General features: G+C 41.1%; 3 protein-coding genes across 4 annotated transcripts; all 3 read left to right on the top strand.

The window, feature by feature from the left end:
- Positions 1-31,031: 31,031 nt before the first annotated feature.
- LOC137284143 (sulfotransferase 1A1-like) lies at positions 31,032-36,988 on the top strand. 2 transcript variants are annotated; one of them, XM_067815834.1, is made up of 6 exons: positions 31,032-31,381; positions 32,849-33,085; positions 33,455-33,778; positions 34,223-34,323; positions 35,111-35,255; positions 35,683-36,988. In XM_067815834.1, the coding sequence occupies exons 2-6, from the start codon at positions 32,914-32,916 to the stop codon at positions 35,796-35,798; spliced, it is 858 nt and encodes a 285-aa protein (XP_067671935.1). In that variant the 5' UTR covers positions 31,032-31,381; positions 32,849-32,913; the 3' UTR covers positions 35,799-36,988. The 2 variants fall into 2 exon arrangements, with proteins under 2 accessions (XP_067671935.1, XP_067671943.1); XM_067815842.1 differs by having other exon boundaries at positions 31,054-31,377.
- Positions 36,989-37,835: 847 nt separating this feature from the next.
- On the top strand, positions 37,836-60,831 carry LOC137284157 (uncharacterized). Its single transcript, XM_067815856.1, has 23 exons — positions 37,836-37,993; positions 39,072-39,148; positions 39,857-39,972; positions 41,066-41,155; positions 41,705-41,845; positions 42,756-42,868; positions 43,239-43,339; positions 43,777-43,865; positions 45,074-45,189; positions 46,470-46,594; positions 49,163-49,255; positions 50,374-50,546; positions 50,888-50,983; positions 51,987-52,115; positions 52,489-52,632; positions 54,316-54,394; positions 54,926-55,038; positions 55,310-55,466; positions 55,883-56,020; positions 57,122-57,307; positions 57,993-58,208; positions 59,827-59,940; positions 60,681-60,831. The coding sequence occupies exons 1-23, from the start codon at positions 37,890-37,892 to the stop codon at positions 60,812-60,814; spliced, it is 2,844 nt and encodes a 947-aa protein (XP_067671957.1). The 5' UTR covers positions 37,836-37,889; the 3' UTR covers positions 60,815-60,831.
- Positions 60,832-74,297: 13,466 nt separating this feature from the next.
- Positions 74,298-101,134, top strand: LOC137255083 (uncharacterized). The gene is made up of 23 exons (XM_067792575.1): positions 74,298-74,457; positions 75,887-75,963; positions 76,648-76,763; positions 77,534-77,623; positions 81,313-81,453; positions 82,496-82,608; positions 83,240-83,340; positions 85,661-85,749; positions 87,259-87,374; positions 88,280-88,404; positions 89,052-89,144; positions 90,288-90,460; positions 91,321-91,416; positions 93,637-93,765; positions 94,150-94,293; positions 94,887-94,965; positions 95,547-95,650; positions 96,257-96,413; positions 97,563-97,700; positions 98,324-98,509; positions 99,148-99,363; positions 100,648-100,761; positions 100,973-101,134. The coding sequence occupies exons 1-23, from the start codon at positions 74,354-74,356 to the stop codon at positions 101,092-101,094; spliced, it is 2,823 nt and encodes a 940-aa protein (XP_067648676.1). The 5' UTR covers positions 74,298-74,353; the 3' UTR covers positions 101,095-101,134.
- Positions 101,135-114,811: the final 13,677 nt, after the last annotated feature.

The following is a 114,811-nucleotide window of genomic DNA, read 5'->3' on the forward strand; positions in this document are numbered from 1 at the left end:
TTATCGGTTCCCATTTGTGCAGATCGATGCTCATGCTGCTGATCACTGGACTGCCTGGACCATACCCTATTGTTTACAAACCGCCGCAATATAGCTGGAATATTGCTGAGTACAGCGTAAAACAACAAGAAAAAACAAACACGTTAAATTAACCCAAATTATGGAATACTGTAAGGGACATTGTCACGATCTCGCATTCTCGCGATCTCGGCCTTTGGAAACAAGCTCAAAATGTCAAAAGTGCGAGAATGCGAGATCGCAAGAACGCGAGATTTGGCCAAAATCTCGCGTTCTCGCGATCTCGCATTCTCGTGTTTTTGGTACAGATCAAGTTTCTGTCAAAAGTCGACGACACGAGAAAGCGACTTTTAAACATGCTGTCAAATCTCGCAATCTCGCAATCTCGACTTGTCAAATATGGCCACAAAAACACGAAATCGCGAGAACACGAGAATGCGACATTTCCTTTTCTCGCGTTCTCGCGATCTCGCGATCTCGCGTTTTAGACGTTGGCGTTGCGCATGTTTATTATCACAAGGTCAAGGCGCATGCGCATGCTAGTAGTGCTGAGGTCATGCTTCTTTCATGTTTGTCATTGCCCAAGTAGCAAATTTATGACATAGCTTGAAAATACTAAGCATGTAATTTACATTCACGAAATGTAGGGTAGAGTATATAAGTCCGCTCCTGTTGTTACAATTTCCTACGTGCATAAAATCCTCAACATGTCCTGCATAATTTAACAAACTAAATTGTGAATACATCGTTATACAGTGCTCATCACAACAGGATAATTACGAATTAACAATAACAGGTACAATAAGAATTACCAATAACAGGTGCATTAAGAATTACCAATAACAGGTGCATTAAGAATTACCAATAACAAGTGCATTAAGAATTACCAATAACAAGTGCATTAAGAATTAACAATAACAGGTCCATTAAGAATTAACAATAACCCCTTAAGCATAAGTCTGTATGTGGTGTAGTATTTGGGAACGACCCAAACAGTGTGCTTATCGTTAGAGGTGACCCAGTGAATCAGGTCATTAAGTGCTAAGCGTTCACAGTTTACAAATTACTGGTCAGGAACAGATTCGATAACTTAAAAGATGACCTCATATAAATGGGCTACTGCAGAATATGGAGTAAAACGATAAACACATTAATATACACAAGTACGAACGATAGGGCACATCGAGTCGACGACGCTGTATTTGTGTCACTGCAAACCAGCGTAAAGAAACGGGGCATTACTATTTACACGCACCCGGAAACTTAATCTCAAGGTAGGGTCGACGCTTAGTGGCTGTGGAAATTGTTGACTGGGTTAACACTGCGTCATTGATATATCTTCACAACGCTTGTAAACTGATAACAGGTTTGTAATATTTTTAGACGAGAGACAGGCAGAGACGTGCAGTGAATTGCCTCCCCTGAAAACAGTCCAGTCGATAAAACGAACACATGCACACGGTCTAAGCTAACAACGTCAACTATTGTCTGAAATGAACATATTTTACTGAAAAATAGTTCATTGTACAAAAAATAATGTCTAAACGTTCCGCGTTTTCTAGACTTGTGTGGACTTTTTAGGATATATTTGCTGCAGGGTCTGTACGTCAGACGAACACGGTCCCTGAGACGGTGTAAAATAGCGACGACCGTACTCAGGAAACGACAACAGCTGCAGGTTCGCGATATCGCTTCGTATTACGTTTGTGAGAATATATCTTCTCGTCTGTTTCGTTCGGTTCCGTACCGTACGTGTCGCACCGATGGTGGCGAGGTTAGGCTGTATGGACATATCTCACGCAAAACAACGCTCATCAATGAGATGGCCGCTCACGTAGCAGGTGCACGTACAGTACGGAAACAAAACAGAGGAGAAGGTATAATCTCACAAACTTAATACGAAGCGATATCGTGAACCTGCAGCTGTTATCGTTTCCCGAGTACATACACATTTGCTGAGACAGTTACAAGAGAGGTAGACATGCTTTACAGATTTCTCAACTTACAAGTTAGCAGACATTAGCAGTGTCAGGGAATATAAAATACTAGCACATGTAATGAAATATTCTGGAATGCACAATGCCAAGCTCTTGTTGAGGTGTAGAGTTACCTTTCTTCCATCATGCCCGCACTCAGAGGTCGCCCTCAGCGACCAGAACTGGGATAACTATAAAGAGTAAAATGGGTTGCTTTTAACAATGTAATGGATGGACAACAATTACTGACAGCTAAATCACCGACCGATTAATGTGTCTGGCTGTGGTTGCTGGACTTTAGGTGTCCTTACATTCATTTATTCATTCATTTATTCATTCATAATGAATCAGATTCTTTGTCTAACACCAGGTTCCAATGATTGCAGGTATGGATGCTTATAATCTCAATAACTGGGATGTCTGGTACAAAGTCAGTTATTAACAGATACCATGTAGCTGGAATACTGCATGATATAGCAAAACAAAGAGCAAAAAGATATGGCACCTTTGGATTACGAAATATGTGTGATAAGTGTAGCCAAGAAATTTAATAGATGCAATATTGACCCACTTTTTGCAGGTTGTGCCTATAAACGTCAAGCATAGGAAACCGACAGTATATAACAAAGTCCATTAAGATGCTGATTTTTAATTTGTTCCACTTCGAACACTTTTGGTAGAGAGAATACACACACATACACACGCACGTACGCACGCACGCACGCACATACATACATACATACACCATACACACACACACATTTTCAGACGCTCTGGACTGTAAACACCCTGAATTCACTATGGAACTAATACAAGTAGCCGGTGATGGTGCAGATGAGATGACACTGGTAATCTTCAATGGCCGCAGATACCCCTTGTTCCCAGGATCAATGCAGACCAGAGCTTTGGAAAAATACCATCTGCAGAAATCCGGTCTGATGAGATTATAGTGTGTGCTTAAGCAAACTACTTATTAATGCAGTGATAAAATTGTGACAAAACCTGATTTGTGGTCAAGAAGCACTTCCTGGTTACAGCTGGTAGTGGAACGGAAGATGAGAGAAAATGGGAGACCATGCCAGTTAGGCATGGCGCGAACTAGCTAGGAGCCTGTTAATCACCATAATCAAACGCCATTTTGGCTAGTGAATTTTCATGGGGTCACTTTCTAAATATGTCATGTTCTAAGTTATAATACACTTTCAAATCATGCAGTTTTGAGGCCTGATAAAAAAATGTACAGGCAGCTTAATGATGAAACTCGTGTCTACATTCACATTTACGACTAATGAATTATTCTATAGGCTAGCAACTCTCAGGTATAGCTATCCCAAATGGATAGCAAAATCAGGAAACTATTTCCAGCTTGGCTTGGATATTACAGACTTGGTAAGAAAACTGTCGTGTGTTCAGTTTTGCAAAGCACTGACAAAAATTTGATTAAGGTTTTTTCGTTTGCCAAGGAAAGTTCGAAGATAGTAGAGGTAATGATCTTGTAATCGCACACGATACAAGGAGAACAGAGAATTAATTCGGCTTTACAGTACAAGAAATGGAGTTTGAACAAATTGGAGTTGAACATAATTCATGATCTCATGCACGGTTTCACAGTTTGGTCTATGAGTCGCCTTGTTTGCAGGATACATTATCTTTCCGTTTCATGACTATGTCATTGTGGCAGTGTTAGTGGCAGTATTATATAGCGTGAATTCCATCTAACTATGTCACGGTGTCACAACGTTGTCACAACGTTATGTTTTCGGCGTGGAAACATCATGGTATTACGTCCGAACAGCGTTATTCTTTGGACTCCCATTTACGTTGTCACAACGATCAGACGTGACGTTGTGATACGTCATTTCACGTCGTCACAATGTTAGGGAACGTTGTACGATACAAGGAGAACAACGTTATTATGTGGACTCCTATCTACGTTGTTACAACGTTTAGGCCTGATGTCGTGATACCCCACATGTCGTTCTAGCGTTGGCCAACGATTTTCTGTTACAGAACGTCAGAATGGGTATCGCAAGATCAGGTCAAACCGCAGCGGAAACAAATATAGGAATCCACAGAACTCGTTGGCCTAATGTTGGATGAACATCTGTATGTACAAATCCAACAATGGTACTAAATGCTCTCTCTCTCTCTCTCTCTCTCTTTCTTTCTTTCTTCCTCTCTCTCTCTTTCGTCCCCTCTCTCTCTCTCTCTCATGGCTAGATACCTTTTGTCAGCTTGAAGGTACTATGAAAGTACAAATCCAGCTGTACGCGGCGATAACTGCTCGCCAGCCAGTATATATGACAGTACAGCTAACGTTTGAACATGGAACTGACACGTTCTTCCGACCACGACCAGCTAAATGATACAGACAAACTCAAGATGTTGGGATGCTACATTTTGCAAGCTGCCAGCTGCGGAGCTTTTGCGCTTCTTTCATGAAATTCGTGATCGTTTTGGTTTCCATTTCAAGGAACTATCATACATGGTGCAATTTCTGAAATAAACCCCAAAACATAGCTGGTTTTCGGTGTGCAAAACACGGAAATAAGAAGAACATAATGAAAACGCATACTGAATTTACCGCAGTATATTCGGGGAGTCTGGTACTCAGATGGCCAAGCGCCGTCTGCTTGCACGTCTCTGGTATACAAACCACTACGCCCTTTAGGAAAAGCTAACAGTTTTTAGTTGCGTCCCTTGAATAAAATTTCCGCGCAACCAGAAGTTTGTCCAACCATGGGCCAAATGGTGAAGTTGCGTACTATACGCGGAAGAAACGTATCTCTTTTATCTTTTTGACGCTCTATTTCACGTTATTAGGTGAATATGAAAATCAAAAGATGAGGGAGCAAGCATACGTCAGGTAATGTGCTGTTCAAAATTAAGAGGCGACTAACGGGATCGAGTGGTCAGGCTCGATGACTTGGTTAACACATGTCATCGGTTCCCAATAGCGCAGATCGATGTTCATACTGCTGATCACTGGATTGTCTGGTCCAGTCTGGATTGAGTGCGTCGTAAAACTAAACTCACTCACTAACTAAGAAGGTGGCAGCCATAAATCTTTCTTTTTTGCATATTTTCTTTTTGCATTTGCCACTCAAAGATTGGCAAAGATTAGTTGAATAGATTTCTCAGCAGTGAACAGTACGTACCAAACAAAACAGAAATTGACTGTAATGCGTATTCGTCAATTTGCGCGTTGTTTTGGTCGTGTGTTTTCTGAAGCTGTAGCTGTAACTGAATAGAGAAGACAGTGAAACGTTTTACAGAAAACACGTGACACTTAATTATACGAAACATTGTTATAACGTTGTGAGGAGCCCAAAGCGTAACGTTTCTTCAACGTAAATTTGCAACGGTGTTATCACGTTGTGACTTAACGTTGTACAGCTGCATAAAGTTAAATTTGTCCGAAAGAATGGAAATTACGCAACTTCGGTTTATTTATGGGGAGGAAACCACAAAGTGCAATGTAATAGTAGACTGTGGTCAAGCAGAAATTACGAATGATTCGATGTACGCAACTGTCCTTATAATTTTCGGAAAACAGTTCACGTTGCATTCACGTTTCAGAAACGATTGAAAAAATACGTAATAGTTCATATACATAGTACATACACAACGTATATCTATACATTTGCTGTGACGATGTAAAGTAGCGTTATAAGATATTTACAGTAGCGTTATAAAATGACGCACTACTAACGTTGTAACAATGCTGTGTCATGACGTTACTAGACTACAGCCTTCCGTTGAGGAAACGTTGTTTGTTACCTGGGATGTGCTGAGTGAGTGAGTGAGTGAGTTTAGTTTTACACCGCACTCAGCAATATTCCAGCTATATGGCGGCGGTCTGTAAATAATCGAGTCTGGACCAGACAATCCTGTGACCAACAACATGAGCATCGATCTGCGCAATGGGCAATCGATGACATATGTGTCAACCAAGTCAGCGAGACTGACCACTCGATCCTCTTAGTCGCCTCTTACGACAAGCATCGTCGACTTTTATGGCAAGCATGGGTTGCTGAAGGCCTATTCTACCCCTGGACCTTCACGGGTTGGGAACATGGAATTGCAAACATACCGAAAATATGTTGCACAAACCACATAACTCCATACGGTGTTATTATTTAGGTACCCACTGTGTCTGTGAGTTGGTTCACCTGCTGGTGGCTGGACAGATCGACCACGATATCGGCAAGGAGTTTCACGTGATTGAAGGTTTCAATGAAGATGCTTATAAAGACCTCCCTTCTTCAAGAATCCTCAACACTAACGTATTGTTCAGCGAACTTCCGAAGCAGGTAAAAGAGAGGAAACCAAATATAGTACGTGACACGGAATTCCAAGGACGTGACTGTGTCACACTTGAACCTTGTGAAGATTTATTCGTAATCTTAATGTCACGTTCTTTGATTTACTGTGTTGTTAAAAGTGAAATGCATAGGTACGTGTTCACCGCAAACAGACTATAAAGGTTTCGCATGAAACCAGGAAACTAGTTCAGTAACGTGTGTGTCATATGAGTGAGGTTTTGTACATTCCGCAATGGCACGCCTGTCGACATCTTTGTTTTAAGTCACTGCTTGTAGGAAAGTGCCTTGTGAATGTTCTTCTGTTCTTTAAAACCAGCATCGTAGTCCCACATGCATGTCCTGTCAATAATGGCCCAAGCTCATGCAGCCGGTGTTATTAGTCTCCGAATCCCTCATCGTACTGGAGCTCTATTAATATTATATTCATTAATGGAGTTTTCGTTTCATATATATCATTTATTCAGACACTAAGTCCGAATAATGGTCTAATTGTCATGACTTGAGGTCATGTTCATTATTTCAGTCTGTTCAAGAAACAACCAATATTCACGTTTTATATGTTCCAAGGATACATTCCGCGAGATGAAAAGGATACAAACACTCCTTGGAACTGAGAGGAGCAATGAATTTCTGGAGGAAGTTTGTGATCGATGCAGTTTAGCCTCCATGAAGAACAGCAATGAACCTCTGCCTGAAATCATGTACAGAAAGGGTGAGTGCATCTCGCCCAGTGGGCCAATTGAGATGATTATTAAGTGCTCTTAATAATAAGAAGAATAAGATTTGAGTCTTAATCAATATGAAATAGTGATGATAACATGTGTTCGAGAAGACTTAAGCCCTAAAAGTTGACCCCTGTCATAACAAATATCGAGACCATTGGTTACCTGAAAAACACAAAGGAATGCGTGGCACAAATAGAACTAGGGAAGGAATGACTTTGATACGATAACATCGATACGTCACATTTAGAAATGCCCTACACATGTATCCGATATTTTTTTATTTCCGTATGTTGGCTTTTCCTTTAAGATACAAATATGTTCCAAGAAAGTGTACTTTTGCCTAGGGTTGAACACTTTTGACTAGCATTTGAATTATCTGCAAATTTAAGATTTACAATCCATACATTTCCTAAAACTGTATACAATATTCCAACATTTGGTTTAAACATTGACTTTTGATCTTTCCGGGGAGACTGGGGATTGGAAGAAATGGTTCACTGTTGCACAGAATGAATGGTTTGATCAATTCTACAGGGAGAAGATGAACGATTACCCATTGGAGTTCAGATATACATTGTACTAGTGAAGGTCTTGGGTAGAATAGGCCTTCAGTAACCCGTGCTTGCCATAAAAAGCGACTATGCTTGTCGTAAGAGGCGACTAAGGGGATCGGGTGGTCAAGCTCGCTGACTTGGTTGACACGTATGTCATCGGTTCCCAGTTGCGCAGATTGATGCCCATACTGTTGACCAAAGGATTGTCTGGTCCAGAATCGATTATTTTCGCCATATAGCTGGAATATTGCTGTGTTCGACGTAAAACTTATTTCACTCACTCATATATGCATTGGAATATTGGTGTTGTGGGGTGGATAGAGTGGGTATACATGGCTATAGTGCGGGCACAGAATAATCAGCATGACGTTAGGGCGGTTGGACCATATTGGTTGACCTGTCTTGGAGCCTATACATCAGACAGCTATACAGATGGTACAGTGACGGCTTTTAGACGTGAAAGCGGCGACAGTGAAGTAAGTGGAACAGCTGGTCTGGAGTGGAGAGAGTTACAAAGAAATTGGCGGAGGATATGCAGTCCTTTGAAGCGACGGAGGCAGTAGGCAAATTGTTACTGATAAAATATACTATCAAACATGTGTAACTCACTCGACAAAGGACAGTAAAACAACTCGAATATCACAGTCTGAGGTATTAAAGCCAGATATAAAACACGACTATTAAGGAGTGACATTAGGTAGAACAGTTGAAGCGAGTGGATGCGATCCGGATGTGTTGTGCTAACCCAGTATGACCTCGTCAGTAATGGTCAATGATGTGTCCCACATCAGTCTTAGAAACGTTTCATTCAAATTTTTATCAAGCAGGCTTTGTAATGTGTGATCGTGCAGCCTCATGTTGGGGGCTAATCGTTAAAGTTCATTCTCTTGTATCCCCAAAGACATTTACATGCGTATGTATTGTATTCTTCACCCTTATTATCCATTGTGTATGTTTACCGCGATAAACAAACTCGCAATAAAAGTATTTCTCCGCAAATGACTTTGTTTTGTTTATTTTGTTAAGGTTTTGTGTGTGCATGTTGATAACAGTGTAACTATGTTCATTGACTATGGCGGGCGGTAGGGTAGCCCAGTGGTTAAAGCGTCACACTGAAGACTCTGGTTGCATTCTCCAGATGGGTACAACATGTGATTCCCAGAGTTGGTGTAGACCGTCGTGATATTGCTATGGGGAATAAATAAATACTTGCTTGCTCACTCTTTCAAAAATACAAAAATGGTAATCTGTGAAAACATTTGGTGGCAGAAAGTGATAAGAATGAAGATTTTTATGGATATCAACTTCTTTATGAGAGAAGACAACGTTTCGGAGTTAATGCTTACTCCTTCATCAGGTGATTGAGAAAGGGATACAGAGGTGTATTTATATGTACAGGTATTTATATGTACAGTGGCAAGACCATCAAGACCTACCTAAAAGCCAACAGTAAAGGACCCAGCTGTGAACACCCTAACCCGAGAGGATGCATCTACCAGATCCCTTGCAACTGTGGCGACCTATACATTGGAGAAACGCTGAGACCAATCAACACCAGAATGAAGGAACATCAGACCTCAGTCAGGAAACTCGACCTGAAATCGGCCATCTCTGAACACATTCTCAAGAACCCTGAACACTCAATTCGATGGGAGGACACTAGGATACTATCTACCAACAACAACAACTGGCGCCAAAGGAAACTGCAAGAGGCCATCGAGATCCGGAGACAGAAACCAGCCATCAACCGCGACCAAGGAGTGTACCTACCAACTGCCTGGGACTTATTGATAAATTAATCTCATCTACCTGTGTACATTCTATCTATGTAATTCATGTATAGTCAATCAACCCGAGTACATCCTTACCTACTTGTGTTTGTACATCATCAACCCTCATGTAACATGCTCACCCCCTATCGTGTGTTATGTACATCATCCTATCATGCGTAATGTATCACCATTGGCTTCCATCCTCATCCCCAATCATGCACATCGTCCTTACCCCGTATCTGTGTTATGTAAACATATCCAATCAACTGTAATGCATTACCATTGGCTTCCATCATTGTTATCTTAACTATCGGCTTCCTATCAGTGCTTGTTTATACTAGCTTTCGTTAACTCATTCCACTTGTTACTTTGTTATTGTTTTTACCTGTACATATAAATACACCTCTGTATCCCCTTTCTCAATCACCTGATGACGGAGTAAGCATTAACTCCGAAACGTTGTGTTCTCTCATAAAGAAGTTGGTATCCATAAAAATCTTCATTCTTAAGTATTTTCACTTCTAAATGACATTCAAAGACCACAAAGTGATATTTAATAATCTCAAGTAATACTTTTTCATTTATGTGTGCATTATACATATTTTACATATAGGTATTTCACAATTTTTCAATCATTTCTTATATGTAGGTATTTCACAATTTTTCAATAATGTCCTTACATATTACATATTGCATAGCACATTCGCATATCATGCATTTATTGCACACATTGCATATCACTTTTACATTTATACATTTTGCAGTTACGTGATATATTACATTTTTATATTAATTCTCATTTACTGGAAACTGTCAATAATATTCACACAAAGGGTCGAGTATACAAGCGTGGATCATTTGTCAGCTTTCAAATCATTGGCCTCGAACAGAATTAATACTGTAAAGTAGGGCATTGTATATATTTGATCTTTTTATATTAACTTCCTTTACACACAAATATCACTAAATATGTTCAGGTTTAAAAGAAGATATCGATCTATGACATATGTTGATCAATTTGCTTTTCTAATGTCAAACCGAAATATTGTAACAGCTAGTGCTAAAACCGGCGTAGTTGTCTTAAGACAAGGGGAGATCTCTTAAATATCACAATAAGGGTAGTGACTCTTTGTTATATCTTAGTTTATATGATTTAAATTTGTATGTATATAAATTCTAAAATAGTTTCTCCCTGCCTAACACTTGAGTTGCAAAGCAAGACGTCAGATATATCATTGTCGATGGAAACTACTGATTTAATCCGCTGACACAAGTCTCATAAATCATCCTGTTGTTCCGCTTATGATTAGTTTAACCTAGAGATCAGCTCTTCATACTATGTCAAAATTCCCAGCACACAATATATACCCTTTAACTCTTTCTTCAGTTTCTTCACAATTTGCTTTAAGATGTGTAGCACGAAACTCTACACATGCACAAAAGTTAACCGCCACTATTTTCATAATGTCTTGATTTCACCACTGAAGATCAGAAATACAAACTATAAATGTTTATGACTGAATTAGCCTTCCATGGATTGATTTCATACCCAGGTGCCACAACCTATGGTACGACATTGAACCTTGGGGTGTAGCTGATGTGATATATAAGTTTTGGTATCCTACTCTCAGAAGTTATTGAACAGCTCACATTGACAGAAAGAGACCCCCCTCACGGCAGTGAAATTGAATAAAATTGAGTATAGAGCAGTAATTAAGTTTTTAGTTCTTGAAGGAAACTCGGCCAAGAACATTGAAGAAAGGCTTTCAGCAGTTTATGGGAAGTCTTCCCCTTCATCTGCTACCATCAAACGACGGGTCAATGAATTTAAGCATGGTAGTGAGAGTCTTGAAGTTGACCCCCGTCCAGGTCGCCCAACAACAAGCACTAGTCAAGAAAACATTGACAGAGTGCATAGACTTGTGCTGGAAAATCGTCGAATCACACTCCACGAGTTAGAGGAGACCACAGGCATTTCACACGGATCCATCGAGACAATTCCTCATGAACATCTCGTCATGTCTAAGGTGTGCGCAAGATGGGTGCCAAGAATGCTTACAGATGAAATGAAGGGTCACCATAAGCAACTCCATGCTAACCAGATACAACAAGAATCCAGAAGATTTTCACTTCAGGCTAATAACCTGTGATGAAACCTGGATCCACCACTATGATCCTGAGAGTAAACAACAGTCCATGGAATGGAAACATGTCACTTCTCCCAGGACCAAAAAGTTCAAAGCCTCCAGATCAGTGCAGAAGGTAATGGCGACAGTCTTCTGGGATATCAAAGGCGTCATCTACATAGATTACTTACCAAAAGGAAGAACAATGAATGGGGAATATTAACTTGTTGAGGCAAGTGCGACAGTCAATCAAGGAGAAGCGCCGGAGCAAGATCAGACGTGTTATTGTTCTACATCAAGACAATGCTCCAGTACACACCTCTCGCGTTGCAGCCGCTGCTGTCCAGGAATGCGGGTACGAAATCTTGCCGCATCCCCCCTACTCTCCAGACCTGGCACCAAGTGGTTACCATCTGTTCCCAAATATCAAGAAACACTTGCGTGGTCGTAGATTTCAGGATGGTAATGAGCTTATTGCTGCTACTGAGGCATGGTTTGAGGACCAAATGGCGCCTTCTATTGAGATGGTATCAGTGCCTGGCAGAAAAGATGGAACAAGTGTCTTGACTCACAACGGGACTATGTTGAAAAATAAATGTGGTTCATACCAATATTTTGTATTTTCTATGCAAGGCTCAAAACTTATTGGCATCCCCTCATATGACAAGGAAAACGTGCACGTGCAACTCCATTTCCCTACTATCTGAATCTTGAAACTCAAGTTTCACACACTTCTCCGTTCACTTTAAAGTAAAAAAATCAGTCATGGTGAGGAGAAAGGTAACTACCGCTGAGAGATGGCAGGTGATAGGCATGAAAAATGATGGCATGTCACGTAGGGCCATTGCAAGGCAAATGGGTCGTCATCACAGCGTCATCACCCGCCAGGTTAACCTTGTATTCATAGCCCTAGTGGACAGCTTGCCAAAACAGTGGAAGATAGTGACTGGCCATGGGCGATAGGCGTTTGGGTCCAGATGGTCGCCGTCCCCTTGTAAATTCGTTTAATAATGCCATTTAACCACGATTCTGGCAATATCCCTGACTTAAGTATCAAATGGAAATATTATTGTTCTAAAATAATATTTTTCTAAAATAATATTGTTCTAAGTAATATGTGAGTTGGATCAGTCAAATGATCCTGTTCGATGAGATCCATACCTGTTGTTTCGTTTCTGCTTGGAAGATAAACAACTTGTTTCACTTTTACTACTGTCAGTGGAGACTCTTTCTTCCTTCTTAAATATGAAGTAATCGGGTGGTCAGGCTCGCTGACTTGATTAACACATGTCATCGGTTCCCAATTGCTCATGCTGTTATCACTGGATTGTCTAGACCAGACTCGATTACCTACAGACCATCGCCATAATTATAGCAGAATATTGCTCAGTGCGGCGTAAAACTAAACTCACTACTGGTAAACGCATATAAGATGATCCACGACCTGAAAAATGACCCCAAATTTGCATACTTGGGAACGCCCCACAGAACGATCCACTTGAAACAAGAGGGAGACAGGTTGTCTGATAAATATCGAGAAGTTCATTTTCCCCGTGCTTTTCACGCATGAATTGTTATAGCACACTCGCTTTGGGAACAAGTACAATCCCAACGAATTGAATCAACACAATATACTGAGCAAATATGTTTAGGACCACCGATCCATTTCACGAAGCAAATGACATTTTCTCTTTTTTTCTTAATAACAAAATCGTTGAATATCTAAAATGCTTGTCAATGCCCCAATCATCTTTTTGTCTTCGTCTTAACTAAAGGTTAGCGTGGAATATCAGTATCTTATGCCTGAAATTGCAGTCTTATCATTCGAAGGAATATGCGGTGTTGTTTTAATGGGTAAAGTTGACTTTTCGTCTGCTAAATATTAAATAGATAATAACTACATATAGTTAATTGTGTTTCATTTAACTTTTTAATATGTTAAAAGTTATCTGTTACTGAATGGTGGTGGTTAAATCAGAGTAGCAAGGGGGAGATAGTTTTATGCAATAATTTTGTCCCTATTTCTCTGTACGGGCTGATTTTCGTCCATAATTCCGCTGGTGATCGACCGGGAATACATGTCTTGGAAATTTATATAACCGGTTCTAGAGAAAGGGTTAGTATTCAAACAATATTTCCAAATTTCTGTCATATTTTTTATTATGGTCACCAAAGTTGTGTACAGAAAACTGAAAATACCTTTTGACATTGATAAGTCAGTGAGAAATATCTTTGTACACACATTTGTCGGTTTGGGGATTACTCAGTACCAGACTCAGTAGATTTATCAGTGACTAAACAAATATAAAATACAGGCAACTCACCAAAGATTACTCTTTTTTATGACAAAGTATGGGAACAGTAAAGACCTGATATAGTATGTGTCAGTTATTATACAAGACTCAACAATGTTGGAAAATTGGGCGGACTTACTGATTTATGCTTTAATTATCACTCACTGAATCAGTCTCAGTGTCTGAATCACTTCCAAGTCAATCACTATTCTGTCAATTTCCCTTTCTACTGCGCTTTCGCGTTGCCAGTAACCATCTTCAATTGTTTTAACACGTTTACAACAGTCCGACCATTCTTTTGCACCGATTGCAGACATTCTTTCATTTATGGCAACTCGTAAGGAACTTGTGAACTGCAAGTTTTGTGAAGCGACATAATGTTTCACATTTGCCCAAATTAACTCAATCGGGTTTAGTTCTGCGTGGTATGGAGGGAGACGTAGTACATCATGACCATGTTGCTTCAACATCGTGTCTACTCTGTAGACAGGGCCCGATTTGTTGGATTTTGCAAGAAACAATAGTTCGGCTTTAAGATATTGTGCCTTTGTAGCCACCCTTTTATGTCATCTTTTCTGTTGGCGGTTGGCGGACACTTGTCCACTTGCTTGGTATGATATGGTGCATTATCCATAACGATGACAGAGTGCAGTGGAAGGTTTTGGATCACCTTTTCCCGGAGCCATTTGGAAACATTATCAAAGTTCATCTCGTCATGATAGTCTGCTGATTTGAGTTTGGAATCAAAAACAAGCAAAGCATTTGGAACAAAACCGTTTTCACCCCCTGCATGAACCACAATAAGCCGAGATACGGTGCCAGACAGAGGTTGAACCCCATTTATTACGACTTCACCCTCAAGTTGCCGACACTTTGGGACAATGTGGTGTACATGCAACCATGTTTCATCGATAAAGATGTGTGTTCGATTTTCTTCTCTGTATTTCTTTATTGCACGCAAGTATTGCAAACGCTTGGAAACAATGTCTTTACGTTCCATTAAAAGTTTACGGTTTGACTGTGTTTTTCGCCACCTAAACCCCATGTCTTTGAGATTTTTTCGAAAACTTTCCTTAAAACCCTTGTAGTTTAACTGGCACTTTGCCATATCATACATCGTATCCAGAGTGGGTAGTTGTTTTGTTTAAACTTTGTACAGATTGACGGACTGCACACCGGTCGAAATCATCCAGTTTGTAACTGCAAGTTTTGGGTTTGCGCAACTTGGTGGGACTGATAAATGTAGGTCCACTCGCACTGCTACCACCTTCTGCGTTAATGCGCTTTAAAGTTGCCGTTGAGAGTCCCGTAGCAAGGCTACTTTGTAAAAGAGAATCTGGTTTGGTTGCACAATTTTTGTCCACATACATGATAACATTGTATGCTATCTCCCTTGCCTGAGAATGCACTATTTGCCCATGTTTTCCTAACTTGGACATTTTGTACTACAACTGAAATCTGTTTAACAGTATTGAGACAGGTGTAAGACAGTACCGAGACTGGTGATACACAGTAGCGAGACAGGTGCTAATCAGTAGCGGTGTTGATTTCATGTCACGGTTAGCATGTATTACACGTGCATAATCGTCAAGCTACCTGTAGCAGCCAAGTGTACTCGCCCAATTCGTTGTACCGCCTCTCTTGTCACAAATGCGTTTAGTGCGCAGGAGCATCTAATATGTGTCTAGCAGTAACAACACTACTAAGTCCGTCACAACATATATTTGTTTCTACAACGTGTATAGGCTTTCGATATCTGTCTCAATGGAAATCCATGTATTTGAGACTTTTTAAAACTTGCTTTTGTCTTTATGAAATTGTTTGCACATTTTTTGTACATGCTGCTCCAAATCATGGTTCATTAATTTTATTTGCATATTCACTTCTTTTTAGATCTGTTAGTGGGAGTTTCACGACCTGCATCAATAACCACATGTGTTATATCAGCCGAAAGCTCTAGATCACAGTGACCTTCACGAGCTGCATCAATAACAACATGTGTTATATCAGCCGAAAGCTCTGGATCACAGTGACCTTCACGAGCTGCATCAAGAGCCACATGCGTTATATCAACCAAAAGCTCTGGATCACAGTGACCTTCACGAGCTAACTATGCAAGTTCAGTCAGGGTACAGATGTTGTGTTAAATGAGTGAGTGAAGTAGGTTTTACGCTGCTTTCAGCAATATTCCACTTGCTTCCACTTGATAACATTATTGAAGCAGCAAACAGCATGAATTGTACCAGGTTTTAGAGAGTAATCAAAAGATATTGTCACGATAATGCATGCTCACATGTTATTTCACCTGGCATGAATATTTTCAACATCTAAACCCTGATAACGCAGTTAATGACTTCGCTGAACATATTTCTGAATTCTTGTCACAATATAAACGATTGTGAATTTTGTGATAATTAAAAGTGATATTGAAAGTGCCAGCTGTATGAGTGATCAGGAAATTATTCATGCACTAAAAACGTTGAAATGTGGAAAGGCATCGGCATGGGATGGTATACCAGCCGAGCCAATCAAGGGTTTTTTTTTGAGTTTTTCGCCTTTGCTAAATAGCTTATATTTAAAAAATCCTTGGAACCTAGGACTAAAAGTACCTTTATTCAAGTCTGGTGTGAAGAATAATCCAGGGAAATATCCAGGTATCTCAATACAACTTTAAGTATTTTTTTCTATTATAGATGACCGCATACAGTCATGTGTAGAAACACAAACATTGTACCTAAGGTGATGCTGACAACGTGCGCTACAAGCATCCCAACATGGGAACAGGTAGATAGAGCGCTTGGCGATTATTTCCATCGAATTAGCAATCTTGCACGAGAATGCAGTCAGAATTATTTTGCACACTGATAAACCTTGATGGTGCAAACACATTGAATACACTAAATGTGCTTGTTAATGTCTATGTGTGGACGAATAAGCAGTTTCAAAATCGCGCGAGGATGTGGATAACTCATCCGGCATCCAGCCTTTCAGTTACCAGCTAACTTCTAGAGTTGAGCTGAAGGCGAATGTCACGCGCTCTTAGGAGAATACCCTCTCCACCTTTGTGACCGTGGAAAACTGAGGCTAAAGACTGAAACCTGTCTCCGGGCGAGACGAATCAGTCAACGGTAACTAGAGACGGGCATGCAGCTATGTAGATGTAGCAGGGTGGTGGATATAACCACAGGTTGTATCCACAGAAATACCATCCTCTCATAATTCCCCCCCCCCCCCCACAGTTTCATCATATCCATAAATTATGTATATATATTGTCATACATATTGTCATTGTCATCATTCTGTTTTATGTTGTCCTTGTCTACAGTTGAATGTCAGCCACTAACATCTACAATCTTCAATACCCTTGGCAGCCTCTGATGTCTCCAGCTTCACCTGGACTTCCCCTTCTCTATTTTTAGAAACTTCCACCACCTTTCTATCATCTGACTTCCTTTGACACCTGTCAGATGCTACCTGTCTTTTGATTGGCCTTTTGATCTTCTTGTCTAACTTCCTTCCTCACCTGCCCTCCTCATGCATTCTGCATGAACTCTTACAGGAGGGAGGTTCTCTCTTTCAGGTGAGGAAGATTTCAGTATTCTTATCTCTGTATACTTTGTTCTGCAAACAAACATTATTTAGTAAAAGGGTATCTCACTGCTTCATAATTGTAAAAACATATTTAATTACAATATTATTTCATTCATTTTCTAAATATTTGCCAGCTGTTGTAACTCTGACTGAGCACATGGTCTTCAACCATGTGCTTCACCAGTTTTTAAAATTATTTGGCTTAAATGATGCATTCTGCATGAACTCTTACAGGAGGGAGGTTCTCTCTTTCAGCCTTCCTCCCAACTTTGACACTGCAATAAATTTCATCACTCATCTAGAACTGTGCTTGTTGTGACTAGCAGCCCAGTGGCTGGACATTATATACCACACCCTGCTACAAAATGGCGCCCAACGTGGGGCTGCTGGTCCAGTCAACTACATCACTTTCACAGTGAGAAGAAGCAGTTTACCATTCATCTCATATCATTCTTCAAGAGTTCATGCAGTTTCAAGAATAATCCCCAAAACGTTCCTGGATGGACTTGAATTCATTCGGATCAATTGTGTGACGTGTTTGGGACTTGCAAGTTGGTTCTTTCACAGCTTGTGACTTCAACATTTTTGTGTGTATTATTCAGGACTTGAACTGTTTTGACAGAACCTGAAAGCAGACATTTGTGATACTACATAAACATTTATATAGCTTCCAGCTTGCAATATCACAATTGCAGCACTATCATGTGATATCTATATTATATATTCACCTTATTTGGAAGTTTCTTACCTCTGATTTTATAGATTATTGACTTTTGTACAATTCTATTTCTACAACACTTCTATGTCTACCATGTTTATCTAAATCATATATATATATATTATTCTTATTCATCTCAACCTCATTATCATTATCAAAGTTGTTCCAGTAATATAATTTAAGAGTTCATTTCTATTCAAAATTTCTCCACTGTTTATATAAACTGTAGCTGGTAATTATTTGACTTTGATCCTAAATATATTTTCCAAATCAACCTACAGTTAACTTAAACAGCTCAATTTCAAAATCAAAAGTATTGTTTCCAATTTTGCAATTTTATACCACACCTTATTAGTATCAGACTCTATCCTTAGTACTTCCTTTTTCCTAGCTGTTTCTGACATCTATCCTTCAGAGTGGAAGTTTCCCTTAGCAGCAAACTACTAACATTTACCATGTCTTGTCTTGTCTTGTTTCTTCATTTCATCATACATCATCTCCCATTCTAGCCTTTATCCACATCCCATGTACTGTTCTTCAGACTTCCATACACTCCCTATGGTTGTCTGGTTGCCAGTGCTTCTGTTGTGACATTACTCTTCTGGTTTATTGTTAATTCCTTTAGATGGTTTACACTTCATATCCGTTTCTCCATCTTGTATCCTAGTTGTTGTAGGAGCTGCACATTGTTTCCTTGTAGTTAGGAGTTTTGCACTCAGACATCGCCTTTCATAGAATCAGTCCTGTTGTTGTTGAGATCCAACTCAACAGTTAGTCTTGTTGCCTTTCTTGGAGGTCGTCATATACATATGTCACATTATGGCTCATTTGGACACTAACTTTCAATCACAGGTAGATGAGGTTGTGGATTTAATCCATCAACTTAATCCTATTGTCCGCACAAGCATACTATCCCGTCTAGCAGACGATGTTATTCCACATCAGCCACACACTAACTATACAGCTGATTTGGCATCTGGGGATTTGTTGTCTCGGCCTCATGTACCTCCACCTTCAATCCCAGATGATGGCCCAGTGTTTGTTCATCAACCACAGGGGCCATCATCTCTGTTAGCACACACCCCACCGGGTCCCCCTTTGTTATCTACTGGGGCTTCCCAGTTGGGTACTCCACCACAAGACCCTAGTCCTAGGTTAGACTTGCCTAATTCTCTGCCTAGGCCCTACGGGTCCCTATTTAGTTACAGCCAACCAATAGGTTCAAGTACCCCTTACCCACAACAACCATGTGTCATAACACATCCATCTAGGGCACCCTGTGAGGCTTGGCCTAACAGACATGTACCCATGCCTTTGCCACATCCAGGGTACAGTTCCACTGTCCAGCCTAGTCAGCTTGGGGCAACTCCGCGTTCAACCATGCCCATGTCAATACTTCATGCACCCAGTCCTCGTTTGTCAACATTTTCTGGGGATGGGGGAAAGGGCGATGTAAAGTATGGTCAGTGGCGCCTTGAAATATTGGGTTGTCGACGTGAGAATGCTTACTCTGACACCGCAATATTCAATGCCATGCGGAGAGCAGCCAAAGGTTCTGCTGCAGATCTTCTTAGTGGCTTCTCGATTGAGGCAACCCTTGATTCTGCACTGGAGCAGTTGGACATTGTCTTTGGCAATGTGATGCCTGGTGAGACACTTATGGAGCGTTTTTATACCGCTCGCCAGGAAATAAATGAGTCTGTTGCAGCTTGGAGTTGTAGACTTCGTGACTTAATATCAAAGATCGAAGCCTCAGGAATGCTCCCACCAAATGCTGCCATGAACTTACTTCGAAGTCGTTTCTGGATGGGGTTATCCAAGGATGCTTTGAAGCAAGCAACTCGTCATCACTTTGACACTGGTCTAGAGTACAGTCAACTGTTGCTTGCTGTACGTCGGGTAGAGGAGGAACTACTGACCCCCAAGGAGGCACATGTGTATCCTGTTACCACTCCTGTACCATGTAGTCAGGAGATGGAGGAAGTGCTCTCTAGACTTAAAGAAATTGATAAAAATCTTAAGTCTATGGGTGACAAAGTTCACTCTCTTGAGCTAAAGTCTGCTCAAGCCTCTTTTAAACCATCCACCAGTCGCCAAGGCCACGCTCAGTCGAAAATTGCTCAGACAAATAAACCCATATTAAAGCAGGTTCATGATAAACCCCTACCACAAAAGTCATCAGTTTTCTGCTTTGATTGTGGAAAGCCGGGACTTAAAAGAGGCCACCAGCATTGTCCTGCTTTAAACTCATAAGAGTCCCAGCTGTGGAGCGAACTGAGGACTCGGAGGAAAGCTCCAAACAAAATATGCCTTCCAGTTTAGTTGGCCAACCAAACATTGGGCAAGTAAAGGTCGAGGGTCATGCTTGTAAAGTTTTGATAGATACTGGTTCGATGGTCACCACTATTTCTGAAAACTTCTACAGAGCTTACCTCCCTCACTTGCCGCTTCACCAAATCAGCTCTTTACTAGAGGTGCATGGAGCTGGAGGTGCCAAGCTGCCCTATTTGGGGTATGTTGAGGCCACCATTGCTGTACCCCCTGACTTTATGGGCCAAGTAGTTGAGATACCAGCACTTGTTCTAGTAGTACCCACTACAGACTTCACCTCCAAGGTTCCGCTTATCCTGGGGACGAATGTCCTGCGAGCTGCTTGCGACAGCAACCCTGGTGACTGGGTATCTGGGAGTTCTTCTCCTTGGACCATGGCTATCCATTGGCTTAGTAAGCGTTGGGATGTCCTTAACCGAACTGAGAATGTGAGGACTACTAAGGCTATCACTATACCCCCGTCATGTAACCAGATTATTACCGGCATTTGCAGGGGTCATACTCCACAGACTGGTATGGAGTTTTGTGCTATACCATCCGTACTTCCTGGTTCACTTTCACTTGTACCTGGTGTTGTTGGTTTTCAGTCTAGCCACTCCACAACACGGGTCAAGGTTGAGGTTACTAACCCATCCACAAAGGCTGTTACAATTCCTGCTAAAACAGTACTTTGTCATTTGGAACAAGTTACTGTTTTGGACAGCTTAGTCTCTGAGGATGAGGGCACTCATACTGGTTGTAAACCTACCAAACTATCAACAGAGTTATTTGATCTGGATTCTCTGAGTGCAACACATTCCCCGGAAGAAATAATTCAGTTGCGTTCTCTTCTGAATGAGTTTGATGATGTGTTTAGCAAGTCTGATATGGACATGGGACATACTGACTTGGTCACCCATCGAATCGAACTCACAGATGAGACTCCATTTAAGGAGAGACATAGACGTATTCCACCCTCCATGTATCAAGAGGTCAAGGACCATATAAAGCAAATGTTGGATGCTAAAGTTATCCGTCCATCTGCTAGTCCATATGCCTCACCCGTTGTATTAGTACGCAAACGTGACTCGACTCTACGCTTCTGTATAGATTATCGCAAATTGAACAGTCGCACAGTTCGAGATTCCTACGCTCTACCACGGATAGAGGAAACTCTCGATGCATTACATGGGGCAAAATACTTCTCTTGTCTTGATCTCAAGAGTGGATATTGGCAAGTCGAAGTAGATGAAGAGCATAAGGCCCGTACTGCCTTTACCGTCGGCCCACTTGGGTTTTATGAGTGTAATTCGATGCCATTTGGACTAACAAATGCTCCGGCTACTTTCCAACGCCTTATGGAAAGGTGTATGGGTGACATTCATCTTCTTCAATGCCTTATCTATCTCGATGACATCATTGTATTCTCTAAGACCTTTGATGAGCATCTTGAGAGATTACGAGCAATCTTTCAAAGATTGCGCAAGAATGGGCTCAAGCTTAAGCCATCAAAATGCCAATTCTTGCAGACCTCCATTAAATACCTAGGTCATGTAATCTCTGAGGAGGGTATCAAAACAGACCCTGAGAAAATAGAGGTATTGAAGAACTGGCCAGTTCCACGCAATGTCGACGACATACGCCGATTTCTTGGATTCTCTGGATACTTTAGGCGTTTTGTACCTGATTATGCCAAAGTTGCCAGGCCGCTGACAAATTTGCTAGCTGGTCATGGTGGGAGGTCCAAACGGAAAATCAAGTCTACTCAACCATTTGTATGGGGAGATGCTCAACAGTCCGCTTTCAGTGAGCTTATTAGCAGGCTTTCTTGTGCTCCTGTTTTGGCCTTTGCTGATTTCACTCTGCCCTTTGAATTGCACACAGATGCAAGTGGGGATGGCTTGGGTGCAGTATTGTACCAGTACCAAGGAAATCAAAGGCAAGTGATTGCTTATGCAAGTCGCAGTCTCAGCAAAGCCGAGCGCAATTATCCTGCTCATAAGTTAGAGTTTTTGGCTCTAAAGTGGGCAGTCACCAAGAAGTTTCATGACTACTTGTATGGCAACTCATTCACTGTGAAAACAGACAACAATCCCCTTACTTATGTCCTAACTTCCACAAAGTTAGATGCAACTGGACATCGTTGGCTTGCAGAACTTGCCACCTATGACTTCTCCCTTGAGTATGTTCCTGGTGCAAGGAATGCTGATGCAGATGCTTTGTCCAGGCTGCCTCGTGAGTCAATGGACATACAAACTGTCTCTGCTGTTTGTAATGGTCAACGTATCTCATCATGCGCTGTGGAGACACTCTCTCTCAATCAGGAGGTGATGTGTTGCATGTTGACGGTTGATGGTATGGCACCCTCTGATGTTGCTAACCAACGGATGAAAATATATCAGCATGCTGATCCCTTAATCTGCTCGATTTTGGACTTCATTCGTATTGGTACACGGCCTAACAAGGAGGCTCTCAAATCCATTGACCGAGACACTGCAGCCATTCTCCGGCAGTGGGATTCACTCACTGTGAAAGATGGCCTTCTCCACAGGCAACAACTTACAGATGTTGGAGTACCCTACTATCAAGTGATTGTTCCTCAGTCCAAAAGAGATGAAGTTATTACCCATCTACATGATGATATGGGACATCTTGGTAGGGACAGAACCGTGGCACTTCTTCGGACTCGGTTTTATTGGCCAGGAATGATAACAGATGTGGAGAAAAGGATTCGAGCCTGCCAGAGGTGTATTTTACGTAAAGCGCCTAACCAAACTGAGCGTGCACCATTAGTAAACATCAGAACCACTCAGCCTATGGAGTTAGTGTGCATTGACTATCTCAGCTTGGAGCCCTCCTCTGGTGGCTTTGAGAATGTCCTTGTCATTACAGACCATTTCACCAAATATGCTGTTGCCGTTCCAACCCGCAACCAAACGGCCCGCACTACTGCCAAAATACTGTTTGATCACTTCATTGTTCACTACGGCATTCCAGAGAAGTTGCACTCTGATCAGGGCCGGAACTTTGAAAGTGACATCATCAAACAGTTGTGCAGCATATTGGGCATTCTCAAAACACGAACCACTCCGTATCATCCGATGGGTAATGGTTTATGTGAGCGGTTTAATCGGACTCTCCTGGGGATGCTCGGCACTCTTGAGGAACAGCAAAAGGCAAAGTGGAAAGACCATATTTCGCACTTAGTACATGCCTACAACTGTTCACTCCATGAGTCTACCGGGTTCACTCCCTACTTCCTCATGTTTGGCAGGCATCCTAGGCTGCCAGTTGACGTCGCATTTGGTACATCACTAGCCAATATTTCATCACCAACTCATACGCAGTTTGCTGCTGATCTTGCGCGCAAATTACACACTGCATATGAGCTTGCATCGGCAAACCTTGAAAGGGCACAGGCTAAACAGAGAAAAGCCTACAACCTTAAGGCACGTGGTGCCACTGTCAAGGTTGGTGATCTTGTATTGGTTCGTAACGTCAACATACGTGGGAAGCAAAAATTGGCCAATCTCTGGGAAGAGGAGTACTATGTAGTCAAGTCCCAACCTCATGCCAACATTCCTGTGTTTAAAGTCTGCAAGGAAGGGACCAGAGAATGTCGTATACTTCATCGCAATATGCTCCTTCCCATTGGAACAGATGGCCAGCCCATACCAAGGCCAAGGCGCTCACCATCGACAATCAGACGTTTAATGCCATCTTCTGGCAATCTTAACGACACTAGTGCCGATGACACATTGGAAATCTCAATGACCGACATGGATCTTGAAAATACTCTTCCTCCAGTATCGGTACCATCCCCTGTGTCGCTGCTGCCTTCAGTCAGCTCACCATCAGCAAGAAGTTCACTTGTACCTACACCATCCTCACCAGCACAAGCTGTGTCAACTAGTCGTATACCAGGCTCTGTATCATCCGTTTTCCAGCCATTCCCTCGGCGAGTCGGACGTAACCGCACAAAGCCAAAATGGATGACGGATGGACAGTTTGTTGTACAACAAAGTGTTTGGGTGTGAGGGTACCCCATCAGTGTCACTTTTGAATGGCGAGGTCGCCATTTCCCAAAGCGGGGGTGTATGTAGCAGGGTGGTGGATATAACCACAGGTTGTATCCACAGAAATACCATCCTCTCATAATTCCCCCCCCCACAGTTTCATCATATCCATAAATTATGTATATATATTGTCATACATATTGTCATTGTCATCATTCTGTTTTATGTTGTCCTTGTCTACAGTTGAATGTCAGCCACTAACATCTACAATCTTCAATACCCTTGGCAGCCTCTGATGTCTCCAGCTTCACCTGGACTTCCCCTTCTCTATTTTTAGAAACTTCCACCACCTTTCTATCATCTGACTTCCTTTGACACCTGTCAGATGCTACCTGTCTTTTGATTGGCCTTTTGATCTTCTTGTCTAACTTCCTTCCTCACCTGCCCTCCTCATGCATTCTGCATGAACTCTTACAGGAGGGAGGTTCTCTCTTTCAGGTGAGGAAGATTTCAGTATTCTTATCTCTGTATACTTTGTTCTGCAAACAAACATTATTTAGTAAAAGGGTATCTCACTGCTTCATAATTGTAAAAACATATTTAATTACAATATTATTTCATTCATTTTCTAAATATTTGCCAGCTGTTGTAACTCTGACTGAGCACATGGTCTTCAACCATGTGCTTCACCAGTTTTTAAAATTATTTGGCTTAAATGATGCATTCTGCATGAACTCTTACAGGAGGGAGGTTCTCTCTTTCAGCCTTCCTCCCAACTTTGACACTGCAATAAATTTCATCACTCATCTAGAACTGTGCTTGTTGTGACTAGCAGCCCAGTGGCTGGACATTATATACCACACCCTGCTACATAGACATGGATCTAAACGAACTTAACATCCTAACACTTGGGAGTATAACATTAAAATCATTATGGATTATCGAAGCATATGCCAAAAATGGGCCCAAAGAGAAGAACATGCGGAATCTTTCAGGGTGGAGTACGCAACGCAGAAAAAAGAGAGGCAGAACCTGTGTGTGGGTCAAGTCAGTACCTGATGTCACTAAAGCTGGAATAGAATTGGAATAAACCCATTCCGTCGACATCCAAAGTCTGGCTGATCTGCATGAATATATAGCAGTTATCACCACTGACATGGCCTCACTTAACATCACCATCATATGTAAACATCATTACATAGATTGTCAGATCAAACAGCCTGGTATACGTGACACATCAATGATTCCACATACAAGGCCAGTGTGTTACATATAACCATTCAAAGGCTTGGTTTGACTCTAACATCTAAATACATGCCCAGTCCTCTTTAGTACCGGATTCCAAAAGGACATGAAAATCAGTACAAGGAGAGATTGATAGTACAAGGAGAGATTCCAGCAAATGTACATGCAAATCCCTGTCTCAGATTAACCCTAATCAATAAGACTATCAAAGGAGTTTATCAATATTTAGGCAGTTTTTGAGGCAAGCGGATTTGAGACAAGTTTCCAAATTGGGAATTGAGACGGAGGTGGTGTCCAGCGTGATTTCTTGATTTTATTCGTACCGTGCGTTCCCGAGGTCTCGACGAAACTTGGCGTATTTTTATAACGAGTGCCACGGATGGGGCAAGACACGCTCACCTTTTTGACTCAAAATCTCTGTAATCGTGTCGCATGGGGACAATTACTGAATTGTTTGGTTAAGACCTGATTTGCTTACAATACTGTTGAAACAAATATCTGCTCAATTAAATGGTCACAATTGTACTATCGACTTTTGGCGGAGATTTCTTGTGGATTTCGAGACGGTTGTGTGGCTTGTATTGCAGTCAGCCTGTGTGCCTGTTACGCGCACCTTGTGTTGTTGCGAACCTTGTAGAACAAGATTTCAGACCAAATACTAACGTTAAGGTCACACTAACTTTCTACTGGGCAATCCCCTCAGTTTACTTGAATGTTGAATTGATCATGTTCATTTTTGAAACACGTGAAGGATAGAACTGGACATCATGTTTGTCATAAAAGCGTCTAACGGGACTGAATGTCATCTTACTGTGTTGATCGATGCTCATGATGTCGATCACCGGATTATGTTTAAGAGCTGGCGCTGTGTTAAGCAGCAGCAAAATGCAAATCAAACGGAAATGTATATAACATGCATAGATAAGGTAGATTAGTAAATTACAAAATGTTTTGGGAAGAAGTTAAACTTAGCAGAACAGAGCGAAAAAGGAAAAAATCCTTTCACGAAAGGTAGACTGTAATATTGTCTTTCCGATGAATGACATGTCCATTAGCAAGCACAAGTCTATTCAACCGAATGACCCCCAACTGAACACATCAGTTGCAGACAAATATTCGCAATTAGACACGGTGGTGTCTGGGTTGAATAACGGGTATTGGGGACACCAATAAACGCCCTTCAGACACCATGGATACAGATGATGGAGGAGATGAGATGAGATGACGCTAGTAAGCTTTATTGGTGAAAGCGTTCGCTCGTCACCCCTAAGATCTCGGTTCGATCCCCCCCACACACACACACACACACACACACTCACACACACACACACCACACTATGGCAATAAGAGCCCAATTGATCAAAACACAGATGTTATACGGTATTCAGCACAACGCACGAAATGCAAGTGAACACGTCCTCTTCTAAAATGTCACCTTATCACAGCGATCAGGTTATTACGGAAGCGCTGAAGGGACATGAGTATGAGAATTTTTGTTAATATATATTTCGTGCGCACGAGATACTATAGCGTGCGCATGATATAATATAGCGTGCACACGATTTACGAAAGCGTGCGCACGTTATACGAAAACGTGCGCACGATATAATATAGCGTGCGCACGATATACCAAAGCGTGCGCACGATATGATAAAGCGTGCGCACGATATAATAAAGCGTGCGCACTATATAACATAGCGTGCGCACAAAATGAAAGGAGACACGTATTTTTAAATGTTAAATCGTGCGCACGAGATACTATAGCGTGCGCACGGTATAGTATAGTGTGCGCACGATTTAACAAAGCGTGCGCACGATTTTACATAGCGTGCGCACGATATGATATAGTGTGCGCACGCTTTAACAAAGCGTGCGCACGATTTAACAAAGCGTGCGCACGATATAGCATATTGTGCGCTCGATTTAGCAAATCTTGCAACACTGACATGGTTTCAAATGGCTTTGACACGACACGAGGCATCAGTATTTCGTGCGCACAATTTAGTATATCGTGCGCACGCTATAGTATCTCGTGCGCACGATATATGATTTAAAAAATCTTCTCCCGTCATATCGTGCGCACGCTATATTATAACGTGCGCACGCTTTCGTATATCGTGCGCACGCTATATTATATCGTGCGCACATTTTAGTATCTCGTGCGCACGAAATATATATTAAAAAAATTCTCATACTCATGTCCCTTCAGCGCTTCCGTAGGTTATGTACTATAGTGCATTGCATCAGACTGCTAGGAGAGCAACCATCGCATGATGTACATAGTTACTGACACAACAAAATCGTCAAAGGTCAGAAATTGTGTACGTCATTAAGAACGCTCCCTGTACTTTGTGGATCTGTTAAAGACGTACACAATTTCTGACTTTTGACGATTTTGTTGTGTCAGTAACTATGTACATCATGCGATGGTTGCTCACCTAGCAGTCTGATGCAATGCATTATAGATAGATAACGAAATTACACACGTGTGCGTGTGAGTGTGTGTGTGTGAGTGCGTGAGTGCGCACGTGCTTTAATCCCTAGGTTACCCCACCCCTCTACATTCATAGGGGATCCAAAGAGGCTCGTTGCACATGAAAGCGTTATATGTACCCATTGCATAAGAAGATAAACGTCTGCTCCGCATCTGCGGGTGATGCAGGTAGCAATGATGTACACCAGTGGTATTCGCTATCCTTGGGCAATGCAGGTAGCAATGATGTACACCAGTGGTATTCACTATCCGTGGGTGATGCAGGTAGCAATGATGTACACCAGTGGTATTCGCTATCCGTGGGTGATGCAGGTAGCAATGATGTATACCAGTGGTATTTGCTGTCCGTGGGTGATGCAGGTGGCAATGATGTACACCAGTGGTATTCGCTATCCGTGGGTGATGCAGGTAGCAATGATGTACACCAGTGGTATTCGCTATCCGTGGGTGATGCAGGTGGCAATGATGTACACCAGTGGTATTCGCTATCTTTGGGCGATGCAGGTAGCAATGATGTACACCAGTGGTATTCGCTATCCTTGGGTGATGCAGGTAGCAATGATGTACACCAGTGGTATTCGCTATCCTTGGGTGATGCAGGTAGCAATGATTTACACCAGTGGTATTCGCGATCACAACCGAACCTTCGGTGCGCGACTATGCACAGCCCATAACATCAGCCACCGGTTTGGCTCAGTCACGTTTGATATTTTCACTTTTATAAAATGGAATTAATACTGAGCGATTGCACAACCGGCCGGTATGAAATACAGCATGCTGCCTTTGTTCTCTCCGTTGTAGTGAAGGGCACAATGAATGAATTTAGGTATGGATTTGATTTTCCACTATAATACTGTGTAATAGTACAACCGCATATAATGTAGCAGAATTCACATATCAATTCCTTATCAATGCGTAGGGCGGTGAGGTAGCCTAGTGGTTAAAGCTTTAGCTCTGTTCGACTCCCTACAATGGTAATGAGTGACGGAGTTTCGTTTTCACTCCGCTTTTAGCAATATGTCAGCAATATCACGACGAGGGACACCAGAAATGGGCCTCACACATTGTACCCTTGTGGGGAATTGAACGGTCTGCGGCGTGATGAGCCAACGCATTGACCTCAAAGCAAAGCCACTGCCCCATATGTTTTATGAGTAGCATCACCATCTGCACTATTGGAACATCACTGTTGTGCATACCTGTCGAACATATGTCAAGTTCGTCAAAATCTAGCAACGTGAAATGCTGGCCTACGCGGACTACATCCGTGAGAACTGCAGACCGATGCCGCCTGTTAGTCGCTCATCTGCCGTTAAAAAAACGCACGACAGGCAAACAGAACAGAGCCTACAGGTATCGACAAGCCAGAAGAAAGGCAACACAGGGATTTGAAGGGACAAACTGACCAGTGAGTCCAGCAATCTACTGCCCAGCATCATTTCATCGCTCTCTTACCCTGGTAGCCTCTGTCGGAGTCCGTAAGTTGTGAGCAAGTTGGTTCTTCCTGCCCCACAAGTTGTACATTCAGCAATACATATGCTCAACTGCAAATGTAACGCACCCGTGAAGGTCCCGGGGTAGAATAGGACTTCAGCAACCCATGCTTGCCATAAAATGCGACTGTGCTTGTCGTAAGACGCGACTAATGGGACCGGGTGGTCAGGCTCGCTGACTTGGTTGACATATGTCATCGGTTCCCAAAAGCGCAGATAGATGCTCATGTTGTTGATCACTGGATTGCCTAGTCCAGACTCGATTATTTACAGACCGTCGCCATATAGCTGGAATATTGCTGAGTGCGGCGTAAAACTGAACTCACTCACTCACTGCAAATGTAACGCGTGGTTCTCATTCGAATACGCGAAATCTCATGAAAGTAAGCGTTCATGTTTATGTCTTCTATTTAAAACTTGACAAAAACAGAGTAACTGTTGCGTTTATTTTGCTGTTCAGCATACTACCATTATTAGTTTGCACTACACGTTTGCCTAATGTTGTCACCAACTATGTGTCCAATGTACGCCTTCGTGACCAGTTCAGGGGCGATTGGGTAGCCATTTGGTTAAAACATTAATTTGTCACTCTAGAAGGTCCGGGTTTTATTCCCAGTATGGGTTTGATGTGCGAAGCGCATTCCTGGTGTCCCCAACCACGATATTCCTGGAATAATACCAGAAGCGACGAAAAACTTAACTGACCCACGCACTCACTCACTCACTCACTCACTCACATGATCGGTTGGGAACCGATGACATATGTCAACCAAGTCAACGAGCCTGACCACCTGATCCTGTTAGTCGCCTCGTATGCAAAGAATAGTAGCTTTTTGTGGAACGCATGGGTTGTTAAAGACCTATTCTACCCCAGATGTTCACGGGACCGTGTGAAAAGAAAAACCTGTCGGCATAATTGGGGGATACGTCTGCGTGCGGCTTTAAACAACTGGCAAAAGGATAATATTCAAGCTGGATTTTGCCAGGAAAATGATTCGGGTTTTCTTTTTGTCTTTGCTGGGAAAGTGATCCGCCAGTAAAATGATCCGGATTATAGTTGGTCCTTGTCGGTGTAGTTTGTCTCAAAATCGGATCGATGAAGTGCAGTCTAACTCGAAAACTAATAAGTACAATTTTTAACGAAACGCTGATAATAATCAAAACATCATACCATCTTCGTGAGGTTTATGCAGAAGTTTTGTCAAGAAAATAAACAAGTTGTTTAACAATCTCTCATTAAAAAAACCCAAAACATCCTGCCAACTCTGTTGGGTTTTTGCTGATTTAATTTTAACAAACTATCATTAAAATGTTGACAGAGGTCACTATTTGTTACGAGGGAGGAGTGCAAAGAAAGGGACAGACAGGTGTTCGAGACCTCTCGAATTTTCTCGGCAATAGTGCACGTGATTCTCGAACGTCTTGCTGTCCTTTTTGAGGCACTCCTCCCTCGTAACAAACAGTGAACTGTCAATATTTTAATGATAGTTTGTTAAAATTCAGCAGAAAACACCGCAGAGTTGGCACGATGTTTTGATTATTATCATCGTTTCATTGAGCATTTTATGTCTAATCAGTTTTAAGTTGTACTGCAATTCATCGGTCCGCTTTTGAGCCAAAACGGACCAAAGTAATCCGGGCGACTCAAGTCGACTGCAGCATGCGGCACTTGTTTACAGTACTGAAACAAGACTTGGGGCACGAAGGAGCAAGATAATTTGTAAGTGAGTATTTATTGGTGTTTTGCATCGGGAAACTTCTCTGTAATGATGTTAACCATGTAGCCATGTTAAGTCTGGTAAATCTGTATTTGAGAAAATATCAGCTTTGTCACGTCAGGCGCGTGGGTCCGTGTATCGTGTTTTCGTGGTATTTCGACTGGAAGTATCTGTGCAGCAAAGATAAAGGAAAGAGTTCCTTCCGTTCCCCTACAGTCTACCTTCCGCAGATAAACAGAAGTAATACTAAATGGTTCGAACCTTTATACTGTACTTAATTTTGGGACTCTTAGTTATTATTATTACTAGTAATTATTGTGTTAGTGTTTGTTAATAATTTTAATATGTATCAATACGCAAATAATATTTGGGATGGGGGAACGGGCGGAGCTCTTGCCTAGATAAAAACTAAATATTTTAAGTGCATAGACTGGATCGAAATAATTGTTCATTTAAACAAATAGACTGATAATGTGATATTGTCTCTCGTGCGTCGCTAAGCGACTGCTCGTAGTACCCTTACTTTATATTTTATTGTATATATGTGGCAATTCTGTATTTTTGTTATGTAACTACGAACGAGACATGAATACAATCATCTGTCTGTCTGACAGTGGGGTAGCCTGGTGGTTAAAGCGTTCGCTCGTCAAGCTGAACACTGATCGAACACGGATCTACGGCGTGACGAGCGAACGCTTTCACCGCTGGGCTACCCTACCTCAACTCCATGACAATGGTCAGTAACCTGCAGGCTAAATCGAAACAATTCCCAGGAAGTGCAAAAAAAAATTAAAATTATATAATGTCATAACATAACAACGAAAAAGCTTATCGTGTGGCCATTGCACATGCATTGATTTGAGAATATGTTATATTCTTTTAAAGAAAGGTACCAAGTTGAGGGTTATGGAAAAGAAGTCCGCCACTGTTTGAATTTAAATTGTTTCCATGGAAACTAACAAAATAAAAAATAGAAAAGAATTAGGATAGTAAGAGGAACCAGTTAGGCTGATGAGTAAAGCGCTTACAGAATTTCACTGAAAGGTGTTCAAGTGATGGCGTGGAAAAAACTCAACCCTCATTTGAGATTCAGTTAAAACATGGGAACAATGTGTGATGTCAACTTCTGGTGTCCCCGCTGTGATATTGCTGGAATATTGCTTAAAGCGGCGTAAAATCAAAACTTTCTAATGGGAACATCGGTGTATACGGCGTATTGGGAATACATAAGTTCATACGAGGCAAACATAACAATGTCACTATGGAAACTACTAGCCTAATTCATATCAGAGCCGTACAACATCATGACCGGAAAATGCTGGAGAAAACAAATTGGATTTTTTAAAGTGGAAAATATATTTGCTGGGAAAGATACAAAACAATTAATCCATGTGTAGCAGATGTACCTTGTCATGTTAATGATATTAATAATAATAATGTTATGTTTTAATAAACGTATATATTTCATTTCAGTCATTTCTGAAACCGTTCATAACAACGCTCTGGTCGCTAAACGTGAGAACAGAACTGCCGTTGTTATGGAGGTGATACAAGTAGCCGATGATGGTGGAGATGAGATGACAGTGGTTAGTTACAAAGGCCGTAGATACCCAAAGTTTCCCGGATGTGTGGATACCAAAACATTGGAAAGATTACCTTCTGTAGAAATCCGTACTGACGATATTCTCGTGTGTGCTTTCCCTAAGTCAGGTAGGTGGACTGTTTCGACATTATAATATAATTATGGCTAATTAGCAGTCTAGATTAGGCAGCCCAGATTGTTACAAGTTGTATTTTATGCCAGATTAGTCCAAAGGTAGTCAGAGAATGGGATAAGTAGGGCAAGACAGAAACTGGGCAAGATTTCGAGGGAGAAATATTGTCGGGTGTTGATTTGTCGGGTGTCCTTAACAGTGGTTCCAAACGAGAAGGGGTTTCCCTGAATGCAAAAGTGTCATACAGTGACGTCATCTATGATTAGTTTCCCAGTGGTTTGGTGGAAATATTTGTCACACATGCAGCAGTAATTGTTGTTAAGTGGCTTCAAAATCAGGAACCTATTTTGCTTTTTCTACACAGGAACTAACTGGGTGTGGGAAATGGTCCGCCTGATAGTGGCGGGGAAACTCGACCGTGATGAAATCGGCAAAGGGACTGCCATGTTGGAAGCTCGCCTTGAAGAAACCTTCAAAGACATACCTTCTCCCAGAATTCTCAACACTCATTTGTTATTTGACGAGCTTCCTAAGCAGGTAAACGTGAAAAAGCCAAGGATTCTGTATGTGACTCGCAACCCCAAGGACGTGACAGTTTCATATTACAACTTTGTGAAGAAGATGCCAACGTACTACAATTACACAGGAGAGTGGAATAATTTCGTTCGACCCTCGCTGGAGGGGAAGTGTGAGTGATCATATTTTTCATTCTATAGACGAGTTGATCACTGTGGTTTTACTCCACATTTAACAATATTTGAGAAATATCACAGTCCAGAAATTAGATGTGATTTGTGTGAGTGGTATTCTGGAAGAAGCATATTCACACGCTTGAAAACGGTTTACAGCCTACGCCGAAACGTCGTCATTGTTCAGATAAACAAACCGATCATCTATAACGTTGTATCATCTCTATAACCATATGTCTAATCGAACTAAGGTCTTTTGTCACGTTATAATCACTGGGCCACCCACCCTACCGCCATGAACACCTGAAGACTAATTTCACAAGTAACTCTTTCTGTCCAGGTAATTTCTAATCCTTTACGAACATATATGGCCATCTGTGTCTAAGAGCTTTTGCTAGCCTCCTACATTTTCTGGGATGTCAATATTGAGTACCTTGTTTCAGTTGACTACGGATCCTGGTTTGACTACGTGAAGGACTGGGAGGAGGTGAAGAAGACAACTGACGTCCCTATACTGACACTCAACTATGAAGACATGAAAGAGGTTAGCAGGACCACTGCCTACATATACCATTTACAATATTTCGTCCATTCCTTAAAATTAAGACTCAAACATGATTATTATTCTAGTGCTAACATTGCATTAGTCTGGTTTTCAGTAGGGTTGTGAGATAATATATCGGTAGCTCCATTTCCTGATGTCATGAAACTTATTTTCTTTGATAACAAGCCAATGAAGATTTTATGAAGCAAACGGGTCCAAATACTGTTGAAATCGTTGTGTATGAAAATATCGATATAATGATGACCAAACAAACAAGTCACATATCAGTCGTTTAGTGGAACATATCTTTGACTTCAGTCAAATTGTATAAATGAAATCAATCTTATTTTTAAAAGAATATTTTTCGTCAGAATATCATTGCGTCACCACTTTTCACACACAGAAGGTCTACTTCCAAAGCATTTTTCTGTTGATTTTTACAACGACTCCTGTCAATACTGAGTGATTCACGTTACCTAGCAGTTTGAAATAATCATGTAAAGAAATGTATTATCGCGCAATCGTCTCATGAATTGGCAAAATGTTCAATTTGGCTCCATCAATCAGCGGTATCAAATCATGGTTACTACCTCTGATTCAAACTGCCTATTCACTGGCCTCGTCACGATTGAGACTCATGTTTTAGGAAAGTATTTCCTTCCCAGCAAACATGTTCATCAGCTAATTACACAAAAATGCTATGAGCTAATGTACGTGGGTCCTGTTTCATCGTGTGTTAATGCTCATTGTGTTTGTGTCTTCATGGAACTCGTTTTGTTGGAGATAGGACCCATTCCGCGAGTTGGTGAAGGTGAAAGAGTTCCTAGGAATTGATAGAAGTGATGGGTTTGTGAAGGAGGTTTGTGATCACTGCAGCTTCGACTCCATGAAGACAATAAAGACAAAGGCGTCCGATATTGTTTACAGAAAGGGTGAGTATTTCTCTCCCAGTAAAGATCAGGTAAATTGAGCATAGTGAACATAATTTTTTCTCCCTATAAAGCTCGAGAGGCTCGGAATATCGAGAAAGGGCGAGTCTTCTGGCAGGTGGAGCTTCCATAGACATTTATCTTCCAAAACGTTCTGTTAGACTGAATATTCAGATGTGTGAGTATAAAGCATTTGGAAATTTTGAATAACGTCTTTTAGAGGCATTTAGAAGTTGGAGCAGTAAGGAAGGATAGCAACAACTTCTCCATTGATTTCTCACCCGGAAGACATTCAGTAACGAAAACAGAATTCAGGCTGAGACGTCTGTTGGACGGCACTTTTGTGACTAGAAAATAAACCCAACTTTATCACCAGTTTGAAATGTACCTACGTCTGATTCTAATTGCATTCCTGGTTTTATTGCTTTAGGTGGCACCGGTGACTGGAAGAACTGGTTCACTGTCGCTCAAAATGAATGGTTTGAGCAAACCTACAAGAAGAAGATGCAAGATTGTCCTTTGATGTTTAGGTATACGTTGATGTAACTGTGCTCGGTAGATGAAGTAGTCATTTTAGAGTTATTGACAGAAATGCAGTCGACAGCAAGCAGGTTGAATGGACGATTAGCATGTTTTGAAGAGAGTAGAACGGATACTTTGAGTGTCATGTACTGGCTACTGTGTGTGGGGCGATGCCTGTAGGAGACCCGTGAGGGTCCTGTGCTAGAATAGGCCTTCAGCAACACATGCTTGCCATGCAAATGCTTGTCGTAAGAGGCGACAAACGATATCGGGTGGTCAGGCTCGCTGACTTGGTTGACACATGTCATCGGTTCCCATTTGCGCAGATCGATGTTCATGCTGTTGATCACTGGATTGTCTGGTCCAGACTCGATTATTTACAGACCGCCGCCATATGGCTGGAATATTGCTGAGTGCGGTGTAAAACTAAATTCACTCACTCACCTGATGCTTGTAGGATAGGATCCATTCCAGGATAGAGCAGATGAACGAGGCCGATAGAGTGACCATGGTTTACACTGCTTAAAGTAATGGGAACTCTAGAAATGTACGTTTTTGTGCTTACTTGTTGTATTTTGTTATTCATTTGTTGTTTAACGCCATATATCGGTAAATAATAGTCTGGACTAGAAAATCCAGTGACAAATAACATGAGCACCCTTCTACGCAGTTGGAGTATGATTCACATAATGTACCTTTATGGGGAATCGAACCAGGGTGTAGTCCGTGACGAGTGAACGGCTTAACCTCCACACAACATTAGCGCCTCCGATGGAACAAATGGGTAGAACACTTTGCTTTGGAGGGATGTATACACCCTTTAAGTACAAGAGTACAGCACGCCACAACAGATTTTATACAACTTGAACTGACATTGTGTTTAAATAATGTACGATTTCTATCAAACTCTTAATACAGCGAATTCCGGGTCTCGGTGCTCATGTTCTTGATCACTGGATTGTCTGGTCCAGACTCGATTATTTACAGACCGCCGCCATATAGCTTGAATACTGCTGATTGCGGCGTAAAACTAAACTCACTCATTCTGATTAGTGATTAGTAAAATGAACTCACGTAACAATGAAGTCTTCCTGTTCATATGCACCGATATGTATATGCATTCATTGTTTACTGTGTGTGTTCCCGTCTCCAAAACCCATATTTGAAAAAGTCCTGGGCCTGTCAACATTTCTTGAATAAACTTGTAAACAATTTATGTTTTATACCATTCATTCAATAGCTAAGCGTAGGTGGTGTTGCATTATCTACAAACCGCCGCTATATAGCTGGAATATTAGAATGCAGAGTCAAACAACAAATAAACAACACATTTCATGGTCATACTAAGTTGACACACGTACAGGAAATTTCATGTCGGGTACATTCAGGCTAAATTCTCTCACGTCCCATGGTCGTAATATGATCGAAGTGAACTGTAGTGACTTGTGAGTGCAATAACGTGGTTTCATATGGTTCTGAGTTTGGTCCACAGACGTAAGCAAAATCTGATTTGAGATGACTTTAATTAGAGCGCGAACCTCGTTAAGCCACGAACAACACATCTGCACTTTGGCTAACGTCATGGAAAGTTTGATAATTATATAACCTTCTTCAGTATCTTAACAGCTGGATACACACGGCTGCATTTGGTATAAATACACGACCAATCTTCACAATTACAATGTTAGCAACATATGGAGCTGCACAGCAGTTTTGCATGTGGTAGACTGGGCGAGAAGATGAGTGACTATTGTTTTACGCCGATTAGCAATAGTCCATCAATATCACGGCGGGTAACATCAGAAATGGGCTTCAAACATTGTATCTATGTGGGGACTCGAACTCGGATCCTTCGAATGAAGACAGAACGCCCTAGCCACAAGCCATAGCCACTGCAACCATACCGTTAGTTTCATGACGCCCATGACGTCCATTACGATGTAATAAACGTGTTCATTAAAGGACATACCATTCATGAAGGGAAACAGATAAACAGACGTACATTTACAGGTCTGTTGGGAAGTAATGTGTTGTCGTGAACAACTAGATGATACATGTGACATTTCCCACGAAAGATAAAATCTGAGTTAGTTACAAAACTGATCTTGTGGCGCCATGTTGGTACCAGGGCTCTTGTTTCCTTGGTTAATGTTCGGGTTTGTTTGGGCCAAGACTGTTCACGTGTACGTGAGTCCGGGTGGCTCGGATTCAAACTCAGGGTAGGTGCAAAGTATGATATGTTGAATACACACTGCCATGTGCACATCGACATGAGGGTATGTACAAATTAGTAATAAGTAACAATGGAGAGCCTACTTGTCAATGTAGTTGACGGAATACCATGTCATTTGAGAATGTGCACACAGTTACACTATTAACGGGCAACAAACGGGATCGGGTGGTCAGACTCGCTGACTTTGTTGTCACATTTGATCCTCTGTGGCGTAAATCGATGCTCATGCTATTGATCACTGGATTACCTGGTCTAGACTCGATTATTCGGAGTCTGCCGTCATATAGCTGGGATACTGCTGACGTAAACCTAAATCCACTCTATATCGTGATGCCACGTGTGATGGTCAGGAATAGGAAATACCTTCAGCAACCCATGCCTGCTATAAAAGGCGACTGTGCTTGTTGTGAGAGGCGACTAACGAGATCGGGTGGTCAGACTTGCTGACTTTGTTGTCACATGTCACCGGTTCCCAACTGAGCAGATCGATGCTCATGCTGTTGATCACTATGTCTGGTTCTGTCTCGAGTATTTACAGACCGCCGCCATATAGATGGATTATTGCCGAGTGTGGCGTAGAACTAAACTCACTTATTCACTGTATCTTGATGCTGACTATAGCCAGCCACTGAAAATTGATCACCATAATACAGACCTCGGGGTCTTGCATTGCTTTTGCTACCTGTATGGACTCTAGCTGGATTTCTATCATCCAGTCAGCCGTTGGCGTTAATACTGAATTAATCAAGTGGAAAATATCTTTAGTATGGCTGTACTACCCCATGTAAAGGTGTGAGTGAGTTACCTTTTACGTCGCTTTTCATAATATTCCAGCAATATCATGAGGAGGCACGCCAGACATGTTCTTCACACGTGGGAGGAATCGAACTCGGGTCAGCGAACGAACACCTTAGCCACTGCATACCCTACCTCCCCTGTAAAATGTGGATAGTGCTGGTTTAGATAATGTGAGACAATGTCTGCTGTGTGTAAGGCCATTGATAATTTCAGTGCTTGTGTCCGCACTACTGCTAGTATAACGTCAAGGTACTTTCTTCCAACAGACTTGACGTGAACCATCCTCTGAAGACTTTGGACAAGGCAAAATCGAAAATTGACGTGTTAGGCATCGGTGGCAACAGTAAGTAGTCACTCTAGATACACAGCTAAATGTTTCAACGTAGAAAAATTGTTTTCATGTACTGGAACTGTCTGCAAAATATGAATGTCTTCACTAAATCTTAATGGACAATGATTTATTTATCGGGCACATAAAATTAAATATGCCATTAAGGTTTCTTTTTTGTATTTCGTAATGATAGACTATAATGAGTGTTTAGGGATCAATTCAAAAGTTCGATGAAGTTTGATATATGATTCCTAAAATTGTGAATGCCTTGAAACATTGAACAACATGCATGCCACTATGAAGAAAATATATTTAGCACCATAACATAATTTCTACTGCAATCATTTTCTCGGATAAGGAATGACAAATCAGTACAGAGAAGGTCACTCTTTGGATGATAAAATATCATGCATGCAATTCATGGTTCACCACCACCCACCCACACCCAGCCCCCATTCGTACAGTCTAATAGGATGAACATTTTGCTTAGTTTTGTGTTCGAAATCTGACATTGGAAAGTAAGATAACTCGATTTTGTCAGATGCAAAACTCGCAGGTCTATTAAGAAAACCATGCCTGAACTTTAAGAATTTAGATTTTTCCTATCTAACATCGACGTTGTTAACTTGTCCCTCATACAGATCGGGTGACAAATTATATGCACCTAAATACAAGACATAACCTAATATGGTGTCGTATTAACGTCTATTTCGGCTTCAGCTATCTATGTTGAACTGATGAAGGGATACTATGATCTCCCGTCCAGTCTCCACTTCACACACAAATACGCAGCACCGGTCACCTTCAGGGCATACAAAGATCAGGAAGTGCATTTGGTGAGTCAGGAATAACTTGGAGTACTGATACAGATGTTCCACAAGGTTGTGTTTTATCACCGGTATTCCTCAATGACGAGGGGCATGTGGTGAGTTAGGCATAAAATGGAATACTGTTACAGGTGCTGTCCAAGGTTGTGTTTTATCACCGGTATTGTTCACGCTGTATACTGACGACAGTGCCCATGGCACCTCTGGATCCTACACAGTTACGGGACTATACCATTTTAAGAACCATAATAACTTGATAGAGGTGCTCCCCAAGGTTGTGTTTTATCACCGTTAGTGTTAATGTAATATGCCAATGGTTGTACGTGTGACTCCTCTAGACATTACACAGTTATATGTGAATATGACACAGCACTACGGGTCTACTAACCAACACCCAAAAAACATTGTCGGCTTGAGATTAAGAACGTTAAGAAACCAAATGAGGAGGTTGCAGACTTTAGGTCTCTGAAAGCAATGATACATCCTGAGTCCATTGAAAATTCACCTATAAAACGACGAGTAAAAGTGTCTGTACTCTACACTTCCCTATAATATATGTGCATTTGTGAGAAATGCCATCAGCGACTCTTTTGTTTAAGAAAACGTCGTTCTTACAGTGTCAATGTCAATATTTTATCCTCATTTTAACTGCTGTAGAGTTTTACCTTTCTCCTTACGCATGCAATTCTGTCCTTCGTAAACATAAACAAATAAGCACTACATTAGGACAACATAAGCACAACTATCTTTTTAGGTAGCAAACTATACAGAATTGAATCTGATCATCTAATCTTACTGTGTGAGGAAGAGTAACAGGTAAAAAACATTGAATTGCCCCTGGCAGCTTTCAGGACCTCAACAAGGGGTACAATCGCCCCCTTCCTCGGTCCTTTACTCCATGCAGTGATAAGTTGTTAAATTAGAACTCTAACTGTGCTGTAGCTTAATGGTTAATGCGCCCACTCTTGACCCCGAAGACCCGGGTTCGACTCATCATATGGGAACCACGGGTGAAGCCTGTTCTCTTTCAAGAAATGCAGTCATGTAACTTTGTGTGTGAGATTACATTTCAAGTCTTTTCTTCCCTGTTCTGGCGCCATAGACGGGCGGGAAGCGGATTCCAGCGTCCCTGTTCCACAAGGTCACGGATAATTCAGTTCTTCAGATATTGCCGCAGAATGCCAGAGGCAAGGTTGGTTGGTTGTTCTTTTTGCAAGGTGAAAATTTAATCATTTTGCATATGTGCTATTATTTTATACAACATAAATCGGGTCGCGATGTGTAATGCCAGGAAAGGCTGATCTTTCTGTCATTTTCGCATAAGAAGGTTACTACATGTACTTGGTTCCCATACTCAAGTTTAAAAATTTAACTTAGAATCAATACGTAAAATAACGAGATGATACATCAACAATCAGCCACGAAGTAAGATACAATTAACTATCGTATTCTATACTTAACTAAGTTCACATGTCAGTACAAAGCAATATGATACACTAGCAATGACTGCAACAATCCAACTTGCAATAATAGCCCTAAGCAGTGTACATGATCATCACGTGAGTTCAGTGTAGCTATTTCCAGATGTGTCTGTAAATCTAGCACAAATCTGTAGCAGTGGTTATAAAGATAGTATATGACCATCACGCGTAATGCTGCTCTTTCCAGAAACTCTGAAATGATTTTTAAGTTCGTGCTTGACATTCCCTCACAATTCTGGCAGAATGTTCTTCGTTCCCAGGTTCTGCAGATCAGGCTTTCGGACGCAGGAATATCTGACTATGGCAAAATCACACGATTTGGTTTCTACAGGACCAAAATTTCATGGTTGGAGTTGTTTATCAATGGAAACCCAACACGTCTGGCAAGATACCCGAATGAGGTAGGCCTTATTTCACTTTTGTTCGCACGTGATCCTTCAAACCTTATACAAAGTCTAGTGTCAACTAGTCCTGATTTCCAAGTAAGTCGTGTTAACTGAAACTAAAACGAATACTTACAATGATGACGATTGTGAAGGGATGGTCGTGCTTCGTGCTCTGTTCCTTATAACGTGACCATTCTGATCAAGGGTTATGACAAAACTATGGAATCCGAGAAGGGACATTGTCGCGTTGTCGCGCTTTTGTTAATTTTTGCCTCATTTTGCTTGTTTTTGAGAGGGCGATAACGCGACAATGTCCCTTCTCGGATTCCAAATACGTTTACAGCACACATACATGCCATTGCTAAGAGACCAGGGATGGAACGGCTTTGATTTGTAGCTCGACAGACCTAAAGAGTCCTTTCCATAAGAGGAGAATCGAGCATGGTGAACTTTCATGGGTGCTTGTTTCGGTTTAAGAGGGTATTGTTGCAGTTTTGGGTGATGTTTGTCTGTTTTGGTGTATATGAGTTCAGTTTTGATGATTGATGATTTGATCAACGATGACCTGCGCTATTCTTCCGTCAGTAAATGTTGTACATGCTTTCATTGTGGCCGCCTGGCTGCGGTTTTGTTATAGACCAATATAGGTTGCGCGATGTCGTTGTGTTGCCGGTTCAACTTTCATCCCAGGATTATGGAAGGATTATGCAATATTTAAGCAGAATGGGTGTTTTAAACAGTGATATTTATCGCCATAAGAATAGGATCCTTTGTGAGCATGCCCATGTTAAATATACACTCATGATGAATTGAAACATTCTGTACAAGGATGTCGTCGTTCCTGAAACAATACCATCATTTCCTTATTGAGTGTTTAGTGAACAAAATGTGTCATGCTGTCATGTATGACATGATGACTGTGCAGGGGTATATAGACGTCACCGCGATCAGCAGCAAGAACGGCACCACCTTCACGCACGGTTCCAGGGAGGATGCACGGTGGATACATGAGAAAGACCCGTGGGCCATTGGATACTGGTGGGAAGAAATATTTTGTACACATGAAACAAAATTTTATAAATCATTAAATTTTAGAAATCAGTTCTAAAAATGTCAGTGGATTATGGTAAAATAATCCACATCCATTCCCTTTTTATAGTTTTAGAATATCAAAAATGTTCCATGATACCTCTTTAAAAGTATACAGATCGTAAAGCCTTTGTTTGGTTGCAACTTGCTGTGGATTCCACCGCTCTGGGTTCTCATGTCAGAGCTAAAGTCTGTTACGCCTATTCTCTGAAACTGGTGAAATGAACTTTATGAAATGAACATATCTCTTGTCTATATCATGAGTTTTAAAATCGTATTCACCATTATTGTCGTTATATGTGATCCCTTTACTTATCAGGTACTGGAGCTGGGCTGATGACGCTGTGAAAATATCGAAAATAGACTCACAGAAACACCAGATCACCCTGGCAACACAAACTCGATATGGACTGCGAACTGGTGCGAGTTTATGATTTAACGGTTGTTTATAAAGTACTTGCATTGTTGCTGTCTCCACATCAGTATTCTCCCTGATATAGTCTTCAGCATCCCTTGCTAACAGGGGTCGTCATAGTATCCAACGTTCATAGATCGATCCTCACTATAGTAGTCACTGGATTGATTTGTCCTGACTCACACACTCTATATTGCTGAGAGCAGCACCACACAGCGAACAAACACACCCGTATTTAGTACATAATATTAATAAAAAAACTGTACAAACAGCCAAAACTCTACTCTTGAAGTTCTACAAAATTGATATGTGGTCTTTATTAACCTTAGCCATTGATCTCCTAACAACGTAACACACTAACGTCATTATCAGATTAATGAACTATGCGAGATATTGAAAAATAAGACACAATCCCTAATTTCCTCGAGTTCCACAATTTCAGGTCACTACAATGATGCTAACCTGCAAGGTTTCTCCAACCAGGGCGGCTACTTCCGGGTCTTCAACATGCTGTCGGAACTAGATCAACCGGTGAGTGTTGGCATTTCCACTTACGTGCGCCCCTGTCAGAAACTTGCATACTGTGAATATACTGGTTAGCATTGGTCTTCAACCGCTCGTCGTAAGATGCGACTAATGGGAATCGGTGGTCAGGCTCACTGCCTTGGATGACACATGTTATCGTATCCCAATTGCGTTGATTGATCCAACAGGACTCACTCTCCTATGGATGAAAGTCGAGTGCGACAATACGACAAACACATCGGATTGCGACTTCGTGTTCATTGCGCGAAGAACATTTCAGGAATATTCTTTTATTTAACCAAACTTCGTGCATCTGCAAATTGTGTTCAGTCATATTCCAAACTAAACGTGTATGTGTCCTATGTGTCTCTGGATCTTATGATCTGCATGGTCCATTTGCCATGTTTGTTGATATACAGCTATGTTGGAAGTAGACCCACGGTTGACAGTCTTTCTAGCTTCGCCCTCTTTCCCTTAGCCGGAACCCATTTGCGAAAAAGGTAATGCAAGGGACGTGAGTCTCTGTTCTGCGAAAGTGTAACGTTAACAGAATCGTAGTGTTCAGTGAATGGGAGTGAGTGACGTCTACATCTCACTCAGCAATATTCTATATGGCGGCGGTCTGCAAATATCTGGACTAGACAATCCACTGACAAACAGCATGAGCATTGAACTTGACCACCCAATCCTGTCAGTGGCCACTTACGACAAGCATAGTCACCTTTTGTGGCAAGTATGAGTTGCCATAGACCTTTTCTACCTCGGATCTTCACGGGTTTTTCTGTATGGATATTGACTGTACGTTTGAACACGTTAGAACCCTTGCCTATGATCTAACACAGATAGCAGACATTTTTCAAATTTGACACGAACCTGTGACAGAAATGGTTTTTAAGACCAGTAAGAATTTTCTCTCGTACTTATGACTCTGCGTCCTTTATCGTGTGTACAGCTGACTTGCCTTTGCATGTCTTTAGAGCTGGGGCCACTGATGAGTGAGAATGATCCCACCATTTCTCCAATCGTCACCGTATGATCATGATCCATAGATTTGTCGGAATTTTACGGGCTCATAATGCAGCAAATATTCATATATTTATTTGTGACATGGGTATCTCTTCTTGTGTGTATAAAACACACTGAAATGTGTAAATGATGACATTTGACCATGTCTGAACTGAATGCTCGCCAATCCCTCCTGATGTCTGCTTCAGGGAGAAGTCTACCTAGACCGATCAACTGGTATCCTGTACGTGTGGCCCAACACCCCACACGGCACCCTGTCTGCCTCTGACGTCATCTACGCCTCCATGGTCACAGACTGTGTGAGGTGAGTCAACGGTCAACTTAGCACACGCCGGCCTAGACCATGTGGACATTGTTGGTACGTGTGAGATGAGTACTCTCATAGCGCTATAGAGCCGTTATACTGACTGGACTCTTGCGCTATATAAGCTCTTACTGGATTCTGTAGAAACAGTTTTCAGGAGCATGTATATGTATACTAATGATAATGTTAACGTTTGAAAGGAGAATTATTCGTCATGATACAGTCGTTATTCAGAAAAACAAAACGCATGGTAGTTTGTTTAGAACGTCAGTGCAAAGGAATACGCAGTTTTGACGGTCGTCAAAACAAAAATCCAGCTGTGAGGTGTATATGAATGGTGATGATGGTATAAGTGCTCGAAAAGTGTTCAGCAGGTACGTATATGTTTTAAGTTCCCTTCTTATCCATTTAGAAGTACTGTACGTAATACCATAAGTTACCTCCTATTTTTATGTATGCAAATTTGTAATTCATAAATAAAAACATACGAACCCAAAGCAAGACATTATTAATTGAAACGTGTTACAGTAGACTTTGGTATGTGCTTATGACATTGTGTGTCCATATGGTCAGAAGGGCATGCATAGTCTAGAGTATATAAATATATTAACATATTCGAGAATAGAAAAGACAAGCCACTTCCAAATCCTGTCAGAATGTCTCGGAATGTATCTCGATTACTACTGTACTTCAGGTCGAATATATGCCTCAAATGCATCGGAACATTTCTACTGAAGTTGGAATACAGCTCAAATGTATCTCGAATACACCTGGAATTCAATCAGAATTGTTAATCAAATGACTCATGACGTCATCAGAAGGCCACTAGAAATCAGAAACGACTGATGGCATTTCAGAGTCGCATTCACATAAAGCTTGAAAAAAGTGTCAAAACATTTTGACATTCCCTTCCGATTCCCATTCTGTTTCGACTTTCGGAAAATTTATTTTCTGGCTGATTCACCTTGTTTCCTATGAAATCGAAATAAGCGTGAAGGAGCCTTAAATGAAACCAACCCTCACTGATTTCAAATTGCAAGAACGCTGTGTCTACATAAACGTCACTTGTGAGTATTTTTATCAAATCACAACGAGAAATTTCGGGTGGCATTCTTGTTTACGATAAGTTGAAACTCATTTTAATTTTGAATCTCCACTGACACTGGCATTACGTCTTTGCTGTATTGGCGTATATATACATTTTGGTTCGTGGTCCCTTCACTAGGTTCGACGATCAGTTCCGGTTTTGTGATGTGTTTATTGTTTGTGATGTGTTACAGAACAGATCCCGAGGTGAACAATCTTCACTTCGAAGGCTTTACAGTGGAGGCTTGTCGTCGGTATGGATTTGATCTGAACCATGGCCACAATATTGACTTCATGAACATGGAGATAAAGAATACAGGTATGCTTTGTATATATTTACAAAGAAACTATACGCTTGTTAATTTCATTTTATTCGATTTTACTTAAACACGTTATATTTGAGAGTACACTTTCTCAGTGAAATACAAATTCTAATACTGTCTAAGGTTCCACGGGAAGCCTGGGTGGCCGAGTGGGTTACATTTCTGACTGTGTGTACTGGCGATTACGTAGTATGGGTTCGTATCACTCAGTCTAAAACAATTACAGAATCTGTGTTTTGCTGCTTTGCTGTGAAAGTGTAATCCCAAATACAGTCAAATTCCGCTGAGTTGAATGCCGGCGTGTCGAATATTAGGCATAACTCAAAGTACCCCTAGGTCCCGACCATTACAGTTGTCATCACTTGATTTCCGGTTACATGCAAAATACACACAATGACTCAAGAAGGAAATTTGGTCCCATGATATTCTAACAACACCAATCTTGCATACACAAGCCGAAGTCAACCAATGAGAACTTAACTGGTGTAGCTAACTGCAGATCCAATTAACAGACCAGGGCGGGCCACACCTTCCCGACACAAACGTGCTGGCGGGAGTTCATTGAGTTCAAAAAGCAGGTTAGTGCCATGCATATCTGTCGATTGCTGATAGATTTTGTTTACATTGATATTATTATGGTCTGTATGCACAAGTTTGTCTTATTCTCTCAACATGAGGGTCCTCTTAGCAAGTTAAGCCTTCTTCATGAATCTAACGGAGCTTTTGCCAATGTTCGTTTTAAGAACAGATCTGAACTGAGGAGCCTGGCGGCCCTGGCATTGCCGTTGTCAATCGCATACTTTGCGATGTTGGCTCTTGTGGTTGGAGAGATATTGTTATTTTCTCGTTTTAGCTTGACAACACGTTTAGTAATGGTTGTGTCATGGCTACCGCTATTTAAACTTCGTTCAATGGTCTGGTTAACAGCAACCATCCTCTTGGCCTTTTCAGGTGTCGAGGCCTTTGAGGGATCTGGTAGGCCTGTATTTCCACGCTTCTGTATAGTTACTAACCTCCACATTTTGTTGTGAGAGACTGACCAATGTGCCATTTATAGTCACATGCCGACTGACACTAAGTTATCAATCTCAGTGCCCGCTGACAATGAGTTGATACTGTTGAGATCAAAGGACTTAACAAGAAGCGATGTAGTTTAAGTTAACAATGTCGGTTTTGCAAAGCCTCATACACTCGGAAAATAACACCTCTCAGAACAGGCTAGGGGTACGCTGACGCACAATTTTCAAGATGCAGAATATTTCCGGTTTACAGTCTGTTAAATTTGATCATACTGTAAATTATGTTTGGTATTAAGACTCACTTTATCAAAAAGTATTGTGAGTGAAACCAGTTGCTGTAAAGTGAAGGTCTAGTGACAACTGTGACACGGACTTTACGTTCATCATCTGCGAAATGTGATCATGCTTCTTTAATTTTGCCATAATCAAACGTTGGCATGTACTTTGTTTTGACTGAGGGCGGATGGGTATCATGGTGGTTAAAGCGTTCTCTCGTCACGCCGAAAACTCGGGTTCGATTCCCAACATGGACACAGTGTGTGAAACCCATTTGTGGTGTCCCCCTTCGTGTTATTGCAGGAATGTTGGTAAAAGAGGCGTAACACTAAACTCACTCATTCATTTGTTTTGACTGGTATTTCTTGTTGTGATACGTTCCAGCACGAACGCTGTTTAGACGATGACATGTTCAAACGTTCGTAGATACCGCGGGGTAAGCCATTACATTACGGGGTAAGCAATCATCGGCAGTGTGGCATGTAAACTTTGTGATTAGTTTTGTGTGTAATCAAGTAATTAATGTGTTATTTCTGAGCCCCTGTTCCATGCAGAACTAGGGTAATACGTGGCCCGGATCATATAGGAAAACAGGCATCTCTAAAAAGAAACAAGCAGAAAATTTGATTGTAATAAAAATATGTTCTGTTACCAAGGTTCATGTTGATGTATGATGTTATGGTATTTTCTTTCAGAATTAACACTGACATAAACACTTATTCACACTCAGATTCACTCACATTTGCTAATATATAAAACGGTTGAAAAACGGCACCTCAAAATATAATTTTTAATAGTCAAGAATGTTCTAATTAGATCACAATAACTGTAGTCCTGAAACCGACATTACCTAGTTCATGGTGCGACATGCACTTTCCACAGAACTTACTGTGGGCAATATTTCATTCAATGATATACCTGTTGTGGATATAATGTTTAGGGTGAACAAACATTTGGTTGTTTTCAGTATGTAACATTTTCCATAAGACATAACAGAATGTATTAAAGGTCAAATCTCAGACTGTCATGTTTTGACACCTTTCACAAAATAGACATAATAATGGCTCACAGAAGCACTGAACTTGTCACCACCTCCAAACAAAGTCGTATTATTTCAACTACACATTGACAAAATGAACATAGATTACTATCAGTTAAAGTAATTTTTAATAACAATGGGTTGGTTTTACAAGAATGGTTTTACAATTCAGACAGACTTTGCTCTTTTGTGATGAGCCAACTGTAGATATAAGAGGATACGTTTTTCAGGTGGCTATGGAATCCATTGTTCTGGAGACTGTCGGTATGTAACTGTGTCTACGTGTGAGATACACCACACCTGTGGAGGAATCGCAATTACAGGTAAGTCATAATAAAGGTGTGCCACTTGAGTATTTACATGTTCATTTCAGCAAAGATGTAGAGTAATACCACAAAATAGGAATTACAGTGGAAGCTGTCAAAACCGGCATCTGTCCAATCTGGCAATTTGTCAACACTGGCATAAAATCTCAGTCAAATCCGTGGCTGGTACTTTTATTCATTTCTTCAGTCCTAGTGAATGCCGTTTTAGACAGCTTCCATTGTATGTCTTATGATGATCGTTATGTTATTAAAATAACGCTCGGACGAATTTAAGTTTCAAGGACTAATTACCGGTACTATTCCACTGTCATTAAGCCGAAATCAATAAATAAGCTGACAACCATCCTGAATTTATATTAGAGGCTCGCAGTACAAGTCCTAGCCTTGTCACACAAGAATGCATTAAAGATGGTACTTGTACGTACCATGCCTGATGACTGACAAACGGATAATAAAAGGTCACAGGGAGTCAATATATTGTTGGACTTCTGTGTTTAACTGGATCGTGGTACCTCACTAGTGGTTAGCACTATTATTTCGGACGTGAATGTCCGGATTCGAAATGGTCTTCAAACACACGTGTATGTCGTAAGAGGTGACTAACGGGATAGGGTGGTTGGGCTAGCTGACTTGGTCTATAGACACGACTATATATAGCCCGTCGCCACATTAATGGAGACGTGTTAAGAGCGGTATTACAAAGCCAAGAAATAAATAATCATAAGATAATTAAATGCAGAAATTCTGGACGCGACGTCGTACCACATTTCATCCACGCCACAATATGCTTGTTATTCAAATCAACCCTTGAACGGTGTATGGTATTATTTTTAGTGAGTGAGTGAGTTTAGTTTTACGCCGCACTCAGCAATATTCCAGCTATATGTCGACGGTCTGTAAATAATTTTGGAACAGTCACTCCAGTTATCAACAGCATGAGCATCGACCAGCGCAATTGGCAACCGATGACATTTGCCGACCAAGTCAGCGAGCATGACCACCCGATCCCGTTAGTCGCCTCTTAGGACAAGCATAGTTCCCTTTTATGGCAAGCATGGGTTGCTGAAGGCCTATTCTATCACGGGACCTTCACGGGTCGGTATTATTTTGAATAGGTGGTGACCGGAAGACATTGTCTCCAGCTGGTAATATGATCGAGGACAACCATATCTGGCAGTATGCACGTGTCGGGGGAGTTGGTTACAACGCCATCAGCAGCGGAGGGGTGGGGATATCTATGCGCTACAACCACATCCACGACGGCCAATACACGGGAATCAAATGGGGGGTAACATAAACATTGGTTCACTTATTTTTCATTGCAGTCATTATTTTTAAACCGTTGCCATTTAGCTTGAATATTGCTGAGTGCGACGTAAATCTAAACCCACTCACTCCATGTTCGATCTCAGAGAGTCGTGGTTGGCATAGTTCGTTATATCGTTATATTCCGGATATTACTGGTCATCTGAAGTCACATACGCTTTATTCCTGCTTTATTGTGGCAAGTGCATTGAATTTGCATATTGGATTGCGCATGGATATTTTGGCTCATCGCCATATAGCTCAAATAGCGCCAATGCGACGTTCATTTTCGGCTTCCTGATCTGATACATGTAATGTTTGCAGGGCAATGATCACGTGATGGAATACAACCACGTACATCACGTGTGTGTCAACTCAAGTGACTGTGGAGCCCTACACGCCGGGAGGGACTGGACAATGGTATGTGGGATATGCTTCTTCCGTAAATAACATGAACTCTCGGTCCAATAACATCACATGCGTCTCACATAAGTAACTCTGTGAAGATGTGGTGTTGTACTGGTGGAAGCATTTGTCCATGAAACTGATGACATTCTTCATTGGCAAAAGCACCACAGACTGAAGTGTACTCCATCAGTATAAACATGGACATTTTATTTTCTTGTACAGTTTGTTAATTTTTGAAATGTAGAGTCTTAATTTGGAGACGAGGAGGTTTTGGTTATAATTTCAGTCAGTTTCTTAGCAATAACATGTTTTAATGTTAAAAAGAACACCTAGTTTTGTACATCTTACGACTAACATACATGGCATGAAGTAGAGGGGAAAATAGCCTCGGAATATAGAATGGCCCTCTGAAAATCAGTGATGGCAGATGTTCACGAAACAGTAACGTATGTCCTGCACCAACGGTAGTGCTCATCAGCAACATAAACAGTCTTAATAAGGAAATATTTAATCTCATCGTAATATTGCCAAGCAGCTGTACATAAAGCAGACAATCTGACCGGTGGCCAGATCACATGCGATCAACTGTCACTACGTTCAGTAATCAATTGTTCTGTGGTAGTGCTAACAAAATAAATATTCGATTAAATATCTGACCAGTGGAAACACCAAAGCTTTTTTCCATCAAAATTTAACTTCTTTAAGACATTTGGTAGGTGATGTCATAAGGACACATTTTTATGGATTGACAACTTCTTTGTTGAAATAGATGCTTTGTTTTGACGTAGACCCTTATCATCGCTGACGATGCTGGCATTCACGCGGATACATAGCATCTGTTGCAATGTAGAGGATGTATTGCCATGCTTGACAGTGACGTTAGCGTTTAAATCGAAACGTATCATCTCTTGCTATACAGAAGTTGTCAACCAAAAACACGTGTTGCTCCCCTGAACATGTAGCACAAATGTAATCTGAAATCACACCTGACATCCTTCTCTACCTGAATCATTAGCGAGGCAACGTCATCCGCTACAACCACATCCACCACACTCTTAGAAACGTCCCTGGAGCCCAGGTCCGCGGCGTGATGCTGGACGACGAGTACTCCAGCGTCGACATTGAACACAATGTCTTCTACGATGTAAGTCCATATGATACAGCAATAGCATTGTGTACGAAAACCTATTGCTGTCACTTTTGTTGCATATTTCTTTCTCAATCAATCAAACGTCTTCATTGTATCGATTTTTCTCATTGTTTCATGTTAATTCAACAACATTAAAATGTTTCCTAGCTGTTTCATTGATTTTGTCGTTCCCTTGTGTTTCTTGTCATCGATAATTTAATAAAAACATTTCGAAATTCAAGCAACAACGATTTTTCCTGAAATAAGTTATACCATTTAAAAGGCCAGCATTCAGCTTTCGTATTGAGAATAGTCTGATATTTCTGTCGGCTGAATTTTATCATATCTGGGTACGAATACGATATCAGTTTATTTTAATTTTCGACAGAACGAGGTCCACACCAACATCGGCGGTGGCCGTGACAACATCATCCGTTACAACGTCTTCTACAACGCCACTGGCGACTCTATACAGGTTGATGGCAGGGGATTGCGTCGTTTGCACGAAGCAGATTTGACACAGCATCTCAAGGTATGGAGGGGTACTTCTCAATGTACCTGAGTTATGTAACACACAGTATTGTGCCCTTCAAAACTAGTTTGTGGCTTGCTGGTCTGGGTGGCGGGTGACAAGGAGTAGGTACACATCCAGATATAGAATGAGTTTGGTTTCATTTATCATATTTCAGCAATATAACGGAAGGGAACACCATACTGTGTTTCGACCCGTAAAGATCCGAGGTAGAATAGTCTTGCTTGCAACGAAAGGCGACTATGTTTCTCGTAAGAGGTAACTAACGGGATCGGATGGTCAGGCTTGCTGACTTGGTTGACACATGTCATGCTGTTGATCACTGGATTGTCTGGTCCAGACTCGATTATTTGCAAAGCGCCGTCATGTAGCTTAAATAATGCTGAGTGCTGCGTAAAACTAAACTCACTCACTCACCCACATATATTCTTCACGGTGTTTTGGAAGATTTGGATTCAGCATATGTTGAGAACTCCTGATCCGTGTCGAGAGAACGCTTTGACTCCTAGTCAACCCGTGTGTGATTAAATGTACAAAGATAAAACTAAAATTACCAAGTCAGTTAGACGAGATTAACGTACAAAGTGATCAATGTAAATACGAATCCAATTAGATTAGCGGTAAAATAATGTGAGACAGTGCCAACGCTAACAATACAATGTAGGACATGTAATAAATAATACGTGTATTCTATTGCACAAAATTCCATGCAAAATGTGTGCTCAAAAACTACAATATCAAGAACATACAAATGATAATTAAACACACTTCCCAGTGCATAAACGAATAAAGCGGGTAGACTTCAATCGAGGAAGAAAACCTTTGCTTGATTGGAGTTTTGGAGCTCCGTAGCGTAATAAGCAGAGGTCATACGATAAGAATTTTGGAAGCGGTATCGTCAATAAATATGTATTTGCAGATCTTAGAGTGAGTGAGAGAGTGGGTGTGTGAGAGAATTTGTGAGTGTGTGAGTGAACGAGTATGGTTTTACGCCGCTTTTAGCAACATTCCAGCCATATTACGGCGGGGAAACACCAACAATGGGCCTCACATATAGTCCCCAAGTTGGGAATCGAACCCGGGTATTTGGCGTGACATGGGAAAGCTTTAACCACTAGGCTACCCCACCGGTCTTATGGCTCAGTCTGCATGTGTTTATTATCTGACAAGCTCATAGTAATAGCCTGGGACACTCTCATGATATCATTCGTACTCCTGAAGATTACATGTAAAGCTTGGAGTACGGATTTTCTGAAAATAGGGCAGTGTTTTGGACACGTTTAAGTTTAGAAAATAGCATTTCTGGTACTCCAAAACATACAATATTCTATCTTGGAAAACAGGAAGGATGTAACTAGTGAATGAGCTGCTTCACCTGTTATTAATACAGTTTCTGTTATTAATACAGTTTTTGTTATTAATGCAGTTTCTGAAATAGAAATAACCTGACTTGCAAATTTTATAAATATGGCCTTTTAGAGAAAGTTATTGGTCCAATTGACGTCCAGAATGCACTTTCCTAGAATGGTTGGTGTTACATATTTCTATGGAAGAAATAAAGTAAATGCTTGCTATTTACTTTTTTCGCTGTTATATGTTACACTCGGGGTTCGTTTACCTGGTATTAGATTAACACACCCTAATCATATACTGAACAGAACCAATGCAAATACTCCATTCCAGGCAGTGCCTTATACCAGTCCCATCTGGACCAGCAGATATCCTAAACTGGCGAACATGACGAACCCTCTTCAACCAGCAGGTATGTCAGCGTAGCTACCCGATGTCCATCCACATCGACAGTTCTTCCAACATGAGGTCATTACGTTATTTAATTATTGACCACACGCGGGTCAGAACATGAGATCATAACCTTCTAGCAATTTTAGTGTCTGAAAAAAATTGACTTGGCATTGACTCCATGGCTTGCGTTTGTGACGAGTCATTCTTTTTTAGCGATTTTTTTCTCATGGTTGCGATAACGGTTTTATTTCATGCGTATATCACAAAGACATTTACATTGCAGCATAAGGGATATTTTTCGACTGCGCTGATTTCAGTTCAATAATTATATACGCCGTTTCTTTTGCTCGTTACAAGCAAAAAACAATTATCTGTCAGATGGGTACAAATGCACATAATTCTCAAGTCACATCAAAATGCAAACATGTGTTGTGGGTAATGATAAATATTTCCCACTTTGTTACATACTTTGTAAGACAATGATGTATAACTATTATTTTAAACTTTTAAATACAATCATATCGTATCATGTCAATCACAATTGTTTCAGGCAACGAAATATCCAATAACATATTTTACAACATACACGGTGTTCCCAGCATATACTACTCCCAGAGAGGCATAGAAAAACCGGAGTACTTCAACGTCAGAAATAACTACAAGGTAACTGTGGTTCACTGAGATATAAAACATTCGACGTTGTGTCCAAACACGCACAAAAGAGTACAAGACTAAGTTAAAGTGATACCTGTGAAATCATAAGTCGCCTTTTCTTCTCAAGGCATTGAATGTTGAAGTGGTTCTTCAATCTCCTGACGATTATAATACATGGGTCTTCCACATTAAGATGTGCTTTTAAGCACAGCCAAACTGTAATTTACAGAGAAAAAAAAACAATCTTAGGAGGAAACAATCATTGTATTTTACTTCACAGTCTGTTTCACCTACTGACTTCTGGTCGCGTGATGATGGTGACTTCCGGGTCAGATGTCAGGCACAAGAGTGGGCCAATGCCATCAATTTCCCCCAGCCTCCCGATATAAACCATGTTGGACCACGTTACCCTACAGGACCTCTGTACATGCAGCAACGTCAGTTTAGTTGTATCTTCCACGTTAGAACTGATCTTCAGCAACCATTGGTTGTTGTTAAAGGCGACTCACTGGGTCGTGTGTCGTCATATCAGTATATTTTAAATACTTGATTGATGGAATCTGGTGGGCAGGCGCTTTGACTTGGTTGACACATGTCATTGTACCCTAAACAACGTACATCGATGATCATACTGTTGATCAGTTGATTGTCTGGTAAAGATTCGATTATTTACAGAGCATGAAAGAAATTAGGTTTCAAATACGTGTCATCTATTGCAATTGTACACCGATGGTGTATGAATTGTTACTCACTGGTAGAGTTTCTGGTTTATCTTGTCCAAACGAGAATACTATGGAGGGTCAAGGTCATATGTCTGGACCTTGTGCACCATTCATCCACATACTCTTTTCAGCCAGACAGACTCTCAAGTCCCCATCTCAACCTGCCGCATGTGCCGGAACCGTCGCACCAGCAACGAAGACACCACAGACGCCGTACATCTCAGACGGCTCCGGGCCTAACACAATCTACCCAAACATCCAGAAACAAGGTACTTATATCAAACTTCACTGGCTTCCGGTAACACAACGGATCGAATTTAAGCTCATTTGTCTGGCATTCCAGTGCTACTGTCAAACATCACAATACCACTGCAACTTATTTCCATTGTACTGTTCCAGTAGAACACTTCCGTCTGAATTCAAACATCAGTTTACTGTGCCAAAAGTTAAACTCGCAGGGATGAAATCATTCGCTCATGTGGCAGCCACTGTGTGGAACAATCGTCCCCTTGATGTCCTTCAATGCGAAACCTGATCGGCCTTCAAAATATCTATCAAAACATCTATCAAAACATCTATCAAAACACCTATCAAAACCCATCTTCTCCCCTAAGCTATCTTCTGATTATTCCTCCCTGCGCTTTGAGCATAATCTCCAAGTATGAAAGACGCTCAAAGCAAATCGGCAATACCATACAATTTATTGGATAAAAAACCCAGTTTGATACCTCTGAGAAACATCATTCACTACAACCCCGTGTTCCATATGATACTGGTATTTTTTCAGCATTGCGAATCCGTCTGCGAGGACGTGTAAATCTTTGCTGGAACTGATCTGTAGCAAGTCATACTTGTCGTATGATGCCAGTAATGGGATCGGGTGGCTACACTTGTTCGGTTCACGTATTTCCAGAAAGCATAGATGATATTATGTCAATCGCTGAGTTGGCTGTGTAAGGCTTGATTTGCAGATCGCCGTGAAATAGTTATAATATTGCGGAGTGTGACACCAACATGTGTCTGTTTAATGTATTAGGTGAATCTGCCTGTCTCTGACCATATGCCAGTTGATTGTCAGAAATCTTATCCGCGTTCACGGCACAGCCTCAGATGAATTGGGACGGTAGGGTAGCCGGTGGGGACGGTAGTGGTTAAGGCGTTTGTTCGTCACGTCGAAGGTGCGGGTTCGATTACCCACGTGGGCACATTGCCTGAAACCTGTTTCTGGTGTTCCCCGCCGTGATATTGCTGGAATATTGATAAAGAGTATGAGTTACTGAAAACCGATTCTAACCCGGATCTTCACGGGTTGTTAGTTTGGGTGGACTCCACAAGGTGAAGATGTCAATAAGAGGGTTGAATCTGTTCAGGTTGCTGGCTGATCATCACTGGGTGTCCCCTCCACCCCGTCAACGGCACACAGCGGGACGTGTGGGGAGAGCAACATGAACAGACTGGGGTGAAGGAGGAGAACTGTTTGAAGAGGGCAGCGAAGGAGTGGAGGTACTGTGGCTCACCTGCCAAGGAAACTGTGACAGCAGTCTTCGGTCCAACAGGTTTGATTACAACGTCAAAGATGTTTTATGCCCAGCGAACACCCCACGTGAGAGCGTCTCAAAGCTATGTATATATATGTTTAATGACTATCGGGCAAGCAGTAAGAACATCTCACGGCCAGGTATAAAAATGCTTAATAGCCATGAGCCCACCAATGAGTACATCTTAAGGCTTGGTATAAAGGAAATGCTTAATGCCCATCAGGCAACCAGTATCAACACCACAAGACTTTGACAACCAGCGATAACATCTCAAGGCTTAGTGTGAAACAAATGTTTAATGCCATCAGGCAACCAGTTAACATCATATCAAGTCAGGTGCATTAATATCTAAACCTCTGACTGACTGCTGGTGTACGAAGTAGCTTTAGTACTGCGACTATCATGAGTCTGTATGTCGGAATGAGAGTAATGATCACCTTACAGTTGAGATCGTTTTGTACAATAGCACACTGAGCCTAAATTCGTCACCGGTTCGCTGAGCTGAAAGAGTCCTTGGATGGTTGACTGTGTTTGGCAGCTTGACTCCTGAAAGTGTCTAAGAACTCATAGCTGTCACACAACGAAACGCATGTGATACATGTGGACTAGCCTTATGTGTCATTTGACCAAACGTGCCTCTGTTCATCCAACAGAAAAACAGTAGCTTGACTATTAACCTTCTAGCGTCTTACATGTGTTCCAGGCGCCATGACTATTGCTGGAAAACATTGCTATTTTGCCGACTACGGGTGTGTCAATCATGGCGGTGCCCACCCTGGGAGGCTGGAGGTTGATGGCTACGGGGAGGCTCACGGAGGTCTCACAAACGAGGAGAAGTGTCTTGGCAGGGCTACTGCCCAATGGACGTGGTGTGGAGCTAACCCTGCCCACCCCTACACAAGCATCTATGGCCCAACAGGTACGTTGTTCGGTGCAGTGTGTGAATGAGCGACTGGATTGGGCGTGGAACCTCTTGCCATAGAATTTCAGTGTAACAACGGCAGGGTAAAGAAGGATTGCCACATGCAGCAATGGTTTTAGAAGTATGTAATATACATTTATAAATATATATCCAGGGCCATAGTCAAGTCGAACTTGTGATTTGAAGCCGATCCACACACAGCTAAGGGGCACAACTCAGTACAAATTGTTTCCCAATAACATAAGTGCAGAGATATGAAAAAGCATAAAGAGGAATGTGTGTACACAGCAACTAGTGGGCCCAATAGAGTTAAAGTACATTAAGTACATCGTACATGAATATCAGTAATTATTATATGTTTTGGTTAAACAATCATTCAGGGTTAAATTCAGGGATGAGAAGAAAGCATTTAGCTAAAACGTTTTCACCATTATTATTCCTTCCGGAGATGAATGCTTCAGTGGTAAATATGTCTTTCACAATCTTCAAAGATTCGTCAACTTTTGGAATTGTTCTTTTTCAGAGAGCAAATGTAAATATACTTCTTAGCAGATAAAATCATGTGATTCAATAATGGGTTCTTACCTGAAAAGCCAAATTATATGTTTGGATGCGTGTCGTAATCCACTGTTCAAGTTTCTTCCATAAAGTTTTTGTTTCATCACATACCCAAAATATATATGGCATAAAGTCTCAACAGAATCGTTACAAAAGGAACATACTGTGTTGTCAAGCAGATTCATTATCAAAAGTTTTTTTTTAGGTGTAAACAATTCCGTGCAAAAACATTATATTGAAAATCTAGCAGTTTCACATCTTTAAAATTCTCTCTGCAAGTATCAAACATTAAACGCCAATCAAAATCAGTACAATCAAATGTGTCCAATTTTTTACACATGTAAGGTTTAACATTTTCTGATAGCAATTTATCACAGAAGGTTCTTGAACCTTTTGTTGGTGATATGAAAACCTTTTGGAGAGAATTAATAGCAACGTCACTGATGTTTATGTGTCCATGTTCCTTTATAGTCTTTTTCAAGGTTCAGATAATATGTATATGTAACATATCCAAGATATAAGTATGCACCTCTTGTATCAAATTTAAGCTTCAAACGATCGAAGGATATCAACCAACGTTCATCACACAGATCTTTGATTGTCTAGATTCCACTTTTAGCCCAGTGACTTATAATGTGGTTTGAGTTCTTGAACTTGTTATTCAGCCATACAGGCTAGGATAAGATTTCATTAATGCTGTCTGCATCTATATTATTTTGTACAATATATAAGTATATAAAAAAAACAAAACGAAAGAAAAAACAAGTCAGTAGAAAACAGAATTTTTCCCTTTCTTCTATTTGATTGTGGATCTGGGGCCCGTTTCACAAAACTCTCGTAAGCCAAAGATCTCGTAAGTTTTCTCGTAGCCATTATGCCTCCTACACTGTAGCATGAGATACGGATGCTACGAGTATAGTTACGAGATCTTAGGCTTAAGAGAGTTTTGTGAAACGGGGCCCTGGTCGTGTAATTTATAATCGTACGTTGGCTGTGGTATCATCATATAACAGTTTTTAAGCGGTTTCTATTTACTATATGAGGACTTTACTCATAGGTGCGACTAGACATGTTGGAGGCGGATGCTGGATCAAGATCTCAACCTGTCCCTCAGACAACAAACTTACTGGCTTCTTCTATGACGCCTGGGGTGCTACCAACCTTGGCACAGGTGAGTGAGTGAGTGTTCAGCTATAACGTGACGAGAGTGAACACAGAAGTAATACTTAATAGATAATGTGTTATATATTTGCATTCACTCAAATGAAAAAACGTTTCAGCATTTCATACTGACTGTGTTAGAGTAAGTAAAGCACTATTTCTGCAATAGGACGCATGAGGCACGACATATGTGCTTCACACATTCTACTAGCAAAGGAAGCGGACCCATACCTTCGGACTAGGCAACACCACCACACCTGAATGTTCATAACGAACTGACATGTATGCACAATTTAACCATACTTTAGATATGAATGTATGCAACGTTTAGGTTGTATTTAGTCCTTGTCTCCACAGCAGTACCCCTGAAACGTGAAAGAAATAGGCACTCAAGTGATCTATGGACATAAATATAGAACGCCAGCGCAAAATAACTCCCAGTCTTGACTATTCTGTGAAACAAATTATTTTTATGTAAATGATAAATACTAAAAATGGATGGATGGATCTCTGAAACTAAGTAATGAAACGATTATTACTGGAATATTGCTAAAAGTTGTATGAAATTAACTTACGCACTCACTATTTCAATTATTTAAGACTGCCGTCTCTGGCTACAAGACTAGAGCTGCAATCTTTAAACTTAGGAATCATATAGAATCGCGTCCTTCCTTCAAAACCGTGTACCGTGTCATGAGTTTGGACTAATATTGAACAACGCGATAAGGAAAACCACTGCCTCTATTCCAGACCATGACTCCAGCGAATGTTTGGCCAGAGCTGACTACTTCTGGCAACATTGTGGGTCACACCGAGACCAGCCCGTCACAGCCTACTACAAGCCCAAGGCATTCTCTAGGATTGTGCCATTAGAAAGTGTATGAATAAAACTTAAGCCATTTCTGAGCATTTATTTTTGATAACCTAATTTGCACGTTTGATCTATCTTCATTTGTCATGAATTAAACATTTGGAAAGATTCCACAGAGAACAAAAACAAAATAACATATACTACCCATCGAACATTTAGACACATTTGTGTAAATGTAGTCACTTACTTTTTCATTGTTATAAAACTGTGTGCAAATTGACGCATTCTTAACAAAACTTTACACCACAACGCAGCTGTTCCCATACACAATATTTAAACTTGATATTCACCAATTTGATGTATGAATGATGTGGTGGGCCATGAGGATGATGAGGAGGACGGGGGTCGGGTGGGTGAGGAGATGGGGGTTGTAAATGTTTTTGCCTTCTATGTTTTAACATATTGTCTGTTTTAAACGCGTTGTTGACAACATGGTGGTTTGAGATTATATGATGACAAACAGGTTCAAGCGAGAAACAGGTGTTTGAATGGTGGTTGACATAGACTGCCACAGTTAGTAGATCCTTATAATATGTTCAGTATGAGGTTTGATGTTCATCCTCTCTAGAAGCTGCTTCTCTTAGGTCCACGAGGATCTAGGGCACACCAACAAACTCTTTCAGCAGACAGTGACGGTGCCCTCAGAATCGACAATGAGTCAGGTGAAGTAATCTCTATGTTGAAGGACATAAAGTGCGATATAGAAAACATGAACAGAAACTTTGAAACTCTGAATACAAAGGTCGCCAACATGGCGGCCGACATCACCACACAAATGGATAATTTGAGAATCGAAAACAAAGACTTGAAGAAAAAATTAGCAGAAGTCAGCGACCGACCAGAGGATCTGGAGTCGCGAAGCCGAAGAAACAACCTTATATTTCATGGGATTGAAGGTGAAACAGGTGAATCCTGGGAAGTGACAGAAAGAAAGGTAAAAGACTTCATGAAACACGCCTTGAAGTTTGATGATGATTCTGTCAACAACACTGTTATTGTAAGAGCGCATCGCCTAAACCCACGCAAAGCCGGGTCCCCAATAATTGCTAATTTCCTGAAATCAACTGAGAAAAGTGGCATTTTTATGGCAGCAAGACGAAATCTTCCTCGAGACAGTGGGAAACGCGTGACTGAGGATTTCACTAGCAAAGTGCGGGAGGAGCGTCGTCTGCTATCACCTTATTTCGTGAAAGCCCGGGACAGTGGGAAGAGAGTCAAGATGAGACAGAATAAACTTATAATTGAGAACTCTGTGTTCATCTCTGATCGGGTGAAGGAGACAATCGTCCAGATTTCTGGTAAACCCACGGATTTACCACCAAATTCACCTCCCGACTGCCAGCGGGCAACGCCCACAAAACCACGTGGTGATGTGTTTACATCGAATGCTAAATATAGCAGTGATGTGACAGGGGACGTAACTCTAAGTGCATGATGCGGCGGCCAGGGCCAATGTAAACGCTCACTTTCCATCTTATCTTGGAACATTGAAGGTTTGGCAAAGTTTAGTAATGACACCAGCTTTAAAGAGTATTGTTCTATGTATGACATTGTTGCTTTTGGCGAGTCATTTGTCAGATATCATAAAGATTTTGTGATTTTCTCACTGGATACAGAACGTTCAATTGTGTTCGCCCTAAATTGCATACACGAGGTCGTTACAGTGGTGGTGTTACTGTATTTGTAAGTGATGGTTTAGTGATCAACAGCTTAATTAGCAGACTGTATGACAACTTCCATAACTGTGTTGTTCTTCTTCTCCGTTCATCGTTACTCTCATGGGACTGTGATACTGTTTTGATATGACCGTATTTGTCTCCAGAAAACTCCCCCATCTACAGTAATCATGGTGACTATGATGGTATGACAGAACTGAGTGATTATCTGTTTACTATTGTTTGTGATCATCCTGACAAGGAGATATTCCTAGCTGGCGACTTGAATGCTCGCATGAAGGACTTTATTGACTACATTCCTGATGACAATCTATCTCTTGTATATGACTGATGATTATCCATGTGATACTTTTGATACCCCAAGATCAACTAAAGATATTCATGTTCATAATAATTATGGTATTAAGCTAGCAGAATTATGCCGCACATATAGTATTCATGCTTTAAATGGTCGCCTGTTTAATGACACCAGTGGTGAATTTACTTGTGTAACCCATAATGGTACCAGTCTTGTTGACTACATGCTGGCATCAACAACCCTTTTTCCCCATATTACTGATTTTGGAGTTGGAACTGAGGATAAATCATGCCATTTTCCTCTTTACTGTACACTGGATCTTGATATTGGTTTTTTGTCTGAACCAGTCAAGCAGCAATCTTCACCACAGAATGACACCCAAAATGATGAAAGTGTAACATGGTACAAATACTTATGGCACAGAGATTCAGACAATAATTCCCTACATAAATTATTAAGTAATCTCAATGCATCTCTCAATACACTAAGTGATCTTATAACCACTAACACAGACCAGGCACTATCCTTTTTAGTGAATGTTATACAAGAGGCAGCAAATCATACAAAGCAAGTCTATAAAGGTATTACCACACAGAAATATCTTACACAGCCACCATGGTGGGATGAGGAATTAGAAAGAATTAAGCATGATAAATATGCAGCACTACGTGCACACAGGGACCATAACCATGACATTAACATTTACAAACAATACCGTAACACTTTCAAGCAGCTATTTAAGAAGAAGAAAAGGAAATATTTACAAACACAGAAAGATAAATTAATTTCAGCTAGATCTGATCCTAGACAATTTTGGAAACTTATTAAAATGAACAGAATGTCCAGTTGTACTTCCCAACAAATAACCTGTAAACAATGGTACGTTCACTTCCAAACACTACTCTCTGCAGACAACACGAATCAGCTCCAACACACTGAACAGTCTACTGATACTCAATCCTCTACAGGTACACTCAACCAGCCTATAACCCAGGAAGAAGTTATGTCTCACATTAAACTGTTAGCAAACAATAAGTCACCCGGACCAGACGGTATTGGAAATGAATTTCTTAAAGTATCTAAAGACTATATTACACCTATTCTTACAAGATTATATAATCGCATACTCAATACCGGTCACTTTCCAAGTGCTTGGGGACACAGCATCATATGTCCATTATTTAAGTCAGGTAACAAATCAGATACCAACAACTACAGGGGCATTTCCCTCATTGACTCACTGTGTAAAGTATTTACTTCATTACTGAACAGTAGGCTGCAGACATGGTGTGATGAAAATAATGTGTTAGGTGACTTTCAAGCAGGTTTTAGACCTGGCTATTCTACAGTAGACCATATATTTACCCTTAATGCTATTGCAACAAAATATTCATGCAAAAGAAATGGAAGATTTTACTGTTTGTATATTGACTTTAGTAAAGCATTTGACACTTTAAACCACAATATTCTCTTAAATGCATTGAAAGATGTTGGTGTGTCAGGCAAATTTTTCAACATTGTATCATCCATGTACAACAGTGTCTGCCTGTGTGAGAACAAGCACTGGTTTGTCTCAATCATTTGCATGTAATATCGGTACTCGACAGGGTTGTATCTTAAGTCCTCAGATATTTATCATATTCATTAACCATTTGTATACATTATTGGAGGATGTAGGTGGCAGAGGGGTGTTTATTTCACACAATGTAGATGACTTGTATGCCCTAATTTTTGCAGATGATGTTTCTGCTCTGGCAGATAGTTGTAACCAGTTGCAGTTAAAGATAAATGCACTAGAACTATTTTGTAATAATACAGGTATGTGTGTAAATTTGAAGAAAACTAAGGTAGTTGTGTTTAGACAGGGGGGTCCACTTAGGTCTTATGAGAAATGGTACTACAAGGGAGATCCTATTGAAGTAGTTTCATCCTACCGTTACTTAGGTTTAACATTTACTCCGAAACTTGTATGGAGTAAGGCGCAAACAATACTAGCATCCCAGGCAAACAAGGCAATATTAGCAATTAATGGTTTCCAGAGGAAAGTTGGTAATATTTCCTGTCCAGACCTCTTTAAGATATTCGATTCAATGATTACCCCTATTTTATGTTATGGTTCAGAAGTCTGGGGATTATCCTATTGTAAAACTGTCGAGTCTGTTCATCTTGCTTTCTGCAAATATTTTCTTAAAGTCAACAAATCCACTTCATCAAATATGGTTTTAGGAGAATGTGGTAGGTATCCACTACAGCGTGTGTACACAACAAAGGCTATTAAGTATTGGTGTCACTTATTGCAGCTACCCAAAGATAGAATACCATACCAGTCCTACATGATGCTTAAGGCACTTGATGAGTGTGGGAGAATTACATGGGCTAGTAAGGTTAAACATTTACTATTCCAGTTTGGTTTTGGTTATGCCTGGTTAAGTCACAATGTTGGAGATTCAAAGGTTTTCATATCTATGTTCAAACAGCGGTTATGTGATAATTTACAGCAGACATGGTACTCCTCTCTAGAGTCTTCACCCAAATGTTACCTCTACAAATCGTACAAATCTTTGTTGGATGTTGAAAAGTACCTACGATGTGATTTACCTCTTTATGTAAGAACTGCTATTTCTAGATTTAGATGTTCAAACTTCAAAATTGCCATAGAAACAGGAAGATACACTAATACTGATAGACATCTAAGACTGTGTAGCCACTGCAAAAATAATAATGTAAATGTCATTGAGGATGAATTCCATATTTTATTGGAATGCCCACTATATGCAGATATTAGAACGAAATACCTTAGTAATACGCTAAAGAAACCACACAACCTCATGTCTGTTGTTAACATTTTTAAAGATCCCAACACAAATACTCTCCATAATGTTGGACATTTCCTCTTTCATGCTGAAAAGAGGATCCATTTAAAATATGCTCAGCGACTGTAATTGAATTATGTTTGTATTTTGGGCCTGTGGCCTTTATACAGAATAAAAAATGTCTGTCTGTATGTCTGTCTGCTTCTCTTAGTAGGTGGTTGCACAGGAAGTTGACATTGAATGGATGTAGTAGCCTAAATTCTTCCAAAAACTGAATAGCGCTTTCTTGTGAATGTGTGGTGTAGATGGTGTGCAGATGAGAGAAGATGATGCAGCGCAGCATGGTGAAGGAGGAGGACCAAGAAGAGTAGGAGGGCCGTGATGTGTATGAGGAGTAGAGGGTTGTCTTCTGTGTCTCAACTTATTGTCTGTTCTAGAAAAATCTGATTGCGCACTGCACATATTCTTGACTACATGTTTGCTTGAGTTTAAATGATGATGAACTGGTCTAGCAGCTGCTTTTATCTACGATTTGTCTTCCATTTCTTTGTGTGCTACTGGGAGGAAATGTCTTTGGCTTTACATGCCTCTTTCTATACACTAAGTCTCCCTATTTTTAAGCCTTGGCCTAATTCACCTCTTGCTGGGTGAGTTGATTTTAGGTTCTCTTTCAGAAGAGGAAGCATGTACTTGTTTCTCTTTTCTTTTTCATTCTCCCAACATATTAGTTCATTTAGGATCAGTTCCAACATTCTGTCCATGGAGACTATGCATGTTCTATAAACACCTATTTTAAAGGAATAATAGGGATCAATTTGACCTTGAGTGTAGCATATATATAACATCCAGTCCATTTTTTTGTGTCGGACTCCAGATAGTTTGCATTCAAGATTATTTATGGTGAAAAGAGGAGTTGCTTCACGTGAAATGTCACTGTCACTGGTCCACGAATAAATGAAGCAGGGTTGCCCTAGTTGTCTTTAATATAGATTTCTCCTCTCTTGATTGACCTTTGACCTTCACAGCTTGGTACATGTCTGATTCAATAAACCTAAGCTTGATTTATTCATACCCAAACTACTTAGCTGATGCTGTATTTAACAATCAGGCCCATTGAATGGCTTCACCTCTTCAATGACACCTGTGAAGGTCAGAATTAGCATAGTGGCCTTCAGTAAATATGCTCGTCCTAACAGGCGACTCATGGGAGGTGACGCGGGTGGTCAGGCTTGCAAACTTGGTTGACACATGTCATCGGTTCCCAATTACACAGATCGATGCTCCGGCTGTTGACCACTGGATTGTCTGGACCAGACTCGAAAATTTCGAGACTGGCGTTATATAGCTGTTATGGTCCTGAGTGCGTCGCAAAACTAAAATAACTCATGCTGAATTAATATTCATAACACCGCTAGACAGTTATTTTAATCAAATTTCCCCAAGTCATAATTGAATGCAACAATATGTTCTCTGTTTATTCCTAATATGTCTTCTTGAATCTACTCAATGTCTTGTAACATGAACCTTAGAACCTCGTAATGTTTCACCACACTTGTAGCCATTTGCAATAATCCTAGAAAACGAGCTCTTTCTCTTATCGTGATTTGGATCTCATTAAGATTTAATTTAGTATTTGAGCAAACCTCTAATTATACATAGACAAAAGTCTATACATAGACACCCAGCCACATTCTAATGATCATCAATAGACAACAAATGTTTCACATGTGAAAATATACAGTATTTTACAATGAACATCACACCCTTGGCTACAAATAGAAATCCACATGATTACTCCATCGGCAACAACTCTCTGAGGTACTTCAACCAGTGCCAAAGACAGACGGTCTGGTGATCATTTGTTGGTTTCTATGAACCACCGGCGTCGTAATAACACATCACATGAGATTAGCTATAATAACTCCCAAATTTCGAAGTGTACCACTTGTCAACGTTCTGTGCTATATATACTCTTAAAAATCAAGAATAGGACCCTGTACACGTGTATGGGGCTCATGCGTTGTGTTCAGAGGTGATGGCAGTGGGAAATGGTGGTGCGTTCATACGATGTCGATCCTTACCTGTCTGACCCGTGAAGACCCGGGGTTGAATATGCCTTCAGCAACCCATATGCATGCTTGCCATAGAAGGCGACTGTGCCTGTCGTAAGAGGCGACTCATAGGTGGTGACTCGGGTTTTCAGGCTCGCTGACTTGGCTGACACATGTCATCGGTTCCGAGTTGCGCAGATCGATACTCATGTTGTTCATCACCGGTTGTCTGGTCCAGAGTCGATTTTTAAGAGGTCGCCACCATATTATTATAGGTGAAATATTGCTGAGTGCGGCATAAAACTAAACTCACTCACTCACTATTGTTAAGTCATAATGTTTAGAGTTCTCAGTGACAGTTGTGATGGGTATATAGACCTACATCCAGGACTGACCGCTCGCCAGGACTTTGGGGAGCTGATATTATATTTGTGACCCATTACTTTAGATCTGACTCAGTTGCATTGTACTAGAAACCTCTATTGTGCGTCGTTGTATCTTTCTATTTGTCTGCTCAGTACATAATACTGAACATTTTAGACTTGTCTGTGTTATGATTTGCTGGTTCATGGGGAATTTCTAATAACTTTTGTCACGGCAAATTATTAACCGTATCAGTATAGATGAGTGAAGTTATACTAATATATAGAATTGGTCCCTAGTTTATTGCATAGGATGGCGAATAGACTCACTTTAAACATAATCCCAACTTTTAACAATGTATCCATTCACGCTTCACGCAGTTACATTAGTATAAGCACAATTGGATAATATATATCAAAATACGGCTTATTCCTGCAGTTCTCATGAATAAATATGTCACATGCAAGATGCATTATGCATATCAAAAATATGAACGAAACAAAGGCGCATGAAATAATTAATTCTGTACACTCATAACAGTTTCTGGGACCTAGTCCTGCATCACAACGAAGCACATGGGATAGATGTGGTCTCAGCTTAGGATAATTCAAAATTGACCCTGTTCACAGGGCAGAGAACGGGTACCCGGTTGGATAACGTCATTTGACTGTAACCTTCTGGTGCCTAACAGGGAGGCTAAGATTATCTGTGGTAATAATACTTAATCGGATACTGAGCAAGCGCCGAGAGTAATCACTTATGATTCACCAGTGACACTAATTAGAACAAAACATAGTCCTACATCCACAATCCAGTGACGTCCTAATCCCTTATCCAAACGTTCAGATGTGGTGAAAGTGAGGTGAAACCGCGAAAACACCATGGCCCGCATCGGCTGTTTACATGCAAAGTACGTAAATTAAAACCATGGCTCTTGCCAAAGCCATTTATTTCCTTGGAATGACAGGTCTAATCGCAGACATATTAAACTATTCATCTTTTCAGTATGTTCTGGAACATTTTGAAAGTAGTATGACCCCTACTGCTATTACATGTGCCATGAATCAAGATTTACTTCAAGAGTAATCCTGCGACCACCATTAGGTCATTTACGTATTGTCCGTGTAGTGGTATCTATTATTAGCGGTCTGCAATGTCACCAAGGGGCGACAACTGGGGTTGTCTTGTCTGAGTACGGCAATAAAACATGGCTCCGCTCACAACGGCTCGTTAGTGGTAATTACGGCCCTACATCTTGATACAACATGGTGTCAGAAGCGGGATCTGGTGAGACAACTTATGGACTTTCAATCAAACTCAAATTTTGAACTTTTTGATCGGTCGTCACTCATTGACAAAGCTGTAACTGTGTGTAGCGTGAAATCGTGCTGACTATCGTCCTCTTGCACAGATTATAAGTTGCCGCGCTCTCTGCACACACGTTCTCGCCGTTGAAGAAAAATCGTCCTGACGCACGGTCCTATAGTGATAAACTCGTATCGGCGAATGTTCAGTGTTCATCATGAATAACTTGAAGCCGCCGCCTCCACTGGAATTAATTGGCAATATTTCAGAGAATTTCAAGATATGGAAACAGGAATTTGAACTTTACAAAATTGCAAGCGGACTCGAAAACAAAAATGCAAACGTTATTGCTTCTACATTTCTGCATGTGATCGGCAAGGACGCTAGACAGGTTTATAACACGTTTGAGTTTGCAAACGAAGATGATAGGGGAAAATGTGAGGTATTGATGGAAAAATTTGAACAATATTGTAATCCTAGAAAGAATGTGACATTTGAAAGGTATGTATTTGGAACTAGAAATCAACAAAGTGGAGAAAAGTTTGACTCTTTCTATACTGACATTCGAAATAAAAGTGCCAGCTGTGAATTTGGAGATCTGAGAGACTCACTAGTTAGGGATAGAATTGTAATTGGAATTCAGAGTGAAGAAACTAGATCAAGACTATTGAGAGAGCAAAATCTCACTCTTGAAATGGCATTAAACATATGTAGAACAGCTGAAGCTACAGAAAGTCAAGTAAAAAGCCTCCAGGATGATAAAGCTGCAAGTGTTGGATATGTCAAGAGAAAAACACCATCTGCTAGAAAACAAAGTCATACCAAACCAAAATTGCCGAGTAGAAGTAAACCTCAAGCACAAAATCAAAAACTTCAAAGGGAAAATTGTCCATATTGTGGTAAGGAAAAACATGACAGGAAGTTTTGTCCAGCTAGACATGTTTCGTGCAACAGTTGCAAGAAACGAGGACACTACGCAAGTGTATGCCAGTCTCAGAAAGGATATGTGCGAGCTATAGATGAGGATGGATATGAGGATGACTATGACTGTGGGCAAGACGATTCACAAGAAACAGTATTTCTTGGCTCTATCAGCAGTGATACTCCAAAACAGAGAAGTCGTCGTTACTTCAACTTGCAAGTTGATGGCAAAACTATCACTCTCAAAGCTGATACAGGGGCAGATGTTAGCTTAATATCTCAGGACATTTTCGACAAAGTGTTCCCAGGTAGACAACTTCAGAATCCCAAACGAATGCTGAGAGGAATTCAGAACCAGCTGAAAGTAGTCGGGTGCTTTCATGCTACTGTGAAGTGGAAAGAGAGAACTGTGAAAGAAACATTTTATGTTTTGACAGAAAGTAGTCACTCACTTCTGAGCTGTGATGCCAGTGAGGACCTCGGATTACTCCAGTTCTGTTCAGCGGTCACAAAGGAGGATATGGTTTCAGAGTTCCCAGGTCTGTTTGTGGGTCTAGGTGAAATGGATGGTGAATATGACATCAAGTTGAAGACTGATGCTCAACCGTATGCTGTCACTACACCGAGACGGGTACCCATACCTCTGCTGCCTAAGGTTAAAGAACAGCTTGAGAAACTGGAGTCACTGGGAGTTATTTCGAAGGTTGATGCTCCAACAGAATGGTGTGCACCTATGGTGGTTGTACCTAAAGCCAATGGAGATGTCAGGATCTGTGTTGATCTGAGAAGATTGAATGAGTCAGTACTCAGAGAGAGACACACCCTCCCTACGGTGGATCATACTCTCGGACAATTGAAGGATGCCAGAGTATTCTCAAAGATTGATGCCAATTCAGGGTTTCACCAGGTGAAATTGACAGAACAGTCCTCTTATCTCACAACTTTTATGACTCCATTTGGACGATACTGTTGCAAACGGTTGCCATTTGGAATAACTTCAGCGCCTGAGTATTTCCAAAGACAAGTGTCACGGACATTGGAAGGTCATGAAGGAATTACAGGCATCATGGATGACTTTTTGATCTACGGGATTAATGACACAGAGCATGATGAGCGTGTTAGACAGACACTCTCCTCTCTACAGAAGGCAGGGATTACTTTGAATAAGGACAAGTGTGACTTCGGACAGTCAGAGGTCCAATTCTTAGGACAGACAGTGGGAGAGAAAGGTATCAGAGCAAGTGAGGACAAAGTTTCTGCTGTAAAGAACCTCCCAGAACCTCAAAATGTTCCAGACTTACGCCGGTTCCTTGGAATGGTTAACCAGTTGGGCAAGTTTATCACAAACCTTGCAGAGTTGACCAAGCCACTCAGGGACCTCCTCAGTAAGAAGAACTCCTGGTACTGGGGTGAGCAGCAAAGAGAGGCATTCTCAAAGATCAAATCAGCTGTCAGCAGCAGGGCAGTTCTCGCTATATTCAACCCCAACCTACCAACGAAAGTAACAGCTGATGCCTCATCATACGGGCTAGGAGCAGTCTTGTGTCAACGCCACTCTAGAGACTGGAAACCTGTTGCCTATGCGTCTCGTTCTCTCTCTGACACAGAAACTAGATACGCGCAGATTGAAAAGGAAGCACTGGCTCTCACATGGGCTTGCGAGAGATTCCAGGACTACCTCATTGGTCTTCAGTTCACACTGGAGACTGACCACAAACCCCTAGTTCCACTTCTAGGCCTGAAGGATCTTGATACTTTGCCTCCAAGAGTTCAACGCTTTAGGATGAGGTTGATGAGGTTTGCATACACAATCAACCACGTGCCAGGTCGTGAACTCTACACTGCAGATACACTGTCTCGTGCTCCAGAGAAAGGTTCATCACGTTCTGACCTGGAGGAGGAGGTAGAGGCCTTCGTGAACGCAATCAGTTTTCCCGCCTCAGACAAGAAATTGGATGACATACGACGTCACCAACATGAAGACGACATCTGTAGACAGATTCTTCAATACTGCTTGGAGGGCTGGCCGGAACGACATCAACGTAAGGGCATTGTGTCACACTATTGGCCTTACAAGGCAGATATCACTGTCTGCAATGATCTAATTCTCTGTGATGGGAGAATTCTCATACCGGAAACGATGCGCCCCGGAATTCTGGAAGCACTCCATGAAGGACATCAGGGCATCACGAAGACACGAGAAAGAGCCAAGCAATGTGTATGGTGGCCGAACCTGAGCAAGCAAATCGGTGAATTTGTCTCTAAGTGTCATGTATGCGTTAAGAAGTTTGACAATCACCCTGAACCTCTGCTGCCATCAGAAATGCCAGAACGCCCATGGATGAAGGTTGCTTCAGACTTGTTTGAACTCAACAAACAACCTTATGTGCTAGTTGTGGACTACTACTCTCGTTTCATCGAAATTGCGAAACTCAACAGCACATCATCGAAAGTGGTGATCAATCATTTGAAAAGTATGTTTGCCCGACATGGGGTTCCTGAAATACTTGTATCGGACAATGGTCCTCAGTATTCTTCATTGGAGTTTGCAGAGTTCAGTAACGAATATGGATTTTGTCACGTCACAAGCAGCCCAGGTCATGCATCTGGAAACGGGGAAGCAGAGCGTGCAGTGAGAACGATCAAAACTCTCTTGAAATCAGCAGCTTCCTTCCTAAACAGGAGGTGGTGAAGTCTGAGGTGTCCAGCACTCCAGAGACCAGCGCACCAGCTCCAGTGCCTACTGGTGTGTACCACACACGATCTGGCAGGCCATCCAAACCACCTGTCAGATTTGATGACCAGTACCAGTGATGGACACTATTGATCCAGTGTTGAATTTAAAGTGTTAATGAAGGTTATAGTTTAAAGTTAATAGTAAGTTTTATCATCTCTGCTTTGGACTCTAATGGTAATGGTAATTATATAATTTACCTTCTCATTTCCAAGTTTGGTTTTTCGTTTAAGTTAATGAGTGAGCATCATTTCCATCCCAAAGGGAGATGTAGTGGTATCTATTATTAGCGGTCTGCAATGTCACCAAGGGGCGACAACTGGGGTTGTCTTGTCTGAGTACGGCAATAAAACATGGCTCCGCTCACAACGGCTCGTTAGTGGTAATTACGGCCCTACATCTTGATACAACAGTCCGTCCTAAAAATATAACAGGAAGTGACGTTTATGTAACGTCACCCTACTCACAGCAGCAAATTGTATGGTACATTTTGAGGCAGCAAAACGATATTGTATCCAGCTGCCAAGTCAGTCAAGCTAATCACCCTATCAGGTAAGTTATGTGTAAGTACAAGCAAGGGCTGCTTAAGACCGATTCTTACCCGGATTGTCACTAGTCATACAAACAACTGCAATGCATGATTTTGTAGCATGGTCAAAGGTCGAGTGAATGAAGTTAGTTTTACACCGTATTCTGCAATATTGCAGCAATATGGGGACAGTCTGTACATAATCATGTCTGGACCAGAACATCCTACGCAGTTGTGTCAACCACGGAAGCGAGTGTGACAACCCGATCCCGTTAGTGGCGTCTTACGCTAATAAAAACGGGGTTTCTGTGAAAATGTAACATTTCAGTGTTTTAATTACTTTCAGACTTTGAAAATTCTGATGGCATTTGCGTACTTCTGTATCAGATATAAACTTTATCACAAAGCGATCGTAACGTTACATGTCGTAACTCTATAGTGTACCTTTGGCAAACGAATGTCCCGATCCACAAAGCGTTCGTAACGTTACGACGTGTCTTTACTCTGTAGTTTTCTGTAGGCTAACGAATATCGTAGCGCTACGAACGCCGTGTAACAAACTAAGTTATTGATATTGGTATTTTATGATTAATATTTGGTGAGTATGTCAATGAATAAATACGTCATCATTCATAATTTCAACATTTACAAATATCCCTAACTATTTTTGTCCACTATACTAAGCGACATATCTTTCATCATGAATGGAACAAGGATAAACAGACAAATGTACATATACAGGTCTACAGTGCGCAGTAAGGAGCTGTCTTGGGCACGAACTAGACGAAACATGTGACATTTCCCATAATGTTTCAACTAGAGATAAGATTTGAGTCAGTTACAAGTCTGATCTTGTGGCGCCATGTTGGTTCCACGGCTCTTGTTTCCTTGCCTAATGTTCGGGTTTGTTTGGGCCAAGACTGTTCACGTGTATGTCAGTCCGGGTGGCTCGGATTCAAACTCAGGGTAGGTACAATGTGATGATTGGGGGTGCATAATGCGCAAGTATGGTACATTGAAAACACATTGCCGTATGCAAACCAACATAAGGGCTTGGATGTTGTGTGTGCTTTTCAGCCTTCGTATTGCTTTATTCTTCACGTCAAAGAGACACTGTGGTGTCTTCTACTCAACTTCGTTGTCAGAGTATTACGATGTCATTTGAACATGTGTGCACTGGCTCCTTGTTACTAACGTCAACTGTAGCATTCTCAAACTATGCTTAATGAAAATCAATTTTTCATAGCAATTCATATACCGTATCTTTCTTATTTTATAACCTTGATTCTGAAATACTTACCATGATTATAGCTTCGTTTACTGACATGGATCGGGCGTTAATGAACACTTGCCGCATTCAGATATGTCAAATAGAAGGTGCCTCAATTTCTCTATCAGCGTTCTTACCCTCGCTATGAATAAATACTAATGTCAATAAACCCCACCCCATCTATGGATCTATGGATCGGGCGTTAATGAACACTTGCCGCATTCAGATATGTCAAATAGAAGGTGCCTCAATTTCTCTATCAGCGTTCTTACTCTGGCTATGAATAAATACTAATGTCAATAAACCCCACCCCATCTATGGATCTATGGATCGGGCGTTAATGAACACTTGCCGCATTCAGATATGTCAAAGAGAAGGTACCTCAATTTCTCTATCAGCGTTCTTACCTTGGCTATGAATAAATACTAATGTCAATTAACCCCACCCCATCTATCATGTGAACCACCTGTTCATGAAGTGATATTAAATAATGATGGTACTGAGTGAGAGTATCCAAATCTACTGCTATCATCGTCACATACATGCAGAGGCAAGTCGACATCTCGCTTGAAAAACAAACGAATATACGGTACAAGTCCCTTTCGTCGAAATTTTCCTCACATTTCCACCTTAAGAATTTGTATCCTCACTGACACCTTGAACGTTGAGTCCTTTATCAACCAACGGGAGCGGTATTCGTATGTATCAACTATGTTCCTCAGACGTTTTGCTGGAGCTGTTGGAACATTCTTCGACAATAAAGGGAAAATGAGAAATGGATAGTTAAACTCATCCCTCTTGTCATACAGCCTTCTGTCTCATAACACTGAATCACTGCTTAAAAGTGGAGCAGGCGGGGTGATCTTCCTAATCTGCTTCATTTCACGTTCAGGTAGGTTAATAGTGGGGTAAGGATAGTTAAGGGTTATTCAATAATATAGGATCTTCGCTATGCCAATGTACCCCATGTCATATTCCAGGCAGGACATGTCGCTAGTGTGACTAGTACGTAGTGGGAAGGTGTACATCGTGCTGGAATAGATAACGTGTGCTGTGTATGATGTTATTAATGTTTCCAGTGCTTATGCTTGCTGCATAATGTCATTGAAGCGCTTTGGTTCATAGACTTGACGCTAGTCATCCTCTGAAGACTTTGGGCAAGGCCAAGTCTAAAATTGACGAGTCAGCCATCAGCGGCAATAGTAAGTAGTTACTTAGGAATGAGTTAATCGTGAAAACATAGAAGAATTTGGAAGCATTCATGTCTTTAAAAGCTTGACGTTCTCTCTTAGTAGAAATAGACGAAGATTTGCCGGGTTTTTTTGTATAAGATGGTATTTTCATTTGTTTAGGTACCGTTTCGAAAAAAACCATGATTCTGAAACTATTGAAGTCTGTTAAAATATTCAATAACTTACTGTCATGGACAATGAGGAAGGTATTTTAGCAATATGGCATGAGTTTAAATTTAACATGAACATGACGTTTGAGGAAAGTGCTGGCAGTGAATGACAAATCAGTGAAGAAAACGTCAAGAAAGTCAGTGAATCACAATCTATTGAATACTGATATTCCTTACAGGAACTGAACACTGTTAAAACATTCAGACACCGAAATGAGATAGATGTTTTGCTTAGTTTAGATTTTAGATATAACGGTGATAAGTAATGTAAATTAATTTTGTCAGAAGGAAGAGTTGCAAGGTTGTTAACACATCCACATCTGAACGTAAAGAATTAAGATGTTTTCTGACATCGAAGTTGTGAACTTGCCTCTTATAAAGTACAAGATCGGATGAAAAGTCTAAATTCATCTACGTGTAAATGTAAGAAAGACATAACCCAATTTAGTCTGTCATTAACATTTATAATCCTTATCGGCTTCAGCTATCTATGTTGAGCTGATGAAGGGTTACTATGATCTACCGTCCAGTCTCCACTTCACGCACAAATACACAGCACCGGTCACCTTCAGGGCCTACAAAGATCAGGAAGTGCATGTGGTGAGTCAGGAATAACATGGAATATTGATACAGGTCCTCCCCAAGGTTGTGTTTTATCACCGGTATTGTTCACGCTATATACTGACGACAGTGCCCTTGGCACCTCTGGATCCTACACATTTACGGGACTATACCATTTGAAGTGCCAATAGCGGACTGAGATTAAGAAGGTTAAGAATACAAATGAGGAAGTATACAGCCTGCGTACATTTATTATGAACCTGTAGATATATTCACGAATACAAATATCTCGGAAGACTTACGAAATCTTAACTTACCTGGAACATAAACACCGGGTGCATATATGCTTAAAGTCAGCTAAAACGTTTATGTTTACAAGAAAAACTTCGTTCTGTCAAAGTCTGTCAACATCTTATCCCCATTATCAATGCTTTATTCAAAGTGTTTTAACGTAGCGTATTCAATAGTGTCTCTAAACACATATTTAGCACAACAATCTTTTCAGCGAGGAAAATATGCAACATGATTATGAAATATGAATTTCATAATAGAGATGCATTAAGTGAGGAAAAGGGGACAAGGAAAGCAGGGAGAACACCTCTGGCAGCTCTCAGTATCTCAACAAAAATCTCCTTTCCGTCAGATGTTTTACGCAACCGTTCTATTCATACACTAACACGTCCCTGCAGTCTTTTACCCCATGTAGCAATAAGTTTAGTTAGAAGGCTAGCCTGTACATACTTGCACTTCTATAACTCCGTGTGTAAGATCATATAGAAAATCTTTTCTTCCCTGTTCTGGCGACATAGACGGGCGGGAAGCGGATTCCAGCGTCCCTGTTCCACAAGGTCACGGATAATTCAGTTCTTCAGTTATTGCCGCAGAATGCCAGAGGCAAGGTTAGTTGGTGTGCAAGGTACTTTGAATATTTAAAGGTTTTCCATATGTGTCATCCATTATGTATATATAGGCAGTGTCTTTAACCAAACAGTACAAAGAGACCATACATGAGCCGGGGCCTGTAAGGACAAGATATGTTGATCGTTCGGACAGTTTCACATATATTTTGTTACTCGTTGATTCCGAAACTGAAGTTTGAAAACAAAACCAAAAACGGTATTCAGTCTTTAAATAAACGCGATGTAAACAAACAGCAAGCATATCACATAACCAGAGCAGTATAAAATAGAGTTGCAGTACAAAATAAAGTAATATACTAAACCGCAAAAGAAAACACTTTGCCAGATATGTTTCATCTGATTTTTAAGCATTGTTTCACTTTTCATTTTTTAGCTAGACCTGGTTCGTAGCCAATGTTCAAGAAAATATGGTTTCAAATTCTGTGTTTGATACAAAAACATGTCGTTAAAACGCAGTTACTAAAGTAACAATGGGGCGGGGTTTTCTTGCGTATTTCATTAAAATGACAACACACCTGCATTCCGAGGTGACATCCCTATAAGAAGGGTCACCAAACATGCACCGAACCATTCACTGTTCGATAGTAGCGACACGCCACGGTTATCAAGGGAACAGAGGGGCCAAGCTTTAGGAAGACTGAATGCTGGCCACACTGCAAGACATGCTGCAAATCTTTTTTTCTGTTCATGTTCGATCAATATACAGGTGTCATTAGTTAACGGTGAAGCCATTGGTAACACTATTTCTTACAAGATGTAGAATTTACACTTTCATGGAAGATCTATACGACTAAGAACAAGCCGCTGAAATGTCATCTTGCACCAGTGGATCTCCAAGGACTTCCTAGCCTTTCTTATGAACTTGGTCAGGCGCTAGAGAACAATGTGCACTTTGTCTTGGACACGAGAGGAGGGTACACGATTCTGAATGAACGAGTGCCTCTAGTGTGTCATTTTCATTTAGGGAGTTCGTCTACAAATTGGCTACGAACCAGGTCTAGCTAACAACTTTGTGTCTGCTTATGACGATGTGCCACGTGTGTCAAGACATTAAACCTTATGATGGTACTCTTAGTTCTGTTATTTCTGTGACTGTATTTCTTTGTTTAAAGGTCACATGCAACGTAAAACACAACTTTGCAGATTCTGGTACCTTTCGGTGTGCACTTACCGAAACAAATCATAAAAAATGCCAATTCAACCTATAAAGTTGAAAAAAACGCGATGAAAAAAAAGCCCGCGAAATCGGAGTTCAAACGTTTCACTAAATTCCCCCCAACGCTGGGGGGAAAACTGGTTTCAACAGCTGTGCTGCGCTGCGTCCATAACGCATGCGCAGTGAATAGGTTCGCGGAGCTTGAAACAGTATGCATGCCCAGCGTCTGAGGTCGTGAGCAGTAGTCTAGTCTTGGTTGTGTACACAAACAAGTACATAATCTACTCGTTACGTAAAACAACTTGTTGATTGTAGTAAGCAGCCTCTGTCACAGAGAAAGCTCAGTGTCTGGTTTATTCACACCGATATATGTCTGTCTGCCTGTCTGCTAAAGACAACATGCAATACACAGCTTCAGTCATTGACCACGAGCAATTTGAACTTAACACCTATCAGACTATACGACATAAAGAAAATAAGTTGATTTATGACTCGTACACCCGAGTCACGTGTCTGCCACATTATGTAATTAGGCACGTGTGATATACATGACATGTTTTTATGTCTGTGGGTTGCAAACAAACTTTATTAATTTTTTTCGGATGACTGGATCTGACGGAAACTGGCGCAAACTCTTGTCAGATTCAAGTCCTGTTTTGTACTTGGACGAATGACAGATTCCAGCCACGCAGTAGTTTACTATCTCTACTGACATGATTTTTACTGGATCGAGAGCAAACTCAGAGAATATGTATTTTCTAAACCCAACATCTCTATATACATTCTTCATGGATAACGACTTCTTTTCGTGTATATGATTTTGTTTGACAACAGTATATGAATCCATACTGAAACGACGCATCAAGTACACAAAAAGAAGTTGTTATCCATAAAGAATCTTACTTTCTTGTGACTGGCTTTCCTTCTAAAATGCCCATCAAACAGATCATCTCTCTGTACACACAATGACCCCTCAGCATGTCAGCAAATGGAACAGCCAATCGGAAGCCGTCGTTACGCTTGAGTGCATATCCACCCGCTATGACTGGTTTCGGTCTCCCGAGGGCTTCGTTTCGGGGTAATAAGCCCAAGTACAAAATATTGCACTTTTGAATCGCGATTGTACGCTTATAATTTTGTTGTTGTTGTTTTTTTTTTAAAAGCAGCAATGTATATTATATGTCATGAATAAGTGATAAATGTGTTTTAATTACGTTTGATTTTTTGGTTGCATGTGACCTTTAAGCATATTTTATTCGGAAATGAAATGGACCAGCCACAAGTTATCCAACTTAGGAACGCCCTCTCCAAGAAGTTGCATATGTCATATTTACAATATAAAAAAACATTGACAACAGGGATTTGTTGCAATTACATATACAAGAATAAACTACACAAATCGTTCAGTTAGCTTAATATATCTATGTACATGTTCAAAGAACAATTCGTTTTCATAAAGTGACAGAGTAGCATGACCAAACAAAAGTATATCTAAACTAATGGGTATGTGATGTTTAACGACAGTATTGATATTTACAATCAATTATTTATGCTGTGTTGTATATAAAGAACATTCTAAAAGGTAATGCCGTGAGTTTTCACAAGAACAACCACAAGTACAAGAAGCATCTGATCTTAAATTACTTCTGAATAATTGGTAATTTAGCGGACTTGTATTGTACCTTAGTTTTTTGTGGAGAATGTTCAGTTTCCTTGCACCAGACAAAGAGAAAGATGGGGCTACAGTTATTTCACTTTGAATTTTTAGTTTAAAGCCAGTTAAATGAAAGAGTCTATTTGTCTTATTTCTATGGGAATGGTGCTCCACATTGTTCCACATTCCATCATGGATGGAAAAAAAGATGATGAGGAAAGTATTTCTTTACATGTGCTACATTTCATTTGACCCGTTATTAATGACGCATAGTATATTACACTTACAGCACTGTTACACAATGAATATCACTGCAACATCACAATAAGGAGCTAATGTCTGAGTGCGGGAAATACCAGTTCCCCTTTTGTTCCTTACTTACCATAATATGATATTATTCCCTCACAATGTACCAATATATAATTTCCTAGTCTGAAAATCGTTTTGTCTATATATGCAGAACGGATTGAGCTTAAGTTCAATATTTAGATAATGACTAATATCAGTCCAGTTTGTGGCTGCATGAGTTGTATGATCCCCAGGGAGTTGAAATTGAAAAATATGATATGATGAACAGAGACTTACATCCAATGATCGAGGGAAACAAAAGAAAGGGAGCATGCACACATGATGGACTATAGCGCTACACACACACACACCATAATAATAATAATGGTGTAGATTCTTTGTACGCGGCATACACATGCATTTCCAGTTACTAAAATTATAACAATCTTATTGAATAACTCTGTCTGCTTAACGTTTTCATAAATGTTCAATGACTGTTTGAGTTCGAATGATATTGATATTCCTTGTCGACATGAGTACACTGACAACTGGCATGCACGTCTTTCCCAGGTTCTGCAGGTCAAGCTCTCAGACGCAGGAATATCTGACTATGGCAAAATCACACGTTTTGGTTTCTACACGACCAAGATTTCATGGCTTGAGTTGTTTATCAATGGGAAACCAACACGCCTGGCAAGATACCCGAATGAGGTAGGCCTATCAGGACTTCATCCTTCAAACCTAATATACTTCTTGTGTTGTCTGATTCCAAGCTTGGGGAGAGATTTACTGGTTACTGAAACTGAAAAGAATACTTTCCAAAGACAAACGTGTTGATTTTAGAGTTGGAATGTTTCTGTAGAAAACGAAACTGTGTCTCATATAATGTGGTGTCACTGTAATGATATTGAAAAACATATTTTTGGCCATGCCGATAAAGTTTTCATCATTACAAAGCACAGGGTGTTTTACAAGTCCAGTGAGAATTTCAAAATTGTAACACTCAGCTAACAGGTTTACGTTGTCGCAATGTACTTGTCCATGTTACAATGTTATTGTGTGGATTGTTGGCGCATAGAGTAACAAAAGCGTCGCCGAAATGGTTGTTTGGGAAGCACGGGCCATCTTTAAAACGAATGGATGTTTTCTGATAATGATGTTCATCGATAATATGAGACTCGTAAGTCGTACAAGGCTCTACTTCCGGTACTAAGCTGGTTCCCGGCTCCCTTTGCGCGCCAACATGCGCGTTTCGAGATGGTGGCCGGCTTACTTCCGGTACCAGATACCCGTGACAAGCATATATTCAAGAACCAGTTTTGATTCCAAGTTGCGCGACCACCAAATATGCTCGACCAAGTGTACAACCATGCATGGCTGTCACAATTGTTGACAGCCGTAATGACTGACTATTGTGGGGTTGGTTAGAACGGAATCTTTCGTTCCTGCAAGGAGTATCGGTTTTTTACTGTTAACGGACAAGTATGAAACCAGTTGGAATTGTATGCAACTTGTTTGTTATCGGAAGTACTAATGTCTCGCGATGGGCCGATACCTACATATGGACCTTGTCCTATGTGAGCATGCCCATGTTGAACATCGATCACCATGTGCTGAAACATCCTGTGCAAGGACAGCTTCTGTGCAAGGACGTACTTTCAAGTTTCTGAACTAGAAATTGAGGTCAATGCTATATTAGTATTAATCGAACAATATGTGTCATGCTGTCATGTATGATGTGATGACTATGCAGGGGTATATAGACGTCACGGCTGTCAGCAGCAAGACCGGCACCACCTTCACGCACGGCTCCAGGGAGGATGCACGATGGATACATGAGAAAGAACCGTGGGCCGTTGGATACTGGTAGGAAGGAATATTGTGTACACATGAACCAATTTTTAAAACCATTATTTGTTAAACATGTCTAAAATACTTCATAGTAAAATGGTAAAATATTCCTTATCCATTTATTTTTATTGTTGGAAGTTAAAAATGATATTATTCTGAAACAAGAGGTTCAGTAAAGTATGTTTTTCAGTTGCAGTTTGCTTTGAGTACCTTACTTTTGCATCTCTGTTATACAAAATTTGTGAAACTGTCCATTTCGTGAAATGAACGGGTCACTTGCCATTTCACGGCATGAGCGAAGAACGATCAAATCGTACTAACCTAGCTAGTGTTCGAAACAGATATATAATTATTGCTGTATTTCCAATGATGTCTTCTCTCTATGGGTTTCCGAGGGCCGAACAAATTCCATCACTATACATGACTCCGAATGAAAAATAATATATTTCTTTTATTTCATATGATATGGGAAATCTACACATTGGGCATAATATCCCTGCTCCAAAGTTTTTCTTAAAAATATGATAAATGTATCTCCGACGTGTCACATAACCTGAAAAATTATCTCTTCAAAGTCTCAGTATCAAATACGTTCACATATGTTCAATGTATCAACGCAGTTATATGTGATCCCTTTACGTATCAGGTACTGGAGCTGGGCTGATGACGCTGTGAAAATATCGAAAATAGACTCACAGAAACACCAGATCACCCTGGCAACACAAACTCGATATGGACTGCGAACTGGTACGAGTATAAAATTTCACAAATTGTGTTTATATCAGTTTACTCTCCGATAGAATAGGTGTCCAGCACACATGTTTACTGGCAGCAAAAGGGGTCGTTTGCTTGATACACGTCATCGTATGCAACTTTCGTAGGTCGATGCTCATTATTTCGGCCACTAGATGTTTTTTCCTGACTCACAGACTCTACCTTTGTGAGTGCTGCATTAAGCATTAAGCAAGAAACAAATACATCCGCACTTGACGTATGGTTACTACTATACTGTCAAAAAAGATACTTCACAAAACATATTTTTTAAAAATAATTTTATCTGATGATAAATCTATGTATCCGAAATGGGATCCCTAAACGTTAGCAAAACCCACTCAAACGCATCCATTCCTCGTGCAAATGACATTAGTGCCAAATGAGCTTTTGCGCGTGCAGTCGATCACCTGATCTTCGCATCGAAGTTATGTTCATTTGCACGTATTTGCATTGGCCTCAAGAATTGAAAACCACTTTTAAACCGCAGTTCTATATGCCACGATTGTCAAATGTGCAACGTGAACTTGCCGTTGGCATGTGGCAAGCGGGAAGATCACGTATTGACGTCACAAGAGCAATGGGAGCCGTCGTACTGTGTGTGACCTGCGAGACCGTCTACAACAAACTGGCACCACTTCTGATCGCCCAAAGTCGGGTCGTTCACGTGTGACGTCACGAGCAGAAGACCGTCAAATCGTCCTACGTCACCCACGTGACAGATTTCTGTCGGCAGCATGAACCAGCTAGGGCTGAGATGTTTAGAGTCGACTGTCCTCATAGACCATTGGAAATCGGTTGTGGACTGCAAGTCTAAATTCTCGACTTCCATATCGTGGGCCAGTATTGACGCCGTTTGACGCCAGTATTGACGCGTCTGCGTCTGCCAACGTCACCTCCGGTAGACCCAGAGAGACTGGAATCGAGTCGTCTTTTAGCGATGAATCCAGGTTTATGCTCAGATTCGCGGACGGCAGGCATAGAGTCTGGAGGCGACGTCGTGAACGGTATTCCCAATGTTGTGTACAGGAAGCCGACATATTCGGGGGCAAAAGTTGCATGATGTGGAGTGCTTTCTGTGGGAACAACCGTTCCCGACTTCTGGTCATCCGTGGAAACCTCACCGCGACCAGATGCTCACCCCTGAACTCAGCCCAGGTCTACAGTTCCAGCATGATAATGCTCGACCGCATACCGCGATGTTGACACGGAATTTCCTTCAAAATGCTGGAATCAACGTCATGGACTGGCCATCGAGGTCCCTGACCGTAAGCTAATAGAGCACGTTTTGGATGCACTTCGGAGAAGGCTTCGTGGTCTTAGGAACCAACTTCAGAATTTGCAGGAAGTTGACGCTGCCTGGCAAGAGCAATGGCGCAGAATCCCCAACCACGTGTTCACAAGCATCAGGCAGTCGACGAGGAGACAATGTTTGGCAGTGGTGAATGCGTGGGACGGCCATACACAATATTGAACTGAGAAATTTTGAATTTTTATTCTTGTGACTTCACGTTCTGTATACCCACGCTTTGGAAATGCAGTGTAGCCTAATGGCACTAATTGTGGCACTGTCAGTGTATCGAGTACGTCACACAGGTCTGTCTGAACAATGAAATAATACCAATTCAACCATCTTTCATCTCTTGTTCTTTTATAATGCCCTGAAGAAAGAATGTGAAGTTTGTTTTGACTCAGTATATATCATATGAATGGTCATACTCGAAGGGCAAGCAGTTCTATTCAATTTTTTATGATAGTCTTCATTTCTTCTGGCCATTGTTTTCACCATTACATCACATAACGTAACCATCTTGAAAACAAATTAATGAATGATTAGATATAAAAGACAGAAATAATCATATAACTGGCAAAATACAGTTTGTGAGCAAATGGCACCGTGGTGGTTTATGTTCCTGTGCATAGAGCTGTCACAATTCGGTTAAAGTTAAGCGACACTGAGCGCGGAGAGTCTGTGGATGGGTAACTGTATTTGACATTTTGGCTCCAGAGAGTTTTAGGACTTCATTCCTGTACCATTACGTACACGTGATTATTGTGATCTCAAGTTGGGCGCGTTTGTTGAAAATTGCCCCCGTTCATCCGGTAGAGAATTGGTTACGTCATTTGGCTATTAACCTTCACGTACCTATAGGCAGTTTGAGTTATCCGAGATTGTTAGTGTTATGAACATTCTCTTAGTGAATGGAGTTTAGCACATTATAAATGTAGTTATCACTGAAGACACTGCTCTCGTTTTGCGTATAGGCGATATTTTGACTCCACTCCACAATTTCAGGCCACTACAATGATGCTCAACTTCAAGGTTTCTCTAACCAGGGTGGCTACTTCCGGGTGTTCAACATGTTGTCGGAACTAGATCAACCGGTGAGTGTGAACGTTCGTTCGTGACGAGAAGACTCATACCCCTATCGATAAAATGTACGTGCAAAATTGTGCAAACCAACCTGCATGCACGTATGACTTCACGTACGTCCGTCAAAGAATTTTGAGGAATAATTCTTTCTATATCTCATTCATCTCATGTCAAACAATACACCAAGGATACAGTTATTCTGCTTAATCAGATATTTCAAAATAGGTCCGATTTGTTTGCAACACAATTTTGAAAGCATAGCCAAGATTTATCCTGCTTGTTCGAAACTAACAAAAATTACGTGAGCAAAATGAATAAACCTTAATATAATGATAGTGTTCAAACAGTCGGTAGGATGTTGATATCAAATATGTACATACATATATAGACTGTACACAGAAAACATTTCAAAAAATTTCTTGATAGACGTGCATTGTATTTCCAAATTTGACAAAACCATAAATCAAACCACAGGCAAACTGTAGCGCAAGTGGGGTTGCGCAGCGTAGAGAATATGACCAGTCTTATATATTTATGAATATGTTTTATTCAACATTTTAAGCGCCACTCGTGGTACATCAGACCGTTCTTCGCCTCCATTACCCCTGCCAGCTTCCGGTTCAAAGCAGTGAAGGAACAAGTTATTATTCCGTATGGAATACATTAAGAGTTACCTCCCAAGCTTCATACGCCCACTACGCCAGAAGTGTGTTTATTGTAGAATAAATGTTACAAAAGATCTAACAACAACGCCGACACTTGTGACAAATACATTCCAACAGAATCATGATAAAATTAGGCAATATGGTATATCTTTATAATTTCTGCTTATTCTTGTTCCTTCACTCCGTTGAGCCGGAAGCTGGCAGGGGTAATGGAGGCGAAGAACGAACTGAATACCACGAGTGGCGCTTAAAATGTTGAATAAAACATATTTCACGTGAGTAATTGTTAAATATGGGGTTGGAAATCGGAGAGCACAACCTAGTGAGGAAATGGGAGTGTACCTTTGATGGTGGCGACATTTTATTTTGACACGAAAAATACTTTTTAAACCGAAGCGAGGAAAGTGTGTTGCCAACCTTTGCTCGCTTCGCTCGCATATAAGAAGACTGGTCATTTTCTCTACGCTGCGCAACCACATTTGCGCTACAGTTTGCCTGTGATCAAACAGTTACAAAAGTGATACAGGATGTAAAAGGCAATTGTCACTGATGCCACTTGTCCCTGCGGGTTTTTATGTACACAAGTGACATTTTCTTTTGGCAAGTGTATGTAACGTGTACAGAATACGCTCAATATTTCGCTTATCATCACAATGTGATCCGTAGACACCTATCACTGCACTAGACGTTGACTATCCATAAAAATCTGGTTTTTCTTTATCATTGCAATTTCAAAAATGCTTCTGGAAAAAGATAATCGAGATCTGCTTCATTCAGTATTGCAGAAAGGGGGAAATAATGCTGTTCTGGGAATGTGAGACAGACGATATCAATCCCTCCTTTTGTCTTCTTCAGGAAGAAGTCTACCTAGACCGATCTACTGGTATCCTGTACGTGTGGCCCAACACCCCACACGGCACCTTGTCTGACTCTGATGTCATCTACGCCTCCATGGTGACAGACTGTGTGAAGTGAGTCTGATTCCTACATTGTACACCCGCGAAGATCCGAGTTAGAACTGGTCTTAACCCATGCTTGTCGTAAGTTGTGACTGTGGCTCGCTGACTTGGTTGACACATGTCATCGTATCCCAGCTGCGGAGATCGATGCTCCTGCTGTTGATCACTGGATGATTAGGTACAATTAAGATCACCGCCATATATCTGGAATATTGCTGAATGCGGCTTTAAACAAATGTACAAACAGTTTTATACTCTGTTTTAAAATTGTTTAAGGAGCATAATGATTATGTTAATTTTTGAAATTCAGTTTTTATTTTATAATCTTCCCTCTACCTATCCCAAGAGCACTCCCTGCACGGCTGCACATGAGACCCAGAGATCTCTTGCCTGCATCGCAGACTTGTCAGATTACCATTGGCAGCGCCAAGATCATGAGATGTGATCCCCATGCCATAACGCTTTCTACATGTCGACGTTGCACAACGTCAGTGCGCCCATGAGACATTTCGACTCGTCAGTGAACAAAACACCATCCCAATCTTGTCCCCTAACATGAATCTTTACCGGGAGTGGTCCTTGGACCCTTTCTTCAATATGTATTAACCCGTGAAGGTCCGGGGTAGAATAGGCCTTCCACAACCCATGCTTGCCATGAACGGCGACCGTGCTTGTCGCAAGAGGCTGGTGGCCAGGCTCGCTAACTTGGTTGACACATACCATCGGTTCTCAGTTGCGTAGATCGATGCTCGTGCTGTTGATCACTGGACTCTCTGGTCCAGACTCGCTTATTTACAGACCGCCCCCATATAGCTGGAATATTGCTGAGTGTAGCGTAAAACTAGATTCACTCATTCATTCACTCATTATGATTTATTTCCACTTTTGTGTTTCTTTATGGGTTTGGTGTGTTACAGAACAGATTTCGAGGTGAACAATCTTCACTTCGAAGGCTTTACTGTTGAGGCTTGTCGGCGGTATGGATTTGATCTGAACCATGGCCACAATATTGACTTCATGAACGTGGAGATAAAGAATACAGGTGTACAAGCTGTTTTTACTTCTTAAAGAAAAATTCCGTACACGCATTCAAATTTGATTTCCCTCACAAGTAACATACGTCAATGTATGTTATTTTTGAGGGTACTCTTTCTCAGTAAAGATTATTACGGTTCAGGTTCCATTGAAAGCTACGGTGGCTGAGTGGGTTAGACAGCTATATGCTGATGATTACGAATCAGACTCTGGGAGTATATGTCCGAATCCAGATGGGAGTCCCGCTCAGAAATGTACTAAATCTATACAGACTTTACCAAGAAATATATTACATTTGACTACGTTCGAAATGGCGTTGTTTATTAATAACATACGTTATTTAAACATATTATGACTGGAAACAGTCACCGAAAGACTGTAAACTGAAGGTTCAAAAGCATCTAAGACACCTGTGTTACGAACTGCATCTTCAAGAGAAAAGAAACATTTCTTATAATTTGTTTCATTTTAGCCATAATCAAACATGGATGTGTTTTTCCTTTTCACGCCAGTTCACGCTGATACGGATTCCAAGATGTTGAGGTTTTCAAACATTCAAAGACACCCTACGTGCACCATTCCATAGGAACCTTGAAATAAGTCAGTTTTGTGTTCAGCCATCGGTACATCTCAGAAACAAAATGATTCTTTCAGGTGGCTATGGAATCCATTGTTCTGGTGACTGTCGCTATGTGACAGTTTCGAAGTGTGAGATCCATCACACTTGTGGAGGAATTTCAATAACAGGTTAGTGGTACTGATTTTAGAAGAACAAGGTTATAACATTGTAAACAAAGTAAAAGTCAATGTTATATTTCAACTGATATTTAGCTCACGTGCACTACAATAACCTGACCGCCTCCCCGATATGGCGATGGGGCATCGAAGCTTTGCGCAAAAAAGTCGTAGTTCGACCTCGTAACACCAAAATACGTTAATTGCCGGTACCTGTTTTACACAACCGTGAGTTAGAAACCCATGTGAGAAAACTGATATCACACATATTTGTGAGATTGATTTCTATCCCCGTCATTGGCTACTCCATAGTGATGAAATAGGGTCTGGTTATGACGAACGACTTCCCTGAATAACGTTCACTGATACGCTACTCGTGCTTCAATCGAACGGAAACCCGTTACTCGGACCAAACACCTTAACACCTACCTCTTGTTTTCCCGATTGTAACATAACTGGTATTTATACAATAAAACACAATTAGAATAAATATAACACGAATCTACTTTTTTCAAATTCCTTCTATAAAATCCTTTGACTCTGGTGATGAATTCAACTGGATCGAACAATTAGTAATACATGTGTAAACGATTGTGTGAATATCGCCGTAAGAGATGAAGGTCAATTAGCCCTTCGATTATTCTAATTATTGCTATGACTGTGTTTTGGCAATGAACGCATAATGCAATCTGGCTGTCAAGGAGTCAGTATGCTGTCTGGCATCTATGCTAAGCTGGATTATAATATCTCTCTAGTGTCTACAACAATTACATACACGTGAATACCTGGGTTATTCATTGTTGTTCTATAACGCATAATGTGATTGATATACTATCAGCAGACCGCTAAACCTAAAAGTGGTCTTCATCAACCCGTGCCTATCGCAAGAGGCGACTAATGGGAATCGGATGGTGTACTTTCATCGTATCTCAATGTCGTAGATCGATGTTCTTGATATCAGTCACTAGGTTGTCGAGACTCGACTGTGTGGAGCCCGTCACCATATAACTGTAAAGGCGTTAAGTGCAGCATTAGACAACCAACAAATAATATAAAGATAATTAAACGCAGAAATCCTGAACGCGACGTTGTACCACATTCCATATAACCGTTTCTCAAACTAATATATATCATCTTTGGTATTATTTGGAATAGGTGGTGATCGGAAGACTCTATCGCCATCTGGTAACATGATACAGGACAACCATATCTGGCAGTATGCACGTGTCGGGGGCGTCGGCTACAACGCCATCAGCCCCGGAGGAGTTGGAATAACAATGCGCTACAACCACATCCACGACGGCCAATACACGGGAATCAGATGGGGGGTAACAAATACTGCTTCTTCGATTTTTTGGTTATGCAAAAATAGAAAAATAACAGAATGTGTAATAAAATGAGTAAATTTAGTTATACCTTAAAATATTAACGAGTCCTACTTAGTTTACTGTGCCAGCTGGATTCACACATTTGATTGAGCATTTCCGTAACCCTTCGATATATGCCTGTACTAACGCTAATGTGACATACGGAAACACGAGGTCGTAAAATGATTCACAATGCATCTGGCTCACTGGTTACACCTGTTATGTGTATTGTGCGCTTATTCATTGTAGTTCTATAACGCATAATGTGACTGATATATTATCAATTCCGTGGCAGACCGCTAAACCTGTCTAGAGGCAGAGCCTCGTTTTGAGATTTCCACGAGTTCCAGGTGTCCGTTTGTCCGAACTGGCTGTTCGACAGGGCACTCTGTACAACTACTTTGCAACGATTAGAAGGAGCATAGTGTTGCAATATATAGGTGCTTAGATGTATCAAATCATACTGATTAATATTTGTGTATCCAGTTAAATGGATTACTCTAAAACGTCTGGACTGGTTATTGCACCAAGTTGCGGAATAGGACGGATCCCAGTTGCTACAAAACGAGACCTGTGAAATCAATGTTTTGATGGGATGGGGTAGCCCAGTTATTACAGTGTTCACTGAAGACCCCAGTTGACATTATGTGAAGCCTATTTCCGTTGTGCCCGCCGTGATAATGCTGGAATATTGCTAAAAGCGGAGGAAAACTAAACTCACTCACTATAATTGCTAAGATTGTATAGTTTAGATCTTACTGACATTTGGTAACACCCAGTTCACTCACTCAGTTTTAGTTCACGTATTAGTTTCGTTGCAGGGCAATGATCATGTGATGGAATACAACCACGTACATCACGTGTGTGTCAACTCAAGTGACTGTGGAGCCTTACACGCCGGGAGGGACTGGACAATGGTGTGTGGGATGTGCTTTTTCAGATGATAATATGCACGTTCGGTCCAATAACATCAGGGACGTTGGAGGAGCCTAGTGGTTAATGTGTTTCCTCATCCCGCAGTAGACCTTGGTTCGATTCCCCAAATGGTTACAATGTATGAATCCCATTTCTTTGTGTCCCTGTCTGAAAAACGGCGTAAAAGTAAACTCACTCACCGTGATGCGGCGCGACATTGGCGATATTCGGGTCTGAAGTGGAATTAACTTCACTTGCGTCTTTTTTTTAATCCTTAGGGAAAAAACAGACAAAACCATTTTCTTTGAAATCTGGGTGATCTTCACTAAAAAATATATTTTTCTAAATGATAGTGATGTTTTATGTGAGTGAGTCAGACATATTGTGAGTGTCACATAGTTGTGAATAGACAAATTTATAGTCAACTGAGTTACATAGTTGTTTAAGAATAGCACAGTCAGTATCGGCTAATTCATCATAATGAGGTGTTGCCTTAGCAAGATCAAGATGTTGTCTAGTTATATACTTCAAAAATCTGAATATTGGAGATGTGTTTCATGAAATTCCGCTTTTAGTATTAGAAAAGGTTTCACATCACCGTTATCTGCTATAACATCTTGCACAGTTTTCATTCCCTTTTCATACCATGCAACAAACAGACCGATATCAGTATATGGTATAAAGTTCAAAATTCGTAGACATATAAAGTCTCTAATGCATTCAGTCTGTGTTGTATTAATACAAGTACAACATACTACAACATCTTTCCAAAACAAATTTTTAATATTTCTGGAGTAGGATAAAAGTTTTTCTCTTTCAAATTTAAAGAGATCGATGTCCCCAAAAGGATATACTTCTTGAAATACTAAGTGCTGCCACAATCCCCTTGCTTTGAACAGTCGGTTAATCCATTTAATCTTCATGTAGTTGCAGAATGATATCTATCACTTTCAACCCCCCCTTTGACCCGTGAAGGTCTCGGCGTAGAATAGGCCTTCAGCAACCCATGCTTGCCATAAAAGGCGACTCAGCTTGTGGTAAGAGGCGACTAACGGGATCGGGTGGTCAGACTCGCTGACTTGGTTGACACATGTCATCGGTTCCCAATTGCGCAGATCGATGCTCATGTTGTTGATCACTGGATTGAGTGGTCCAGACTCGATTATTTACAGACCGCTGCCATATAGCTGTAATATTGCTGAGTGCGGCGTAAAACTAAACTCACTCACTCACTCAAACACCCCACCCCCACCCCCACCCCCACCCCCACCCCATTCAGAATCACTTATTAACATATTTCTTTTAATTTTATCACGTTTGCCGCCCCAAATAAAGCCCCGTGAGGATCCGGGGTAGATTAGTCCTTCAGCAACCCATGCTTGCCATAAAAGGCAACTATGCTTTTCTTAAGACTCGACTAACGGGATCAGGTGGTCAGACTCGCTGACTTGGTTGACGCATGTCATCGGTTCCCCAATTGCACAGACCGATGCTCATGCTGTTGATCACTGAATTGTCTGGTCCACACTCGATTATTTACAGTCCGCCGCCATGTAGTTTGAATATTGCTGAGTGTGGCGTAAAAATAAACTAAACTCACTCACTCACTCACTCACTCACTCACTCACTCACTCACTCACTCACACCAGTATCTGTGTCTAGATGTGGTGCTGTACTGGGTAATTTATTTCCTCATGACACTAATGACAACCGACTATTGCCACTGCACTCAAGACTCCATCAGTTTAAACACAGAAGTGTCTTTTTTCTTGCATATTTTTTACTTTTTAAATGTAGCGTCGTAATTTATACAAAAAAAGAGTTTTAGGGAGTAAATGCATCCAGTCTATCAGTAATAACACTTTTTGATGTACTCAGTTTGTAAAATGTGTAAGCATTTTAATCCCTAACTGTAGCTACTAACTGTAATGAAGATCCGGGTTAAAACATGATCTTCAGCAAACCATGCTTGTCGTAACAGGCGACTAACGGGACAGGGCAGTCAGGCTCGCTAACTTTGTTGATACATATCATCCTATCCCAGTTACGTAGGTCGATGCTCATGCTGTTGATCACTAAATTGTCTGGTCCAGGTTTTATCATTTCCAGAGTGCCGTCACTTCGCTTGAATATAGTGGGGTGCAAAACTAAAGTCACTTATGCAGTCATTTCTGACCAACACTAAACTGCTCCACATCTGACAATCTTCGCTCCTTTATCAGCGAGGCAACGTCATCCGCTACAACCACATCCACCACACTCTTAGAAACGTCCCTGGCGCCCAGGTCCGCGGCATCATGCTGGACGACGAGTACTCCAGCGTCGACATAGAACACAACGTCTTCTACGATGTAAGTCCAAGAGATGCAGCAATAGCATTGTAACACGAAAACCTATGGTCCTGCCACGCTTGTAGCATAAGATATTATTAATCGAATTACCTCGTTAGCTTCTAGCTATTTGTTGTTTTTAGAGCTTCTTTCTGGTTATTTCAGAAACTGTGTCTTGAGTCCGATTATTTTCTCGTTCATTGGAGTATTCCTTAAAAGCCACGCTGATGGAATGAGAAAATTAACCCAGTAAAAAGAAATTAAACGACGCAGAGTGAAATGTTGACGTACAAAATAACTTACCCCCCAAAGTGTCAACACGTGAAGAACACTCCCAGATTTCTGTTCTCTGAATGTAAGCATGCATTATCGACAGTAATATTAATCTACCTTTACTTTCCATAGAACGAGGTCCACACCAACATCGGCGGAGGCCGTGACAACATCATCCGTTACAACGTCTTCTATAACGCCACTGCCTACGCCATACAAGTTGACGGCAGGGGACTCCAACATTCCAACGAAGCTGAACTGATGCAGCATCTCAAGGTAAATAAGGGGCGTGTGAAGTAGCCTAGTGGTTAAAGCGTTCGGTAGACGGGTTCCATTCCCTACATGGGTAAAATGTGTGAAGCCTATTTCTGGTGTCTCCTGCCGTGATATATTTGGAATATTTATCTCAATAATCTGTAAATAATGATGGCCACCACAAGTGGACTTAATGTTTGCATGACACATAAAAGTTTACTTAAAATGGCACCAAAATGGTGAAACATATGTATGAAAGAATTTAAAGCAAAACAAATGTTAGCACCACGTATTTGTTTGTTTTATGACGTAATGATGTCACTTGTTTCCTCCTCCACTAATCTTGTTCACCTGGATGTAGTCATACGCCAGTTTTCAAATTGTCTGTTAAAGGGACGTTCCGCTCTTAATTAGGCATGATATTAAACGCTAGAATCTCACCCTCGTGTCTATTGAGGTCAAACATATAACCACTCGTTGATAACAGAGAGAAAACGACTCGGGAAGACATCCGTTGTGATATATTTGATATGAAAAGAAACGATGTTCTCTATCTAAACACTCGTAGTATACTTTTCCCTTATTTATCAACCAATGGAAATATTCCATTCCAGGCTATGCCGTATACCAACCCGCTGTGGACAAGCAGATACCCTAAACTGGCCAACATAACGAACCCTGGTGAACCAGCAGGTCCGATAATGAGATCATAACCTTCTGGTAATTTATCGACATCTTAAGGGATAACATACGAGCGTGTAAACTGAAAACACTTGATTGACTTGGCTTTGCTTCAATTTGCGACGAGTAGTAGGATAGGTAGCATTTTCCACTACGACTGGTTCATAAACATACGTTAGAGATGCAGTAAGGCTCGTACAATTGTCTCTGCATCTAGTTTTAATTTCTTATAGATGTAGATATGTATGCATGTATGCATGTATGCGTGTATGCATGCATGTATGCATGTATGTATGTGCGTGCGTGTGTGCGTGGACAAACATCTTTAACATTCCCCGAGGTTGACGTGAAAACTGTTCATTCGAAGTCAGATGTATGTTGTTGCTTGCTCGTTGCAGGCTTTCAACTTACTTTACATAATTCTCATTTATTAACCTTTTGCTTGCAAATATGTAAAATGCTAAAACAGATCTCACTCTGTTCTGTACCTTCCCAAACAAATAAATAAAAAATCATTTTTGATTATGTCTTATAACATTTAAAACCCTTAAAGATAATCAAATCATATAATCGCGTTCACCTTTACGTTTCAGGCAACGAGATATCCAATAACATATTCTACAACAAACATGGTATACACTACAGTCAGAATAACATAGAAAAAGCAGAGTACTTCAACGTGAGGAATAACTTTAAGGTAACCGAGGTGTACTGAGAAGTGAAACATTAAATATAGATTCAAAACGTATACTTAATGATGGAAGAGTTAATATGATACCCAACTGAATTGGTCTTTAGCAAGCTTACGTTAGGGTGACTAGCTGGATCGGGTGGTCAGACTCGCTGACGTGTCATAGTACCCTGTGGACAGGGATTTTGGCGTTTGGACAACACCAATCCCCTTTCATGCAGTGTGTTGGAAAAAATAAATCGATGTCAAATGCCTTTCGTGAGTGTCAAACTATCACCGGGGCTTGGAGACTGGCTTGCTATTGATGGCAGTCAGCAGCTTCACCTTTTTCCGTGTGAAAAGATCTGGATGCTATACTTCTATTCGAAGTCGCTTAAAACACAGCAATTGGCCATCTTTCAAAAACAAATATCACTTTTACCGTTAAGACTTCCTGACTGTTTTTTCCACACTGTCATTGAATGTTGAAGTGTTTCTTGAGGTAATGCATGAAACTTTCCAAGCTTTATAAGATGATGGGTGTGTGTTTCACTGTTTTGAGAATCACGGAACCATGATTTATGGAGCAGAAAACCTCTTGACAGGAAATGCTCATTTTACTTTACGTCACAGTCTATGTCATCTACTGACTTCTGGTCACGTGCCCATGGCGACTTCCGGGTCCGTTGTCGGGCACAAGAGTGGGCCAATGCCATCAATTTCCCCCAGTCTCCCGATGTGAACCACGTTGGACCACGTTACCCCACAGGACCTCTGTATATGCAGCAACGTCAGTTTGGTTGTATTATCCGGGTTAGAATCGGTCATCCGCAACTTGTGCTTGTTGTCAAGCTACTTACGGGATTGCATGTCACTGTGTCAGTTTATTGTAACTATTGGATTGCATCCGTTAAGATCCTGTGTAGCACTTGTCTGCATCAACCCATCCCAACTTGTCCAAAATGCGGCTTATGGAATAGGGTGATCAGGGCAGACTTGCACCAAGCCGTTTTAGCGCTACGACTATCTTATGCCCATGTTGGAGAATGGGAGTTACAATCATTGTAGCGCTAAGATCGCTTTGTGCAGGTGGGCTCAGGCTTGCTGCCCCGGCTGGTAGAGCTGTCATATCCCAACTGCTTAGATCGATGCTCATGCTGTTGACTGCTGGATTGTTTTGGTTTAATTCGATCATTTACAGACTGTTGCTATGTATATGGATTATTGATAAACGCAACATTGAACAACCCTATACTGGTTTGCTATATTAATTGTTAGCCAGTATCAGCTTAACTATTTTCAAAGTGTTCTGGTGACTTGTAACTACTCTACCCTGTTGTGAACATTGGCCTCAGACGGAACTGGCCTCGCCTTAAAATTACCGGATCACGTGAACACTGCGGATGCGTTGTAATGTATCATGTGACATCCGACGTTCACGAAGGCTTTTGCTCATGTATTGCAAAAATGTCTGACAAGTATACATAACATTTTATCATGAACACCACGTAAACCACAAATTGACCAAAACTGTGTTATAATCCCTTGGGGCGGTGGTTAAAGCGTTGGGTCGTCACGCTGAAGACTCACGTTTACAATGTTTGAAGCTAATTTCTGACGTTCCCAGCAGTGATGATGCCAAAATGTCACTATATACGGCGTAAAATCATACTCAACCATTGTGATCCCTGACTTGTATACTGTTGAACAGCACGTTTCAATTTACCGAGGTAGAACGTGTTTCTTGCAATTTATACCCGCATGGGTTCCATGAAAATGGATTGGGTTTGAGATCGTGTTGCTGATTGTAATTGTGCACCGATAGTGCAGAATTAGATGGTGTAGATACACTGTTACAGTCTCTGGTTTATCTGGTTCAAGATAGACTATCATTATGGACCAGTGTCCTGATAGTTTGTTTAATATCAACCCTTTACAGCCAGAATGACTGAGTGGTCACCAGCTCAACCTGCCGCATGTGCCGGAACCGTCGCCCCAGCAACGAAGACACCACAGACGCCATACGTCTCAGACGGCTCCGGGCCTAATACAATCTACCCGAACATCCAGAAACAAGGTATTTATTGGCAAGAGATCTTGGTTACAGTCTCTACATCCAAACTGACGCTCCTTAGACATATTGTTCCCTACAACTCCATTACTGCTTTTCCAGCTTTGAATGACAAGTGTATGTCCACACATGCATCTGCTAACACGAGTCATACCTATCATCAGATGGGAATAACGGGGTCGTGGCTAATTTGGTTCATGTCTTTGACGAATGCATATATCGATGCTCATTGTGTCTGTTACCGTATTGTCTGTTTAAGACTCGGTTTACTGATTGCCGGAAAGTAGGTAAAATATTACTGAATGTGACTTTCAACAGTAACACGTGTCGGTTAGAAGTCATTGGGTGTATCCTCTGCCTCTTTTCATGTGTCAGTTGGTCGTGAGAAATCAAATCCACGTGCACGTCACGCCCTCAGGACAGATAATCGCTTGATTGACATCATGAACGTGTGTCGATCTACGCATTTGGCATACAACGATGTGTCAATCATGTCAGTAAGCCAGACTACCCGACTCTTACGACAAGTATGAATTACTAAAGACAGATTCTAACCCGGATCTTCATGGGTTATTAGTTTGGGTGGAGTCCACAAGGTAAGGATATCAATAAGAGGTATATCTATTCAGGTTGCTGGCTGATCATCACCGGGTGTCCCCTCCACCCCGTCAACGGCACACAGCGGGACGTGTGGGGGGAACAGCATGAACAGACCGGGATGAAGGAGGAGAACTGTCTGAAGAGGGCAGCAAAGGAGTGGAGGTACTGTGGCTCACCTGCCAAGGAAACCGTGACAGCAATCTTCGGCCCAACAGGTTTGACTTGCTATTTTGTCTACCTTGGTGGACACTACTCTGTCTCACTACTTCAAAAATGCAGATCAGGCAATTAATAAGAACCTCTCCACACATAGTATAGATCTGAATATCGTTTAAGCATCGCTGTTTAAAGGCAATTGGGGGTGGTGGGGGTAACCTAGTAGATAAATGGTTCACACGTCACCCAAAAGACCCGGGTCCTATTCGCAAGTGGGTACAATATGTGAAACCCATTTCTGGTGTGAGTGAGTGAATGAGTTTAGTTATATTCCTCAGCAATAGTCCAGCTATATGGCGGCGGTCTGTAAATAATCGAGTCTGGACCGCTCAATCCAGTAATAAACACCATGAGCATCGATCTGCGCAACTGGGAACCGATGACATGCGTCAACCAAGTCAGCGAGCCTGACCACCCGAACCCGTTAGTCGCCTCGTACGACAAGCTTAGTCACCTTTTATGGCAAGCATGGTGTGCTGAGGGCCTATTCTACCCCGGGACCTTCACGGGTCCGTGTACTACAGAAGAAGAACATAGTAACTGAAATGCTGAAGATTTTAGTGATCTTGTTTGGTATTTGCTGGTAGAAACGTCATAGTAGGTGACTGTTACGGGGAAGATATTGCATGTGTTCCAGGCGCCATGACTATTGCTGGAAAGCACTGCTACTTCGCCGACTACGGGTGTGTCAATCATGGCGGTGCCCACCCTGGGTGGCTGGAGGTTGATAGCTACGGGGAGGCTCACGGAGGTCTCACAGACGAGGAGACGTGTCTGGGCAGGGCTACTGCCCAGTGGACATGGTGTGGGGCTGACCCTGCCCACCCCTACACAAGCATCTATGGCCCAACAGGTACGTTGTTTGGTTCAGTGCGTGAATGAGCCACTAGGTTGGGCTTGGCACCACGTGCCATACACTCCAGTTCAATAACGACGGGGAAAGGTTGTTTTGAAAGTGCTGCCAGACATGACAAATATCCAAGAAGTACAGATAAAACCTGTGCAGACAGGCAACCGCGCGGACACATGCGGGGTCATAGTAAAGGCAAACCTGTAAGTCAAAACTGATCACAGGATCCAGTCAGGCCTAACGGACACAACTCAATACAGTGTAGTTCGCTACCCTGTAGACAAAATGTGGTAAACCGTAGACAGGTAGATTTGCCGACATGACAATGGGGGGATAATCCCATGTTTACGGCATGATGGCTGTGGTATCTTAATGTAATAACCATGTAATCAGTGAATGACAGCAATGATGGCGTATGGTCATTTACTGTGTGACATCCGTTACATCGCAACTGAGGTGTGCGGACTTGTTAAACGCCACATTGAGCAATACTCAGCTACAGACAGACAGAGAGACAGACAGATAATTTATTTGAGTTTCACCTCAACATCATACATATGTACACAGAAGGGAATAATGAAATGTTGCGCCAGTCTTTATTGACTTATGACAATATAACAAATAAGATACAAAACTAGAAGAACTAGGTTCTGAAGCAGGTGAAGAGCTGATAAGGGCATGTCGTCGCCGTAAGAAAAGAAAACATGTTTTGGTTGTGCTAAAAGACACTTGCGTATCAAAAATCTATCCCATCAAAGTCCCTGAAAGACATAAAGCTATCAGTAAGCTGCTCAGAATTACTAACAAGGACATCTCTTTCAAAAGAATAACGTGGACAGTGCAGTAAAAAATGACTCTCATCTTCAATAAAGTCTTGACAGTAAAAACATGTTCTTTCCCTTAGAGGATTACAATTAAAACGTCAGTTTCAACTCTTAGAGGAGCAACACCACATCTAGATGTAGCACCACAGTGCTAAAGCATGCTTGTAAGAACGAGGCATTTAATAAATAGATATATTGCAGGACGCTATTCATCTTTGATGGTGGCATAAGTTCATTGTATTACCTCCATTGTTCGTTGTACCATTCACATCTGAAATAGAGTTTTTTCAAGAAGAGTGAAAACGATCGAATTCGCAGATGGGGTGCGAGGGCATGTGTCAACCAATTTATCCAGCTAGCCTGACCTCCCAAATCCGTTAGTCACCTTATAGGCTGCTGAAGATAATTTCAAGTAATAGTCACTAAGCGGCTTCTATTTACTATATGAGGACTTTACTCATAGGTGCGACTAGACATGTTGGAGGCGGATGCTGGATCAAGATCTCAACCTGCCCCTCAGACAACAAACGTACTGGCTTCTTCTATGACGCCTGGGGTGCTACCAACCTTGGCACAGGTGAATGAGAGAGTGAGTGAGTGAGTGAGTGAGTGAGTGAGTGAGTGAGTGTCATTAAAGAAACTTATATGAAGCATTATATATATTACACACAAATCGACAGCCGCGTACATTCTTCAAAAGATCGTGACGTTTAATTATCTTTGATAAATATGACACAGAAAGACAGAGCAAAAGAATGCCTAGTCTTAAATAACTTTCTTTATTCCAGATACTGACTCCAGCGAGTGCTTGTCCAGAGCTGACTACTTCTGGCAACATTGTGGGTCACATCGAGACCAACCCGTCACAGCCTACTACAAACCCAGGGCAGTTTCTAAGACTGCGCCCTGAGAAGATGTATAATCGAAATTAAAGACCTTCATTATTCTGACATAATATCGCTGAAATAATATTTGTAACAAGGACATCTCATGCCAGGAGAACTTGAGCCTATGTTTCCACCATACCAGTTTCATGAAATGACAGAAGTATATTCATTGCTGGTACACAAAATGACGCGAAATGACTGACCCGCTTAGTCACTTCACGAAATGACGGAAATTGTTAGTCACTCCACTTAATTCGTATTCTGACGCTAGCAGTTTTGCCGTTCAGGATGACGCAATTGACTCAGTTCGCTCCTTTAAGCTTTCAATGTAATCGTGTAAGCTTGGTCTTATCGCTACATAGCTAGAATAATGCCGTTACGACGTTGAATCTTAGCAAACCGAAACATCAGTTTCACTAGCCAATTCAGACAATGACATAACAGGCAATACTCTTTATTCAGGTATCGTGTAGTGGAGAGAAAGTAGCCAAAGTGGGCTTAATGTCTTCTTTTTCTCCTTGCTGTGAATGTCGTCCAAAGGCTTCTGATTTGTCCTCGGACTGCTAATCCGTGTGAGACTGTGAGTGCGGTTTCACACCCTATTGCTCTGAGCTATATTCTAATAATATCACGGTTTAGCACACCGGATATGGCCTTAAAGCACCCTTATGAGGCATCGATCCTAGTGTTGGTGTGAGGAACAAACGTTTTAACCACAGACCTTTCCATCGGCCACATGTCAGGGACAAACCTTTTCGAGCGCATGTAAAATCCTTATGTCACTTTATCTTTCAATATTCTGCGCTATGTCTGAGGAGGCGAGGTGAAAGTAGGTATCAAGCTACGATCAAGAATAGTTTTGTACTTGTATAGTGATGTTCACAGACGTGTGTATGACTCTTTCTTCTGGTCTGATCTAACGCCAGTTTCGTACACTGTGGCCATGTCTGTATACAGATTATTCATGTGTCGTTAACCTTTATTGGCGAATCATATAGGCTGAAGTGTTCACTCATCCCACAGAAGACCTAGGTTTGATTCCTATATATGTTCAATATACTTATAAAATGGATAATCCACATGGAGTTGAGATTAGTAAATTAAATATTTTGTGCCGCTGAGATTGACATCCAGTGATCCAAAGAATCGCATGCGGGATTGACTACAGCGCTATGTAAATCCCTCGTATACTCTTCAAAAAAAGTAGGGGACCTGAACATTGAAGTCTGGTAGAAAGAAAACCCATTGAGGAACGTTACAATGACATTCATCTTGTGTGTGCAGCATCATTTCACGTTATCACCACACGCAAACACAATGCAGAGAACCACGTGCACAACGAGGGAGCTTCATACACGTGCATGGGGTGTCATTATGAATCTTGAGGTTTTTCAGGCAGGTCGATAAACCCATAGAGGAGGGTTACAATGACATTCATCCTTTGTATGCAGCATCATTTCACGTTATCACCACACGCAAACACACTGCATGGGAAGCACGTGCACATCGTGGGAGCTTCATACACGTGGATGGGGTGTCATTATTAAGTCGATAAATCACTGTAGACCATTTTGTCCGATAATGTTCTTCCATCTGTGCATGGTCGGGGTTTTCAGGGTCAAATCATGTAATATTCAAGTCACCTAACAAGAGCGATAAATGAACGAACAGCTTTGCTTTGAATAAAATCCGTATGGTTACATCCATTATTATTGTATCAACATTGATTCAGTCAGATATATCTCCCAATTTGGACAATTTGCACCTGGAAAGTACAGTTCCCCTACTCTTTTTAAGAGTATATGATAATAATATTTAAAATGTGAAACCCATTTCTGGAAAACTGAACAGTGGGTGTCCAAACATATTTGTTTTTGTTTTGCACTGGCATTAATGTTTTGTACACACTTGTTTGTGTCTTGTTTGATAACGCCTTCCGCATTATGTCAGTTACATAAGTGAGTGAGTGAGTTTAGTTTTACGCCGCACTATTCCAGCTATATGGCGGCGGTCTGTAAATAATCGAGTCTGGAGTCTGTGATATGAAGACCGGTCAGTAAATAATCTGAACTATACAAATCAGCGTTTTAGCTATTTAACGCCACACTCAACAACATACCAGCGTGCTTGACAACCCAGTCCCTTTCATCACCTCTCAAGGGAATGTTGCTGAGTGCGGTGTAAAACTTAACTCATTCGCTCACCTCTCACGACAGGGATAGGTTGCTGACGATCACTTCCAACCCCGATCTTGACCTTTGATGAACTGAATCAAAATTGCTAGATTTTATTACAATGCAAATTCGACATTATCTTACTTTTATGCATTCACTGCAAAAACTGTAGAATGTTTGAATTACGTCACAAGTGCCTCTCTGATGATACTAATCCATAACCTGGTTTGACGACAAGCCTCGACCTACTTTCACTGCTCCAAGTTAAATGTAGGATTCATATTATTCATGTATTGATTCAGATTTTGTTTACACTCGAAAGAACAGACGTGTGTTCGAATTAAAGTCATTCACCTTGGTGTTAGATATATCAAGAATAGTTGAGGTTTAACGTTCGCGAAGTCATTGTTAGAAATTCAGGACATGGTAAACATACATCTTGGGTAAATTATAAATGTCCGTGAACTATTACTTTGATAAGTAATTCAAATACATAACATAAGGAGCCAAGTGAAGTGTATGTAAAAGTTCTCCCAAGTGTGTTTAACTTGTACTTAGCTTCAAACAAAAGATTCAGTCTGATTTTAGAGTAAGTGATTGAGTTTAGTTGTAAGCGACACTGGGCAATACACCAGCTATACTGCGACGGGCTGTCTGTAAATAATCGGGTTTGGACCAGACAATCCTGTGGTCAACATCACGAGCATCGATCTCCGCAACTGGATACGATGACGTTTTTCAATCAAGTCAGCGACCCTGATCATTCGACCCTCTACTCGCTTCTTACGAGGGTAACGCAAAACGCTGACCACGGAGGCGAGACACCGAAAAGAGCACGCGGTTGAGTGACTCACTGGGGGAATACAATTATGACCCCCCTCCTCCTTAAAGTGCAAACCTTCTATTCGATTTAAACGTTCAGATTGTTTTCGCCATTCATATATATTTTCAATTAACAGCGAATGCGCATGTCTTGTAACTACCTACCCAGTTTCATCGTATTTTAGGGTAGTAGTAGAGGCAGCCAAATGGTTAAGGCACTGCAGACTCGGGTTCGATTCCACACATGGGCACAATGTTTGAAACCTAAGTTTGGCTTCCCGGCCGTGACATTGCTGTAATATTGCTGAAAGCGGCGTAAAACAAAGACTCTCTCACTCAATCTTCTCGTGATTTTAAACATTTGGTCCTGTTTCTCTACGCATTCGTTACCTCAAGTATTCTGTCTTTGCATGCGAATACATGAATTTGTTAAACGTCCGATGAAGTCAATAACATCCCGGGTTATATATGTGTTGGAAGCCAGTGATGTACATAAAACGTCCCGTCTTACCAACACCCATGAGGAAGAACATCAGACTTCCATAACGTTTGTTCTATATAATACGTCCAAACTTCAAAAATGGCACTCAAAGAAATTTTAATAAATATGCACGCGTTCGCCTTCTCGGTAATGGGTCGCGAACAAACATCGATGACACGGGGTACTTGAGAAAGTTAGAGGTTCTCCCGCCCCACCAGTGGGAGACGCAACAAACACATTCAGCGACAAGCCAATTGTTTGTCTGAAAAGGTACTCCAGGGGACGCTCGGTACACGTCGAAAAGAATTATTGCATCGGAAGTAACACTTTTGTAACCGGGACGTCACATTTCATATATGCCGTTAAGCAGTCCCCAAATCGAACCTCTTGAAACCCCTACCTAGACTTCCAATGCTCACAGCCGGATCAAACACCCACTAGCGCCAGTCGCATAACGCTTGCCCACGTCATGACAGTACATCATACCCCAGCCATTTACTGGATGTCTAGTCCACAGAAAAGGCGGACTAAATTGTATTTATCATTATGAAACATCTTGTGCCATTTAGTGCAAGCTGCCGGAGTCCCCGATAAACGGAACATGCATTCTTTCTGAAAGTTATGCTTGATAAGGCAAGAATAAAACCTATACTCCTGATACAAATCTTGCACTTTTAAATGTCGGGTTAACAAGATACGCGTAGGTGTTCTGCGTTTCTGCAGAATCTAATCTGCTCTCTGCTATATTCCTTTCAATAAATGTTTAATCGAAGTGGGGTTTATCATACGTATTTGAATTCGAAAAGCAGATTCAAATACTGTTTCTTGTAATTTGGTATTGTTTGTTGGTCGTTTGTTGATATAAAGACACTGCTAACTGCATCAAACTATAGTAGAACTAACCAATGATGATCCAACTTGTGTAAACAAGGAATGCAAAAACAATGGGCACATGCATCACATTCAATACAAAACAAACTAATTAAAGTTCACATATACACACACATACACATACACATACACATACACATACACATACACATACACATACACACACACACACACACACACACATACATACATACATTTACATACGTACATGAGATATCAAGTACTCGTACCCTTAAACATGTCCACTGTCACTGACATTTATTTTCTTCCGGCGTCCGTGGCTACAAGGTTCTGACAGGGTTTATTGGGCACAGACACATGTTGACATCCAGCCCTGCTGTTTACAATCAGATCACATGCCACCGTCGCAACTATATTGATTAACGGTTGCATACAATATTATTGCCAATTCATTCCAACAACGTGTGAAACACACGCCTCCATGTCGACCAGACATCCAGGATAAATCTCAGGAAACATTGTTAGGACCATACACAGAACAGGTGCATCATAATTTCATGCCAATAAATGCATATGTAACATGACTGTAATTTATTATTGAAGACGTGTAAGTATATCCTCACGTCGTTCAAAAAGAATTAAATCAAAATCCAAAATTAAAAACTGAAATCATATTACAAAAGTGAGAACATCCGATTTTGAATCTATCCTTACAAGTAAAAAGCTGTTCGTGTGATTGTTGTTTAACGTGGCAGTCGGTAAATAGTCCAATATGAACCGGACAATCCATTGATCGACATCATGGTTATCGATGTATGCAGTAGGGGTGAGATGACATGTGGGTATCACATCAGGGTCCCTGACCACGCGGTCTGGCTTGCACTTCTTACGACAAGTATCGGGTTGCTGTAGGCCAGTTGTAACCAGGATCATTGGAGGCGACTCCGCTTGTCGTGAGGGGACGTGAACGAAGTCGGGTGGTCAGGTTCGCTGAGAATGCAGCTTCGAATCCCGGGTGGGACTCAACTCAAACATGTACTAAAATTTGTACTTTACTAAGAAAGTGTACTCCCAAATATACCATGTTTTAAAATAAAAAGTTATACAACATACAATGACAAGTAATTGTCTTGGTATTTGCCCAAGAAAAACCTCACAGCAGTAAATCGTGTTACATCGACATTGTGTAGGCAGTCACCTAGACTGGTGCTTGTCTCATAAAATGTCGACACCTTCAACACAAACAAATAACTCCATTTACACAGAGAAGGATCCCAGTGGGTTGGAAGGTCCTGAATCCGATGAAAATACAAACTTGAGAATAGCGACCAAACAATCAATCATTGCTTCATTCTGGACTTTTGCAGTGCAGAGGGACTGCGTTGAAAGAAGAATATTGGGACCCGGAAGTGTGAGACTGATAAAGTCAAGTCTTGAAGGAATGCCGTTATCAACTGTTCTGTCATTCGATACTGCGTCTGTTTAAGACAGGTAGCCGTTGTCTCGTGGGAGAGACTGGGTGTGGGGATATAACCAGTGAGTCAATGCCCTTTGTTCCGCGTGGGTAACGTTATCGTATCAGACAGGTGTCTAAACTGACAATATGTCATCTAATCTCAGTTTGGTCAACATGGGTTTTGTAGGAAGCGGTCCAGTTGATTACTTTACCTGTTATCAGTAGTAGATGTACTTTCAAACAGTACACCCAATTGATTCAGAGTTCAATTTTCTACTGAAATATCCCTGAGTATACAGTTTCCTGTTTATTGCGGAATGGTTTTTCGTATCTCAAAACATGCATGAATGAATCCACGAAGTGAAGGTCAGGTGGTTGCGTGATATCACGAGACTCCACTGTAAGGCTGTTTGTTTATGGAATGTTAATCTTAAGAAATATGGAATAACCGACCTCGATTATACCACATGATGTGCTATTCTGTGTGTATGACAATGATCCAAGTGTATGACGTTGTACAGTAAGGGTGGCAGTGGTGTGCTATATTAAAACGTGTACTGTATTTAGACTGAGTTCTAGAAGGCACTACACTGTACAACAATCATATAGGCGTTCCTACGATATTCTCACACAGGATGTTGAAGTATCTGCTGGAGTCTTTTCTTTAGGTGCCGGATATGTATAATCAGCTAGCACCTGCATCTCATCAAGAAACCCAGCATTGTGTGGACACCTTGAATATTTAACCTTGACCTAATCTTGAATCTTGACCCTTGTTGTAGTGATGTAAACATCGTCATCTCAGTCATCGTTGCTATAATCACTGCTTTGTTTTATACTGGCGAATAGCAAGCTGGTTAAAGCGTTCGCTCGTCACGCCGAAAGCCTGCGTTCGATTCTACCCATGTAGAAGTCCCTTTTGTATCATACTGACCATTGGGTAGCTTATTGGTGTGAAAGACTTCCCCCGTCACGCCGAAGACACAGGTTTTGATGTTGAAAATAAGACGGTTGCATTTTGTCTTGCTTACTCACAAATTCTAGAATGCCAGTCAAGATTAGTTTCAGCCAGTATTGTGGTAAATATGGGTAGGTATGGTTTTAACAAACATATCACATTACAGGGTAGGAAGAGACACACAAAGCAAACGCATACCCACGAAGTTCATACCCAGGGTAGAAATATGGGTATCTCTATGGAAGGCAAATGACAGGGGAAACCACTTTTCATTGCCCGCCTGGGGCGACTTAACATGCGTACTGTGAACAAGGCGCAGCCTAGTTATCACAATAACCCCTACACTGCATTGACACACTCTGCTGTCCTATCATTAGGCGGCATTGCTGTCAGTGATACCAAAGTGAACATCAACAGCGGGAAGGTGTAACAATCATATAACAATTTCAGAGTCTGTGCTGTTCATCAGCTGGATCCATTAATCACGTCCTGTTGATTTACACGTCACTAGATATGTGTCCGATGTCATGGAGTCTAAAGTGGGCAGCGTCATCGATGTGGAATACATTATTCTTGAAATAAGATTACAGATTATTGTTAGAAATTATTGCACTTTATACACCATCAATGCCCAGTCCTCGAAATTAAGACCGTTTGTCAGTACGGAAACCGCCTGAAAACCACTCTGACCCACATCTTTTGTGTTCTGCAGGTCCATATGGCATTGTGGTTGTTGGGAACTGCGAATATTGTACCTGAAATGTAGGGACTACACATTCTGAGCCATTGACGGATCCAGAGGGTATGGGGGAGGTGTGGGTATGTGTGTATGTATGTGTGTGTGTGAGAGAGAGAGAGTGTGTGTGTGTGTGTGTGTGAGTGTGTGTGTGTGAAAGAGTGTATGCGTGTGAGAGACAGTGTGTGAGTGGGTGAGTGTGTGTGAGAGAGAGAGAGTGTGGGAGAGAGAGAGTGTGTGTGAGTGAGTGTGGGAGAGAGAGACAGTGTGTGTGTGTGGGTGTATGTATGGGTGTGAGAGTGTGTGAGTGAATGAGTGAGTGTGTGTGTGAGAGAGAGAGAGAGAGAGAGAGAGAGAGTGTGTGTGTGTGTGTGTGTGTGTGTGTGTGTGTGTGTGTGTGTGTGTGAAGGGGTGGTGTGTTACAGGACTCTTTACTGACCATTGAAACTCTCGTGAAAGCTTTGGAACATAAACTGAATACCCGAAACCCGAACTTTCTCAAAAAGCTGTTTTCGCCCGTTAACACAACTTAATATCCTACTGGGCCAGCAGCTTCTCAGAGTTGAGGGCAAACACTCCCTCTGTCATGATATCGTGCTCGGTCGTCTACTGAATCACTCCTATTTACACGTAGGAGTTGGAGGACGGTAACAAACGTGATTCCTCATACGCTGATGTTGTATTGTCAGTGTGGTGAGTCACTGTAATGTGTGGAATACAGCCGAGTAAACAAACAATAGCACACAATTGTGATATTCACCGACTCGAGCAGAGTACAGTTAAACGATTTCCTGTGACCTTAAACCCTCATAGGCCGATACAGTTTGTGTGTGTGTGTGTGTGTGTGTGTGTGTGTGTGTGTGTGTGTGTTAGTGTTAGTTCTGATAGTTCATTAAATGACCATTGCAGATTGTGTAGGTGGGTGGTAATGAACTATGCAACCATGTCGTTTTTAGAAAAATAAATAAAATTGAAATACAGGAGTGTGAAGATCCGTTTTAGAGTTGGCTCTTTAAAGCAGCAATCTATTATATTCTAACTACATTGCTGCGAGCTGTATATAATCGAGTCTGGATCCGAAAATCCATTGATCAAAAGCCATATTATGATTACAGTAACATTATATATTTTGAATTTATGACCTATTTCCCCCGTGTTTCCGTAACGTAGTTGTTATTTATACTGCATGCCAAAGGAAAGAATGCACTTGGAAATCGGAAATGAAGAAACTTGTGAACGTGAGGAAAAACGTGGCCAGGTCGACCCGTTGTAATATGTACATGGAGACATCGCCGGTGATACTCGTCGAAGTCCATGCCGTTTTGGACGGTGGGGGTAGCTTAGTTCGACTCCCCACATAGGTACAATGTGTCAAGCCAATTTCCTGGTTTGCTAGGATATTCCTAAAAGTCAAAGCTTGTCCCATGTGTATATTACTTTAATCGTATTCATTCGGTAGTATTTTCGTTTGTCCCATCTTAGACAGTGTTTGACTGTAATTCCTGTTTTCAACTGGCATGTAATACCAAGAAGATTACAGACGATTAGAGGTCTCAAACTGGAACGATGTTACAGAGTCAAACTGCCTTACAAGGAGTTTTGTAATTTATGTATTGGGCTTGCGCCTGACCAGTTACAGTGTAGCGACTTCGGCTTTCTTGGTGATAGTTTCTGATATCGCGGGCAAGTTAATTAAATGTATTTTGCTTCCTGAATATTCGGAATAGTCTACCATACAGACCCTGAAACAAATATATTCAATAAAGCCCATGCAAGACTACAATATGCGACCCCACGTCACAGATGGACTATTTCCATTATTTCGTATTGTCATGGAAATCAGAAAAAGTACTGAAACGTTTTTCATTGTGTTTTGAGCCTGAGGCAAACTCACAACATCTCCATATATAACCTCAGCGTGAAATATGGCGGTGGTGTAGCTTAGTGCATGGTTAAAGCTTTCGCTCGTCACGCCGAAGACCTGGGTTCTTTTCTCCACCATGATACAGCGTGTGAGGCCCATTTCTTGTGTCCCCCGACGTGATACTACTGGGAAAAGCTGCTTAAAATTGAATCCACCCACTCACTCATCTTAGTGTTATTGAAACAAGTTTTAAAAAGCGACAAAACACATAATCCAATACATGTTACTCAAAACAAGCTAAAGGTCAGGATGTTTTCCACTCTGTCATACTGAACCTGTCATGACATAACGGTTGACCATAAACGGTGGTGTGTGTGATCCCGTTCACAGAGCTCAGGTCACAAATCAGGTGCAGTAGGCTGAGCAGTGAGTGAGTTTAATTTTACGCCGCACCTGAGCAACGTTGTATGCGGAGTGATCTTGCATATGTGACCATGTTTGGCAGCTTGAATCCTGAGTGTGTCTAGGACCCACAACGAAACATGTGATACACGTGAGTTTGTTAAAAACTGCCTCTGTTCATTCAACAGAAAATGGGTACCCGGTGGGATAGGTCTTGTGACTATAACCTCCTAACAGGCAGCTTGGGTTATCCGGCGTAATATGGTACTGTGTTATTGGTAATGGCGCTTTGGGCATACTTGATGTGGACTTTATCGCTATATAAATGACATAATATTTTTACCATAATTTATTAAATAATATACAAATTTAAGGCGTTCTTTCGCCTTTTGTGTAGTATATAGGCATTGATGTGTGCAGTCAGCGGGCTTAATGCTGCCATGCAGCCAGATGTGATGCATCAGGTGAGTATGGCGCCAAACAGGTCACTGTGACCTGAGGAGAACCGGAACAGTTGAAGGTGACACCGGGTTCATTGAGGGCCACTTACGCCACCTCAGCAGCTAAATGTTCACGAGAGTTCAGTGCACGTAATTACTGAATGATTAGTCATTTCAGCAAGTTGATTCAGAGTCCAGTAAGTGCTGAAGTGGCGGTTTCTCATGCTGTATCATAACACATCAGTAAAGTCTGGTTATAACGAACCAGCTAGTCTTGGGCCTAACGGGCCTTGGTACCGCAGCTAAAGTTACAGTTTTCATCCTGTTCTATAATAAATCAGAAAAAAACAAACAAAAACAAACAAACAAAAAAAACACGCCGGTTATGACGAACTCCAAGTACCCAGTAATCCTCCTAGTTCGTTATAAACACAGTACGCTAAATAAAATTAAACAGACACAACAAATGACCGGGGTAAGTTCGTTACAAGCGTGTTTGAAGTTTACTGTATATTGATTGTGTACATACAGCCAGGTACAATACAATTTTATAAAAACAATATGCACTCTATAAGTAAATCTTTGTGACAGCGCTCTTTAAATACTCAAGTCTGGACCAGACAGTCCAGCGATCAACAGCATGAACATCGATCTGCGCAACTGGGATACGATTTCATGTGTCAACCATGTCAGTGAGCCTGCCCACCCGATTACCAGTCGCCTTCTAGGAGAAACATTGGTTGCTGAAGATCAGTTCTAACCCGTATCCTCTCCGGTATATATTGCAGATATTGTGCTGATTAAAATTATGATTCATAACGCAGAAAATTACTACATGACCGCAGACACTCTTGTGATTATAACTAGAAACCAATTCAATGTATTGAACATGAATAACATGCATGTCAAGTTGTGATGACGAACACTGACGAACGAAAAGTAAGTGCACAACTTTAACCCGGATCTTCAAGCACCTTTACGTCTTAAAGCGAAATCAAGTCAACACGAACGTACCCTCATCAGCACACAAATTATATTATTACATTTAAAAAGAAAACGAATTTAAGGGAACTGTTCGGATGTGAATATACTGTAAAAAGAAAACTAGAATATGTCGGTGTTTGGCTGACGGTCTGTTTTATTCCTGGTTCTTATGCAAGAAAAAGATATTTCCACACCCCAATAATGTTATCTGAGATATTTTGGGACGAATTCCCCTCGACAGGAAATGTTGCTACAGTGCATCGATTTGTCAGGAGTCTCGTCATGTGAGTCATTCAACGACACCCGTCCACCCGAACAAAAGTATTGATTTTAGAGGCTGCGAAAGAGAGAGCTGACGTCACAAGGCATTTCTTCAATTAATTTTGAAAGAGTTGGTATCGACCGTGCGTGGTTTGGCGTTATTTCATAAAATATTTTATAAGTAAATTATTCTTCATACACTCACAAACTTCACAACCCTAATACTGAATAAAGCATTTGTAACACCATCATCATATGTTTCCAACTGCTGATTAAAAATAAACACCCCAGAAGATCCGACTTAGAATTGATCTCCAGTAACCCACGCTTGTCGTAGGAGTCAAATAACGGGATCGGGTGGCCAGGCTTGCTGAATTGGTTGACACATGTCACCGGTTCCAAATTGCGCAGGTCAGTGTTCATGCTGTTGATCACTGGACTGGCTGGACAAGATGTGGGTATTAACAGACCTCCGTCATATAGCTGGATTGCCGCGTAAAACTAAACTCACTCACTCACTAAAGAATTAATAACACCCTCATCTGATGTTTGTAATTATTAGGCAATAGCAAAATCACGCATACACTGTCATCCTATCTCAGTTATTAGTTACATCAATAGAAAAATCATTAACGATATCAAATCATAACGCCTAATCATACGTGATGTATAACATAATTAATTATTTATCTATAAATCAGGTAATTACATGTTTTGTAACATTAAGACTGAACGATGCACGTAACTGGAAATCTATCTATGAAATATAATCTTTGTATGATGTAACGACAGAAATGACGTTTGAACGATGACACATGAAACTTGGAGAAGTTGAACATGAATTAACACAGGGTGGTGGCGTTATCGTGACTACAACTTCCTCATCAGCCTGGTAATGTCGTCATCGGCGTGACCGACAGTCGCATGCCAATAGCAATGATCAGCTTTAGATCACGGTCGATAACCACAGACGTCGTTGTCGCTTGATCAGCCGTTGACGTCGTGTAGCTGTGCTCCCCGTGGTTCTTCCACTCAACTGAGAGCAGTGAATCACAGTCCTAGAACGATGCACCCTTCCTCCTTTCTACAGAGTAAAAAACCCAAACGCAGCAGTTCTAGTTTCCCCCATGAGGTTCAGTTCGCTGAGGCTTTTTATAAAATTGAAATTGGTAGATTTCATTCTGAAAAACAATTTATCTAACTTTATCCCTAATTCAATGTATTTATTTCGCTTTGCAAAAATATATAGATTTAGAGTCTAAGTGTAGTGTTAAACTGTGACTCCAACTGGGGTTGAGTGAGTGAGTGAGGATAGGTTTACACCGTACCCAGTAATATTCCAGCTGTATGGAGGCGGTCTGTAAATAATTGAGTCTGGACCAGAAAAGCCAGTGATCAACAGCTTAAGGATTGATCTACGCAAATGGGGCCCAATGCCATAAATTATGTCAATCATGTCATTGAGCCTGAACACCAGATCCTGTTAGTCGGTCTTCATGTGATACAGATCATGAAGACCAATTCTTCACGGGCTCTACTTGGGTTTAAACCGAATATGGAAGACGCTTTTCATTACATGTTCAGTCAGAATCAGATCCAACGATGGTTCATTACGACGCAACCTTAAAATTGTCTCTTTAGCAGGACAGTCTACATCGATGATGACAGTTAATTGCATTTAGAAAATTAACGAAAGTAATGTTTTCTCTTGAAAATTTGGGGTCACTAAAAACTTACCAACAACGATTTCAGAAAGCAAACGCTGACACGTAACTATTACACCTATACCAATTATATCTCCATCAAATAGACATTTCTTGTTGGTCTATTGTAGTCATCATCAATGCTTATAGCGTGGATCATCCGTGTTTATCCGGATCGGAATTGATCTTCATGCTTGTCGTAAAAGGCGACTAACGGGATCGAATGGTCAGGTTCGCTGACTTGGCAGACCCGTCATCGTATCCTAATTGCGCAGATCGATGTTCCTGTTGTTGATCACCGGATTGCTTGGTCCAGACCTGTTAAATACAGACTGCCGTTATATAGCTGTAAACGGTGCTGTGTGGAGAATTAAATAGCCAACAACAAACATCATTTAACCTAATTATCAAGAGGGTGCTTGACAACATACTTGTCTGAGGATTTTCTCGACATTTCCATAAAGCTATTGTTTACACATGTCATCGTATCCCTTTCATGTAGATCGATGTTCATGCTGTTTATTGCTGAGTGCGGCGTAAAACAATGAACACTCCAAGTCGTCAAACATGATGGGTACTGTCGACGTCTTCTGCTCGTCAGTGTACA

The sequence above is a fragment of the Haliotis asinina genome, chromosome 1 (assembly GCF_037392515.1).
Source record: "Haliotis asinina isolate JCU_RB_2024 chromosome 1, JCU_Hal_asi_v2, whole genome shotgun sequence".
Lineage (NCBI taxonomy): Eukaryota > Metazoa > Mollusca > Gastropoda > Lepetellida > Haliotidae > Haliotis > Haliotis asinina.

Bases quoted from the DNA above. Each gene is read 5' to 3' on its own strand.
- LOC137284157 (XM_067815856.1), top strand. From the start codon at position 37,890: ATGTTGGTACCAGGGCTCTTGTTTCCTTGGTTAATGTTCGGGTTTGTT. The intron at 43,866-45,073 runs GTGAGTGTTGGC...TGTCTGCTTCAG, and splicing joins TGTCGGAACTAGATCAACCG to GGAGAAGTCTACCTAGACCG. The intron at 54,395-54,925 runs GTATGTCAGCGT...CAATTGTTTCAG, and splicing joins GAACCCTCTTCAACCAGCAG to GCAACGAAATATCCAATAAC.
- LOC137284143 (XM_067815834.1), top strand. From the start codon at position 32,914: ATGGAGGTGATACAAGTAGCCGATGATGGTGGAGATGAGATGACAGTG. The intron at 33,086-33,454 runs GTAGGTGGACTG...TTTTCTACACAG, and splicing joins GTGTGCTTTCCCTAAGTCAG to GAACTAACTGGGTGTGGGAA. The intron at 35,256-35,682 runs GTGAGTATTTCT...TTATTGCTTTAG, and splicing joins CGATATTGTTTACAGAAAGG to GTGGCACCGGTGACTGGAAG.
- LOC137255083 (XM_067792575.1), top strand. From the start codon at position 74,354: ATGTTGGTTCCACGGCTCTTGTTTCCTTGCCTAATGTTCGGGTTTGTT. The intron at 82,609-83,239 runs GTAGGAAGGAAT...TTTACGTATCAG, and splicing joins CCGTGGGCCGTTGGATACTG to GTACTGGAGCTGGGCTGATG. The intron at 98,510-99,147 runs GTTTGACTTGCT...CATGTGTTCCAG, and splicing joins AGCAATCTTCGGCCCAACAG to GCGCCATGACTATTGCTGGA.